The 140,674-nt window shown below is 51.1% G+C and overlaps 3 protein-coding genes across 8 annotated transcripts in view; 1 reads left to right on the plus strand and 2 right to left on the minus strand.

Annotated features, from left to right (window-relative positions):
• The first annotated feature begins 4,251 nt into the window (after window positions 1-4,251).
• On the plus strand, window positions 4,252-109,736 carry SYT7 (synaptotagmin 7). Of its 5 annotated transcripts, XM_074231332.1 has the most exons (13): window positions 17,704-17,764; window positions 49,198-49,301; window positions 59,662-59,741; window positions 64,463-64,594; window positions 65,563-65,787; window positions 69,837-70,211; window positions 77,785-77,907; window positions 87,035-87,170; window positions 95,850-96,120; window positions 100,226-100,395; window positions 100,909-101,023; window positions 101,634-101,833; window positions 103,145-109,736. In XM_074231332.1, exons 1-13 carry the CDS (start codon window positions 17,731-17,733, stop codon window positions 103,247-103,249), a joined length of 2,070 nt encoding a protein of 689 aa, XP_074087433.1. In that variant the 5' UTR covers window positions 17,704-17,730; the 3' UTR covers window positions 103,250-109,736. The 5 variants fall into 5 exon arrangements, with proteins under 5 accessions (XP_074087430.1, XP_074087431.1, XP_074087433.1 ...); XM_074231329.1 differs by lacking the exons at window positions 17,704-17,764; window positions 65,563-65,787; window positions 69,837-70,211; window positions 77,785-77,907 and adding exons at window positions 4,252-4,333; window positions 11,246-11,382 and having other exon boundaries at window positions 103,145-109,734; XM_074231330.1 differs by lacking the exons at window positions 17,704-17,764; window positions 65,563-65,787; window positions 69,837-70,211; window positions 77,785-77,907 and adding exons at window positions 4,286-4,435; window positions 11,246-11,382 and having other exon boundaries at window positions 103,145-109,734.
• Window positions 109,737-111,798: 2,062 nt separating this feature from the next.
• On the minus strand, window positions 111,799-112,935 carry LRRC10B (leucine rich repeat containing 10B). Its single transcript, XM_074231660.1, has one exon. It carries the CDS (start codon window positions 112,630-112,632, stop codon window positions 111,799-111,801), a length of 834 nt encoding a protein of 277 aa, XP_074087761.1. The 5' UTR covers window positions 112,633-112,935.
• Window positions 112,936-135,678: 22,743 nt separating this feature from the next.
• SAXO4 (stabilizer of axonemal microtubules 4) overlaps window positions 135,679-140,674 on the minus strand; it is an 11,783-nt gene continuing 6,787 nt past the window's right edge. For both annotated transcript variants that reach the window (XM_074231333.1, XM_074231334.1), the window contains exons 6-14: window positions 140,213-140,276; window positions 139,563-139,663; window positions 138,583-138,642; window positions 138,242-138,313; window positions 137,552-137,668; window positions 137,368-137,456; window positions 136,351-136,521; window positions 135,921-136,003; window positions 135,679-135,787 (exon numbers count right to left, since the gene is read on the minus strand). In XM_074231333.1, coding sequence (XP_074087434.1) covers window positions 135,925-136,003; window positions 136,351-136,521; window positions 137,368-137,456; window positions 137,552-137,668; window positions 138,242-138,313; window positions 138,583-138,642; window positions 139,563-139,663; window positions 140,213-140,276 — 753 coding nt within the window. In that variant the 3' untranslated portion in view covers window positions 135,679-135,787; window positions 135,921-135,924. The remainder of the gene's footprint in view (window positions 135,788-135,920; window positions 136,004-136,350; window positions 136,522-137,367; window positions 137,457-137,551; window positions 137,669-138,241; window positions 138,314-138,582; window positions 138,643-139,562; window positions 139,664-140,212; window positions 140,277-140,674) is intronic.

The raw sequence follows: 140,674 nt of genomic DNA on the forward strand, positions 1-140,674 counted from the left end.
TGCTCTATCCACCTAGCTACCCCTCTGACACCTTTTTCTGAGCTCTCTCCCCACTGGTTATGTTTCCACTGCCCTGGCATGTCTGCCCTGTGGTTCCCTTCTCTCCTTTGCTCTTTCCCATCATGGCAACATAAGACCAAGCATGGCTCCTTATGGATGGGCCTGGCTCCTCTTTTCACACCACCCCACTTCCTGCCAGGCCTCAAGGAGGGAGCTCAAAGTCAAGAGACTTCATCAAGAAGACAACATCAGCGGGAGACCCTCCTAGGGCCTCCAGGTCCCCAGAGGAGGGCTCCCCCACTACCACCCTCACCCTCATCATTGCAGTAGGATCCTTGGTGACAGGGTGAGGTGAGGCCAGAGCTATTGACAGCAGGAGGGCCCAGCAGGCCTGGCAGCCCTGCCCCTCCTGCTGTAGCCCAGGGCAGCTGGAAGGCAGCCCAGCCCTCCACCTGGATGGACTTGCCTTTGTAGAGAGGCCTCCCTTGGATCCATCTCTTTTGACAGAAACAGCTGGGCTCAGCTGCCTCTCCCTACACTACCCTTGGGCATGGAGAGACCAGGACTCCAGTTTTTGAAAGGAAAGAGAGTTGTTTATCTATCGATTTATTTTTTTTGGGGGGGGGAGACTTTTCTTGAATTCCCACCTGCTTTCTCTTTTCCACCCAGGGCCTCAGAATCTTTCTCCCTCTCCGTTCTTCCTTCCATTTTTGGCAGTGGCCCTGGGCCCTCAACCCCAGCCTCTGGAGACTCCTTTCCTCAGTTCTCATGCTGCCCCCTCTCCTCTGCTTTAGGATAATAACACACACACACAAAGAAAGAACCAATCCTCCCACTGGCACGGGCTGGCAACCTCGCCTGGATGATGAGTGCTGTTTGCCATTTCCAACTGAGATCGTGGTGCCCACCAATCCTCCTCCTGCTTCAGGCTCACTTCATCGTGACCTGGCAAGCCCCCACACCTCAAACTTCCAAACCAAAAGGTATATTTAGGTATAAACACTGGTTCACTCCCCAATGTTCCTACCACCCCCAATGTGAGCGGGGGGCCCTGGTGCCCCTAAACTAACAAGAGAGTAGATGGGGAGGGAGGAAGAAGAGATAAAGAAAATACAAAAGGGGAACCCTAGGCAAGGGGAGCTCTCAGCAGGTACTTGTCTGGGCTTTGGAGGTTGGCCATTGTCTTAGTGAAGGAGGGAGCCAACATTTGGCCATTTTCCTACTGGGAGAAGGAGCCAAATCTGATGCATCTTCTTCCCTAGGTATCTTCACAAAAGTTAGAGATAGGGGACTTCTCTGAGTTGTATGTCATCATTGGCAACCCCATTCATTCTCTAACCACCTCAAATGAGAAGCCGGTTCTCTCCTATGATCCACAGAGAAACCCAGATCATTTGTGTAGCTATTCTCTTGGGAAATCACAATCAAGTCCTAGAAAAAGACCTGACTGGAAAAGCTCTGGGACAACCCAACTCAGAGAAGTGGCAACGGCAGGATGTGATGGTTCTACAAGATGGGCCAGGAACAGCCCAGCTCCCAGGGTGCTTGAGAACACACCATCTTGGGTCCTCCACAGTGCCCCAGCAACCTGCCCTTACTGAGGCAGGAAGAAGACAAAACAGATGGCTTGTGTTAGTCCGTATCTTTCCATTGAGTCTTACAGGCTACTGTTTACATGGAGAACACAAAGTCAGTTGACAAGCATTTATTAAGTGCCTACTGTATACCAGTTCTAGGTGCTGGGCATGTAAATACAAGTAGAATGAAAAACAGAGAAGTGTCTAGCAGTTCTGGGGCCCAGGGCAACATCACAAAAAAGATATTGGGACAAGTAACCTGAAAAGTTCCTCCAAATCAACTACTTACTAGAATTTCAGTTGGGACCTTAAAATACAAGGACTATCACTTGGGAGGCGAAGTTAGAGGAAGCCCGGCGGTGCTACCAAGTCCTTAGAACACTTGGGGACCAAGTCAGGGAGCTTAGCAAGGATGAGTCTGGGCAGGGCTGGGGGTGGGGAAGACTCCTACCCTCTGCAGCCTATTTTAGCCAATTTTCCTTAGCACTAAACTCAGTTGTTTCTGCAACCAAAGACATGCAAGTATCAATTCTACATTTTCCCTGGGACAATGCTCTGGTTGTCCCATTCTAACCATAACTCTGACCAGCAACAGCTGATGAAAATGTGAATGGTCTAGACTAAAGCAGATGGGAATGCTGTGTTGCTTGGTTTGACTCGACTCACCTTTGTTGGTGAGAGTAAGATTGGTGGGGGAAGACAGAGAGAGAGAGGAAAGAAAAAAGGGAGAGAGGAGAGAGAAGCACACACACAAAGAGAGCCAGAAGAGGAGAGGAGAGGAGAGGAGAGGAGAGTGAGAAGAAAGTGCAAGGGAGGAGCACCAGCCCTGGAGTTAGGAAGACCTGAGTTCAAATGTGACCTCAGACACTTAATAATTGCCTAGGTATGTGACCTTGGGCAAGTCACTTGACCCCATTGCCTTAAATAAATAAAATTTTAAATAAAAGAGCAAGGGGGAGATAAAGCATAGAGACAAAGAGAAACAGAAGAGAAAAGAGAGAGGGGAAGGGAGAGAGAAGAGAGAAAAAAGAAAGGAAGAGAAGAGAAAAAGGGAGAGAAAGGAGAGAGTGTGTATATGTGAAAGAAAGAGAAGAGAAAAGCTAAGAGAGAAAAAATGAGAAAAAAAGATGAGAGAGAGAAGAAAAAGGAGAGAAGAAAGAAAAAGGAGAAGGGGAGAAAGAAAAGAGATGATGTGTCTCTGTGTGTGTGTGTGTGTGTGTGTGTGTGTGTGTGTGTGAGAGAGAGAGAGAGAGAGAGAGAGAGAGAGAGAGAGAGATCCAAACGGACTAGAACGAGGTTAAACTAACTCTTCTACTGGACAGCTCTTTCAATATTTGACGACAACCAAGGTTCTCCTTAAGTCTCCTATTCTACAGTCCCTCACCCTCATCCCGAGTTCAAATCCTTCTTGAGTCCTAGCCCAACACTGGCCGGGGAGGTAGAGTCTTGCTCTTCCTGTTTTTGCCTTCGTCAAGTCAAAGAGTGGGGGCAATAGAAACTGAAAATGTGGGATGTCACCGTGGACCGAGGTAACCTGGGAATCACAACAATGGGGACAAGCAGGGTGCTGAGGGGGACCTCAGGTCCTGGTCACGTGAGAGTCATTGCCTTCACCTTGTTCTGGTCAGCTCCTCAGGGCCAACCTGAGAGTGATGATGGAGGAAAGTCTTGAAGAGATGGACTTTTGCTTGACATATGGAGAAACTTCCTCCTGTTCAGAACAGAGGAAGGGGCTGCCTGCTGAGCTGCTGGCTCTCGCCTTTCCAGCAGAGGCTGGGGGTGACCACTAATTGGGTGATTGCAAAAGCCCCTTCTTCAGGGACCTGTTGCGGTAGATGCCACATAGTAGGTGCTTGATAAATATTTACAAACTGACTGTGAACTGTCTGTGTGGGGGATATTCAAATTGACCTTTTGAAATGCTGGGCATGTCAAGCCGAGAATAATTCCCTACCTCCTTGCCTTTGCTCAAGCTATTCCCTCCACCTGGCATGCCCTCTCTTCTCTTCCTCAGCTTTTAAAGCCCAAGGAAAACCCATCCTCCATGAAGTCTTCCCTGACTCCCCTGGGGCAGTAAAGCTGCACCCTCACCCCACACTCCATCTCACTTAGAGTAAGTCATATAATAATCATCACTGCCACTTAAGGTTTGCAGAGTACTTTTCAACCATCATGCCCCCAGTTCTCCCAACATGCTAAGTGCTACCATTATCAGCAGTGCCATCTTACAGATGGGAAACTGGGCTTGGGGGGGAGGTAAATACCTACCTACCCTGTGGCAACAAACTGGTATCAAAGTCACCTGTGGTCATTCCCCCCTCAGGAGAATGGAAGCTCCTGGAGGACAGGGAAGACCTTGTCTCTGTCTTTGTATCTCCACTGTTTAGCATGCCGGTGGCTGGCACACAGTAGGCATCTTGATAAAACTTAATAGATTGAATTCTTAACTCCAAGCACATTCAACAAAAGACCCCTGAGACCACAAGGCCCAAGTGGGAAGGTGTGAGTGTGGGGAGGGGTGTCACACAGGCAAAGCAGAATACCGGGGATTCCCCCAGGGCTCTAAGGACCCGTGGACAATAGCAGGAAAGGGCTTGGGCTCCCCCAGCTCTGGACTCTGGGTGGGGCTCCAGGACAGGATGTGTGTGTTACTGCCAGGTTCTGGTGGGGAGAGAAGAGACAAAACAGCAGTTGGAAGGGTTTGCAAGTATCAGTTCTACAGCCACCCACCCTCTATTCCTGAACTGGGCAGGCAGGTGAGCACAAGATGCCCCCCTCCTCCAAGACAGACACTCAACACCCTTGGAGATCCTGAGCCCACAGTGGGGGAAGGAGGGCGATGAACCCGCATTGGACCGGTAATAGAGACAGTACTCAGAACTGAGGTGGACCCAAGAGCAATGTTGTGGCTGGAGGGGACTTGAGAACTTGGATTGCCCCAGTTGAAAGGGCTCTTAGAACATAGCTGGGTGGTACCTTAGGGACCTGATTTTATAGAAGAAGAGAAGGATGTGGAGAGGGTCAGATTCCCCTGATTTCCAACCTAAAATCCAGCCTAGAATTGAGGTACCCCAGCTCCCAGGCTATAGCCTGGACTTAAGGGGTGGAGGAGAGCTTTTCCTTCCCTCTCCAGGAAGGAGCAGGCCAGTTCAGTGACTTGTCTAGCCCCAATAGGGTAGAATCTCATAGAAGGACTGAGGATGAAATAAATACATTTCTTGGGGCCACATAGCTAGACCTCCATGCTCATGCTAACTCCCTTGGGGTCAGACCCTCTTGAAATCCAAAAGTTGTTTGGGGGGAAATAGGTAGATAGCCACTGGCCTATCCAGTTCAAAAGAGGAAAATTAAAGTAAAATCCCCATGGAAGATAATTAATACTCAAGCCTTGGGCTATGAAGAGAAAGATCCAGGGGTCACAGTGAACTGGAAAACATACTTTCATTTGTTCATTTCTATGACTTGTATTTTAATCATCAGGATGAGCTAGCGTCTTGGGTGGACTTTCCCCAAACTAGAACCTTGAGGGGTAGGGCTTCTACTGGTGGGGGAGGGAAGAGGAAGAGAAGAGACAATGACACAGGGTGAAGTCCTGGTCTGAGTTCATTGTGGAGGGCAATGCTGGCATTGAGCTTGGAGAGAGAGGAATAATTTTGGCTCTTCAGTCACCTCCTCGGCATAAGCCTCACCCCCTTGAGTGATTATTTTCCTTAAGACTGTCTACAGTACCTCCATTTATGAGGGTCCATTGGTCATTTTGTGTTTTAAGGAAGGAAATAAATGAGTTTGAGTGGCAGGGCAAGAGGAGAGATGAGGAGGTGCTAGGTGGAAGGTAAAGGGACCCAGCTGAAGTCAGAGGTCAGAGAGATCTGCAGAGTCCTAAGAGATGGGGCAGGGTCTCCGAGTTCTGAGGCATGGGGGCCACTTTTATCAAGTGGCTAGTGGAAAGGAGGAAGAAAACTATAGGCTAAATCTTGGCTCTCCCAGGCTCTCTGGGACTGGGGCTCCATTAAGGCACGTGCAGAATCGATAAATGGTGAGAGGTAGAAGCAGCAACCTGGGTCTTTTGGGCTGGGGCCAACAGCATCAGGAGCAGCGAAAGGGGAGCTAATGGCCCATTCCAGGATCATAGATTCAGAGCAGGAGGCGATCTTAGGGGGATGGCTCATTTTGCAGAGGTGAAGGATAAACAGGAGGGAATTTCTAAACCCAGTCCTGAATCCTTAGCCCACTGTCCCTCTCCCTGCTGAAGGCCTGGTATTCTAAGTCTCCCACGCTCCTTTGCCCATGTAGGATAGCCACTACCCTTCATGTCCCAAGGGAAATGAGCTCATGGGGACCTCTAAACTGGCCACACCCTTTCTACACAGGGGCATGGCCACCCTGTGGCATTGTTTATTCAGAAAGACAGAAAGACAAACGGGCCAACAGGGTGTGGACTGGGCGACAACAGGGGAGATTCCTGGGAACAGCCCTCCTACCCAGGTAGGGGTCAGAGGGCAGGGTGTGGCCAGTTTCTTCCTCTTGACCTGGTCCACCTGTTCCCAAGAAGAAATGATCTCCCATTCCCCAACCCAGAAGGGAGGAAGTGTTAGATTCCTCTGAGCGTTGGGCCCATTTTTCAAAAGTGGAAAGCTAAGGTGCTGTGAAGAAAGGGAGTTACCTGGCCTTTTGGGGATAGGACTAATAATACCACAATTATATATAGCGCCTTTCTTCCAGAGAGCTTAGATAAGCTCCATGATCTCATTTGTCCTCACAACCTCCCTGAGAGGTGGTGATGGTGATGGGAGTGGGAGGGGGGAGTCACGGGGGAAGAGCAGGACATGGGGTGGGGGAGGAGCAATTGGACAGATGACAAAAGCCTTTCATTATCCCCCCCTTTCATTAGCTCTTCTTGCCCCTCCAACATCCCCCCATCAGCATCCTTCTTCCTGTTCTCCCTCCCTCTTTCCAGTCTTCCGTTTCCATGGACTAGGAAGCCAGCTTTTCCTGATTCTTCTCTCTTCCCCCACCTTTGTGTTTATTCTGGATGTTCACAAGGCAGAGTCATGAGAGAACCAGTCTCAGAAGCAAGAGGACTTTGGTTCAAATCCCCTCCCCATTGACCCATCCTGACTGTGACCTTGACCAAGAGCCCTCACCTTCTGGTGCCACAGGCAGCTCTCTCTAAGATGAAGTCACAAAGCAGGTATGCACAGAGATCTGCATTGGCTTAGGGAGTTTCCTGATCACATCTCCGGTCCCTAACCCTATAATTGTATTTGGATAAGGAGACTCCCAGAGAGGATGCAAGTTTCCAGAGGACATTTCAGACTTTGTGTTCTCAGTATCAAGGGAAGATTGTGGACACTTTAGAAATAGTGGATTGTTGATTGACTGGAGTCGGTAGAGACTGGGGTTCAAATCCAGCCTCTGATTCTTCTTAGCTGGATGAGTGTGACCAGGACCCTGTGCCTCTCTGAGTTCTGAGCTCCATTTCTCCTTCCCAATAATAAAGTGATAGGATGCACAAATTCCTTTCCTCTTTGATCCTCACCACAGAGAGTTGCAGCTGGACAAAAATAACAAGAGGTGGGATTAGAATGGGAGTCTTTAACTCTTGGCTCTCCACCCACTGGGAGAGGATAGCTAATGGAGGTTATGTGCTTCATAGACGTCACTTCTGATTTTTACTGGAAGAGAGGGGCCAGCCCATCTTTCCTCCTCTGTCCTTCTTTCTCTAAGGATAGTAGACTGAGCTGAAAGAGCTTTCAGAGGCCACCATCCAGCATAGCCTTTTCACTCTTCATATAAGAAAGCCATGAGATGCATTCAATGTTACACCTGGGATCAAAGACCTAGAGCGGGCAGAGACCTATCTCATCGGCCATCTCCTTTTATAGATGAGGTCTGGGAAAGCTAAGTGACTTGTCTAAAATGACACAGTCAGTGTCAGAGGCCAAATTTGAACTTAGATCTTCTAAGTCCTGGCTCAGTTCTCTTTCTTACTATTATGCTCCCTGACTTTCTTTACTTCCCTCTTCAATATCCTTAAGAAGAAAGCTAAGGGCTGACAGTTTTGCAGGACTGGATAAGGGGCTAAGCTCCTAGGAAAATGGAAATCTGGACTCAGGGGTTTCAATTGGCACTCATTGGGCCAGGAGGTTAAATCTCAGCCAACATTGACTTAGCTGACAGATGCAAGTGATGCTCTCAGCATGGACAGACAAGACTTTGAGGGTCCAGCTGCTGAGAAGAGTCCTCAGAAAACCTGTTCTGCATATGGGCAACCATCTCAAAGCACACTCTGGTTGACTCTCTCCTCCCATGCCCTTGTGAGATTACATTTGGCTTAATGCATATCATTCCCAATTACTGAATGGTTCCTCCCTGTTCTCAAGCCTTTCCTCCTTCTCCCCTTGGGTTTCCTGGCTTTCTTTTTTTATGTGGGGCCAGATAGGGAGGGACTCAATCCTGTGAGAGCAACCTTCCTCCTCAGCCAAAGTAGTGAACTGACCTGGTCCTTCTTCCTTACATCTCTCTCCCCATCCTCCACCCCCACTTCCCAACTGAGATCTCCATTCTAATTATTCTCTAGGAATCTCTAGGTGCCTGACCTGGAGCCCAGTTGATTGAGCTGAGTCAGGGCTGCCCAACTACATCCATGCAAGGCTGGGTCTGCCTAGTTCTAAGGATGGAGGGGGGCTGGATGTTATTCCCAGTTCCCAGTTTAGATGTAAGGTCTGCGCTCTCAGCTCCATCGAGTCTTGCCCAAGGCATCTTCGGACCTCAGTTTCTTAACCTGAAAAATAAGGAGACCGGAGGAACCTAGAAAGGACAGACAAAGATAATCAAGTACAACTGAACAGCAGTTTGCAAAGAGGAAGACACTGGGCTCAGAATTTGCCCTCAGCACTTGGGCTGGGCTGCTTGGGGGTCTCTTGGAAGTTCCAGGCCCAGCCCCCACTGACACCAGCCGTTCTCTCAGGACCAGCAGGGCTTAACCTGGGGAGCCAGTCTTCTCCCCCTTTTCAGGTCAGGTTCTTAGTTGTCAACACCATCCATGCTTGGGGTATTGGGAAAGTCCTCTTGGTAAGGAAGCTCCCAGCGAGGAGCTGTCACTTTCAGCACTCATCTGTATCCTTTCTATCACGTAGAGTCCTTAGGGCTCCGAAATGACTTGCTCAGGGTAGCATAGCCAAGATAGGTCAGAGGCAGGACCTGAATCCAGGTCTTCCGGATTCCCAGTTCAGTGTAGCATCCATTATGCAACATACACAAGTTTTCACTCTCCAACACACACACATACACACACACACACACACACACACACACACACAGATTTGGGAATGAGGGAACCTGGGGAGGAGAGAAAGAGAAGCTGAGGGCTGAGCTTAAAAAGTCCTTTTGGAAATGTGGGCTGGGGGAGGCAGAGGGGCAGAAGGGTTGAGGAGCAAAAAGGGTGAGGGGTGTGGGGAGTGGAGGGGCAGAAGGAGAGGAGATGGGGAGTACAAAAGGTGAGGGGGATGGGGAGCAGAAGGAGTGAGGGGGATGGGGAGCAGAAGGGGTGAGGGGGATGGGGAGCAGAAGGGGTGAGAGGGTGGAGAAACAGAAGGGGTGAGGGGGATGGGGAGCAGAAGGGGTGAGGGGGATGGGGAGCAGAAGAGTGCAGGAAGGAGAGCAGAGAGAATGAAGACTCAGCTCCTAGGTTCTGGGAAGGACGGGCAGAGACCCTTTCCCGGGGCGCACAGGATAACCTGCCGAGCCATCACCGAGGCCGGAGGGTGGGGGAGAGGACGGGGGGCGCGGGCGAGGTCGTGCCCCACTTTGGGCCCCGCTCCCTTCCCCTCTCTCTTGGCTCCCCAAGTAGGGCGGGGTCCCCGTGTGCGCACGTGCACTGGAGGGCCCCCCTTCCTCGCCGCTCCTGGGCTCAGCCCCTCCCCTCTGCTGCTTATGCTCCCCATCTCTAGCCTGGGTCGGTACCGAACCTAGGGCTCCCTGGGGGGGCTCTGCAGCAGCGCGGGCACGTGCAGGCCCTCGTGCATGCGCACACACACATACATACACACACATGCACATACACACACACCTACACATACACACCTACACACACCTACACACACACACACACACACACACACACACACACACATAATGGCAAATCTGCGGTGCTGTGGGAGCCGGTGGGAGCACTGGGGGCTGGGCCTGGGGCAACTGGCAACCTCCCAGCGGGTAACCTGTCCTGCCTGTCCTGACCCCAAGGCTTTGGGACCGGTTGAGAGGACTTTAAATCGATGGTTTCCCTCCACCCCCCAGAGGTTCTTGGCCCTTGCCCTTCGTGCCCCCCCCCAACCTAAGTGGCAATTGGCTCCACACAAAGTTCCTCCCCCAGGGGAACTCTCAGCCTGGGAGGGGATAAGACAGATAAAGAAAATGCACATTAGAGACAGGCAAAGAGATGAGAGCAAGGTCTCAACTCATAAATCCTGGTGAACTGAGCATTACAGAATTTTATCTCAGTTATCCAGGGGGAGAAAATAAGATTCCAGGCCCATCCCTTTTCTCAAGGGAGACTTAATTTTTCTTCTCTGTTAGAAGAGATTCATGTCCCGGTCCTTTCCTCTCTAAACTAGTGAAGTGAGAGCCCTAATCTTGATTACCCCAAGGGGACATAGTAACTCCCATCCTACCCCTAAACAGTTAGAAGGGTCCAGGAAGGAAGGATTGGCTGGAACTGGTCTAGCCTTGATCAGCCAGGCTCAGTTTGTGAGCCAGGAGCTGGTGTCCAGGGGGCTTCCAAGGTTTCATGATTTGGAGTTTAGAGGGATCTTGAGCATCCTCCCTATTTTACAGAGATTGAAACTAAAGGTTGGAGATGCACAGAGACTTGCCCAAGGTCACACCGACTGGAGGAGCCATAGGCAGTGTTTGAAATGACGGAGCTGAACTCCAGTCATTTCCCCAGCTCACCCTGAGTGGGTTCCCAGGCTAGAGGAGCTGCCTGAGTCTTGAGATGCAGATTAACTAGGTCAATTCAGGGTGGTATCAGACTGGGGGACCAGGCTGGGCCGGGCCTCAAAGGTTGGACAAAGCAAACTGAAGACGTGGCCAGCTCGGCAGTGTCGAGCTAGGGACTTGGAAAGAAACCACAGACGGTTTCATCCTATCAAAAGAACCTTAGAAGCTGAGTAGATTCAGGGGAAGGGAGAGGAGGGGGGGCCAGGCCCAGGAGGGCTCAGTTCCCAGCAGCTCCGGATCAAAAACGTCTGGTCAAAGAGCCTTTAAATACCTTGAAAACCAGGTGACGTTGAGTTCAATGGCCTGCGAGAAAGGATTGGGTTTCATTTTTAAAAGAATGAAAAATGATCAGTCTTTAGTTTGGGGGACGTTGGACCAAGTACAAGGGAAGGAGGGAATGGCACCAACAAAGAGGTGGAGAATGGGGGATGTGTCATGGTTAGGGGTCCCAGGGTTCTGGTAGGAAACAAAAGACTGGAGGTCCTGGGGAACAGAGGGGGAGGGTTGCTTCTAGGGGCCTGAGTTGGAGGGGAATGCAGAAGGGCACAGAAAAAATGGGGTTCTGAGGAGTTAATCTGAGAATATACTTTCTAACTTATGATTCATGAACCTATGATCAGCTCCCAATCTGGATGGTAGCAGGCAAAGTCACATCCCTATTGTTACAGATGTGGAAACTGAGGCAAGAGGAAGAGAACTGACTCCAACTCATGCAGGAACTAGGAAATTCCAATCCAGGTCTTCTGACTTCAAATCCATCATGTTGTTGTTTGTTCTTCATTCTGGAAGAAGACCATGACATCAGGTAGGTGATGCTGTGACAAGCAGGTGAATTGGATCTGAGTGAGGGAGTGCTGTGCTAAGTCACCAGCCTCACTTTCTTCCCTGGAACCGCCTGGATATGGATTGGAATGACTAGAGGTGGCCCTGGATGTGAGGTAATCAGGGTTAAGTAGCAGGCCCAAGGTCACACAGCACAAAAAGGAACTTAATTCTTTCATTACTCACTTCACAGGGTTGTTGTGGAGAAAAGCATTTCATAACCCTAAATGGGCTATAGACATATGAGATATGATGGTATTTTGCAGCAGCTGGAGCTCTTGGTTAGGACCTGTAGGGATATGGTCCTAAGAAGAACATTAGGTTTGGAATTTGAGGACTTGGGTTACATACTTCCTGTGTGACCTTGGGAAATCACTTGAACCACTCTGGGACTCAATTTCTTCATCTAATCATTGGTGGAGTTGGACTAGATGGAAAGATAGATGGCATAAGAGCCAGAGAGCTTGTGTTTGAATCCTTTTTTAGTGTGCTGCCTGTGTGACCTTCTCTTAGTAAGGGTATTGGATGACCCCTGAGCTCTTTTCCAGGTTCACAACTATTATCCTACCATTGTCAATGACTGGAACTAGCACAGTTGGCTCTGAGCATTGGCAGGAATTATGGGGGTTGAGAGGCTAACCAGGGAATAGCTGGGGGATTGGAGACAAGTGGATCAGAGAGTTGAGTGTAATAAGAATCATTAGAGTGGAAGGAGGGACTGAAGTCCTTGACCTCTTGAAAACCTCCTTCACCTGGAAATTGAAAAGAGAGCCACCTCTGGAGAAGAAAGGAGAACAGGGAAAAGAAAGAAGGGAGGAGAACAAGGAAAAGAGAGAGAGAAACAATGGGAAGTGATAGAGGGGAGAGGGAGAGGGAGGGAGGGAGAGAGAGAGAGAGAGAGAGAGAGAGAGAGAGAGAGAGAGAGAGAGAGAGAGAGAGAAGAAGAAGAAGAAGAAGGAGGAGGAGGAGGAGGAGGAGGAGGAGGAGGAGGAGGAGGAGGAGGAGGAGGAGGAGATGGAGACCAGGGACAAGACAGGCCCAGAGGCCTGGATACAGTAGAGGAAGAAAGTAGGATGAAAAGAGGGCAGAGACCCCAAGAGGTTGGAATGGACTGGGTGCTGCAGGTTCTTTCTAGGAGGCAGAAAGAGAAGTTTGATGAGCTGGGATGAGAACAGTAAAGATGATTTGTAACAGAGAAGGAAAGAAAAGTAAATGGAGGAAGAGAAGGAAGAAGGAAAGAAAGAAGGGAGCAAGGAAGAGAAGACAGGGAAGGAGAGAAGAAGGGAGAGAGAAGAAAAAGTAAGCACCATATACAAAGGACTGTTCCTTGTGCCCCTGGAAGGGATAATGTGGAATGAAGCCGAGCTCTGTCCACTACTCTTGGTGGAATGGAAGCTCCCTGAGGACAGAGATTTTCGTGTTTGTCTTTGTATGCCCAGGGGCTCAGCACAGTGTCTGTACATGGAGGGTTGCTGACTGATGGTTGGTGGTTTGATGCCAGAAGCTTGAGTAAAGCCTTTCTGAGAGATGTAACTTCTACTGCTCCTTGCTCCTCCCACCAATGAGTTATCCCAGGAGCCAACTGGGGCCATGATGCTTTCCTTTGGGGTGGGCCCACTCTAGCAAAGGTCAAAGTAGTTAAGGGGGTTTGTTTGTTCAGCTGCCCACATGGGTCATGATGAGCAAGACATAGAAAGGGAAAAGACCAAGTGGCTTCCTTAGAGTTTTCTGTTAATAGTTCCTTCCTCCTCCAGGGCTGGGGGTTGGGGACAGACCCAGTCAGGAGAAACAAGCCCTGAGGTCTCAAAGGCTGACAGCACCTGAATGAATGGGAACCCAAGAGTCCTACCTCCTAGTCTGTGACCTAGCAACCTAAACAAATAGCCTCCCAGGTCGCCAGTTTGGAAAGTGCAGCCCTGATTCCTGGTCCTCAGGAGAGGAAACAGTTCTCCTTCCCAATGCCTTCTTTTTGATACCTCCAGAGAATGGATAACACCAGGGCCTGACTGCCAGGACTGAATCGGAAACTGTGGCACCTCAGATTGGGGTCAGGGGCCTCTCCCAGGTACCTAGCATTGGAAGATGGCATCATGGAAACACACCTGCCTCCAGGGGAAGCCATCACTACCCACCAGGGATCTGGAGAAGGGGACAGGCCAGGGAGACTCAGTCTGAAAGGAAGCTGCCAATAACGAGATATTGGTAGTAATGACAATCTTCATTCCTCTAGTACTGTCTCTACAACAGCCCTCAGGAGGCAGGCTGTTTCATCCATTTTCAAGATGAGAGGGGAAACTGAGGCACCAAATGATAAAATGACTTACTCATGACAGATTCTATCAGGTCTCTTTTCTCCATCCTGCAGGAGTTCAAAATGATAGCATTACAGAAATTAGTCACTAATGCTTTCCTTTTATTAATCAATTAAGCATATATTCTGTATATATATATATGTATTTATAATATATATATATATATATATATATATATATATATTTCTAAACACACATTACCTTCCTGACAGAAAACAAACTCCTTTAAGAAGAGGGACTTGTTTTTGTATCTAGGTGCCTTTGATGTACCTGGCTTAGCTGCTCAATCAGCAAGCATTAATTAAAACTTTATATGGACCAGGCACTGGAGATATTCAGAAAAGGCAAAGCCAGTCTATGCCCTCAAAGAGATGGATTGTGGGGTGGCTAGGTGGTGCAATGGATAGAGCACTGACCCTGGAGTCAGGAGTACCTGAGTTCAAATCTGACCTCAGACAATAATTACCTAGCTGTGTGACCTTGGGCAAGCCACTTAACCCCATTGCCTTGCAAAAAAAACCCCCTCAAAAACCTTTAAAAAAAGAAGACATGGATTGTGAGATTGGAGATTAGACAGAAGGAAGAACTTGGCACTGTGGGAATCCATCAATAAGAGAGGAAGAAACATAGTGGAGGCCCTTAGACCCCAACTGGAATAAAAATCCTCCTTCTATCACTCCCAAATATGCTTATCCAGTTTTTTCTCAGAGGCCTCCACTGTGGGTGAACCCACAGCTCAGTCCATTTTTTTGGTAGCTATAATTTCTAAATTTTTCCTATCATCTTCTTGTCTTCAACTTCTGCCGAAGTAGAAAGAAACTTTAAAAAAATCATCTTGAACTATTCTATTATTTTACAGATGGGGAAACTGATATCCAGAAATGATAAATAGCTTCCCCTCAAACTGCTCAGTGCTCAGTAATGCTGAATAGCACAGAGGAACACAAGATCTCAGACTTGGAGCTGGTGGGACTTGAAGATTGTTGAGACTAACTTTTTTCATTTCACAAATGAAGAAGTTGAAGCCCAGAGAGGTTTGAGGGGTGTGCTTAGGGTCACGGGACTGGTAAATGACAAGCAGAATTCAGATCAGTCCTCTTAAGTCTCCTGGCTCTCTGAAAGATGAAAGGAGGCCTGTGAGTGGGAAGAGAGACCAGGCAAATGTCCCCTGAGATAATGGGAGAGGTCCCATGACCAGCATATTTAGCTGCAGAAGTCTTTCTGCCTCTTCAGAGAAGAAATGTTTATTTTGTGTCTGGCCCTAGAGGAGCCTATCATCTAATGGGTTCCTAGGTCTAGGGGTGGAAGGACCTTCAGAGACTATCTAGTCCAACCTCCTCATTTTAAAGAAAAGGAAAGTGAGGTCCATGGTGACGAAATGACGACTGGCAGGGAGGGAAAGAATTGGGACACAAGTCCTCTAGATTCAGGGCCAGCACTACCTCTTGGAGTGCCACCTTCATGAAACTCTTGATGGCCTCTCTTTTCTTCTCTCACCTCCTGCCACTGACCAGAAGTGTCTCCTTGGCTTTCTCCTATGCATTTCTCAGGGACGAATCTGCATCCTGGTCAGATCATCTTTGCCAGATGGAGAACTGGATAAGGTCATGGATCAGAATTTAGACAGTTCAGTTCACCAGAGATGTATTATCAAAAGGCAGTAGTAGGTGATGAATACTCCAGGCTGGGAGATTGAAATGGTCAGGCCTGAATTCTATCTCAGACAACTATAAGCCCTGCACCTCTTTAGCCTCAGTTTCCTCATTTGTAGAAAGGGGATGAGGTCTGTGGCACTTAGCTCAGGCATAGTAGAAAGCTTGGTGTCTCTACTTGTGTGGCCATAGGCAAGTCCCTCTACTACAGTTTTCTTAACTGTAAACTGAGAAGACTGGGTCAGATGATCTTCAAAAAGTCCTTTCTAATACTAAATCTATAATTAGGCTTTGGGTTGTTTTGAGAACCAAAGGAATCCTAATGTGTAAGACTCCTTTAAAACCTTAATTATATAGAAGTATATATAAATTATCATCAATCATAATTATTTAGTATTTATCTTATTATCTAATCTATGGAAGACTGAGTACTTGGTACAGGGGAAGCAAAGATCCAAAATCAACCTAGTCTCTGTCCTTGAGATGTTTGTAGTTGGAGGGTGGGGTGGGGTACAAGAATAAATAGGGTACAAGGTGGAATGTGATAGGGATGAAGAGCCAGAGGAAAGAGACATCTTTTTCACCCGAGGACCCTGATGGGGAAGGCTTCCTGGTAGCCAGGGCATGATCCATCTTGGTATCCCACCCTTTCCCGCTGGTTGTCCAGAAAAGGACCTTGGACAGAGGCACAAGCTCCCGTGCGAGGGAGTCCTTGGAGGTGCTGCCTGTTGATGTGGCTTTCTGCGAACTGAATTTGGGTGGAGGGAGGCCTATCAGGGGAGTTCTGAGAACGGACTGGATGGACTTCAGTTGGGGAACCAGAGACCCCAGATTAGCCCCGAGTGAGCTGGGCACGTCACATAATTTCTCTGCATATTGAAGGAATTGGAATCAGTAACCCCCAGAGTTCCTTCCAGAGCTAGGGGATGATCTATTTTTTAAGTGGATGTTTGGGGATGGGGGTCCCCAATGGGGCAGATCTCCAGGCTCCCTTCTTTCTTACTTAATTAGAATAGTCCACCCGAGGAAATGTGTCCTCTGCGGATGCAGTCTTCCCAGAGATATGCTAGGGGAATTTCCTTGACTTCCTTATCTGTTGCTCTCCCGGAAAAGCTGTGGGTGGATGTGTGTGTGTGTGTCTGTGTTTGTGTGTGGAGGGGTTGGGGTGGGGGGATGGGACATGGGGAGACGTGAGGGGGTGTGTGTGCATGGGGGGATAGAGTTGGCAGTGTGGAGGTGTGTCCCAGCGTGATCCGTTTGTGTGGAGGCGTGGCTCGGGTGGGTGGGCAGTCCGAAGGAAGGTGTATCTCCAGGAGTGGGAGGGGAAGTCTTTCCTCTGGCTTCCATAGTCCTCGTGCCTGTGGAAGGCAGGGAGGTCCCACCCTCCGGGGGGTGTCGTGTCTGAGGGCCGGGGGAAGAGCGGTTGTCTGTGTATGGGATGGGGTGGGGGGCGGAAATTCTGGGGCTGGGGGGGGGGCCCCTTCTGTGGGGGGAGGGGCCTCCGTGCCTCTCCCGGAGCAAGTCTGATGCAGCATCCCTCAGGACACAGCGGGTCCCATGGAGGGTCCCAGCGTGTGCGTGGGCTGCAAGCACAGGGAAAGGCCTTTCTGAGGACTCGCGGAGCCTGCGAGCCCCCCAAGATCCAGATCCTGTGCTGCGGGAATGTGGGGGCAGCCAGAGCGAAGGGGGAGGGCAAGGAACTGGGCTGCTTGGGGTGGGGCTAGGGGGGGGCTAGGGGACCCTCGCCTCTTAGGGCTCCAGTGGGGACTTTTAGGGCGCGGGGGGGGGGAGACCCCTGGGCTGGGAGGGGGAGGGGCGCGCAGGGCCACGCGAGGGCCGGCCCCGGGGTCGGGTCACGTGACTAGGGAGGGGCTCCCCTGGGTGGGGGATTGGCTCCGCCCGGCGCCCTGCCCCCCGCCCATCCCCCCAGGTCCGGGGGGGCCCCATCCCCTCCCTTCCCAGAAGAGGAACCCGAGGCCCGGAGGGGCGGCCGTGACTTTGCCAAGGTGGCGCGGCGGGGCGGGGCGGGGCGGGGGGCGGCGGCCGCTTCCTCCGGGCGGGGCCGGGGCGGGGCGGGGCGGGGCCGGGCCGGCCGGGGCGGGGCGAGCGCGCCTCCCGCCCCGCCCGCGCGCGCTCCCGCGGCGCCGGCGCGCCCCCGGCTCGGCGCTCTCCCCGCGCACTCACACGCGCCCTGCCCCGCGCTCTCCCCGGCCCCACGCACGGCCCGGCCCGGAGCCAGCGGCGGCGCGTGCTCCTCGGCTCGGCTCGGCCCGGCCCGGCCCCGCGGACGCCCCCAGCCCATGCCCCGCGGCGGGGCCGGCGGCAGCGGCGCCCCAGGAGCCGGCCGAGCGCCGCGCGGACGGGACCATGTACCGGGACCCGGAGACGGCGGGCGGCCCAGGTGAGGGGGCGCGGGGGGCGCGGGGCGCGGGCGGGGGGCGCGGGGCGGGCCTCGCCCGACAAGGTCCCCGGGAGCCCGCTCCACTCGCGGGAGTGTCTCGCGCGTGTGGGGGCCGCTGCGCCGGGCGCTTTGCCCCCCGGCCGGCCGCCTCCTGCTGCCCACCTGTGGCTGCCCCCCCGGGCACGACCCCCCGGGCACGGCCCCCCGGCCGAGGCGGGGCGCAGGAGCCGCCGGGCCCTCCCGGGGGCCCCTTGGCGCTTCCCGGGGGGCTGCCCCGCGCCCCCGCCTCCTGGCCCCTGCCCTGCCCTCCCGTGCCCAGCCCTGGAGCAGGACGGGGGGAGGGGGCGCTCCCAGGACCCTCCTGCAGGTGGAGCCCCCACCCGGGGTGGCGGGTCCCGGGGGCCCAGACCACCTGTGCGTCTCCGCGACCGTCCACCCGGAGGGGACTGACCTTCTCCCACCCCGGGGGCCCGGAGGCCCCCGTGCCCCCCCTACCCCAGCTTGATGATGTCACTGTACCCAGGCACCCTCTCCCCTCCTGGTGGGCACCACGGTGCCCAGAGGGAGCCCAGACCGGGGCGAGGGTCTTCGGGGCAGGAGGGGAGGGAAGGGTCTGCAGGCTGGCAGCTCTGGCCCCCCCAGCCCTGGTCCTCCCCGGTGGCCTCCCCGTCCTCTCTAGCTTGGCATCTCCCCTGCCCGGAGCTCCCAGGCAGCCGTGGGAGTTGCTCAGAACCCAGTGGCTCTGCCCCGCGCCGTGGGCCCATCGACCCAGAAGAGAAGGGGCTGGGAGGAGGGCTGGGGAGCCCCGACTGGCACGGTGGAGCAGGAAAGAGGGCCTTCTCGCTGGGCTCCGTGGCTCACTCACTGGCTCTCACCCCCTTCCACCAGTCTTGGCCCTGGCACAGACCCCCCCCCCCCAGCCGTCGTTGCCCCTTTGCAGAATGGCTGGGAGTTCTCCTTCCTCCTAACAGCCCTCCCTAAAGGCCTCCTCTAAGCTTGGCCTTCCTTCCTTCACTGCCTATCTGTGACCCACACCCCCTCTGCCCCCCGGCAAGGGCACCAAACACCAACGATACCGGCAAACTCCTCCCACACACGACCCGGGCCCCATGGCCACCCAGCCTCCCTGGAGACCTGTGGCTGCACCCCCTCTCCCTAGCCTGGGAGCACTATTAATTTCTCCCCTATCTCAATGCTCTCAGTTTAGTTTTGGTTTATCTTTGAAATCAGCCCTTGATGCCCCAGGACCACAGCTGGGGAGGGACCACCCACCCTCTGGCCAGGGACACACGGGCAGGCTGAGCTGAGCTCTTGTCCCATGGTGATCCCCCCCCGCCTCCTCTCAAGGGTCCCATAGCAGGTAAGGCCTGGAAGGATCTAAGAATGAAAGTCAGACCTGGCTCAGACATAAGAGAACAGGAAAGAAAACATCCCTGACGCCCCACTGGCTGAGGAAGACTAGATCTAGATAAAGGGCCCTACCCCTACCCGAGATAAGGGCCCCGGGTCAAATGATGAGGATGTGCAAGCAGGAACTCTGGGAAAAAGGCATAGTGAACACCTTCCCCAAGGATTGCAACCCTTGCCTGGCATCTTAAACAATGCCCTGTGTTCTCCCCATTTCTCATTTTCTCCCTTCCTTCCCTGGCCTGGAGTCACCTCCCCTCTTCTCACAGGTCTCCCCTTGTCCTCTTTCTTCCACTGACATTCCCCCTCTTCTCTCCTCTCCTCTGCCTTCCTTCCTCCTAGCTCAGACTCCCTCTCGCCCGCCCTCCCTCCCTGAGCCTGGGCAGGGCCTCAGCTGGCCTGTAGGGGCCAGTGTTGCAGTGGGCAGGCTCAGGCCGTGCTGAGGCAGCCAGCAGAGAGGGAGAGGTGACCTTGTGGTGAGTGAATGAGCCGGGGACAGGAGAGGAAGCCAGCCCGTCAGCCAGGGGACTTGGGAGACCTTTACCTGCCCTCCTGGCTCAGGAGCCTGGACAGAAGAGCTCTTGGACTTCCTGGCATCTGGAATCATCAATTCAGAGAATGTCAGAACTGAGAGGTGCTTTAGAACACGGGATGTCAGAGCTGAGAGGCACCTAAGATCACAGGATGTCAGAGCCAGGCAGGACCTTAGAACACAGGCTGTCAGAGCCAGGCAGGACTTTAGAACATGAGGATGTCAGAGCCAGACAAGACCTTAGATCACGGGATGTCAAAGCTGAGAGGCACCTTAAGATCACAGGATGTCAGAACTGGGCAAGACCTTAGAACACAGCGGGACGGTACCTTAGAACACAGGATATCAGAGCCAGGCAGGACCTTAGAACATGGAATGTCAAAGCTGAGCAGGACCTTAGATCAGGATGTCATAGCCAAACAGGTCAGAGCCGGGCAGGACCTTGGAACATGGGGTGTCACAACTGGACAGGTCCTTAGAACATAGACTGTCCAAGCTAGGAAGAACCTTTGAATACTTAGAACCCAGAATGTCAGAGCTGGGGGGCCCTTAAGAGAACACATTGGGACACCTGGAAGGAAGCTTTGAACCTGAACTCAGAAAGTAGGAAGACCCTTAGTCCACAGAATGAAGCTGGAATGGGATGGAGAGTGTCCCATCTGGCAGAGAGTGCAGAATCTAAATCCAAGAAAGTCAGGGCACCAAAGACTTCAGATAGCCTTGGTCAGCACCCTTGTCTGCGGGTTAGGAAACTGAGGCATAGACCTGCTCACCTCCTTGTTCAGTCCTCTAAAGATGGGTATGTGGACCATTGGCTCAGGGATGCTGAAGGAAGGTGGGGCTTCAGCATGTGGGGGGGGGCTCTGCTGGAGGGCTAGATAGAATCAGTGGTGTTGCCAGTGGGAGTCAGGCAGAGTACGGTTGGCATCCCTGGTAATTCTGAGTTTTGGGAAACAAGTGGAGGCTGGGGACAAGTTCTGTCACCTGTGCCCCCATCCCCATCCTCTCCAGGATCTTGGCCCAGGGAAGTTTCCCCACTTCCCCAGCTTGCCAAACATGCCCTCTGCACATTCTTGGGCCAAATGGTCAAGCAGGCTTCCTGAAGCTGGGCAGCCCCCTGAATGGGATGGAAGGAAGTTAGTGGCTCTGGAGCTGCAGACTTGGCGGTTCCACTGGACCCCCCCCCCCCAGGAGCTAGTTCCAGAACTGTCACTGTGGAGACGGCCCCACTTGAGCTCCCGGTTGGTGAGGCCCCGTGGAGGTGGCTCTGGCTGGCTCAGCTGGTGTTCAAGGACGCTGGGAGGGGAAGGAGGAGGCCTGGTCACAAGGAACCCTCCCTGTCTTTGAGGTGGGGGTAGGGGATCAGAGAGAGCAAGGCAGCATCCTGGTCCTAGCCCTATCTGCCCTTTCCCCATCTAAGCAGCAGGGTAGGTTGGGGCAGAGCAAAGGGGATGGGGGTTCGGGGCAGCTTGGTACTAGATGTGGTAACAGGTGAAAATGATGGCCTGGGAGGGAACAGGTGGGTTGTCTGGTCAGGAAACAGTTGTCATATCTGAGCATGGACCTTCCGTTCCACAGATGTGGGTGTGCACACACCCCAGGATGCCTTAAGGTTGGCAGGGGGCTGAGGCTGGAGGATTGGGCTGGGAAGGGGAGACACTGACCAAGAGCCATCATGGAAGAGTCCTGAGGGAGTTGAGGTTTGAGAGATTTCTCTTTTCTCCCTGATTGCTCTGACCACCCCATGTCTTTAGTTTCCTGAGGTACCCCAGATGGTTCTAGAAGCTGATATGGAATCTTCAATCACCCTGCCTTTCCCCAGGGAACTAGGCTGGAAGTAGACAGGCAGACACTCGCAGAAGGGGGTCTAGAGCTGGGGCCACCCCTTCTTGGGAGATACCACTGAGACCAGCGTGAGCTAAGAACATGTTGACTTCGATTTCCTCTGGGATGGTGCTCATGGGGCAGGAGGGTGGCAAATAATGCTGGGTAAGGTCAAGCCTCTATTAGGTGAGGCTCTGGCCTTGGACAGGTGCCCAAACCAACCCTGCCAAGGCCAGTCTGTGCCAAGCCCAGGCGGGTAGTGCCAGATTCATGGGGAAAGGTCTCTGACCTGCCAAGGAATCTGGGGGAGCCCTGCTGGGTTGGGGCCAACCTCTGGCTAAGGGGCAGAAGCATCTATCTCTAATTCACCAGGGGATAGAGTATAGTTGGCGCAAGGCATGGAATCTTTGGAGAGGCTTGTGCCTGGGGCCAAGAGCTGGCCCCTTAACTTAGGGAAGAGCCATGGAGGCTGCCCTACAGTCTGAGGTCATTTGTGTGTCTGGCTGTACCTGTGAAATTTAGCTACAATCAAGTCACAATGGAAGAGGGCACTGTCACCAGGGGGCTGGTGTCAAGTCTGTTTGCAGTGTGACAGGGCCCTGGTTCTGATCAAGGCCACTTGGTACCCCTGGGGGTGGAGCTTGATGGCATCATCTGCTTGGGTGGGCCTCAGTTTCCCCATCTATAAACCAGGAGTGAGGCAGATCTGGAGGAAGCAGAGGGCTCTGGGTAGGTGAACTTAAAGGGATACTGATGGATGATCTGGGGACTGTTGGGGTGATGGTGGACAGAGGTGTGTGATTGTCCCTAGAGAGAAGTAGGGAGGATGATCCTGGCCCTACAGGACCATGATGATGTGCATGTGTGTGTGTGCTTGCTCTGGTTTGGGGTGGGGGGAAGGGTGGGGAGGGACACGTGCCCCGTGTCTGTTGGGGGGGAGGCTCCAGGCTTGCAGCAGCTGGGCCACTATAATAACTGTGCTAATCTGAGTACCTAGGCAGCTGTAAACAGCAGTTAATGAGTTTATTTGTAGTGAGGTACTCCTAGGTGTACCAGGGGAGCTGGGAGCTGGGCCCCAGAGAGCTCCCTGGGCTGGGGGAAGCAGCCCCCCTGGGGACCTTCCACCCTTCTGGCTGGCACAGCCTCTCCCCGCTCCTGGATGCCTTTCCATGCTCTGTGGCCTTTCTCTTTGCTGGCAGTGGCTGGGGGAGAAGCTTCCCTTCTGGGACCCCCTGGAGGAGGGCAGGTCACAATGTGTTCTGACAGGGGCCACATGGTACCCTGGGGTCCTGGGTTTGCATTTCAGGTCTCCTATTTTATTCTCTTTAACATAAATCTATTTACCTTGAGCAAGTCACTTCTTTCTGGGCTCTGTTTTCTTTTGTCAGATGAGGGGCTTGGACTAGATTGGGGTTCTTTGATTGGGATCCATGGAGAGACTTCAAAGGGTCTGTGAGCTTAGAAGGGAAAACATCATATTTTTGTTTTAAAACAATTGGTTTCCCTGGTCATTCGAAGTATTTTATTTTTTTCTGAGGAAGTTCCCAAACAGATCCATGGCACAGATGAGGTAGAGAACCCTGGGCTAGTGATGATGCCTTCGGCCTCTTTCCAGTTTCCAATCTTATGACATTCTGGTTCTGATGGTGGCTGCCAAGATGATTTTAAGGAGCTGGTTCTTCCTTCCATCCCCATGCCCCTCCCTCCTGCCCTCCCGCCCCGGTGCCTGAGGGTCCTGCCCATACTTTTGCTCATTGTCCACTGACCAGTTGGGTAAGATTTACATGGACACTGTCCCCAGCCATGAAAGTCAGGCCCAACATGGACAGTAACATCAGAGTTGGGACTGAAAGGAGAAATGTAAGATCATAGAAGGTATGAGCTGAAAGACCTTCACATACAGAACCCAGCATGGCAGAGCTGGGAGAACCTTAGAACAGGGAATGTCTGTGAGGGCTGGAGGGGCCTTCAGACATAGAATGTAACAATAATAAAATCACAGAATCTTGAAGTTGGAAGGAATCTCTGAGGTCCACTTTGTCCCACCTGACTCTTATCTCAAAATTCTTTTACTGTATGATGAATACAAATGGACATTTCACCTCTGCTTGAAGGCTACCAGCGAGAACCAACCTCTTTGTTATGTTGGACAGAAGAAGAAGAAAGAGGAGGAGGAAGGAGGAAGAAGAAGGAAGAAGAAGAAGGAAAAGGAAGGAGGAGGAAGAAGAAGGAGAAGGAGAAGAAGAAACTACAACTAGAGAAAAGGAAGGGGGGATGGAGAAGAATGCTAATGGGAAATAACAGGAGTAGGCATTTCTGGCTCAGCTGATAAGTTGGTGAGGAAGATTGCATACCTGCAGCTATGGACATGCCCTATCCTGGGTATTCAGCCTGGTGCCTTAAACTATTCAGCACTGATGCTAGGAGGAGTCTTGGAGGGCATCTGGTTCAGTTGGGTCATTTTTAGAGATGAGGAAACTGACCCAGATTGGGGTGATGACTTGGCTAGGATCGTATGGGCAGTTTAGCAGCAGCAGAATCAGGATTCAAATCCAGAGTCACTGTAACACATGACTACCTCCCTAAGAAATCCTTTTGTCCTAGAAATCTCATTTACCAGAAGAGGAGCTGGAGGACCAGAGACTTGAAGTTGACCAGTCTAACATCCGTGGGCTGGAAGCCTAGATTTTGTCACTTGCCACTGTGGAAACTTGGGTCACACTTTCCCTCTGGGCATCTGTGTCCACTTGTGTATCACAGATGACCTGGCCCCAATTGGCCTGAAGGTCACTCCCAAATGTAAGATGCTGTGGCCAGGCTGGGATGGAAATGAGGTAGAAGAGAAGGGAATTCTAGAGGCAATTCACCTGAAGAACAAATATTTGACAGGATGTTGGCCTAGAGTGGTCTAGATGGTGGTTCCATGGAGAAGCATAGAATAGTGGACTAGAATGGCAATCTAGAACTCTTTGGGAGTGTAGAATGTTCTCTATCATGGGATATAGATTGTCGTTCTAGGTCACTCTATAGGTTAAGGATTCTGAGTCACAAGGTGTCGATTCTGAGGAAGGACATCTAAGATGTCCAGAGGACTCCGGGCAGAGGGAGAGAAGGGCTATCAGTGGGTGAAGGCCCTAGCTCAGTCTCTGAGGGAAGTAGTTGGAGGAGTTGGGGGGGTGGCACCAAAGGGAGGGAGCTCAAGGGGGAAGCAGAGAAGAGAGCTGTGCAGCTAATGTGTCCAATTAAATTACTTTAAACCCTGCCACGGCAGCTGCTCCCGGCGGGGCCCTGAGTACAAATTGGATCCGTCTCATTACCACAGGTCGGTGGAAGCTGGGAGGGGGTTGGGGGCTGGATGGCCATCACTCAGCCTAGGCCTTCTCTTGTCACTGGAACCTATGCTTCGGCTCTTGAGGTTCACCTCCCCCTCTCTCAAGGGCCTCAAGACCCTCCTTGTTGGGCAGACTGTGGTCAGGAGGATTTCCTCTTTGGCCTTCCTCATGTTCGTCTCCAGAAGCCTTTATAATAAAACCCACAAGATTCTTCTATATTAAGCTCTTTTCTGATTTGTCCCTCAGGACTTGAGGCAGAGGATCTAGATTCTGAGGAGGGCCTTACCTAAATCCAACCTCTGCCTCTACCTCCAATTCCACCTTCACATCATCCCTGATCCATATCCTAAGGTTCTGACTACCAGGCAAACATCCAGTTTAGGAAATAAGGGCCCTATCCCTCAATGCAGCCACTTCTTGGGGAAAACTTCTTGGGTTGGTTGCCCACCAGCTGAAGAGGCAACATCTAAGACCAGGCCCGTAGGCCTAGGAACCAGTTAGGGTTTGACATTGGACATGGGATTTCTCTTTCCCCATTCCCCTGGTCCCCCAGGGGCTTGGCCCTCTCTTCCTCCTCTGCCCTTTAGGATGCTGCTGCACTGTTGATATCCATATAGAGATGTTCTGTTTTTGCCAGTAGTGTCCACCTTGGCCTTCATTCTAGCCATCCAAGGCTGAGGACTCCCAGAGAGCATGGTGGCCAGGTGAAACAGAAGGAGCCCTGGCACCTACTCAGGAGAGAACCTTGGGAAGTAAGATGCCCCCCTCTCCCACATTGGAGGTCTTCAAGCAGAAACTGAAAGACCAGTCAGACACCAAGCTATGATTGTGTTACATGTTATATATGTTATAGGAGAGATTATTATAGAGAGGGAGTTCTCAGCTCAAGGTCTAAATTTTTTAAAAATTTGCCAACTGTATTTCAGTACATAATTGTTTTTCTCTTGTAATCCACATTTTAAAATATGATTTTGAGAAGTCTCCACCAGTTTATCCAAGGGATCCATGACCAAAAAATAATTGTGGCAGTTAGGCCTAGAGTCAAGAAGTTCTGAGATCAAATCCAGTTGTAACTGTGTGACCAGGGCCCATAACTTCTGTTTGCCTTGATGACCTCCACCGTAAAATGAGGACAACACCGGCACGTGCTGTGCAAGGTTGTTCTGAGGACCAGATGAGTTCTTAACACATTGCCGGACGCATGAATAAATTCTCACGCCGTCTTCTTCCCAGTTCTAGAATGCTTCAGCTCTATGACTTAGTTTCAGGCCTGGATGTTGGCAAGAGGCTTACTTAACAGTGACTTTGGACTAGTCCTTTCCCTTCAGTATCCTCATCTCTCAGATCTTGCTCTGTCTGAGGTGTAGGATGTCATGAGACCGAGGCACTGTGGGTTGGATGTGAGCCGCCCCCTTAAAGAGCTTGCAGTTGAGAACCCTAGATGCCAGCACCAGGAGCTGGCTCCAGAGGCCCATCTGCCTCTATTTCCTCAGCTGGAAGGGATCTTTCCCTCATCTAATCTCTTAGCACTCACTACCACTCAAGAACTTTTTTTTTCAAAATGCTTTGTATATACTTCTTGGGGACAGGGACTATGGTCTAGGTTTGTTGGGTTTTTTAAATTTATCTACCAGAGACCTTCTCACATATGTGAGAAGAGGTCATAGATTTAAAGTTGGAAATCCCCTCATTTGAAGAAACTGAGGTCCCAAACTAGTAAATGTCCAAGGAGGGATTCGAACCCATTTTCTTTGTCCCAAAGCCAGCACCTTTCCTAAATAAACGCTCATAGAAAGAATGAATCACATGATCCAGCCTCCTCGGTCAGTAAGGGAAGAATAGGCTCCAAGAAGAGGATTTACTTCCCCAAGGTCATGGAGCCAGTTAAGTGGCAGAACCGGTAGGGGACCCTGGTCCTTTGGCTCCCATCTCTGGGCTGTTTCCACTCCAGGGAGCCGCCACCTACAAGGGAGACAAGCTGGGCCTGTGCCAAGCTCCTCCAGCGCTGCACAGAGCTCCTCATCCCCGGTCTACGACTGTCAGGGGCCTTTGGGATGGGTGGGGAAGCTTCTTGGATATGGAGTTTGAGCCTAGCTAAAATGGTCCCACCGAGCATGGCCCAGCTCATCTGTGGGCGGGCAGGGCCAGGGAAGAGGTCTTGATTTGGTGGGGAGTGATGCCCCGAGGTAGAACCAGTCTGGCATCATCCTACTCTTAAGCGAAGCACCATTTCCATGTTCCTGGCAGGAATGTGATGAGGCTGCCATGCCCCAGAAACTCTAGATTGGGCCCATGGGCAGCAAAGCAGAACCTTCAGGGTGCCACATGGCATGTCCCCTAGCTGTAAAGGCTGAGCTTGAGTACCCATGAATGCCAGGCTTGTCTCCAGGGCAACTAGGCGTGCCACCCCCATGTCTGTGCCCACGGCCTCTGGCACAAGGACCAGCTTTCACAGCAGGGCCGAGGAGATCTTCCCACCTTTTCCAGAGTCACTCAAGGCCGTGTGCCTGCCACCCAACCTCTGGCATAGGCACATGTGTATTGAAATTTGGGGGTGGAGGTTCACAAGGCAGGTCCCTTCAAACCAGGAAGTGTGTGACTGTCTGGTGCCCCACAGAGAGTTGGCATATGTGGGTACTTAGCCAGTATGGATTGGATTGAATTGCCAGATCTATCTTCTGTAAGAAGGCTTGTGTTGCATCATTTAGAAGCAGGGGTCCGAGGGCCTGACACCAAGCCAAGATGCAGGTCCCTAGCCAGGAAAGCAGTATCCTCTGCTACCAGCAGCAAGGAGTCAGGGGGAGAAGAAACTTGAATGGAAGTCAAGGGCCCCGAGTTCAAGTTTCAGCTCCATCACTCACTAGCCATGTGACCTTGGGCAAGTGTGTTTTTCTCTGCCTCACTTTTCCTTCTGGACAACAATGAAAGTCTCTAAGGTCCCTTCTCACATTGGCAGGCCTGGTCCTTAGGAAGGAGCATTGGCTTGAGCATAAGATCTAGGTTCCATTCTCCCCCTTAGCTATGGGTCTTTCAGGAAGTCACTGCCAGCTCTGATCCATAAAAAGAGAAGACCCTGTTGAGTGTGCCTCCATGGATGGTCCTATGTTCTGAGGCCCTGATCATTGCCATTTTTTATTTTCTAAGGGTTCTCCCAGAACTAAGAGTCTGTTCCCAAGATCATTGTCATCTGCTTTGCTGTTGACCCTAAGGAAGATGAGATCTTGCCATCTGACTTGCAGCTGGACCCTCTGGGTTATCCCTCCAGTTAGAAGGAGCTGCTTGAGAACTGGAACCATCTTCCTTTTCTATTTGTACCCACAGTTTTTTGTTTTAGATAATTAAGGTTAAGTGACTTGCCCAGGGTCATCCAGCTAGTAAGTGTCTAAGATCACATTTGAACTCAAGTCCTCTTGACTCCAGGCCCATTAATTTATCCTTTTTTGTTGTTGTTTTTGTTTGGCAAGGCAATGGGGTTAAGTGACTTGCCCAAGGCCACACAGCTAGGTCATTATGAAGTGTCTTGAGGTCACATTTGAACACAGGTCCCCCTGATTCCAGGGCCGATGCTCTATCCACTGCGCCACCTAGCTGCCCCTCCTTTATGCCACCTATCTCCTCCTATCTCCAATTCTTGGCACATTTCATTCATTCATCCATCCATTCATTCATTTCAATCTTTTGTATCCCAAAGCCCCTTCCTCCAGCCCCAACACCCCTCTCTCCGAGGCCCCACCCAGCACTGACATGCTGAATCTCCAGTTCCTACTTTCACGTTCTGTGTTGGGAAAGGAAACGATCTCCCTCTAGGGATTGTCTTTGATTCTAACCCCTGGATCCTCAGAAACGTGGGAGTTCCCCATGCTGCCTTACCACTGCCATCCCCTAGAATCAGTCATTGCATCTTGACCCATCAGGAGGTGCAGGCACTGACCCTCCTGCGGGCTGGCCCTTGGGGGAAGGGTTGAGGGACTTCTTTACTCCAACTTCTGGAGGGCTGGGGAGCTGTGAGGTCTGAGCCCTGAAGATTTTAGGGCTGGGAAGTGTGAGGTTGCCCCATTACTCAAACTCCTCCCTGAGACAATGGGTACCCCCAAAGTTGGGCTCATGGAGAGGGGTCTGTTTGGCATCTCTGTTGTCTGATGGCACAACTCTCACATCTTGTGCCTTCTCTCCCTGATCCAGAGGCCTGGAGTACTGGACATCCCTGGAGGGGTGGTGACTATGGTGCCTCAGTTTACCTCTTTCTGGGAGTAGGGCTTCTCACTAGAAGGAGGAAGCTTGGTATTGAAGAAATCTCTCAAAGTGAGGTGAGGAAGGCATTGCTTCACTATGGCCACCCTCCCCAGTACTCCAGATCTGGAGAATAAGCTGTGTGTGGCCCCCCATAGGTCCCTATCCCTTTTCCTCCCTCCCCCCAGTCCTCTCCTGACTGGGGAAGTGCGAAGGGAATGATTTCACAGCCTGTCAGCTGAGGCCTAAAAATACCCCAAGCTCCCAAGCTGCTTGGGCAGGGAGGAGGAGAGAACAGGGGGACAGGGTGTGGTGGGTGGCAGGGGGGAGAGAGGGCCCTGGTCAGAGGGGTGCCATGCCACTGCCCAACCTCTGCCCTCTCTCTGGAACCATCTCTCCCTGCTCCCTTTTCCACAGCACTGCCCTGAGGCTCCCCCTCTCTCCCCAGGCTCAGCTCTGAGTCTCTAGCATGGGTCTCTGAGCCCCAAGGACCCAGCCCCGGACCTCGGTTCAGCCCCACCAGCCCCAGACGAGGTTCCTGAGAACCACCCTGGCAAGGAGCCTCCCCAAGCAGTGGGGGCCCCAGGCTTCCCTGCCTGGTCAGAATATGGACATGTGTACCTGTTGACATGAGTATGCACGGATGTGGGAACATGCCTGAGGCAGCCCCTAAGCTTCCCGTCTTCCTTCCTTGGCATCCCTCCAGGCCCTGGCACCATCTTAGACTCACAGATCATTGGCTTTCAAGCTGGAAGAGCTGTTGATAAGATCACAGGTTTAGAGCTGGGTGGGACCTCAGTGACCATTGAGGCAGCCCCCTTGTTTTACAGATAGGGAAACTGAGGTTGGAGAAAAGAACTCACTGTCATGAATTTAGGGGGCAATGGAGAGAGAGCTGGACTTGGTGTTCAAAAACCTGAGTTCAAATCCTTCCTTAGACATTTACTAGCCTGGTGACCCTGAGGAAATTTCTTAACTCCTCATGCTTGGTTTTCTTATCCAGAACATAGGAATAACAGTGATACCTGCCCCAACTAGATGAGCAAATGAGATGCAATATGTAAGTGCTCTATAAATTTCAGCTGCTGTTATTATTTAGCATTCTGATTATTTCTTTTTCAAGGTCACAGTAGTGATCGAATTTGAACTCAAACCCTAAGACTCCTCTCTAGAGAAGTGCCTACATTTTACCAGTGAGGAAACAGAATCTTAAGACATATGAAGCCATATGTTCAAGGCCTCTTAGGTTGGATTTTGAACCCAGATTCTCTATCTTTATATCCATGGCTCTTTCTGATCTCCGGGTCAGCTTGGTGCATGGCCTCATGGGGCTGAGTGGTCATCTGCCTAAACCTCCTACTAGAACTGGGGAGGCAAGGAGGAATTGGGCTCCTGTGAGGAGACGGGGGAGTAATAGGAATCCAGCCTTGCACCCTGGACAGGCTGGGAGGGAGGTATCAGCCACGGAGTGACTGCATTGTCTGTCAGCTAACCAACCTTCACAAAGGGCCTACTGTGTGTTAGGCACCGTGATCCCTGCCAGGGAAAGCTTCCATTCTAAACAAATGGGAAGCTACTGTATGCATGGGAGCTTGCCTGGGGAGGGAGGTGTATTCTTAATTGTTAATAATTTTTATTTAAAATTTAAAATTTTCTGGCTCCCATGGGCAGACTCGTCCATGGGAATGTAACAGAGCATGGCCCTTGCAGATACTTGCCTACCTGGTCAGTTGGAGCATTTTCATTCCCATTTCTCGGGTGTTTTTAATCATTTTCTTGACAGTAACCCTGCCTTAAATATTCCTGTGTAACCAAATTACAAATAGAGTAATGTCAGAAATTACTGTTCTTAATGTACACGTAAGGAAACTGAGACCCAAGAACTTTCCTAAGATCCTGCATCTAGAGCTGGAAGCTCTCATTTTACAGAAACTGAAGCTCAGAGAGGTTAAGGGATTTAACCCAAGGTAGGAAGTAAGATTTGAACCCAGGTTCTCTCCTGAAACTAATGATCTTTCAGCCCTTGCCTCTGACTCAGGGTTGAATGGTATTTCCACTATGGCACCACCCCCTCAACTCTAACTATTTCCTATGGGAAGAGGAGTGTGAATATGTGTGAACATGTGTGGAATCCTGATGGGGCATGGGAAACTCTTCCGTTACCGTGGCTTAGGGTTGCTGTGTCTCCAGACTCTCGGGGGGAGGGGGCACCATCTTCGCTTTTAGCATAGGACACAGTATCCTTTGGAAGGACTGGGGCAGGACCTAAAGAGCCCAGATGGAAAGGGGCCTTACAGGAGACCAAGGACCAGGGCAGAATCCGAAGAGCCCAGATGGAAAGGGGCCTTACAGGAGACCAAGGACCAGGGCAGAATCCAAAGAGCCCAGATGGAAAGGGGCCTTATGGGAGATCAAGGACCAGGGCAGGACTCAAAGAGCCCAGATGGAAAGGGGCCTTACAGGAGACCAAGGACCAGGGCAGAATCCAAAGAGGCCAGATGGAAAGGGGCCGTATTGGAGATCAAGGAAGAAGAGTCCCAGAGAGGTTAAGTCACTTTCTCCAAGTCACACAGGAAACTAGGGGCAGGGATGGGACTCCAATCCAACTCATCTGATGCTCGATCCAGGATGCTAGTTCCTTTCCTTTTTGCCTCATCTGATACCAGAAGGAGCTGAGATTTGGGAAGGGGGCAAGGACATGACTTCCCCAGGTCATTACTTTGGGAAGAGTGAGGACTAGAATCCAGGACTTTCAGCTCCCTGTCCAGTGCAGGAACTACTTTTGGCTTTTCTTTCCATCTCTAATACTTAGCACAGGGCCTGATATGTGGTAGAAGCTCCTGACCCATGGGCTGATAGACTCTGTGATCCCCACAAGTCTTTGGCAGATGAAGTGACTTTGCCTGGGGAACCTGAAAGGTCAGGCCACAAGGTCCCTGGCTTTAGGTGTTTTTCCTCCTACTTCTCCAAGTTCCCTCTGTCTCCTCTCCCATCCAGTGTCTCAGGTTCTCCAGACTGGTCCTGGAAGGAAAACTCCAGTGTCCTGGAATGCTTTCCCTCACCATTCCCAGCCTGGCCTCTTCCTCACCCCACCCTCTTCTTCTTTGCTTTGGCCATCCCCAGGGTCCAGTTGGCTCCCCACAGGTGGGCAGCCCTGGGGTCAGGGCCCTCATTAAGCTTACTAATATAGTATACTAAGCAGGGAGGGAGTGGGCAGGTACCAAGAGTGCACAGCCCAGGGGAGAATTAGACCCATTTTTCCTGTTTCTAGACAAAGCACTGTAGCTGAAGCCCCTCATGCTCTACTCAAGGTCCTGATCTTTGAGGCTTGGAAATAGACTGGGTCACTTTCTAGAATTAGTCACTTAGCAAGCATCTACTATATTCTTTGTGCTGGGGGGGGAGGGGAGGGACACAGAGAAAGGCCAAAAAGCCCCTGTCCTCCAGTGAGCTCATATTCTCATAAAGGAAACTGAATAATTAGGCCTGATCCATACTTAGTATACGTATTAGTCAGCTACAGGATAGGTGAAGGAAACCTAGAGGAGAGGCTGGGGCATGGAGAGGAACCAGGAAAGCCTACTGGAGAAGGCAGGAAGCCAGGGTAACTGGTGCAGCCCCAGCTGATGGCCAGGTATGTCACCCCCAGGTGTGTAACAGCCCCTCACAAAGGTTACAGGGCCGCCAGGACCCTCAGTGGAGAGACCCCGGCTCCCCATCCATGGCCAGGTGACTAGCCGAGGTAGGAAGGCCTAATCCAACCTCTTTGGTTCAGTTTCTCATCGACTTCAGGCTGGGAGCTGGAGGCAGCTTGGCGGATTGCCTTCTGCTGTTTGCCAGGGCCGCTCTCTACCTGTGGTGGTGGCTGGAGGAGGAGAGTACAGGCTGGGCCCTGACATTAGGGGAGACTCAAGGACGATGACGTGAAGTGGGGGGAATGACGTGGAGAGAGCCCTGCTCGTGGCGTGGGCCGTGGGAAGCTGCCACTCCGGCCTCCCTCCTTCCTGGCTTTGTAGCTTTCCCTCCTCCCCCTTCTCTCTGGGATTTTCCTTCCGCAATTTTTTCCTTCCACTCACTCTGTCTCTACCTACTCTGTCCTTCCTCTCCTGTCCTTCCTTTCTCTCCCTTCTCCTTCCATCTCTCTTTAACTCCTCATTATCAACCCCACCTTCTCCCTTTGCCTTTCTATCCCTCCCCCTCTGCTCCCTCAAGTTCTGTTTCCTTTTTACCTCTGTCTCCCCCTCTTGATCTCTAGGTCATGGTAATTCTTACCTTTCTGTTTGCCTTCTCCTTTTCTCCTCTCTCTCTCTCTCTCTCTCTCTCTCTCTCTCTCTCTCTCTCTCTCTCTCTCTCACACACACACACACACACACACACAGGCTTATTAACATCATCTAATTGCCTCTAGTCTCTCTCATGCTGCCATATTGATGTCCCCCCCCCCCAAGAACCTGTCTGGTTCTGGCCCCCTGCCCACCCTCAGGATCATACCCTGTGCTGGTCTGGTTTTGGATCCCCTGGGGGAGACCAGCTGTGCTGTTCACTGTGTACATGAACTCACGAAAGGCAGGCAGGAGGGGAGGAGGCACTGGTAGAATCCAGAGGGTCTCTATCAGCTAGATTCTCTGGTCATGACGCTGCCATCTTTCTCTTAGGGACAGGGCCCCACCTCTCTTCCTGCTGATGCTCAGAACACCAGTCTCTTACCTGTCTCCCAACCCCCACAGTGAGTCAGAAAAGGGGGTCAGCCTGAGGCCCAGGGACTGGCAGCTTCTCCACCTAATTAACAGGAAGTAATTGCCTGGAAAAAAAATCATTTAGAATGAGAATGAGTTGGAGATGCCCAAAGAAACTCCAGGAAAGGACACATCGGGAAGAAGGGGTCAGCTGAGGTTAGAGCCAAAGCATGCCCACATTCTTCCTACATCTCTTAGAGATGGGGGTCCCTCTTGTTCCTAGGAGCCTAGTTCCCTCTTCAGGACTCCTGCCAGGCTCCACCAAGGCCACAGGCAGGCAAGGGTCCCTCTTCCTTCCTGAACTGAGAGACCTTGGCAGAGAAATATCTCTGTGTCTATGGATGGCCTGCTTAGGGGGTGGGGGTGGGGAAGATAGGTGAGTGACTGACCTTCAGCCTCCTTGATCTTCCCAAAAGAAACACCTTGGGCCTCATAGACTAAGCAATTGCAAGAAATTATGATGCCTCTAGAATTTCTGGGCTCTTGATTCCAGTCTCATTTATATAGTAAAGAACTCTAGTCAGAGCTGTTTTTCCAGGAGACTCTGGAACTGTGGTTGGGAAAATGCCCAAGGGGAATGGACTTTTCACAGAATCCTTCTCACCGAATTCAGTATATTGGGAGGGGGTAAGTAGAGGAAGGGATGGGATTCTTTATGTCTGTTTGTTTTTTTGTTTTTTACAAGGCAGTGGGGTTAAGTCACTTGCCCAAGGTCACACAGTTAGGTAATGATTAAGGTTGGATTTGAATTCAGGTTCTCCTGACTCCAGGGCCGGTGCTCTATCCACTGCACCACCTAGCTGCCCCAAGGGATGGGATTCTTTGTGAATGTTTGTGACTGTGTATTTATAGCGAGGAGTCAGGTCAGAGTGGAGGGGAATCTGGACAGGCTGCTGACCCATGAGAGGCTATGAGAGAGGAACCAGTGGGGTGGTTATAGCAGGGGAGAATGAGAAGACCTGGGAGGATGTGTATCGAAGGGGAGGGGTGAGTTGGTGTCTGTATTCGTTGGTGACTCCAGGAAGAGGAACCCAGGTTTGTGGCCAAAAGAATTCCTGCTTCTGTTTGCCTCTTCCGTTGGCATAGTCTCTCTTTCTTCCTTCCCTTCCCTGCCCTCCCCCATCCACTCTTCTCTATTCTCCTGTCATCTCTTTTTCCTTCTCCCTCCCCTTACCCTGCTTTTACCTCTTCCTCCTCCTCCTCCCTCCCCTTCCTCCTTTCCCCTTTCTCTTCTTCCTCCCATCCTCCCTTCCTTCATTTTTGCCTCTTCTTCCTTTTTTCATTTCTTCCCCTCCTCCTTTTCTTTTCCCTTTCTCCCTTTCTCCTTCTCTTCCTTCTCCACCCCCTCCCTTCTTTCTCCTCCTCCCCTTTCTCTTCTTTTCCCCTCTTTCTACCTTCCTTGGCTTTGCTGCTTTCCCCTTTCTCTTCCCCTTTCCTGCATTCTGCACTTCTCCCCCCCCCCTTCTCTGGAGTGGGGATGGAAGGGGGGTTGGGGCTCAGCATAGGCTGACAGTGACAGCTTGATTTCCGCAGGTGGCGGAGAGAGAGTGCCGAGTCTGGGCTGGGCTGGCTCTGCTCCTTGCTAAGGCTGCGCTGGGCTGGGGGCCTCGAGCGGTGACTGCTAAGAGCAGAGACGCTTCGAGATCATCGCCAGGCCAGATGGCCCGCCGGGGAGGGCTGGGCGGAGCCAGGGCTGTCTGCAGCTCCAGCCCTCCCTCCTGGGCTCGGTGCCTGCCTGGGACTGGACCCAGGCAAGCTATGCTCAGGGTCAAGGTCAGAGCCTCTGTTAGGACTGGTGCCCTTGCCCTCCTCTCCACCCCCCCCACCTTTGCTGGGGTCCTCTGCTGCTTGGGAGGATGGGCACGGTGAAAGGATTGTTGGCCAGCTGCCTCTCACCTCTTCACCCTCCTTGAGGTCTAGTCTTTCGATCGCCAGCACCTAGGACAGTTCCTAGCAGATGCTAAATAAGCAATTGGTGATTGATTGATAGATGCATTGACCTCTGTCTCCCAAGCCAAGGTGGGGTTCTGACACTGGCAGCTTTCAGTCTCCTTTGACTCCTATGAAAGGGTCTGAATCTCCTGGAGAATCCTTAAAGACCCCCAAAGCCCTTATTTCTTTAGAATCTAGAGCTTTCGAGTTTGCAAATAGCTTTCTTTGCAATGATCTCATTGACAGATGGGTATACTGAGGGTTCAGAGAGGAGGAATAACTTGCCCAGGGTCAAGTTGCCACTTCTGACTTTCAGAGAACAGCCCATCTTTTGGGATTTGAATGATAACGCCTACATCATGCCCTTCCTGACCCCCCACTTCCCAATTCTTGGCTCTCCCTTTCTCATTATTCTCATTCATCACAGTATATTTATTTTGTATCTGTTTGAGTATTTACTAGTTTGGACCCATGTTTTTGCCCAAGTAGAATGTAAGCTGCTGGAGGGCAGAAGTGGTTCCCTCCCTTTTTTCTTTACCTTTCCACTGCCTAGGACAGCACCTGGCAGTTGGACTATACTTAATAAATGTTTTCTCACTTGAACTAAACCAGGATTCAGATGAGTCCCAGAGCAGTACTCATCCTGAGAACCAGCCCCCAACATTCCATTCAATTCTATACCATGTGGAAAAACCTGTGATCAGTGTGTGGAGAGACAAGTCCCTGCCTTTAAGGGACTCATAGTCTGTAGAGGGGGGCAGATTCTTCCCTGCAGGATGTCTATAAAAGGCATGAATTTGTCCTACCCCATGCCAACAAGTGGTCATTTAGCCTTTGTCAACCTATTCAGGGATTAGTTCCCTCCTCTACAATATGAGAGGGTTGGCCTAAATTATCTCTAAGGCCCCTTATTTCTCTGAATCCAATAATCTTATCTCCGGAGGCTGTCAGTTATATCATTTGATAGGTCTGACTTTTAGAGTAGAGTTCAACTGAGTTGAAACATGCTACTCTGACCCTCCCTTTCATTGGTTATAGGACTTGGCTTCATATTTTGCCTTTGACACTTCATAACTGCCTGACCTGGGCAAATCAACATCTCTGGGTCTCAGTTTCCTGATTTGTAAAATTAAGAGATTGGCCTTAATGACCTCAAAGATCCCTTCCAAATTGAAATATATAATCATTTGATTTTTAAACTGAGATAGAAGCTTAGAGATGATCATTTTCTCTACACATGAGGAAACTGGGACCCAGCAAGGTTAAATTGATTGTTTAAGACCACAGAGTAAAGATGGAAGCTAGAATTTAAAATGAATTCCTCTTCCTGCCTACTAGAGGAAGTGGATAAGAAGTTTGAAATCTGGCAGAATCAGTGGGTGGACTCTGGAGGAAATGTGAAGCTTTCTCAGCTATCTAGGTAATACCCATTAACTGGAATCTCTTAGGTGGGGATTCAGGTTGGTGCATAGATACCCACTGGATTCCCCTTCCAAAGGTTGGTTGACACATATCGCTGGAGATGTTGAGTTGAGCTTATAGATCAACTTTTTAAAGGGGTCCACATCTGGGAAAGTCAAAAAGGGAACGGGTTTGGAGATATTTTTCCTGCTGTGCCTGACCCTGTCTCCCCCCCGCCCCAGAAGGACTTGTTGGAGAAATGGGAATACATAGTTCTTGTACTATCTCCCCTGCAAGGTTGGAATGAGTAAAATAAACCTTAAAGTACTATAGAAATGTGAGCTGCTATGTTGGTAATGATGATAATATGTTGGAGGAAGAAGGAACAAATTACCTCGGTTTCATCATGGGGAAAACACAAACAAACAAGAAATAACCTCTGCAGTTATTCTTAAACAGAGGCTTGAATCAACACTTATTCCCGGGTGGGAAGCCACCCCGTCTGCTGAGCTCCATTTCAGAACCATGGACAGCATGATAGAGTGGGGGGGGGGGGTTCAGCACCACGGAGAGCTCAGAGGCCCCTGCTGTTTGAGTACCCTCAAGTGTCTTCTAAGGGCACAGCCCTGAGAACCTCTCTGTTTCAGCAATAATGAATCTGTCCCTCCCACCCCTCATTCTCTCTGTGGCTCAAAAATCTCATGCTTCATTACAGTCCTGGGAGCTTTTGTTCTGGAAAAGCTGATATCTCTTTTTGCCTGAGCTGCCTCACTTATAAGTTCAGCCCAAAGGCCCTGGTGCCAGTGCCAAAGATATCCGAGTCCTGTGATGTCCAAATGCATAATGCATCAGGTGGGATGCCCCAAGGAGAGACAAATGTCCTTGTCCATTAAGAGTTTGATTGTAAATTCAACATAGGGAAAGATAAAAAGTGCTCTGAGATCCTCGAATGCAAAACACTGGTTAATTCAGACTATAGCTGCTTCATGCTCTATTATTAATAACAATAGATGATGGTTTAGAACTTGGCACAGCAATGCATTATTAATAGGAGTAACTAGTGGTCAAGCCTTGTACTTAATCACAACACTTCCCTTGATCTTGTCCTACACCCCACTGGTCTGACAGAGTTGCCCTCCATCTGGACTCATTCTCCCCCAGATCCCCTGCTGTTGTGTTGGACGTGCTCATTTTCACGGCTGCCCAGGCATCTCATCAGGTTCCCAGGCAGGGGGTGAGTGGGTTCAAGACTGTCTTCTTTCTGGCTACCTCTCAGTTCATTCCTCAGAGCTGACAACCTGTTCATGTCTCTCCTAAAGAGAATGCAGGCACCCATAACCATTGCCCCCAATCCACTAGCAGCCTCTTTCTCTCCTACTGGCAGCCCCATTTTCTCAGGCTCCCAAGCTCATAACTTGGAGTCAACTTTGACTTCCTCCTGTCTGTCACTGCCCTCCCTAAGTAATCAGTTACCAAGCTCTGTCTTTCTCTACCTCTGCAATAGTTCTCATTCCTGGCCCCTCCTCCTCACTCTCACTGTAATCACCGGCATCTCTTCTCCAGATTGTGGTAATAATCTCTTAGCAAGTCTTCCTGCCTCTGTTCTCTTCTCCAATCTATCCTTCACATCATTTCCCAAATAATTTTCCTAGTGTTGCTGTCACAATCTCACTTCTCTATCCCCCCCAAACACTCAGCGGCTCCTATTGCCATTCAGTAATTTAAACCCCTGACCCTGTATTCAAAGGCCTTCCAATCCAGTTATCCAGACTCATTTGCTATTTCTCGATGCTTGCCCTCCTGCCATCCCCCTTGAAATGTGACATCCCCCTTGAATCTTTCCCTGACCCCCTCCTGCTAGGATGTAAGTGATTTTTCCCTCTTTGGGTTTGGGGTTTTTTTTTTGCAGCATTTTGCCAGGATTTCTTTTTTTTTTAACCTCCATCGAATTCTGCCTTGCATCAGACTTGTGTACATGCGATATTCCATTATTAGACTGTAAATTCCTTGAGGGTAGAGACTATGTCATTTTTCATCTCTGTAGCCTGAGCACCTCGCACAGGGCCTTCCATGTAGTAAGCACTTAATAAATGTTGATTGGATTGAGTTTCATTTCCTTCCAGACCTTCATATACTTGGGTAGGTGGCTTTGGGCCACCCCTTGGGGAGGGATGCACAGCAAGGCTGCATGTGACTGGGGGTGGGGGTGGAGGGAGAGGATCTAGAAGGGGCTGCAGTGCAGCAGAACCTGGCAGGCCTGGATTGCTGCTTGAAGGGAAGGGCAATGAAGAAAGGCACAAAATGCTACTCCTGGGTCTGCTTTCAATTACTGTGGACAGTGTGGGGGGCAGAGCAGAATCACCTGCTGCCTGGTGAGGAATCCAGGCGCATGTGGATCTCAAGATGGCCCAGTCCAATTTCTTGCTGGAACAGATCCCTCACCGATCAGGATAATCCTTCATTTGCTGTTTACTCACTTGGCTTCTCTTGTGAATGCTAAACTGTCTGCATCCAACTCTGCCAGCCCTTCCTCCCTCCCTCCTTCCCTCCCTCTCTCACTCACACATTATATCTGTTTTTATTTCAGTCAAGGCTGAGGAGGCTTTCTTTTTGCTAAGCCCCTATTTTCAGCTGCTTGTAACTTTCCAAAACAATTCCCCCCGGGCTTCGACTTTCCCCAGGCTCTTTCTTAGCCCTGAACCGGAGGCTCCAAGCCATCGTTTTGAAGGACACCAGGAAAAAGTGGCCTGAGGGGCTGGGGGATGGGCAGGGGCTGACCGTTTATGGAAACCCAAGCACTCTCCTATCTCTTTCCTTCCCCCCTCCTTCCTCTTTGCCTCCTTTCTGCACCTCTCTCCTCTCTTTTTCCTTCCTTTCTTCCCTCCCCCCTCCTCTCTCCTCCCTTCCCCTGTCCCCCACTTTTTTCAGTTTCCCCCATTTTTCTTTTTCCCTACATTTACACAGGAAGGCTACGTCCCCCCCCCCCCCCAGTTTCCCAGGTGGGTGGTCAGGAGGAGGAGGTTTTAATTGGAAAGGAATCAGGAAATTCCAAATGAAAGTGAAGCTGGGGCCTTTGCCTGGCAGTCTTAGCTCTGGGTTTAGCTCCACTCAGGTTTCCGCCCCCAGCCTCCCTCTTCTCTCCTGCCTGCCCCTCCCTGGGCCCTGAAGCCTGGCTGAGTACCCACCTCCTCACAGATTCCCAGTGGAGGAATGAGGAGAGGAACACTAAAAAAGGCCAGAGCTGGAACCTGGAGGAGAGACAGCTCTCTCCCTCCTCCCAGCAGCTCCTAGGTCCAGAATGCCCCTCATTCTTCTCTCTTTTTCCCCAGTCCTATATGACTACACCCTTCCTCTGCCAAGATTACAAAGAACTCAGTACCAGTCTCTCTAAGGGATCCTTTCAGTCTCCTATATAATCTCTTTGGGGGAGGGGGGTATTGACATTGTCAGACTTACAACAGAATCAAGTTGGCAACAGGAGGAGCTGGGTGGGGTTACCAAGGAAGCCACTTTGCTTTGGGGGAGGTCAATCCCTGTGAGCCAAGCCTGTGTTCTCTGGCCCCTAACACCTCCCCTTTCCTCTGCTAGGGGCTCATAGAAACCTTTAGGAAGCCAAGGGTAGCAACCATGGACAGCAGCAATGACCAGCACACTGGAGAGCTCTAGCCACACCCACTTCAGTCTCCACTCCACAGCTGCCTCTCTTTTCTTTCTTTCTTTCTTTCTTTCTTTCTTCTTTTTTTTTTTTTTGATACCTTTTGTTTAACAATAAACAAATTATATCTGAGGGCTTTTCTCCTCCTGGATTAGTGTTTCCGATAAGCTGAGGTCCTGCGGTTTTCAGGGATATCTGGGCCTGGCTTGCATCTTTCTAAGTGGGTGAGGGATTCAGAAAAAGAGAACAGGGATCTGGGCATTTCTCTATCCAGGACTCTGTAGAAATCTCTCCAGTGTGGCATTCTCCCTACTCCGTGGGCATCCCATGGAGGGGGCTCATGGACAGAAGGTGTAGAAGGGAACAGAAGCAGAACCTCAAGAAGCCCAGGCTGTGTTCCCTTTTGAGAACTGGGGGGGGGGGGGAGCAGTTGTGGAGAGAAGGAAGGAAGTCTGGGCATGTCTTTCAATCACCTCTTAAGTAGGATGTGCATATTCTGTGGGTGTTAGGTCTATATATGCTCTGAAGTGTGGTGGAAAGCACACTAGTCAGAGGACTCATAAGGCCACTGACTCCACTAATTGGAGCTCTCTGGGCCTCACCTTCCTCCTCTGTCAAATGGGGATCATGTTAGGAAGAATGTAGGCAAAATACTGGGACAACTGTTAAACGCATTAAGGGACCCTTTCACTTACTCCACCACTATTTCTTCATTCACTCAGGTAGGGATTCATTATATCGGACTCTCTCTTGCATTTGAAACTATGCCTGGAACAACAATATACAAAAGCTCATGGAGTGTCTTCTTTATATGGGGAGCATTTCTGTAACAAGGAATGTCTAAAGATATTGGTATATTGTAGGGTGCTAATGATGTGGTCATCAGACCCAGAATGGAATCAGCTCAATTCAGCAAGCAGTTATTCAGTATTTACTATGTATAATATCCCGGCCTAGGAGTTAATATAAAGATAGAAAAGGAATAAAGGTATAGAGATAGAGATCAATAATATAAGGATAGAAAATGTATAAAGAGGGGTGGTTAGGTGGTCCTGGAGTCAGGAGGACCTGAGTTCAAATTCGACCTCAGACACTTATTAATTGCCTAGCTGTGTGACCTTGGGCAAGTCACTGAACCCCATTGCCTTGCCAAAAAAAACCCAGAAAAAGTATAAAGATGTAGAAATAGGCACCAAAAATATTAGTATAGAGATAGATGTCAATAACAATAGATACAGATAAATATCAACATTATTAATATAAAGATATGAGACAGATGTCAGCATTAACGTAAAGAATAGAAAATGGATAAAGATAAAAATAGGTATCAAAATATTAGTGTAAAGGTAGAAAAGGTATAAAGATATGAGACATAGATATCAGTATTAACATAAAAATAGAAAAGGTATAAAGATATGGAAACAGATATCAAACTATTACATAAAGATAGAAAAGGTATAAAGATATAAAAATAAGTATCAAAAATGTTAGTATAACAATAGAAAAGGTATAAAGATGTAGAACTAGATATCAAACTATTAGTATAAAGATAGAAAAGGTATTAAGATATAGGGATAGATACCAATAATATGGATACAGATATCAACGTTATTCATATAAAGATAGAAAAGGCATAAAGAGATAAGAGACGGCTGTCACTAATGTTAACATAAAGATAGAAAATATATAGAGAGAGAGATGTTGGTAATATTAATATAAAGATGGGAATGTATATGGAGATCGATATCAATAATATGAAGATAGAAAAGGTATAAAGTTATAGATATCAATAACATTGACATAAAGCTGGAAACAAAATAAAGTCAATCCTACCCTCAAGGAACTTATATTCCACTTAGGATGAGGTGAATCAAGGAATATCCCCCCCTGAACAAATAACCAAAATAGAAAATGACTAAGGAGGGAGAGGCAGCTGTGGCGACTGGGGAAGAAGTCTGGATCTGGCTTTGTTACTTTCTGTGTGCGTGACCCTGTTTTTGGCTTCCTAATCTTTCCACTGTGAGGATATGGGAAGGAAATGGGTGACCTCTCAAGTCTTCTAGCTCTGACTTCCATGATTCTACAGTGCCAAGTGGAATGGGCATCCAAGGAGGAAGGGAGAGATCATTGTGGGCTTAGTTATCAGAAAGATCTTTCAGGTGGAGGGGGCATTTGAACCAGGCTTTAGAGTATAGAGAAGACTTCAAAGGGAGAGGAAGAGGACATTCTAGGCAGAGTGCTCAGGTGTCTCTGCCCTTGCCCATCTCTCCCTGTCCCTATGGGTGTAGGGATGGGTCTCTGTTTCCATGCCCCGCTGCATGTGGGAAGCTGGGATCACATACATATCTCCACGAAGGTGGAGGTATAGTGATTTCTATGGGCAATGCATGCATAAGACTGCAGGGATTGGCATTTATTTGTGGGTGCCCAGGCCAGCTTTCTCCCCCTCTGTCTCCCAGTCCTGGAGCAGTCCCAGAGTGTGTCCTCAGAAGTCCATTGCCTGTCTCCTGCAGCTCTCCCCAGGGCCTCTCTGCAGCCGTCTGCCCTTGTTTGATTCTGTTCATCCATAAATCATAGCAATGCAGAGATGAGAAGAAGCCCGGGAGCAGAGGCACTGCCCTGGCAAGGGGGTGGGGGGCTGTGGCTGGTAGCTTTCCCTTGAGGTGCCCTCTCCCTATGACTGTGGACCCCCAGGACTGCCTCCTGTACCTTCCCATTCCTCAGCACCTACCCCACCCCTCACTATCACCCAATAGCTGAGGTTTCTACTTTTAAATATTACTCCTTTTCTCAGACTCAGCACTCTCTTCTTACTGCTTTCCTCACTTGTGCTATCTCTGGATGTCCAGGATTCATCCTCTATGGATTATAGAATTATAGACCTAGAGCTAAAAAGAACCCTCCTCTTATTATACAGATGAAGAAACTGAGGCCCAAGGGGGTTAAACAATTTGTTCCAAGGTCAGGCAAATAGAAAGTATCACAAATAAAATGTGTAAGTTTCCATAGGATGAGAAAGGACCTAAGAGGCTAGTCCAGCTCCTTCCTTTGAACTGAGATCCAAAAAGAAGAGAATTGGACCAATGTCACTCAGCAAGCCAATGACAAAGTCTAGAACCTAAACTACTTCTTCTGGCTTTTAGTTCCAAGGTTCTTTCCACTGCATCACAGTTTCTGAGTTGTTTCCCAAGAAAAGGGCATGGGCTTGTACTGATCCTTCCACCCTCATCCAGTGGCCTGCCTCTCTCTGTTGGCTGTGACTCAGTGGTGGGCCAGGCTATCAGCTGGCCCTGCCTGTGCTGGTGAAACAGCTTGGTGCTAACTGGACCACGGGATGAAACACATGAACTCAGGTGGCCTCATTAGCTTTCATCAGCTGAGCCAACAGCCATGGCCCCGAGAGAGGGGGAAGCGACTCCTTTGAAATCACACCACAGTTCATAAGAGTTCTCTATCTTCCAGGCCAAGACACTTTCTCCTCCTCTCCTCCTTTCTCCTTCCTTCTCTTCCCCTCATCCCTCTTTTCTCCCTTCTCCTCTCCTCTGCTCCCTTCTCCACTCTCCTCTCTCCTATGCTCCCCTCTCCTTCCTTCTCCTATCCTCTTCTCCTCTCCTCCCTTCTCTCCTCTCCTCTTTTCTCTTCTCTCCTCTCCTCTCCTCTCCTCTCCTCTCCTCTCCTCTCCTCTCCTCTCCTCTCCTCTCCTCTTCTCTTCTCTCCAATCCTCTCCTCCCCTCCCCTCCCCTCTTCTTTCCTTTCATCTCTCTTCAACTCCATCAGTTTCCAGAATGTCTTCCCCTATGCCTCATTACCTCAGTCAAACATTTATTAGGCACCAACTTTAGCTACAGGTAAAAAGAATGAACCCATCTCTACTCTCAAGGAGATCTGTTTTTTTGTCACCCAAGCAAAAGAGACTTGGCCTCATTTAGAGAGGACTAGATTCAAACCCTGCTGTAGATACTTATTAGCTGTGATTCTAGAAAGGACTACAGCCCCTCTGAACCTCATCGCCAAATGAGGGTAATGATGGTGCTACCTTGAAGGAATGCTGTGAAGCTCCATCCAGCTCATATATGGGAAGTGCTTTGGAAACCCCAAAAGACTGTTAAAATGTGAACTGGCCCCCAATTCTCCAGACCAGTGGGGACCCACGATCACCTTGGAAAGTGAGAGTGGAGTCCAGTGTACAGTTTATGTTTCATCCTTGCCTTGAGGTTTTTAATAGCTTTTTGCATCCTGGACCCCTTGAATAGATGGGTAAAGCCCCTGGACTCCTCAGATATATTTTGATTACATATAAGAAGACACTCGGCCTTACAAAGAAAACCAATTATATTGAAATAAAGTTATCAAATGATGTTAAAAAAAGAAAAGAAAAGAAAACCAAGCAGGTTCCTTGACACCAATTTAAGAAGCCTTCCTTTGAGCCAATGGGAAGCCAGTCCCTGAAACTTTTCGAGTAAGAGAAGACTATGTTTGTCTTCTCTTGTCAAGAACATCTCTATGGCAGTTTCTGTAGGATGTATTGGAAGGAGGAAAGGTTTGGCTGCAGGGAGACCATTGGAGAAGCCATACCATTAAGATGGGGGCCATAGGATTTAGGTCCAGACAGGACTTTAGTGTTTATCCCCTTCAACCCCTTCTTTTTAAAGATGAGGAATCTAAGACCCAGACAGGTTGTCAATGAGGTGATGGTAAACATTTATTATGTTAAGATGAGGTGGTGTGGTGTCATGGAATAGGTTTATACTCTATTTCTGCCCTTTAATACATGTGTGCCCTTGGGTGGGGAATTCTTTCCCTCCCTCTCTGGGTGTCAGCATCCTCTTCTGTAGAATGATTTGGTCTCTGCAGTCACCTCCTGATGAGAACTTATGATTCAATGAGGGAGCCTCTACCCAGAAGAACTAGCTCCTGGATTCTTGGAAGTTTACCACCCAAGGGCCACACTCTGAGTGCTGGCAGGATCCCCTGCTTGGAATGCTTTGCCCACACAGTTTAGGGTTCCACTCACATGTGACTTCATGAAACTTTCCCTCTTCTTCATGTTGCTAATGTCTTCTCCTTCCAGGTTTACCCTTCATTGACTTTGCATGTGTGAATGTATGTGTGTGAGCATATACATGGTGTTTCTTCCCTTAGAAAATAAGGTTCTATTTCATTATTGTCTTTATATCTCCAGAACCTGGAGTACAGTATATATTTCATAAATGTTCACTAATAATTTGGTTATAAGAGAAGGATGACCAGAGAACCTAGTGGAGGCAGTCAGGCAAAGGACACATTTTGTTCTTTGGGGAAAGTTAAGACATTATCTTTAAATATGTGTATATGAGAGAGAGAGAGAGAGAGAGAGAGAGAGAGAGAGAGAGGCAGACTCAGAGAAACAAACAGAGATAGAAAGAGACACAGACAGACAGACACAGAAGCAGACAGAGATAGGGACACAGAGAGAGGTGGGGGGAGAGCAACAGAGCACAGGCATTTGGTCCCCCTGGCCCCCAGGACTGAGTCTTAAGCTGAAGCAGACAAGAGTGGGGAGGTGGGCATGTCCCAGAAAGAACTCCAGAAAGACTTCCCAGAAAGGCCTGCTGGAAGCAGAGGGAGCCAAGGAGGGATTAGAGGGAGGGAGAGGTGCTTTATAACCCAGGATAGTAGGAGGACTAGGAAGGGAAGAGAAGAGAGTTCCCTTACCTTGGGTGTGTGAATGGGGCGGGGGGGGGGGGGCAGGCAGACAAGACTGGCACCTAGAGAGGGGAAGGAAGAGGAAGACTTTGAGGTGCAAAAGGCAGAGGAGGAGAAAGGAGTAAGAAAGAGGAAGGAGGCTGCTAGGTCACAGTGAAGGGGAGAGGGGGTGGCTGCCTGGAAGCTTGGTGAGTAATGAGAAGCCACCTTGTTTTTAAAGAGGTTTCTGAGGTGGAAAACCCAGGACAAGGCTCAGGCAGCCCCCCTTCCCCCATACAGAGTGTTTTACAGGCTCCCTGTGGGGTGTCTGTTCCCCAGATCACCCTGGGGAGAGCTTGGAACCATGTGGGGTGTTGGAATTGCAGACCCAGTGCTAGAAAAGTATCTTCTCTACGGTCCTGAAATGCCCATAGCCTACTTCTGCCCCAGCCTGCCCTGCCCTCACTCAGCCATGCTTCTGGATTGCAGTCATGACTGCTTGCTGCTGGTTGCCCTATTTCTTATTGGGGTGAACAGGGAATTCCAAGGCTTGCCACCGAGCCAGGAGACCAGGCTTTTCCACCTCCTATGTTGTGCTTTGAGTAGGCTGCCCTGTCCCTTGATTCCCTGGTCTGAAGTGGTCCCTGGGGGATCTTGCCTTCCATCGAGGTCATACAGGCTCATAGAACCCCTTTAGACAAGGTCAAGAGAAGTCACCTGCTCAATCCACTCCTCAAGGCTGGGACCAGGCTTTGACTTCAGATCCAGTGTCCTTCCAGCACATGACCCCTTCCCCATGGAAAGCAATTTAGTTCACTCATCGTTGAGCCTCCTTAGCATGTGCTCTGGGAAAGCAGAGTTCCAGTTTTGCCTCAGACTCTAGCTGAGTGACCCTGGATAAATAATTTCATTTCATTTCTGTAAAATGAGGCTGATAACGAACCCTCCCAAGGCTGGTCCGAAGATCAAAGAACATTACACATAGAAAATAGTTTGCCACATCTTAAAGAGCTATTGTTGTGCTTCTTGTTGCTCTTGTTTTTGTTCTTGTTCTTTCTCCTCCCCTCCTCCTCCTCCCCCTCCTCCTCCCCCTCCTCCTCCTCCTCCTCCTCCTCCTCCCCCTCCTCCCCCTCCTCCTCCCCCTCCTCCCCTCTTCCTCCTGCTCCTCCTCCTCCTCCTCTTCCTTCTTCTCTTTCTTCTTATTTTTGTTATATCAACAAGCCAGAAAGCCAGCTTGGCTTATAGCAGGCCTGGAATTAGGAAAGACCTAGAAGGTTTTTTAATTGACAGTCCTTCCTTGGAAAAGACTAAAGAGAAGAGATAGGCAATGCTTATTGGATCAATGAATGAAATGTCCAGGGCAATATAGGCAATATTCTCCCCTCCCCCTCCCCTCCCCCCCTTCCACTCCCCCTTCTCCTTTCCCCTCCTTTCCCTTTCCCTCTGCTTTCCCTCCCCCTCCCCTTTCCCTCCTCCACTCCCTTCCTCACCTTAGCCTATTAACTTTCCTGTACTACATCTAGAGGCCTAGGTCCTGGGGTAGGCCCTGGATCTGCCACTCATTCCCTCTGTGCTATATGCCTCAGCTTCCTTTCCTGTAAAAGAAGGAAGTTGGGTTTACACATCTCTTTGGTCCCTTCTTGCTCTAAATCTGATCCCTTAGTCTTCTCTCTGCTGCCACCTCCTTGAGGACTCCCTCCCTGATTCCTTCCTCTGCATTTTTGGGGTCTCTTTCTTCCTCTCTCATACTTTCCACATTTATCAGGGAGGAAAAATTGGGGGGCGAGTGAACAGAAAGCTGAGGCTCTAACCACAGGAAGTGACTGGGAATTGTTGGGGGCAGAGCTCACGCATTTAATTCTCTTCTACCCATTGGAGCTTTGGTCCCAAACTTAAGGAATTAGCTAAATTTGCTCTCACAGTTACAGAGGGTAGAGCTGGGAGGCATCTTAGAGATCGTCTCATCCCACTGGCTCATCACAAAAATAATAAATGAGATCACTGGGCAGTGTACTTCTGAGATGGCTGCCCCTGAGTTCCAATTCTACCTCTGACCAGGCAGTACCAGTTTGTACCACTTGATCTCTCAAAAACCTTCCTTTCCTCCTCTGAAAAATGGGGATAATGATAATGCCTCCTTCTCAGGATTGTTGTGAGGATCAGCTGAGGTGTCAGGTAAAACAGCAGAGAGATGCTAGCTCTTATCATGATGTGAGGAGACTGAGTTCTCGAGAAATTAAATGACCATTACAACATGTCTGAAAAGTAGACCCATGCTCTTTCCCCATAAGTTTTGATCTGAGATTTGAACCTTGAACTTCCATCTATAAAGCTGCTTTCTCCCTTGCATCTCCCTGGCCAAGGGAAGCCCCAGTCCATCCTCTCAATTGAAAGATAGCTGGGGGTGGGGGTGGGGGGCTAGGTGGCACAGTAGATAAAGCACCAGCCCTGGAGTCAGGAGTACCTGGGTTCAAATCCGGCCTCAGACACTTAATAATTACCTAGCTGTGTGGCCTTGGGCAAGCCACTTAACCCCATTTGCCTTGCAAAAACCAAAAAAAAAAAAAAAAAGAAAAAGAAAAAGAGAAAAAAAGATAGCTGGAAGGATTCCCTGGTCTCTAGGGTGAAGCAGCCTGGTAGATGGCAAGGCCTCTTCTTTTGTATCATTTCCACCGATAAAATCAGATCATAATGTTGACCCTCTGTCTTCCCTCCTCTAGGGGCACCCTCCCGAGACGTCCTGCTAGTGTCCGCCATCATCACCATCAGCCTTAGCGTCACCATCGTCCTGTGTGGGATCTGTCAGTGGTGTCAGCGAAAATTGGTGAGTTGGCAGGGGAACTGGGCTTCAGGGTCCACGTTCAATGCCTCACTCTCTGAACCTCATCCTGAATCACCAAACTGGAACCCCTCGAAATACATTCCTGCTCTGCCTAGGCAGTCCCAGGGCCTTCAGGCATGTGTACACACCAACACTTCCATAGAGGCATGCTCACACTTGCCAGCTAATAATAATAATAGTAATAGTAATCATGGTAATAATAATAATAAGCTTTTATCTGAGATATAGGACATTGCAGTTGGTCAGTCAATAACATTTATTAAGCACCTACTATATATCTATTATATATCTATATGTATACATAGAAAGAGGGGGAAGAGAGACAGAGACAGAGAGACAGGCAGAGACAGAGAGAAAGAGAGAGACAGAGACAGACAAAGAGAAAGAGAGAGACAGACAGACAAAACAGAGAGACAGAGACAGAGGGAGACAGAGAAAGAGACAGACAAAACAGACAGAGAAACAGACACAGAGACAGAGAAAGAGCAAGAGACAGAGGGAGACAGACACACACACACACACACACACACACACACAGAGAGAGAGAGAGAGAGAGAGAGAGAGAGAGCTAGCTGTTACATACTAGGCAGGAGACAATCCTTGCTTCCGAGGAACTTCTAGTCTGGTGAGGGACAAGATGAAGCCACTGTGTCCAAACAAACTGGAGCTGGAATGAATTGCAGACCAACAAAGAAAGAGACAGTGCTTGCATTAAGAGGGATTAGGAAAGGCTTTCTCTGGAAGGAAGGCTTTTGAAGGGAGCCAGGCAGGGCTGGAGGAGACCAAGGGGAGCATTTCTTTGATTTAATCCTCACAATAGTCCTGTGAGGTGTGATTACTCCCATGTTACAGATGAGGACATGGAGACTCAGAGAAATATAACTTGAATATAATTATCACCCAGCTAATAAAAAAGAGGGAGGTAAGATTTGAATCTGGGTCTCTAGGGCCGACCAAGCAGGATAGCTTCTTTACTATTAGCAGACACTCTGACAGAGAATTCAGGCCACATCATACCCTAGGACTGATGGGAAGGGGAGGGGGCTGGGAGCTGCTGTGTCTTGCAGGGGAAGGGGGGAGGTTCCTGGAAGGGGGGGTTCTGAGACCCGGCCTGCCATTGGTGTAACCAGGAACCCCAACCCGCTGGAGCCCCCGGCATATCCATCCTGGCTCCACAGTTTGTACAAGCACAAACGGCTTCTTTTCATTTTTAACGAAGGCTGGGGAATTAACAAGCAGGATTAGGCCATCAATAAGTAACGAAGCCTGTCAGGAGAGGCATTAATCACCCCAGGAGAACAGAAGAGACAGGAGACAGAAGGAGGGAGGCAGGCAGGGTGTTCGGACTACCCAGCTGCCAGCCCTGCCCCACCCACTGGCCCAGCTCCCATCCTTCCTCCAGAAGCCTCCCCCAGCCCTGGCAGTAGCTCTGGGGAGGGAGGAGATGGTTGGGAGGGCATGGTCTGCCAGGGCGGGGCACTTCTGGACAAGCTCCCAAGGGGCTTCCATTACTGAGGTGGGGGTCCCACCTTGATAACTTTATTTCTAGAAACCTGGATTCTCTGTGGCCTGGACAGAGAGATGGGGAGAAACCTACCCTCCAGTACTCTAGATTTGAGGGCACCTTCCTTCCCACCTTCATCCCCTTGGGGAAGACAATTCATCTCACTTCACTGTTATTTATTCATTCATCTTTCTATCCATCATCCATCTATCATCCATCTATCTATCTATCTATCTATCTATCCATCTATCCATCTATCCATCATCTAGCTATCAATCATCTCTCTCTCTCTCTCTCTCTCTCTCTCTCTCTCTCTCTCTATCTATCTCTATCTCTATCTCTATCTCTCTATCTATCTATCTATCTATCGAAGGGGTTACTCACTGAGAGGTGGCTTTTTCAAGTCAATACAGTAAGTTGAAAGCCAGAAAGACTTGAGTCAAATCCTGCCTAAGACATGTACAAGCTGTGGCATTCCTTAACCTCTCTCATCTAACCTCAGTTTCCTCATTTGCAAATGGGGATAATGATAGCCCCTAACTCATAGAGCTGTTGCAAGGACTAAGGGAAATAAAACATGTGAAGTGTATTTAAAATCTTAAAATGATTCCTCTTATTAAAAGTTGCAGGATGATGGAAGCATACTATTTTTCACTTTCTGTATTTTTTTCATGATTTCTTTGGAATTCAAAAAAACTTGTTAAAATTGTCTTCATAAGTAATTGAAAAAAGACTATTTTTTAAAAGTTGCTGAACGAGGACTGGTCTGCATTGGTAGATGGAGTTCCCACCTTAGCTTAGTTGAATAGATGCTTAATTAAGGTTTATGAAATCAAGTCCTTGAATCGAATTATAGAGAGCTTCCCCCAGCTGGGAAATGATGGGTCCAAGTCCCTCTCTGCTGGGTGCTGAATGTTGGGGAGGTAGAGACCAAGCACTATATATAGTACTGCCCTCAAGGAGCTCAGATTGTTCATGACTTGGGGAGGTTCACAGGAGAGATATGGGTGTCATGGGTGGGGGATGTAAGGCAGCTAGTTTGGATGGGCTGGAGATGGTATGAGAGGGAGGAGAAGCATCTGGATAGAGCATAGGACTTAGGGAGAAGCCTTGGGAGCCCCAACTCTGCCCACCCTGCTCTCCCCCCACCACCTTCCATGGCCAGAAAGGCAAGTAGAAGTGACGCTTCCTTAATGGTGTCTGGTGCACACAGGAGGCATTTCATAAATTCTTGTTATCTTGACTAAATTAGTAAATTCCTTTAAAGAGGGGGAGCCAAGCAGTCAGCAAAAATCAGAGAACTGGACTTCTCTTGGGCAGCTGCTAGGACACTGTCTAGGCCCACTGAGTGTTTAGAACCACCCTTGTTTATAGGGCTGACTGTGTGTGTGTGTGTCTGTGTGTCTGTCTTTGTATTTGTGTGTGTCTGTGTCTTTGTGTGACTGTGTGTCTGTCTTTGTGTCTGTGTATATCTGTGTGTGACTGTGTGTGTCTCTTTGTGTCTGTGTGTGACTGTATCTGTGTGTCTGTCTTTGTATCTGTCTTTGTGTCTGTGTGTATCTGTGTGTGACTGTGTGTGTGTCTCTTTGTGTCTGTATGTGACTGTGTCTGTCTGTCTTTGTGTCTGTGTGTGACTATGTGTGTGACTCTGTGTCTATGTGTGGCTATGTGTCTGTCTTTGGGTCTGTGTGTGTCTGTCTTTGTGTCTGTGTGTCTGTCTTTGGGTATGTGTGTGTCTGTCTTTGTATCTGTGTGACTATCTGTGTCTTTGTGTGACTGTGTGTCTGTCTTTGTGTCTGTCCGTCTTTGTGTCTGTGTGTATCTGTGTGTGACTATGTGTGTAACTCTTTGTGTCTATGTGTGACTGTGTGTCTTTGAGTCTGTATGTATCTGTCTTTGTGTCTGTGTGTATCTGTGTGTGACTATGTGTGTGTCTCTTTGTGTATGTGTGTGACTGTGTATCTGTGTGTCTGTCTTTATATCTGCCTGTCTTTGTGTCTGTGTGTATCTGTGTGTGACTATGTGTGTGTGTCTTTGTGTCTGTGTGTGACTGTGTCTGTTTGTCTTTGTGTCTGTGTGTGACTATGTGTGTGACTCTGTGTCTATGTGTGACTGTGTGTCTGTCTTTGGGTCTGTGTGTGTGTGTCTGTCTTTGTGTCTGTGTATATCTGTGTGACTGTGTGTCTGTCTTTGTATCTGTGTGACTATCTGTGTCTTTGTGTGACTGTGTGTCTGTCTTTGTGTATGTCTGTCTTTGTGTCTGTGTGTATCTGTGTGTGACTATGTGTGTGACTCTTTGTGTCTATGTGTGACTGTGTGTCTTTGGATCTGTGTGTGTCTGCCTGTCTTTGTGTCCATGTGTGTCTGTGTGTGACTCTGTGTGTGTCTATGTGTGACTGTGTGTCTGTCTTTGTGTCTGTGTATCTCTGTGTGTCTGTCTTTGTGTCTATGTGTTTCTTTGTGTCTATGTGTGACTGTGTGTCTTTGTATCTGTGTGTGTCTGTCTTTGTGTCTATGTGTATCTGTGCGTGACCATGTGTGTGTCTCTTTGTGTCTGTCTGTGTCTTTGTGTCTGTGTATCTGTGTGTGACTATGTGTCTCTTTGTGTCTGTGTGTCTGTCTTTGTTTCTTTGTGTGACTGTGTATGCACCTTTGTAGCTGTGTGTGACTGTGTATCTATCTTTGTGTGTGTGTCTGTGTGTGACTATGTGTGTCTTCTTTGTTTGTGTCAGTTGTGTGTGTGTGTGTCGCCTCTGTGTGTTGTTGTGGAGGGCTCTCTCCTGCTGTGACCCAGGCCAGGATGGGCAAACAGATGCTGAGCTGACCCCCCGGCTGCCCCTTGGCTGGCCCGAAGCCTGCAGTCTCTGCCCGGGGCCAAACCTTGGCTGTCATTAAAGGCCTCCAGGCTGACTGGGTCCCCAGAGGCAGAGGTGACAAGCAGGACAGGCTGGCGCCTGGTGGCCAGGGAAGGTGAGAAGGACAGGCGGCCCTTCCATCCATCTGGGGCCTGCAAGCCGGATGGAGGGGCGGGAGGGGGCCAGGAGCCTGGGCTACTTAAGTGGGTATCAAAGGATGCCAAACCACAGAGCAGCGTTCAGGTCTTTGGTCAAGGCTGGTCCTTCTTCCCCTCCTGGGAAACTTGGAAGCCATTGTGTTTCATTGTGTTCTGTCCACCTACACACACACACACACACACACACACACACACACACACACACACAAACTGACACATACTCACACACTCACATATACAAACACACAGCCCCTCACACAAACACACTTACATATACACACACAAACTGACACATACACTCACATACACACACAGCCCCCCACAAACACACAAACTAACACACTCACACATACTTGCATACTCACATACACAAACACACTTACATACAAACACACTCACATACTCACACACTCACATACAGAAACACACACACACATACACATACACACAAACTGACACTCACATATACACAAACACACAGCTACCCCCCACACACTTACATTCACATACACACAAACTGACATACACACACACACACAACCCCCACACACCCGATGCCTTCCCCTCTCTCTCTCTCAGCAGGCCCCCAGACCCCTCTTCTGTTCCACTCTGGCTCAGAGCCCTTGGGCCTCATCTGTCTGCCTTCTTTCCCTTGGCGGCCTTGAGCTCCCACCCCCCCCCCCACCCCCAGACTCCTGGGTTGCCCATCCCCTCAGCAAGAATGACGTGCCAGCCCCGTGCTTGCAGATCCCATTTCCTAACATTAATAACTTCCTTAATCTCTAGCCGGCTTTTTCCAGTTCAGTTCAGTCAACCCCCCCTTGCCGACTCTTGGAAGCAGGCGGGGGTGTAAGGGGAGGGGATGGTTAGCTGTTTCAGAGCTCTTTGATGTCGGCTGGGCCAGGTCGAGGTCCCCTTGGTGTTTTCCTCCTGGTTTTGCCCCTTTCCCCTTCCCTGTTTCTCTCCAGATCAGTTCTTGAACCATCCTCTGCCCTTGTATCTTATATCCCCTGCCCCACCAATAGGGCCCAGCAGGAGTCCTCTGAGCTGGGGGTTGAAAAGGAGAAATCCTTGAGAGGACAGGACAGTTGTGTGACCCTGGGGGGTTCTGGATGGATCTTAGACAGAAGTCTAAGTCTGAGTCACCAACTTTTTTGGTAAAGAGGTTCATAGGAACACTGCTGGCAGACCATGAACTAGAGGATGTTCATGGTCCTTGGAGGAAAGGGGAAATCTCTGGGACCCTCAATTTAGAGCAGCGACAGACCTCAGAGGTCGCCTAGTCCAACCCCTTCATTTTATAGATCAGGGTCCAAGGAGGCCCAGGAGAAGCGGCATGGTCAAGGTGACCTGAGTAATATCTAGCAAGGGCCAATGCCCTTCTTTCCCTAAGGGACCTTGACTCCTATCCACAAGACTCCTGGATTACCCATCCCACATGAGTGTTGACTGAATATGGAAGGTTCTTGTTGATAGTTCCCAGCCCAGAAGTCTCCAAAGACCTTTGGGGGGGGGGGAGGGAGAGGCTGATAGCCTGCGGTTGGGAGGGGGAAGTCCATAGAATGACTTTTGACCTTTGATCTAACATGGAACAGATGACTTAAGGGTTTCAGATGTAGGGACCAAGGCCTGTTCTCTTTGGCTACAAGGTCTGAGATGCTAGGTTGCTATAGGGCAGTCAGACCACCATTTGGGAACCTCAGAATCTCATTGCTGAATGGGACATCTGAGGACATCTCCCTGGGTCCATAGTAAGTCCTTAATAAATATTTTTTTCATTCATTCATCTGGTGAGTCTAACCTGTATAAGAACAGGAATTTCTATCCGTCCCCTACTTACAACCTGAGTGGGTAAGTAGCTTTTTGGTTTCTGCTTGGAGAGAGCCCTCCAGCGATGAGAGAGTTCGTTTCTGATGAGATATGTGGGCCAACTTCAAGAGCTGGGTCTGGATTTTGAGGAATAACATGACAGGATTAGAAATTTGCTAGACGTGGAGTCAGAAGTGCCAGGTTCAAATCCTAATGTAACACCACGTTACCTCTGTGATCTGGGCAGCTCATAGTCTTCTCTAATGGGCTGGTAGTTTTGCCTCATGAGTCCCAGATTAGTTGATGAGAGGCTAAAGCAAGAGAAGGGAGGGCCAGAAAGGGACTGATCAGATTGAAAACTGTAAATTCCTAATCATTAGAGTTGTCCCCGCATGGAATGGGTGACCTCAGAGGGGAATGGGCCCTCCAGTCCCAAAAGTCTCAAAGGGGATCTTGATGAGGGCACTTGGCCAGGGAGGGATTGGCCTAAATGACCTCTGAGGTCTCCAGGCCTCTTTAGCTGACCATGAGGGCAATTGCCTCTGGGTTTAAGGTCTCTGGGATCTCATTCAGGCAGGGCTCCTGAGCTGTGTTTCTTTTGGGTCCAGAGAACAGGAAGGGCCCTTCGAACAGCAAACATCCAGCCTGGGGGTCCTTTAGCACTCAGAATTTCAGGCCCCGCAGGGATCTCCCGACATACAATGTTAAAGCATTGCACGAGACCTCAGAAACCTATTAAGCTTCCAATTTTAGGGCTGCTTCAGGTCCAACCTATTCTGGGCAGAGTCAGACTCAGGAAATGCAAGGGGCCCATGTGGAGCCGAGACTGGGGAGAGGGGCCAGGGAGGCCCTCCCTCCTCATACACATTTCAGGTGTCCCAACCACTGCTGAAGGGCACATCCACCGAGCATCTTTTGTTTTCCTTTGGGGAAGATGGGATAATTGGGTGTTGTGGGGCCAGTGTTGGTGCATAGTATGAGATGTTGGGAAAGTGTATGTGTTGGGGGGGGGTGCTGGAAGGCTGGGATACTTAGAATCAGCAGCTGGTGCTCCGAGGATGGGGGCACTTCAGGGCAATGACAGAATCACATCAGCCAAGACAAAATCTACTGTAGCAGCAGAGGAGCCCCAGCTTCTCCCCAATTCTGCTGTCTGGCATCAGGAAGTCTGTGGGGCTCAGGCCCCCCAAGTTGACATCAGCTGGACCTTCTGATCCTGCAGGGAGGTTCCTGGGCCTCTGGGCTCCAGGCCTCCGCCTCAGTGGTTGGGAGGAGAGGAAAGAGACAATGACTGGTTCTGGGCCAGCAGGGTGGCCTGGGCTCAGCCCATCATTGTCATCGGTATGCGTGTGGGGTACTAGATGGCCGAGAGGAATGTTAATGGCACTGGGCTCCGCAGGAAGCTATATTTAGAAACCCAAACTAAGAAGGTGAATAGAACTCACCTTCGTCTGATGCAGGTTCCTCCTCGACTGCTGCTGCAGCCCAGTCCTGGTGTTTGCTCCCCCTCCCTACCAAGCCTGGCCAGGGACCCTTTGCCCTGCCGTCAGTGGATGGCACCCTCCTCCATTACCCCCTCCTGGCCTGCTAGGGGTGTTGTAAGGACAAGAAGACTGGACCTGGAATCAGAGAAAAGGGAGTTGAACGTTGGATCTGCTAGCTTGTTTTTCTTTGTGACCTTGGGCAAGTCACTTCTCCCTGAGCCTCAGTTTCTTCATTTGTAAAATTTGACCGAATGGGATCCAAAGTTCTACCAAGTGGCAAATCCTCTGTAAATTCCAAAATGTGTCTTCTGGAAGGCTGGACCTTCTCTGTATCCATGGGAGGGTCTTTGGTAGGGACCCTTCCTCTCACAAAGAAGGAGCTGGATATTAAGATATGTGCCCCCATCTTTTACTCCACAAATTCATGTAATAGAGTGGAAAGGACCCTGAGTTTGAGGTCAGAAAGTCTGAAGCTCAGCCCTGCTATTTGCTCTCTCTGTCATCTTGGGCAAGCTGCTTCTTGAAATCACCTGACCTCTCGAGATTTCAGATTCCTGAACCAGTGTTGGACTGAATATTGTAGAATAATAGTTAAAAATGACCTTGGAGGTCACCAAGACCCTCCTCATTTTATATAAAGAGAAACTGAGGCACAAGGAAGTGAAGTGATTTTTTTAAGATCACAAAGGTCTCTTCCAGGTCTAAATCCATGGTGCTCTTTGGGCCTCAATTTCCTTATCTGTAAAATGAAGTTGAACTAGATAAAATCTCAATTTCCTTAGCAATAAGCACTGCATGTTTTCATTCCCTTTAGAATTCTAAGGTCTTTGGTTCGGGGCATTACGTCCTGGGGCCATAAGGGTAGGCTTTGGCCAGAGTGGTGGCCGGGCCATGATTCCTGCCCAGGGCAGTGGTTGGTCATCCCATAGTTAGTTGAAAGCAAATAGCCCTCTCCTTTCCCTGCCCCAGCTGCTCACGTCATGGGGTCCCTGCCAGCCCTGTGGGGCTGCTGCCCACGCCATCTGGGGGCGGTGACGTGGGCAGTGTGACGTGGCTGGTCCGGGCACCAGAGAGCCGTCTGTCCATGGAGAGTGGAGCTGTGTATCTGGGAGCCTGGCCAGGACCCTGGGGGATGGGAGTACAGATTTGGGCCTGGGAGCAGAGCCAACCTGCCATCCAAAGGAGCACAGGATTTCAAGGTAGAGGATCTGAGTTCGAGCCCCTGAACTATGTTTTATCATTGGGACCACAATGGGAGGACAAATCCTAATCACAGTGTACTGGAGCTGGAAGATATCCCAGGCCATCTGGAATAATCTGAAGAAGTGATCCCCCAATCAAGTGGTCATCGAGCCTCTTCATGAACACCTCCAGTGACAGGGAGCTCATTACCATCCCCCCATCCTACTTTTCAATAAGTTGTTAAAGGGACTGCTAGGTGGTACAGTGGACAGAGCACCCACCCAGGAGTCAGTAGGACCTGAGTTCAAATGTAGCCTCAGACACTTAATGCTTACTTAGCTTACTTAGCTTACTTAGCTAAGTGACCTTGGGCAAGTCACTTAGCCCCATTGCCTTGCAAGATACAAAATAAAAAGTCATTGCTAAGAAAGTCTTCTGGATCTTACTTTCTTCCTCTGTAAAACTGGGGAGATTGAATGAGGTAATATCAGCCCCCTTTTAGCTCCAAAAGCTGTTACAAGCATTGACAGGTAAGGTAACCAGGGTCCACACAGGGGATGCTCTTTCAAGGTCACATGGGGAGTATCAGAGGTTGTTGAACCCTGGTTTCCTTGACTCCAGTGAATGCAGGTCTCTTTTTCCTGTGTTATCCATCTTCCTGGGGACAGACCTGGTGACTGATGAGTTGTGAAGAGTGAAGTGCAGCCTCTGTCCTTGAGTTTTGTTCTGGCCAGGGAGGGGACACCATAGCTGGGAGGATTTGGCTTTGAATTCTGAGGTGGTTTCTGGCTTCACATTCTCAAAGCCCCCAAGATTTGGTGATTGTGAAGTCCTATCTCTCACTCCCTGTGCCTTCAGAAACTTTCACATTGCAAGTGCTCAGAAAAATGCAGTTACCTTGAGTTAAGTTGAACTGGGGTCTCCCTCCCTCAGCTAAGATCTCAGCCCATCTGAGGCTTAGTAGATGAGTCCTAGCCAGTTGTGGGAGTGAAGGGACTAGCCCAAGGTCACAGAGACCCCAGCAAAGGGAAATTTGAACTCAAGATTTCCCTACTCCATTGGCATCCTTCTGCCCATTGTATCTCCCTGCTTCTGGTGACATGGAAATGACCACGTTCAGTAGCCTGTCAGGGAAACCCGAACCAGCCTGGACAGATGGTGCTTCCTGACTGGCAGGAGGGGCTTGAATTCTGTTCTAGACATTTACTGCATGTGTGATCCTGGGCAGGTCACTGAAACTCTTCACCTCAGTTTCCCTCTCTGTAAAATAAGAGCTTCGTGGCCCCTAAGGGCCCTTCTGCTTATAGATGGAGGATGCCCATTTGGGTGACACTTCTCTTCTCTCCACAGGGCAAACGCTACAAGAATTCCCTAGAGACGGTGGGCACCCCAGACTCTGGGCGTGGGCGCAGTGAGAAGAAAGCTATCAAGTAGGTGCCTGGGGGAGTGCGGGGTGGGCCAAAGAGGCTGGTGGGGCAGGGGCGCCGAGGCAGCGGCCACGAGGTGAGAGGAGCCCCCACAGCTCTCCTTCCACCGCCCTCCCCTTCTTACATCCCCCGGCCACACACAGAGGTCCCCCCCCCCCCCCAAAGCTGCCAGGACATCTGAGCATCCCCTGGCCAGTCTCGTCTGGACACGCCCCCTCCCCTTCTCTCCACCCACAGCCACGCCCTCCCTCGGCCCCGCCCAGAGACACACCCCCTCACCCTTATCCTGGTCCCGAACCCACCTCCTGCAGACACTGCCCTTTCCACCATGTCCACCACCCCCTCCCAGCATCCATCCCACCCCAGCCTCCTGCACATACACGTGGCTGCCCCTGGTCTCAACAGTGCCGTTGCATAATAGAAAGAGGAGGATTTGAAGTCGGGGGCCTGGGGTCAAACCTTAGCCCTGCCACTCACCAGATGGTGGCTGACTGATTGGTCTGGACCTGGATTTCCTCATCTCCACAGTGGAGATGACCTCATTACCTTCCTCATGCACTCCGCAGGCTTGCTGGACACCGTGGCTGCTGGTCAAACCTGGGGGAGACCTTCCTCTCCCTATGGCTGGCCTGATGCTTAGGGGAGGGGGGAGATGGAGAAGCTACTTGGGATTTTTCCTCCCCTCCCAAGACTCTCCCACTTCCCTTCCCCATCGCTCCAAAATCTGGAGCTTTCCTACTTTTGAACTTGGCTAGAGGTCTGTGGCCAGATCTTAACCTGCAGAATGCCCAGACCCAACCCAATACCGTAGGACTGATTTGAGGGGCATGTCTGTCCTCCTCCAATCTGGTCCATAGGAGAGGAACCTGGGGGCCCTGGGTGCTAGCCCAACCTCACCCCAGTTTGAGAATCAGAAAACTCAGTCCCTTCCCTGTGTCATCTCCAGAGATTCCTGGTCCAGTGGGTAGTGTTGCAAGAGTGCCCCTCTCCCTCCCCCAGCTGGCTTCCTCCCACTCTATCCTCCCGCATAGAAGCTGCCAGCTGGAGACCCGGGGGCCCCAGGTTGGAGGGAAGAGCTCAGAGAGCCAGCTTCCCACCAAGAGGCTGGTACTGGATCTGATCATTACTAACTTACTTCTGCTCCTGTCTACCCACATCATTTCCCACATGATCTTGTCCTCTATTTACTATAAGTCCCCCCTTTTCCTTCCTTCCCCTCCTTTTTCTCACCTCTCCTTCTTCCCCTCACCCCCTCCATCTTTTCTATCTTCCTTTCTCTCCTCCTTCCCTTCTGCCTCTCCTCTCCCTTCCTCCCCACCAATTTCTTCTCTGCCTCCTACCATCCCTTTCCATCCTTCCCTGGTCCCTTTTCTCCTCCTTCTCACCCCTTCCCTCTCCTTCCATACTCAGGTCTGTCTCCAGGCCTAGACTTCACTGAAGCCAAGGAGGAGCAGGGTGAGGGATGAGAGGAGAGAGGGAGGCCTCAGCACCCCGAGAGGTAACCACAGGTCTTTGAAGCTGTCCTGTGCTCTACTGGGCTGCCTCTCCGAGTCAGGGCTGGAAACTCAAGTATCCATAGCTGGGATACTGACCCAAGAGGCCCTGGGCTTTCCCATGTGGGACTAGCTGGTCTCAGGGGCTCCTGAATACTCTTTTGAAATTACTCCCCAAGATTGCCCAACCCCCTTCCCCCAAAGGAACCTACAGGAGAGCTATGGGCAAGAGTCCCATTTCTAGGATGATCAGAATCCATTTCCCAGGTACCAGGGCTGAAACTGGAAAAGGCTCTCAGTTCTAGGAAGAATGCTTTGTCGTTCATCAATGGGGAAAAGAAAGGCAACTCTGGTCATACTAGACTTGAGTGTGGGTCCCCTGAATCCAGGCATGAAACAGGCAGGCTTTGTCTTGTACCTGTGTGACCTGGATCTCCCTTCTCAGACGTAGAATCCAAAAACAACAAACCCTCTTGGAGGCCTTTGTACTTTGAGCCCCCAGACTCCATCCTCACCCACCCTTTCCAGCAGGCTTTGAAGATCATTCTCTGAGGTGATCTAGTCTCCCTTCCTCAATGCCCCTTTCATGGGGAGTGGGGCCCAAGGTTCAATCCAGGGGGTTCAGGGAGGGGGGAGCAAGTTGTGAGCACCCATGCTGATGAGACTGGGATGGGGCGGGAAGAGTGCAGCAGAAGGGGAGTCATCTCTCCGAGAGGTGACAGGGCTGGGATCTCCCTCAGAGAGGTTCATTTGGGGTAAGATGCCTCATTTGAAAATACACTGGTCTAGATTTTTCCCTTTTCAGGATGGGCTTACTCAGGGTCCTTGAGATTAGGGACTCTGGAAAGTAAGATCCGGGGTCTTCACCATGAGTTCTGTCCTGGTCTGTGGTCAGTGGGGAGCCGGGTCTACGATTCAGGACCATGGACAGTCCCAGACAGTACCTCGAGGGTGGAGGAGGCAGTTGGCTCTAATACGATACAAGACTTGGTGGGGACGCATTTCAATGTGCCATGGTCTGTGTGGGGGGAGGGCAGTGGGGGTGGGGAGATGGGAGTACCCAATCTAGAGGGGCCTTCACTGTGGCCTGCCTCCCTTCCCCAACGTTACCAAGAAAGTACAAGACTCCTCTGTTCTTGCCCAGGAGCTTGTGGTGTAGGATCCTACCCCAAGGGCTGATTCTAGGATTCCCTTCCCTATTCCCCCACCTTCATTGGATCTATGCCCCTTAAATTCTCTCTGCCCTGTCCTACCCCAGATCAAATGGATTTCTCTCCCAAAACCTGAGAGGAAAGAGCTGAGCTTTTGATTCCCCTTTCCTGACCCCTAAAGGGCTTGGGTCCTTGGCAAAAATAAAAAGGAGTGACCATGTTCTGGACTTCTGTGATCGTTGACTTTCAAAGGAGACCCTAGGAGGGTGGAGATGAAGCCCCTTCTCCCTTGTTTCTTATTGTTTGCATCTTTCTCAGAGAAAGTCACATGGAGTAGCAGGGTCCCTGCTTTAGAGATCAGAAAACCTGGGTTCATATCCCAGCTCTGGAGTTGAACAAGGTCTTAAAGGTTTCTCCTGGACCTGAAGTCCTTTGATCCCATGAAGATCCTCTCCAGTCCTGCCTTTTTTGCCTTCATTCCCCCACCCCCAAACAAGGCCTCCTTAAAGAAGGCAACACAGTCATTTGTCCTGGACCCCCTCGGCCCCACTGATCCCTTGTGGGGAGCATGACTACCTGGCCCTAAATCCTGCTCTGACATTCTAGTGCCCCATCTCCCCCTCCTCAAGACTTGGGCTCTTCCCCCTTATAACCCAGTTTTGTTCTTGCCCTTTTCAGTGGAACTTTTTGGTCATGTAGGACCTTAGCCTGAGTGGGGATTGGGGTACCCTCTGCCCCTGCCCTACCTTCAGCTCTTGCTGAGGATGAGAGCTGGGCCCTTCTTGTCCTGTCTCACTATGGTGATCAGTGAAGTACCCTTGAGGTTGGCAGGAGTAATCTGTCAGTATCTGACCCTTGAGGTGGGAATAGGGAGACAAATTCCCTCTGAATCGTCCTCTGACATAAGTATAGTAGGTGCCAGAGTGCTTGACCTTCCTTTGCCTTTCCCAGAAAGCTGCTAGAGGCCCATGCCAAGGCAAAAGGCCTTGGAAGGGGGAGGGGAAGGCTGGCATGGGCCCCTTGGTTCTCAGCCTCCTTGAATTCCAGAACATATTTCCCCCTGGCTGCCAATCCTAAAGAGATAGGGAAGTTACTGGGAACCAGAAGGGGCTTGAGTTCATAGGAAGAGGCAGAAGAGGAACTGGAATCTCCAAAAATAACATTTATTAACTAATATTTATTAAACACCTCCTGTATGCAAAATCCTGAGTATATGAACCAAGAATGAAGGGAATTCCTTCTGGGGAGGATGAGATGGACCCACTTCAGAAGGGATAGAGGGAGGAAGAAGAATTCTCTTCTGGGGGGGGGGGGAGAGGGGGAATCCTTGGGAAGGAGAGAATTGACCAGCTTAAGGTGACAAATGTGCTGGGAGAAGTCGTGGCCTTGAAATCAGAAGGTCTGGGTTCGATGCTGACCCTAACTTAGAACCTGTATGACCTTGCCTGTGTAACTTCCCCCTTCCTCTGTAAAATGAGATGAGTTGAACTAGCTGAATTCTGAGGCTCTGTCAACTCTAACCCCAAGCTCCTGAGACAGTTGTACCCCTTCTCCAGGGAAGGAGAACCCTCTGAGAAGAGGACAGGAGCAGTTTTTTCTAGGGAACTCCCCCCATCCCTCCCCAGTCTGGCAGCCCAAGAGATGACCCTGCTGTCCAGGGTTTTCTGCTCTCTCTCTCTCTCTCTCTCTCTCTCTCTCTCTCTCTCTCTCTCTCTCTCTCTCTCTGTCTCCCACCAGCTTCCAAAGGTGTGGGGCAGCCGCTGCTCGTCTACCGAGCTGCCCACCTGCCCGGCTGCGGCTCTTTGCCCAGCACCTCCCTCCTTTCCATACGCCTGTGTGTTGGCGAGCGTGTCTGATGGTGTGTGAGTGTGGTGTGTATGCAGGTGGGGGCCTTTCTTCCACAGGAGCCCACTCCCTCCCTGGCCCCCCGGCCAGCCCATAGTGCCCTCCATTTCTGGCCCATCTCACACCTCCCGGGGCCACTAGGGACTCGGCTCCTCTTCATTCTTCCCCTAGCAGGACTACGGATTTTTGCTTCTTGTATCTCCCTGTTTTCTTCCCTCTCTCTTTGCCCCTCTAGTGATGTAGACAGAGAATTTTGGAATAACAATGAGAGCACAGTGCAGCAGAAATGGAGCTCCTACCCTCCCAAGGAGTTTATTCTAAACATTTCACCCTACGCCCCTTATGGCGATCCACGACTGTCCCTCAAGTGAGTTTCTTTACCTGATTTGATATGTACTGAGTATATGCGCACTCCTGTCCCCCTGTCCCCCTCCTCCTCCCCTTCTCCTCTTCCTCCCCTTCCCCACCCGCTCCCGTCCACCCCATGGACAGTCTTGCCATGGAGACGAGCAACCCCTCCTGCCTCCTCTCCCTCCACCCTTCTGGCCTCCCCTTGCCTGCCTCCCTCCCTCCCCCAGGGCCAGTTACTTAGGAGAGGCCACTCCATCAGCAGCCCTGACCCCTAGCCCCTCTCCACCCCACCCCTGTGGCCCACCTCTGTCCCTTTCTCCAAAGTCAGGACGGGGTTGCCCGTTTTGGCCTCTCCCTTCTCGGCGTTGTGGCTCTGCCTTTGTTTCTCTTCCTGCTGGTGTGTTGTTGCTGCTGCCGCTGCTGCCGCTGTTGCCGCCGCTGCTGCCGCTCCTGCTGCTGCTGCTGCTGTTGGTTGGTGGTCGGTGGTCAGAGGTCGGTGGTTGGTGGCTGGTGGCGGTGGTGATTGATGGTGAAGCTCTCTCACTAACTTAGCTCTCTCTTTCTCCCTGCCTTGGGGCCTCCTCTCCTGGACAGCCCGCTCCTCCGTCGTTAACCCTTCGTTGTCCTGTGGGATAGAGTTGGAGGCGGCTGCCCTCCCCCCATCCCCGAGGCCCCCCACTGCACCAGGCGGTGAGGAGGGCCCCCCTCCATTGTCGTGGTGCGTTGTTCTCTCCCCCCACCCTCCAAGCCCTCTCTCCTCTCTGCAGGCTCAGTTGACCCATTTGCAGTGCTGATGTCTCTCTCTCTCTCTCTCTCTGTCTCTGTCTCTTGTCTGTCTGTCTCTCTCCTCCTCTCTCTCTGTCTCTCTCTTCCTTTTATCTGTTTTTTGTTTTCCTCCTCCTCCCCCCTCCCCATGTATGGTCTGCTCTCCCCTCCCCCCCGGCACTGCCTGGCACTCCTCCGGCCCGGCCGCCCGGGCTTCAGTGGCACCCTCCTAGCAAGCGCCAAAGTGGCCGCTGCGGCCGGGCTGGCGGTGGAACGGGAAGGCCGGCCAGGGGAGAAGCAGGCGCCACCTCCACCACTGCCCACAGAGGACACCATGAGGAGCAGCGTGTCTGCCCACAGCGAGCCCAGCAATGGCAAGGCGGGGAGAGGCCGTTGGCACACTGTGCAGAGCCATCTCGCCACAGGGAAGCTCAGCCGGTCCAAGTGAGTGAGAGCGTACCGTGGCCGGAGCCAGCCACGCCGGGGTGGATGTGGTGGCCTCAGGGGCACCCGGTGTCGGCCCCCCGTCCTTGGCTCTTGGGTCATTCCATCCTCGGCCCTGGGGCTAGCCCATTGTCGATCACAACTAAGCTCTTCCATCCTTAGCCACCGGACATTCACCCTGTCCCATTTTGCCATCTGGCTGCTGCCCCTTTCTTCCTGTTCCCATCAGACACTGGTCTCTCTCTCTTTTACCAGTTCATCCCATTTCTGGCCTTAGGGCAACCTCATTCCAGACTTTGGGGCTCCCCATTTCAGCCTTTGGCTCATTGTATTTTGGGTATTTGGCCTGTTGGCCATATCCATTGGACCATCCCATCTCTGGTGGCTAGGCTGTCCCATTCTCTGCCATTGTTTGATCCCATATACATTAGCATCCAAGCCTTCCCATATGAGGTCATCCTATTCTTTTCCTCTTGGTGGTTGAAGCATTCCATTTTCTACCATTGAGTTAATTCCATCAGCTTGTCCCCATTCTTGATTGTACCATCATGCTGTCTGCTACCAAAGCTTTTCTGAGCTCAGCAGCTGGGCTGTTCCCCTTGGTTGGTTCATTCTCATCTCAACCATTCCCATTGGCTGTCTCAGTCTTGGTCAGTGAGCTGTCCTTGTGTTCATCCGGAATTATTCTGGTCTTGGTGGTTGGGTTGCTCTGGTCTCAGCTTTCCCTTTATTGGCATTCCAACTCCCCCAGGCCCCACCTAAGTGGCAATCCTGATATCACTCAAAGAAGAGTCATCCTCTTCTTGGCTATTGACCTCTCATGGTGGCCAGAGAGGCTGTCCCCTTCTCAGCATTAGGGACAGCCTCACTCCCTGGTGGCTGAGACAGCCTCACTTTCAACAGATGGGACCCTCCCATCCTCTGCAATTGGACTGTTCCCATTCAGAGCAGTTGAGCATATCATTCTCAGCTGTTAGGATGGAAGTTTCACTTTCAACTCTTGGAATGGCCTCATTCTTAGCAGGTGGAAAAGCCTCACTCTCAGTAGATGGAAATAGCTCTCTCCCCAGTTCTTACAGTTGGTCTGCCCCTTTCTCAGCCCTCTGCCCATCCTAGAGTCCCCAAAACAGCAGTGGGGGGCACCTCACTCTCCTGAGATGGTCTGCTCCACCACCCAAAGTTATCCACTACCTTTGTTCCCTCTCAGACAAAGGACTGACTAAGCCTCCAGTGAGTTTGCTCATTGGCTTAATTGGTGTCTCCCTCTAGACGAGCCAAGAGGAAACCAAAGCCTCCATCCATCCCCTGCCCTCTCAAAGTCAGGCAACCCAAGTTACTGACTAGCCCCAGCCCAGCTCTCTGGGAGATCAACTTGGGCCTGGCGATTTGCAATTTCCCCACTCGGGCCTGGACGCTCTCCACTGGCTCGAGGCCTAGAAGTACCAATTTTAGTCTCCTGTGACTGAGAGGTTGTAAATTGGACTAATTTAGAATGTGATAGGAAATCCAAAATGAGGTCAGTGAGGAGGAAGAGGAGGAGGAGGAGGAGGAGGAAGCTGTAGTGTCAAGCCTCTGACTCTGTCCTGCCCCAGGGAACTGCCGGGCCTACCTGACCAGGCTCTGTGCCTTTTATTGCCACTGGCTGGAGAGCTGAGTGCCAGATCCAAGCTGGCTCCAGCCTGTTGCTGACAACCCATGGGTCCCCGAGGGCAGTGGGCTCTCTGCTGAGACTGTGTTTTGCTTTCTTCTCTCTCATTCTCTCTCTCTTTTCTTTTGTTCTTGTTCTCTCTCTCTCTCTCTCTCTCTCTCTCTCTCTCTCTCTCTCTCTCTATCTATCTCTTTCTCTTGCCCAGAGGGGCAGCTTAACCATTGCCTTCCAGCATTAGTAGATGGCCAAGGTTAGGGGTGGAGGGGGGACGGTGGAGCCATGGCAGCTGGTTGATGAATGGGGATCCCTTAGGACCTTTGGTGGAGAGGGCTTCCCTTGAGCAGGTTTGTGGTCCATGGGTTACCTCTGGCTCCCAGGGAGCCTGGGCATAGTAAAACTGAAGAAAAGACTGAGGGACCAAAGGTAGGACTCCAAAACTTCCAGGAAAGACCCTTATCCTCAAGGTGATCAGGAAGTAGGAGACTGTTCTCATGGAAACCCATGACATGGCATGGAAGAACTGGGAGGATCCATGGGATGTCAGAACCAGAAGGTCCTTAGAATATCAGGAAAGAACCATAGAACCTGAAAAGAGCTGAAAAGGAGGCCAGAAAGTCAGAGCTGGAAGGGATGTAGAGAACATAGAAGGGGAGAACTGGGAAGAACTTTAGAACATAGGTCAGAGTTGGAAGAGTCTCTCAAATACAACTTTCTAGGGGATGTACTAGAGCTGCACGGAACCCTCGAGGCTACCTAGTCCAATCCCTTCAATCAAAGAGGTAGAAACAGATGCAGGGACATGAAGGCCATTGCCTCTTGTCTCTCAATTGTCTAACCAGGCAAAGGGGGGGGACCTCTTCAGGGCCCCAGCAAGTATCTAGAGATCCAGGGAAGCCATCCTTCCCCCTCCAGGAAGTACAACCCCCCTCTTCTGGGTCCCCCACACCCTAAGATGAATGGTAGGCCCAAGTTACTTCCTCACCTAGACTTCCTCACTCTGTGTTCTTACAGGAGCTCTTTGTGTAGTCTTGTGGAGCTGGTTGAATTCAGTGCCTCCAATATGGACGAGAGTGGGCAGGGGAATCCTTGCAAGGACCAGGACCAAGTGACCTCACTTCGATAATGAGGATGATCCCCCTCCTACCTCATAGCTAAAAAGTTTGTAGTGAGGAAAGCTTTTGCTTTTTTGTTTGTTTTTTAATAACCTAAGATGCTGGAGAGCATAGAATTTATGGAATCATGGAAATAACACCAGATTTGGGATGAATGGACACGACCGGGCAAGTCATTTCCCCTTGATAAACTTCAGTGTCTTTGTCTGTACACTGGGACAGCTGAATGAAATGATCTCTCCAAGGCCTCCTGAATCTCTGACACGGTTCAAACCCTAGGCTGAGAATCACAGGTTCCTAGGTTTAAATCTTGTACCCAGGCCTGGGGCTGTCCCTCTCTAAAGTGGGAGATTGTTGTAGTTGACCTCTAGGGTCCTTTCTAGAACTAAGTTCAATTCTTTGGCCTCTTCCCTTCCTTAAAAGTGAGGGGAAATGGGTGGGTTTCTGAGGTGTCTTAGTGAGTGACTAGCCCCCACAGGGCAGCGAGGTACTGCCTCACCCTTCTGGCCAGCCACCAATCTTAGGAAAGCTGGCTTCTGAGATCTAAAGTAGAAGGGCAGTCGCAGAGCTCTGACTGGGCCTGAACCCAGAATAACCCACGGCTCTAGTATATTCAGCCCAGGCCCTGGGATGGAAGCTACCCTCTAAAGGAGGCTGGGTCACCCAGTGGAAAAGAAATTATCTCCAAAGAGTCAAATCCCACTTCTGTCCCTGACTACCTGTGTTAGTTATCTTGAGAAAACTGTGGGGCCTCGGTTTTCTCTTTATTTAAAATAAGCAGGTTGGGCCAGATGGTTATCAAAGGTCCCTTCCTGTAGCGATCCCACCCACAGTTGAGTCTTGGCTGTCCAGATGTCTCAGGGAATGGCCGAGGTCACCCACTTCCCCTACACACTACTGGTAAAGCCTCTTAGGCAGCAGAAAGGCATCCCAGAGGACTCACCTTCACCACACAGCTGCCATGGCATCCCCATTAGCCAAGAAAGGAGGTGGGGCCAGGCAGCAGCTGGTGCCCAGAGAAGCTGGAGCAGGGGCTAGGAAGGGGGCCAGCCTGGGGTGAGGGATGGGAGCCAAGGAGGGGTGGGGGTGGCCTTGGAGGGGCAGCTTTGCAGCGGCTGGCCAGCGTGACAGTGATCTGGGCTGGAGGCCCCCAGAGGTCCAGCGGAGCCCGCCCTGCCCTGGGGCCTCCTGGTCGGTGACCCTCGCCTTTTTCTCCTCCACTTTGATCCCTTCATCTGCTTCTCCTTTCTCTCCTCTCCTCCTCCTCCTCTACCGCTGCCGGCCCCAAGTTTCGAGGACTCCACCTTGTCCACGGCCACTACCCTAGAGTATATCCCCAGCTCGGCGGGGGACCCGAAATGCCAGCGACCCCGCACCCTGCTTCGGCAGCAGAGCCTCCAGCAGCCACTGAGTCAGCACCAGAGGGGCCGGCAGCCCAGCCAGCCCACCACCAGCCAGAGCTTGGGGCAGCTCCAGGCCCACACGAGCTCGGCCCCGGCTGCCACCAACCCCCGAGCTCAGGGCCGGGGCCAGGCCCGCCAGGGTGCTGTGGCTGGCTCCAAGTATCGGGCAGCAGCTGGGGGCCGCAGCCGCTCCAACCCAGGCAGCTGGGACCACGTGGTGGGGCAGATTCGAAACCGAGGCTTGGACATGAAGTCCTTCCTGTAAGTCCTTCTCATGGCCTGTGTCCGTCCCCCCAAATCTCCCCTCCTCCCACTTCCCATCCATCTTCCTTCCCAGATCCCATGGGCTTGAACCAGCTTCCCTCTCCTTCTCCTGATCTCTTCCTCTCCTCTCCAGTCCCTCACCTGGATTCAGCTGTAATTTCTACCCTCTGGTTTAGAGGGATCTAGCTCTCAAGCCCTAGGGGGGGGCATTTTCTTCAGTGGAAGGGTTTTGACTGCCCTGCCCTGCCCTGCTTTCTCTCCACCAGATGGCCCCAGGCCCCCTCCACCATTCCAAGATCCCCAGGAGAGGATCCTGAAGAATCCTACCTAAGACCCCAGAAATTAGACCTCCCCCCTTCCTCCTGTCCTCTCCTGATCTCTGCCCTCTCTGTCTCCTCCTGCCTTCTCTTGGCCACTGCTGTGACCTTCCTTCTTGCCCCAACCCAGCCCCAAGGTTCCTTTTCTCTTCATCCCTTTCTACCTCCTCAGGATTCCCTTTCTTCCCTCTTCCCAACCTACTTCTTTCTCAACCTTCCCCAAACTCAACCAACTGTGCCCCGTCACATTCCGTCCCAATTCAGCCACCCTCCCTCCTCCTGTTCCTCCTCTCTAGCATTGCCTGTCCCTTTCCCTGTCCTTTAGATCCTTTTCTCTCCCTCTCCCCCACCCTTTCCTGTTCCCCTGAGACTCGCCTACCTGGTCAACTCTTAAGCAAGGTCTCCCTCACTCCTTTCCTTCGGGAAAATCAGTATGGCTCCAAAATCTAGAATACTCTTTTTTCCAAGAGAGCCCAAGTCCTTAAAGAGTAGAACTTGGGAGAGTAATGGCTGTCTGACCACACACTGCCCCAATTCTAAGCCTCTGGGCCTCCTCCGGTCTCCCTCTAGTCTTCTCTGCAGGCATGTCCCCCACAGCCCCACGCCAGGTAAGAGGTTCCTTGGATATCCTGAGCTCAGTGTGGAGGGATAGATGCCTGCAGTGCACCCCACCCCTCCACCCCGCTTCCCATTCCAACTTGCTGACTTTCTCTGCCGTGGTAGAAGCATCCTTTCTCCTTTTTTCTCATTCTGGGGAGATAGTACAAGAGAAGTCAATCCAGGCAAGGAGAAGGGACAGCCTCACTCAAGTGACCACTTCAGTGATCAAGAGAACCTAATTCCTGGGGAGAATATAGGCAGCCCCAAGCTTCCTGACTACCACCTCCTTGTGGGCCACTGAGATCATCTTCCCATGGCAAAGGAAGAGAACAGTGGCTTGTTCCAGCTTCCTGGGAAGGGGAGAATCAGATACAAGGCCTTGGTGCCCAGAGAAGGGGTCCCCTCCCTCAGAAAAGGACACCAACATATGTATGTGGAGTGATCTTGCCTCAGAGGCCTCCCACCATCTGTTCTCCATACCCAGAAGCCAGGGTGGATATTTGTTCAGTTTCCCAAGAGGCTGAGTTCAAACATTTGGTTCACTGTCTTGCACCAAGCTGCTCACAAAGAAAGGAATGGCATCACCCCAAGATCCTCCAAGGGTACTAATGAATCCAAGCTGCCCCGTCCTTGAACAGAGACAAGATACCCAATCAGACAAGGTCTAAAGAGAGCTCCAACAGAACCTGCTGATGCCCAAGGAGAAGATTTGGGGGGCAGATGATATGGAATATCAAACATAGGGGTCCATCCCAGTTTGGAGGTTCCCTGGATTAGGTTCCCTGGGGACCTCACCTCCAACTTTTCTGATTATTCTATCAACATCCCTACTCCTGCCCTGAAACTGGGAAGCAGGCCAGTAGAATCATAGGATAAAGAGAAGTGCCAACTTATTCCATTCAGAAAATATTTATTAAGTGCCTATTGTGTACCTGGAGCTAGGAATACTAATACAAAAAGTAAACAGTGCCTGCCATTAGAGAATTTCAAGAGGCTCCCACATCATGCTCCAATTCTTAGTTGCCCTTCTGCCAAAGCCCTGGACATTTAGACATTCTCTCCTACAACTCCCAAATATCGCAGTCTTACTGGGTGCATCTTGCTCCCCCTCCACAAGTCCTGGCATTGATACCTAATGGGCTTGCCTTCCATAGAGTTCATTTGAAGAATATGTTGAAAATTCTGATGGTCAAAGCAGATTTGAAAGTCCTGCCAGGGCAGGGCAGGACAAGACCTCTTAAATTTGCCCCTTTCTAGGATGTAATGATTCTGAGCCATAAACCCACTTACTTTCCATCCATGTGCCCACCATGCTTCAGTTTCCCTTATTTGACACTAGAAACACCCAGAGCCTGTGAATTCACATTGTCTTAAAAATGTCCCTCCTCTACCTCTCATCTCACCCTAAAGCCAAGTCCACCATGACCACCACCACTCCTTGGCAAACTCCCCAACACTCATCCTCCAACTACCAGTCAATCCCTCAAACCAAGTTATATCTAACATGCCCATGTCCCAGCTCAGATGCTTTGAAGGTTCCATAATCTCACCCATGCAGAGTTGATTCCATTCACCAATGAAGTTTACGACTCCCTCTGGTTTCTTTTATGCTAAATTTCATCTGTGCTCCAAAGCTAAACTGTAAGCTTCTGAATCTCCTCCAGCTTCAGGATCAGTCCACCAGGAAATCTGCATCGAGGATCTGTTGTGTGGCCTCACTCCCCACTTCACTGCTATCCTCGCCATCCCACAGCTCTTTCTTTCCTCCCCTTCCCTACCTTACCCCTCAGCATATCATGGCAAAAAGCCCTCACTTGGAACAAAAGGCCAGGGTTTCAGGTTCAGCATTGTCTCTTATTAGCTTTGGAATTGTGAATAAGAACCTTCCCTCTCTGAACCCCGTCTGTAAAATGAGGATATAGGCCTTGGACATGGTGCCTCCCAGCATCCTTGGGCTGGAAGGGTTTTGTGGGCTCTAGAGCACTAAAGAATTAGAAATGGTTCTTATTTTGGTATTGATAATGCTGTCCAGTCATCAAGCCTTCCCAGACCCAATGATTCTCCATGCCTAACCTTCAGAGGCATCGTGGTTTGAGGATGGAGGGACAGTTGGAAACAAAAGACCTGGGATCTAATCGTAGCTCTTAATCTGGACCTCAGTTTCTTCATTTGTAAAATGAGAGGGTCAGAGAAGATGAATCTCAGCTCTAAACCCATGGTAGGGACCTTCATACTTATTCTCCCAGGTTTATTGTGAGCACCAAACAAGATCATATAGGCAAAACCAGTTTTCAAACCTTAAAAATCTAATGCCAGTTATCACTATTAACATTATTGTCGTAAATGGCAGAAATAGTGGACTTGGAATCAAGACATCTGAGACTGATGTCTTGCTGACTGTGTGATCATTGGCAAATCACATTGATGGTCTGAACCACAGTTTCTTCATTAGATACATAAAATGTGTCTAATGGTTGTACCTGCTGCTGTCATGAAACTGTTATAACCTTCAAGATAAGTATAGAGATTTGAGTGACTATTATCATTATGACCTGTTTCAGAGGCTCATTAATTTGACCAAAGATTAAGAAAGTGAGATGTTCATGGACCACTGAGAGCCAATAAACCCATGGATTGGCTGCATTAAGAAACTACTGTTTTCCTGTGATTATGTCAGGTAATGGAAATACAAAGATAAATGAAATTCCCTGCCCTTGAGAAGCTTACAATCTAGAGAGGGGATGAGCTATTTCAGCTCTGAAGTCCCACCTATGGTTTGTCTATCTCTTCCCCGCACCTTTCCCCTTCCATGGGGAGAATGGTGGGTCATTACTCTAGCAAAATAGTGGGACCAGTGTCCTCCAACATGGACACTTTCCATTCATTCAAGAAATGTTTATTATATATTTGCTATTTGTCCTGAATGTTATAAGAGATACCAAGTTTTCATTAGAAATAGTTCCTGCCAGGGCGGCTAGGTGGTGCAGTGGATAAAGCACCGGCCCTGGAGTCAGAAGTACCTGGGTTCAAATCCGGTCTCAGACACTTTATAATTACCTAACTGTGTGGCCTTGGGCAAGCCACTTAACCCCGTTTGCCTTGCAAAAAAAAACCCCTAAAAAACAAAAGAAATAGTTCCTGCCCAACCTCAGGTAGAACATAGAAAAAAAAAGTAGAAAAAGTAAGTAAAATAAGTAGAAAAGTAAGTAGAAACAACCCCCCCGTAGATGTTGGTAACATTCCTCAACAAGGACAAGCCAAGTGTAACGTCCAATGTCAAACTTTTCCCTTCTCCTCCCTCAGTTCTGGCAAAAAAAGAAGGAATTTCAATCACAATATTCTGACTCCTGAAGGTTGTAGCATTTAGGCCTGTGGAAGGTTAATGCTTATGGAGAAGAGCCATTTGGAGTTCACGGAGGGCCAAGAGAGCATCAGAAAATGCATTAACTGGGGGGAGAAACATGGTGTTGTTTTGTATCTGGAAGCCAGATGGAATTCTACCAAGTGGAAAAGGGCAGAGAACAAAGGGGAGGAGATTTCAGGGCAGGCATGAGTGTGGGGAGAATGTAATTTCCCCAAAGTTAGTGAAAATGTCAGCTAAGTTGGCTGTCCCTCTCTACTGGGCAGTGATGATACGTTTCTCCCCCTTGGATGGTATCCATCTCTATTTCTGTCCAAGCCAACTGGGGCTTGATCCCCGCCCCTCTCCATTGCCATACCCTTTGCCCCTGAAACTATTGTTGGCTTCCATCTCCACCTCATCTGGCCCCTTTCAGATCTTTTTCATCACCTCCTCTAAGAAATAAGATTTTTTTTAAAAAAAAAGAATAATGTTTTTATTTTTAATTATTCTTTGTTTAAAATTTTTTATATTTTATTTTCCCCAATTTCATATAAAAACAATTTTAACCTTTAAAAAACATTTGTTTCAAATTTTCTCCCTCCATCCCTCCTCCTTAAGAAATAAATATTATTATTATCATTGTCCCATGAAGACTACATTCTATAAATTCAGAGTATGTCAATGATCTCATTTTGGGGCTAGTGATTCACATGTCTTTAGGACAAGGGATCTTGACATTTAATCTGCCGTTGACCTTTCGGGCAGTGCGGAGAAAGCTTCTCATGATCATGTTTTAAAGTGCATAAAACAAAATACATGATATCAGAGGAACTCAAAGATATTGAAATTAGCCTAGCACCAGGCAAACAGTAATTCTTAGTAAATGCTTGTCAACTTGGAAATATTGTTAACAAATTTTTTTTTAAGTTCACAGAATCTCAGGTCAAGTTAAAAAAACCCTACCCTGGTGCTCACAAAATCACTTTGAGATATGATGTCCAGGTGACTTTTCTCCCCATTTTATGGACAAGAAACCAGTTCATGTCCATGGTCCACAATGCTGGAGCTGGAATTTGAACCTAGGTCTTCTGGCCCCGGGTCCAGTGCCCCCTTTACTACACTGTTCTCCCTTTTGTAGCACGTTCTCATATTCACCAGATACGCCTTCTGAGAAATCTCCATTTCTTCTTTTGCACATTCCTCTTAGACTCCCATCATCTCTTGCCTTCTCAGAAGGCCCCTCAAGATTGAGTCAATTCTTAGGCTATTAGACCAGAGAGGGAAGAGCTCACTGACCACTGCTGCTAGCTTTCCCCTAGGACCGACATCTGGTCAGGCTTCTAGATGCCTCGTCTTCATTTATGAGCTCTCCCTTCTTCCAATAGCTTTGTATCTCCTCCCTAGTTTTGTTCCTTCCTTCCACCGACTGTCTTCCTCAAAACTATCCTTGCCCTCTGCATCATCCATGACGCCAGGCCATCCTCTTGTCTAGACTGTTGTACTTTTAGAACTTCCTGATCCAAGCTCTGGTTTCCCTACTGTACTCCATCCATCACAACCTTTGCCTTCTCCGACTCTTTTCCTTCACATTCCAAGACCTTCTTGGACCATGTTTTAGGGAAAGGTCCTTGGATTAGTATTAAGCTACTCCCCACTCCCCTAAAATTCTTCAACTTGGCTCCCTCTCAGAGAGAAGGCTTTGAATGGCATCTTGCTAGAAGAGATTTCCCATCTGCTTTGGAGGGGCCCCATGACCAACTGGAGAGCTCAAAGATCTAACACAAATTGCATTTGTATGATCTTGATCCAGAGAAGCGCCTTAGCTAAGAGGTTCTTATCTCTCTGGGGCCAGAAAAAGAGGAAAAAGAGAAGGCATCAATTGATGCAAAGTCTTTCCTTGCATCCAATCCAAGCAACTTGAAGATGGCTCAGAAAGGCAGCCCTCCTTCATATCCCAGTGGTCTATAGAGCCCAAATTTTATCTATTTGCCCTCCAAGACTTTGTTAGTGGTATCATAAGGGCCACAATGAAGAAGGTAATTAGACTACCAAAATTTTAAAAAAACTAGACATATGAGTGATCCTCACATATCAATGAGAATGCTCTGCCTTCTGTAATGAAATTCTAACCAATTCAGTTGGGCCCAACAAGTGGTTGAATTGGTCACTTGGCAAACTGAGAGTTGATCATCCCCCTACATGCTGCCCTAGTAAAATAACATCTGGACCCTCTTGGTGCCATTTCTTAGGAGAGACATTAAAACAAATGAATGGCAACATGGGAAGATGACCAGGATTTTGAGGGCCCTGGAGGCCAGGCTGCTCACAGATGGAGTGAATGTTAAGCCTGTTATGGAAAAGATAGGATCTCTTTCTGTCTTCGAGAATCCAAAGGATTTTTCTGTAGAAGAATTGGACCTGTTCTTCATGGTCCTCAAGGCTGAAGCTAGGAACAATGAGGAGAAGACAGCGTGGTGGAGCAGGGGAAAGAGGCAGGAATTGGAGTCCTGAGTCCTGAATGTGAATCCTGGTTCTGCTTGTATTAACCTGGGCAAGTTGTTGCACCTCACTTTCTCGGCCTCAGTTTCCTCCTTGGTAAAATGACCTTCATGACTCCTGTGGTCCCTTCCATCATTCAGTTTGATCTGATGAAAGTGATAGAAGCCAAATTCAGCCTAATTCCTAAAAACCCAAACTCCTCCAAAGTGGCTTTTCCAACACCCCTCACTGGAATCCCTCCAACAAACTGGATGGCCATGTGTTAGGTATGTCCTTGAGGGGGATTCCAGTTCAGTCCAGGCTGGACTAGATGCCTTCCTAGGACCCTTGCCCTTTGGAGATTTGGGAGGCTGGTGGGTAGTACCCTATGACTGGGGCTGGGTTGTTCAGGGTCTGTAACCCTTCCCAGCTAGGGGCTAGTTTCCTGGATGAAAACCCTGAACAAGGCCCAGAGGCCAGAATCATTCCCCAGGCCCTGGTCCCCAAGGTTCCCCCTGGGGGCTTCAAGAGCCTCCTGCCGAACCCTCTTTCTCCCTCCCCCCACCAGGTTCCAGCTTTTGCCCCTTGCCCCAGGAGGATGAGCGTTGGGTCTGGGCCATGACCACCTCCTTCTCCCCCTCCCATTCTCTCCTGCCATGGCTCTTGACATTACTGGTGTGTTTTTCCTTCCTCCAAAGTTGTTTCTTATGCTTCTTTCCTCTCTCTTTTCTCTCCCTTCTCTCTTTCCTCCCCCTGCTCGCTCACTGCCTCCGGGGCCTCCTCGTCTCGCTGCCTGGCTGGCTGGCTGGCGGGCTGCCCCCCTCCTGGGCAGGGAAGGCCGGATGGTGGTGCTATCCTTGGTCTTAGGGCTCTCGGAACAGGATGACTTTGCCAATATCCCTGACCTGCAAAACCCAGGAACTCAACCGAACCAGAGCGCTCAGGGGGACAAGAGGTATGAGCAAAGGCGAGGCCCCTCCGGCCCAGCAGGAGGAGGAGGTGCAGAGAGGGTCCCCTACCCAGCCCACCCGGCGGGGCCTCTCCCCATCAGTTTGGGAAGGGGGCGGAGGATGCCTCTCCTTCCCCAGGTGGATGCCTTTCACTCTCATCACCTTCCCGGTGATGCTCTCTTGGGCTGGAGGTCACCCAGACCATCCTGGGACCAATCTGGATCACACCTGCTACCCAAGGCTCTCCCCCTGCCTCCCACTTCTCCGTGAAGGGAGCGACCCCCAGCTCTGCCCCTTTCCATCTCTCCTGCTATCTACATCTTTCATCTCTGCCTGCCACTCCTTGGAAATCCCTGTTTCTCAGGTGGTTGGTGGGTAGGGAGATGTTAGGGAATGGCAGATGAGCCTGAAATCCCTCATCCCCCACCCCAACCTCCTTCTGGCCTCTGGGGTTCCCTGAGCTCAGGGGGCTTCACCCTACCCTCTACTGCAGGGGAGTGCCAAGGTGGAACCAAAAGTCTAGAAGATGAGGCTATAGTCAAGAGGGATCCAAGGGCATTGGAGGTGGGGAGAAGCCACCACTGGAAAGGGCAGGCAAGGGGTCCCCATAACTGATGGGGAGAGATGGCAGAATTCCAGTTGTCAGAGCCCCAGGCCTCATTGTTCAGATTGGTATCAGGATGAAGACAAGGCCATGCCAAGAAGGTGGTCAGTATAGCCACAGCCAGAGGCTGTTTTCAGGTTGCCATTGAACTTTCCAAACTGGAGCCCCTAAGGACCAGTGGAAAGCAATCCAAAGGGTACCGTGTCTTCGGAGGACAGGGTTGGGAGAAAGGAAGGGTGAGGTGCAGAAGTGAAGTCAAGGTTCTACCCTCTGAGGTCCAGAATGAGCCCGGGGCCGGCCTCCCCTGGCCCCAACTTCTTGCCAGAGGAAGTGAGATGGATGCACAGTCCAATGGAAGGATCACAGAACTCAGAATCAAGTGCCAACTCTAAGTTAAACTATGATCTCTTGCCACTTCTTCCCAGTACCCTGTGACCTGATCTCTTGCCACTTCTTCCTGGTACCCTGTGACCTGATCCCCATGACCTGGCCCCTAAGACCTGGCACCCTGGAACTTGGCTTCCTATGACCTGATTCCTGGGACTTGATCCCTGGGACCTGCCCCACCCCAGGACCTGGGACCTGGCCCCTGGGACCCTGCCCTCAATGAGGACACTACCCGAGTCTCCTCCTCAGTGAAGAGAGGGAGTCAGACCCGATGGGGGTGAAGTTCCCTTCTAACAAGCCTGGGCTTCTCTGATGAGCAGGGCCCTGAGCGGAGTGCCGGTCACCTTGGCTAATTCTCCTTGCAACATTAATGAGAGATGCAGGGCCTGGGGCCCTGGGCTGTGAGCTTGTCTCATCTTGTATCACAAGCGGGGGGTTGGGAGCTGGGGGCTGGGTTTCCATGGGAAACCTTGAGGCTTGGGGGATAGGAAGGGACTAAGTGACCTTGTGGAGGGAGGAGGAGGGGCCCTTGTTTGCGGCCAGGCCCAGGGTCTTCTGGCCCCCTGGTGTCTCCCTGGCTTCCTTGCCAGACCTGGTGACTGCATCATCTGGGCCATTCCCCCACCCCAGAAGTGGCTGCATATCTGGGGTGAGCCAAGTCAGAGCATGGGAAGTGGGGGAGAGGGGAGTCAGATTGGTTTCCTTTGGTTCCTGGCGTGCCTTGGCACCATCCCAGCATGTCCAACAAGACTCCAGGATCCTAGCCCCCCCTCATGCCCATGGGCATTCCATTTGGGTCTCCCTTCCTCCTTCCCCCCTCTCCATGGTCCCCCCCCCCAATATGCCACCCTGTCCTTCTGGCAGGAGCCTTGAAACCGGGAGGCGGGAGAGCCAGAGGGGCAGGGAGGGGAGAGAGGTGGTAGAGAAGGCTGGAACCCTTCCGGGAGTCGCGAAAAACAAGGTGTGAAGCGTGAGGGAGCAGATGTAGGCTAGAAACAAGATTTCACATTACCCATGTGCTAATTAGCTGGCACCATTTTCACCCACAGCCTATTTTTACCTTCCTGTTACTTGGCTTTCACACCATTCTTGAACGCATCCCATCTGATCCTTACATCAGCTTGGCCCCTGTCCTTTCCACCAGACTGGGAAAGGTGGGTGGCGGGGTCAGCACCTTTGGCCTCTTGGATGGCCGTGAGGGTTCCTAAGAGGACCCCCCCCGTTCCCATCCTTTTCCATCCCATGTGTGACCCCTATCCCAGCCCCACCACCACCACCACCACCAGGGATTTGTCTCTGCTCCTTCCTTGGGTCCTCCACAGTGCCCCCACTGCCCTTGGAACAGTTCCAAGCTAGAGAACAGTAAGAATTTCCTTCCTCCCAGCCCACTTTGCCATGCTGTCTTCCAGATCCCCAACATGGAGAGCAACTCCTTGCCTCCCTCCATCCCCACACAACCCAAGTTCCACCTTTGAGCATAACGGAAAAAGTTGGAGCCTGACCCTCTGGGGCATCCACTGCCCTGATGGGGCAGGCCTAAGGCAGGCAGGGGTAGGAAGAGATCCAGGGAGATCAGGTCTCAAGGGAGGCAAGCTGCTTCAGGATGCCAGGGATAGTAATGGGGGTATAGGGGGTCTTCAGCTCCCCCCCACTCTGGAAACAGAGCCAAGTCTGGAGTCAGAGGACCTGGGTTTTAATGTTTTTATTACAACTTGTGTGACCCTTGGCTTTTTGGGGGCCTCAGTTTCCTGATCTGTAATATGATGGCTCACCTGTGGATTTTTAGGTCTTACAAAGCTCTTTATACCTATTGCCTTTACGGCTGTGTTTGGAATCTGAGGGCCTGGGTTCAAATCCCAGCTTAATCATTTTCAAGGTTTCCTTGGATTCTGGGCTTTAGTTTAAGTATAAGATGGCAGGGGCCAGGGGGGGGGGGTGGTGGTGGTTCAAAGACCCCTAAGGCTTTTCCCAACCCTAAATCCATATAATTCTATAGGATTGCTCCCTGACCTTCAATTTATAAGGGCCTAAGTGACCTCGGGGACCTGCCCACCAGACTGAAAGATGCCCCTTTGGTCCTCACCAAGTCAAGGGCCAACAGTATAATTTTTCTTGGTTTTCCAGACAAGGAAACTGAGAGAACAAGAGGAGGGACTTGACCGGGGCTGCACAGTGAGCAAGGTGGGGGACTGGCCCCTAGCTCTCTGACCCCTTGGGGCCTGCAGGCTGACCGAGAAGGTCATACTGCTTGGCCGCCGAGCTCCCTCCCCGCTCTCCATCTGAGAGAATTCCCAGTCCCCATCCTCCCTCCATCTGCCCAGCTCTGGGCCCCAGGGACAGGTGTCTCTGGACCTCAGGGAGGGGCAGCACTGCCCTGGCTGCCTGGGCCCCAGCATCTGTCTCCCATCATTGTTGGGGAAAACAATTAGTCTGCTCCGATGGCAACAGGCTCATAAAGCAAATCTCCCTGGAGACCAGAAGGGCCATGTGTGGGGGTGGGAATAGGAGAACTGGCCTGGGGACCCTGCCTCCCAAACCCCAGGGTAGCCTGGGATGGGCAGGGCAGTCAGACCAGAGGAAAGGTGCACCCCCACCTGGGGCCTCTTCCAAATGGGGGCTCTTTGAGTGGCCAGATGTGGGCCCCCGCCCCAGATGACCTCCACCCCCTCCATCCCCTGACTTCTCACCCCCCATCTCTCTGGCTGTGCCCATTCCAGCCTCACCACTCACTCCACCCCGCATCTCTCGGTCTCCATTCCAACCTGTCACCCCTTCAGCTGTACCTTTTCACCGTCATCCCCTCGGGGATCCAGATGGTTTCAGCTGTAGCCCCCCAGTTTGGGGGTGGGGGAGGGGGCTCCTCCCATTGCTCTCCTCGCTCAAGACTCTGCCATGTTTTTCCTGTCCCTCGGTGTGTGCTCCCACCCTCCTCTCTGCCTCTCCTCCTGGCCATCGCCGCTCCACCTTGTCCACCCCGGTGGCCCCCTGCCCCCCAAAGTCTCGTGCCTGCTTTTTCTGACTAACCTCTCTCTGTCTCTTTTCTTCTCTTTCCCGTCTGCTCCTCACAGGGGACCGACCCTCAGCCAGTGACTGAGGCCCTTCTGCTCTCTCTGTCTCTGTCTCTCTCTGCCCCCCCCCGTTTTCTCCTTCTCTGTCCTGTGACCTCTGACAGCTTCAGTGGCTTCATCTCTCCTTCCCAGGCTGCTTCGCAGCGCCGCTGCCCTGGTGTTGCCAAAAGAACTCCACGTTTCTGCCATTCCTTCAGCCGTCAATCTCTCCCTCTCTCTGTCTCTCTCTCCTCCTGCCCCTCTCTCTATTGTTAACCTGACTTTACCTCTCCAGCTCCTTCAGTCTCCTCCTTCCTCCTTGTGCCTGTGTCTGCATGAGCACGTGGCCTGTGGGGGAGTGTGAGTGTGTGAGAATGTGTGTGTGTGAGTGAGGGTGTGAAAGTGTGTGCATGAATGTGTGTGTGAGAGAGAGAACAGGTGTGAAAATGTGTGAATGTGAGAATGGGTGTGAAAGTGTGTGTCTGTGTATGTGACGGTGTGTGAGAATGTGTGTGAGAGTGTGATAGAATGGGTGTGAAAGTGTGTGTCTGTGTATGTGACGGTGTGTGAGAGAACGTGTGTGAGTGTGATAGAATGGGAGTGAAAGTGTGTGTCTGTGTATGTGACGGTGTGTGAGAGAACGTGTGTGAAAGTGTGATAGAATGGGTGTGAAAATGTGTGTCTGTGTATATGATGGTGTGTGAGAGAATGTGTGTGAGAGTGTGATAGAATGGGTGTGAAAGTGTGTATGTGTGAGTGTGTGGGAGAATGGGTGTGAAAGTGTGTGCCTGTATGTGATGGTGTGTGAGAACATGTGTGAGAGTGTGATAGAATGGGTGTGAAAGTGTGTGTCTGTGTATGTGACGGTGTGTGAGAACATGTGTGAGAGTGTGATAGAATGGGTGTGAAAGTGTGTGTCTGTGTATGTGATGGTGTGTGAGAACGTGTGTGAGAGTGTGATAGAATGGGTGTGAAAGTGTGTGTCTGTGTATGTGAGAACATGTGTGAGAGTGTGATAGAATGGGTGTGAAAGTGTGTGTCTGTGTATGTGATGGTGTGTGAGAGAACATGTGTGAGAGTGTGATAGAATGGATGTGGAAGTGTGTGTCTGTGTATGTGATGGTGTGTGAGAGAACGTGTGTGAGAGTGTGATAGAATGGGTGTGAAAGTGTGTGTCTGTGTATGTGACAGTGTGTGAGAGAACATGTGTGAGAGTGCGATAGAATGGGGGTGAAAATGTGTGTCTGTGTATGTGACGGTGTGTGAGAGAATGTGTGTGAGAGTGTGATAGAATGGGTGTGAAAGTGTGTATGTGTGAGTGCGTGTGGGAGAATGTGTGTGTGTGAGTGAGGGTGTGAAAGTGTGTGCGTGAATGTGTGTGAGAGAGAACAGGTGTGAAAATGTGTGAATGTGAGAATGGGTATGAAAGTGTGTGTCTGTGTATGTGATGGTGTGTGAGAACGTGTGTGAGAGTGTGATAGAATGGGTGTGAAAGTGTGTGTCTGTGTATGTGATGGTGTGTGAGAATGTGTGTGAGAGTGTGATAGAATGGGTGTGAAAGTGTGTGTCTGTGTATATGACGGTGTGTGAGAGAACGTGTGTGAGAGTGCGATAGAATGGGTGTGAAAATGTGTGTCTGTGTATGTGACGGTGTTGAGAGAATGTGTGTGAGAGTGTGATAGAATGGGTGTGAAAGTGTGTATATGTGTGTGGGGGAGAATGGGTGTGAAAGTGTGTGCCTGTATGTGATGGTGTGTGAGAGAACGTGTGTGAGTGTGATAGAATGGGTGTGAATGTGTGTGTGTATGTGATGGTGTGTGAGAGAACGTGTGTGAGAGTGTGATAGAACATGTGTGAGAGTGTGAAGAATGGGTGTGAAAGTGTGTGTCTGTGTATATGACGGTGTGTGAGAGAACATGTGTGAGAGTGCGATAGAATGGGTGTGAAAATGTGTGTCTGTGTATGTGACGGTGTTGAGAGAATGTGTGTGAGAGTGATAGAATGGGTGTGAAAGTGTGTATGTGTGTGTGTGTGGGAGAATGGGTGTGAAAGTGTGTGCCTGTATGTGATGGTGTGTGAGAGAACGTGTGTGAGAGTGTGATAGAATGGGTGTGAAAGTGTGTGTGTATGTGATGGTGTGTGAGAGAACATGTGTGAGAGTGTGATAGAACATGTGTGAGAGTGTGATAGAATGGGTGTGAAAGTGTGTGTCTGTGTATGTGACGGTGTGTGAGAGAACGTGTGTGAGAGTGTGATAGAATGGGTGTGAAAGTTTATGTGTGAGTGCATGGGGAGAATGGGTGTGAAAGTGTCTGCATGTGTGTGTGAGGGTGTGTGAGAGAATAGGTGTGTGAAAGTGTATGTGCATGAATGTGTGTGAGAAAGAACAGGTATGAAAATGTGATTGTGTGTGTGAGAGTGGATGTGAAAATGTGTATTGTGTGTGAGAGAATATGTGTGTGTGAAAGTATGTGCCTGTGTATGTGATGGTATGAGAGAATGTGTGTGTGTATGAGTATGTGAGAGAGAGAATGAGTATGAAAGCATGTGTATGTTTGAGTGTGTGTGTGAGAGAATGAGTGTGAATGTATGTATGTGTGAGTGTGTGGGGGAGAATGGGTGTGAAAGTGTATGTGAGGAGGAGAGGGAATGAGTGTGGAAGTGTCTGTATATATGTGTGAGAGAATGGTGTGTGAAAGTGTGTGTATGTGGGAGAGAGAGAATAGGTGTGAAAATGTGTGAATGTGTATGAGAGAATGGGTGTGAAAATGTATATGTGTATGAGAAAATGTGTATGTGAAAGTGTGTGCCTGTGTATGTGATGGTGTGTGAGAGAATGGGTGTGAAAGTGTGTGTATGTGTGAGTGTGTAGGGGAAAATGGGTGTGAAAGTGTATGTGAGGGGAGAGAGAATGGGTATGAAAGTGTCTGCATGTGTGTGTGAGGGTGTGTGAGAGAATAGGTGTGTGGAAGTGTATGTGCATGAGTGTGTGTGAGAAAGAACAGGTATGAAAATGTGATTGTGTGTGTGAGAGTGGATGTGAAAATGTGTATTATGCGTGAGAGAATATGTGTGTGTGAAAGTGTATGCCTGTGTATGTGATGGTATGAGAGAATGTGTGTGATAGGATAGGTGTGAAAGTGTGTGTATGTGTGAGTGTGTGTGGGAGAATGGGTGTGAAAGTGTCTGCATGTGTGTTCACACACGGTATTGAGGGTATTGAGAATGTGTATGTATAGGTGTATGTGAGAGTATGTGTGCTTGAGAATGTGTATAAATGATGAGTGTGTGTGTGTTGCAGTGAGCATATGAGTGTGTGTGTATGAGGATTTGTGTATAGATGGTGAGTGTGAGTGTAAGAGTGTGTGGAAGTGTGCATGTATGTGTGGGTGTGTGAGAATGTGGGTGTGGTGAGTGGGAGTGGGTGTGCAAGAATATGAAACTGCACATGTGTGTGTGCGTGTGTGTGTGTGTGTTCCCCTCCCCTCCGGGAGGGGCCCTGGAAGTGGGTGATCCCCCCGGCTCAGTCTCTGTGCGTGTCTTGCTTGTGTCGGGCTGCGTGTGCTGAGATGGGGCACACCTCTGCGCGTGTGGGTGGGCTCTGGAGCCTCCCTTGGCTAAACACGTGCACACCTACATGCACATACCTGTCTATACACACATGCACATGTGTGCACACCTATGCACACCCACACACACTCACATACCCATGTGTACATGCCTCCACACACACGTACCCACCCTCCTTCACCTGCACTTGCCCCCACACAGACCCCGGCTTGCCCAGGCTCCCCTCAGGCTCCACGCGTGTCCATTGCCGCCTGGCCGCCCTCTGGGGGGAGGGGGCATCTCGGCACGTGTGTCCACATGTGTATACCGGGGTCTCCTTGCGGGGCCCTTGGCACGCTTGGCCGCACGTCTGACAGGGCCTCCCGCGTGTGCTTGCCGCCAGCCTCGCTGGCTCGCCCGCCTCGTGTCTGGCCCTGCGTGCCCGCAGAGGCAGGCCCCAGGCTGCAGGCCGCTGGCCTCCCTGCCCCCCCACCGGTGTCCCCTCTGCCCGCTCCTGCCTCCTCTCCCCGGGATGTTCCAGCCTGGTCCCTGTCCGTTCACTTTCTCTCTCCGCTGAGGGGTGAAGGGGGGCCCGGGTCCGGCCACCAGCCGGCCATAAGCACCCCTCCGGGGAGGAGCCGGGTGGTCTCCCCTGGCTGGTGGAGGACAACGGGGCCGGCCCAGGAGCGTCCACCTTGAGACACTTTTCCCATGGACGGGAGGTAACAAGACAGGGATTTCTTAGATGCCAGAGTGTGGGGAGCTCCTCTCGGGGAGCAAGGGGGGGCTCCAAGACTCCAGGACCTGGACCCCCTGCCTGAGTCAATGCTGAATCAGTGGGGTGGGGGTTGGGGGCGGGGGAGGGGGAAGAGGCGGATGGGGATGGGGGGGTCCTCCCAGCACATTAGAGTCTCCTCACTTCCACATCATTCCATCCTTCCCTGCCCCCCGAGGGCTGTGTCCTCGGTGCCAAGTCTAAAGGCCCAGCGCTGGGTCCTATCTGAATCTCCTCCCGCCAGCCTGAGCAAACACAGGTTGGGGCCTCTGAGTGACAGACGGTGGGGGCTTGTTTGTAGAGGGTAATGATGTGTAGATGTGACCCAGGAGCCCCCAGCTGGGCTTCCTGCCAAGGGGGGTGGTCCTGGAAGGGGGAAGAAAGAAGGAGGCGGGCTCACTTCCATTGTAGGAGAAGGTCACCAAGGGTGTGAATGGGCCCGGAAGGAGGGGCTGGGGTCCGGAGGACCATGTGGCCCATAGAAAGATCAAGGATAAACTGAATCTTGAGGTGGAGGCCCAAGGGATGATGTGACCGGGGGCTCAGCACAGCAGAATGGGGGTGACAGGGGGCATCCCTGGGGACAAGGACACAACCACCTCACCGAGGACCATGCACAGGGGGCAGAAGCTGAGCCTGAGTGGGGCAAGCAGCAAGCATCAGCAGGGGGTGGTGATCAGCCAGGAGCAAGTGGGTCACTGCCCAGCTCGTTCCCTGGTGCCTGGCCCAAGCCGCCCGTGGCTGGGTGTTCATTCCGACTCTCTTCCTAGGTTGCCAGCAGGTGGGAAGGCAGTGAACACAACCCCTGTCCCGGGCCAGACGCCCCACGATGAGTCCGACCGACGGACTGAGCCGCGCTCTTCCGTCTCGGACCTCGTCAACTCCCTCACCAGCGAGATGCTCATGGTGAGGAGGATGGGGGGGGGTCTCTCGGGCAGGGGGGAGGAGAGCCACACCTTCCTCCTGTACCTCTAACAAAGGTCAGAGAGGGCAATTCGATGATGTTGGGGACCGGGACTTCTGGGAAAGAGGCCTGGGGTTCCTTTGGGTCAGACGTTTGAGCTATAGGAAAGTCTGAACAACCTTGTGGGAAGCACCTACTGTGTGTAGACTTGTCAGTGGAGTGTTGGGACAGTCTGAATAACCTTGTGAGAAGCACCTTCTGTGTGTGGGCCTGTCAGTGAAACCTTGGAGTGATGGGAAAGTCTGAAGCACCTACTGTGTGAAGGTCTGTCAGACCTTGGAGTGATGGGAAAGTGAAGCACCTTCTGTGTGTGGGCCTGTCAGTGAGACCTTGGAGTGATGGGAAAGTCTGAAGCACCTTCTGTGTGAAGGTCTGTCAGACCTTGGAGTGATGGGAAAGTGAAGCACCTTCTGTGTGAAGGTCTGTCAGTGAGACCTTGGAGTGATGGGAAAGTCTGAAGCACCTTCTGTGTGAAGGTCTGTCAGACCCTTGGAGTGATGGGAAAGTCTGAAGCACCTACTGTGTGAAGGTCTGTCAGACCTTGGAGGTGATGGGAAAGTGAAGCACCTTCTGTGTGAAGGTCTGTCAGTGAGACCTTGGAGTGATGGGAAAGTGAAGCACCTTCTGTGTGAAGGTCTGTCAGTGAGACCTTGGAGTGATGGGAAAGTCTGAAGCACCTTCTGTGTGAAGGTCTGTCAGACCTTGGAGTGATGGGAAAGTCTGAAGCACCTACTGTGTGAAGGTCTGTCAGACCTTGGAGTGATGGGAAAGTGAAGCACCTTCTGTGTGAAGGTCTGTCAGTGAGACCTTGGAGTGATGGGAAAGTGAAGCACCTTCTGTGTGAAGGTCTGTCAGTGAGACCTTGGAGTGATGGGAAAGTCTGAAGCACCTTCTGTGTGAAGGTCTGTCAGACCTTGGAGTGATGGGGAAAGTCTGAAGCACCTTCTGTGTGAAGGTCTGTCAGACCTTGGAGTGATGGGAAAGTCTGAAGCACCTACTGTGTGAAGGTCTGTCAGACCTTGGGAGTGATGGGAAAGTGAAGCACCTTCTGTGTGAAGGTCTGTCAGTGAGACCTTGGAGTGATGGGAAAGTGGAAGCACCTTCTGTGTGAAGGGTCTGTCAGACCTTGGAGTGATGGGAAAGTCTGAAGCACCTTCTGTGTGAAGGTCTGTCAGACCTTGGAGTGATGGGAAAGTGAAGCACCTTCTGTGTGAAGGTCTGTCAGTGAGACCTTGGAGTGATGGGAAAGTGAAGCACCTTCTGTGTGAAGGTCTGTCAGACCTTGGAGTGATGGGAAAGTCTGAAGCACCTTCTGTGTGAAGGTCTGTCAGACCTTGGCAGTGATGGGAAAGTCTGAAGCACCTTCTGTGTGAAGGTCTGTCAGTGAGACCTTGGAGTGATGGGAAAGTGAAGCACCTTCTGTGTGAAGGTCTGTCAGTGAGACCTTGGAGTGATGGGAAAGTCTGAAGCACCTTCTGTGTGAAGGTCTGTCAGACCTTGGAGTGATGGGAAAGTCTGAAGCACCTTACTGTGTGAAGGTCTGTCAGACCTTGGAGTGATGGGAAAGTGAAGCACCTTCTGTGTGAAGGTCTGTCAGTGAGACCTTGGAGTGATGGGAAAGTGAAGCACCTTCTGTGTGAAGGTCTGTCAGTGAGACCTTGGAGTGATGGGAAAGTCTGAAGCACCTTCTGTGTGAAGGTCTGTCAGACCTTGGAGTGATGGGAAAGTCTTCTGTGTGAAGGTCTGTCAGACCTTGGAGTGATGGGAAAGTGAAGCACCTTCTGTGTGAAGGTCTGTCAGTGAGACCTTGGAGTGATGGGAAAGTGAAGCACCTTCTGTGTGAAGGTCTGTCAGTGAGACCTTGGAGTGATGGGAAAGTCTGAAGCACCTTCTGTGTGAAGGTCTGTCAGACCTTGGAGTGATGGGAAAGTCTGAAGCACCTACTGTGTGAAGGTCTGTCAGACCTTGGAGTGATGGGAAAGTGAAGCACCTTCTGTGTGAAGGTCTGTCAGTGAGACCTTGGAGTGATGGGAAAGTGAAGCACCTTCTGTGTGAAGGTCTGTCAGTGAGACCTTGGAGTGATGGGAAAGTCTGAAGCACCTTCTGTGTGAAGGTCTGTCAGACCTTGGAGTGATGGGAAAGTCTGAAGCACCTACTGTGTGAAGGTCTGTCAGACCTTGGAGTGATGGGAAAGTGAAGCACCTTCTGTGTGAAGGTCTGTCAGTGAGACCTTGGAGTGATGGGAAAGTGAAGCACCTTCTGTGTGAAGGTCTGTCAGTGAGACCTTGGAGTGATGGGAAAGTCTGAAGCACCTTCTGTGTGAAGGTCTGTCAGACCTTGGAGTGATGGGAAAGTCTGAAGCACCTTCTGTGTGAAGGTCTGTCAGACCTTGGAGTGATGGGAAAGTCTGAAGCACCTACTGTGTGAAGGTCTGTCAGACCTTGGAGTGATGGGAAAGTGAAGCACCTTCTGTGTGAAGGTCTGTCAGTGAGACCTTGGAGTGATGGGAAAGTGAAGCACCTTCTGTGTGAAGGTCTGTCAGACCTTGGAGTGATGGGAAAGTCTGAAGCACCTTCTGTGTGAAGGTCTGTCAGACCTTGGAGTGATGGGAAAGTGAAGCACCTTCTGTGTGAAGGTCTGTCAGTGAGACCTTGGAGTGATGGGAAAGTGAAGCACCTTCTGTGTGAAGGTCTGTCAGACCTTGGAGTGATGGGAAAGTCTGAAGCACCTTCTGTGTGAAGGTCTGTCAGACCTTGGAGTGATGGGAAAGTGAAGCACCTTCTGTGTGAAGGTCTGTCAGTGAGACCTTGGAGTGATGGGAAAGTGAAGCACCTTCTGTGTGAAGGTCTGTCAGTGAGACCTTGGAGTGATGGGAAAGTCTGAAGCACCTTCTGTGTGAAGGTCTGTCAGACCTTGGAGTGATGGGAAAGTCTGAAGCACCTACTGTGTGAAGGTCTGTCAGACCTTGGAGTGATGGGAAAGTGAAGCACCTTCTGTGTGAAGGTCTGTCAGTGAGACCTTGGAGTGATGGGAAAGTGAAGCACCTTCTGTGTGAAGGTCTGTCAGTGAGACCTTGGAGTGATGGGAAAGTCTGAAGCACCTTCTGTGTGAAGGTCTGTCAGACCTTGGAGTGATGGGAAAGTCTGAAGCACCTACTGTGTGAAGGTCTGTCAGACCTTGGAGTGATGGGAAAGTGAAGCACCTTCTGTGTGAAGGTCTGTCAGTGAGACCTTGGAGTGATGGGAAAGTGAAGCACCTTCTGTGTGAAGGTCTGTCAGTGAGACCTTGGAGTGATGGGAAAGTCTGAAGCACCTTCTGTGTGAAGGTCTGTCAGACCTTGGAGTGATGGGAAAGTCTGAAGCACCTTCTGTGTGAAGGTCTGTCAGACCTTGGAGTGATGGGAAAGTCTGAAGCACCTACTGTGTGAAGGTCTGTCAGACCTTGGAGTGATGGGAAAGTGAAGCACCTTCTGTGTGAAGGTCTGTCAGTGAGACCTTGGAGTGATGGGAAAGTGAAGCACCTTCTGTGTGAAGGTCTGTCAGACCTTGGAGTGATGGGAAAGTCTGAAGCACCTTCTGTGTGAAGGTCTGTCAGACCTTGGAGTGATGGGAAAGTGAAGCACCTTCTGTGTGAAGGTCTGTCAGTGAGACCTTGGAGTGATGGGAAAGTGAAGCACCTTCTGTGTGAAGGTCTGTCAGACCTTGGAGTGATGGGAAAGTCTGAAGCACCTTCTGTGTGAAGGTCTGTCAGACCTTGGAGTGATGGGAAAGTGAAGCACCTTCTGTGTGAAGGTCTGTCAGACCTTGGAGTGAAGGAAAAGTCGGAGCAGCCTTGTGGGAAGCGCCTACTGTGCACCCCCTTGCTCCTTGGTGGGGGGAGGGGGCAGGTGGAGTGCTTCAAAGAATATGGGGTCTGGGGTCTGAGATCTAGACTTGAATCCCATTTTACAGATGAGGAAATTGAGGCATGGAGAGATTAGATGATTTGTCTGAGGTGCATAACTATGAAGGGTCTGGAGCAAGATTTGAATTCAGGTCCTGGTGCCCCACGTTTTGTCCCTTTTCCCACTCTGCCTCGGTTTCCTTGTCTGCCACACTGATCAAAGAGCCAAGGCCCCAGTTTTCAGAGGGAGCGGCTGCTGGGGGAGGGGGGCCTCTGAGGCCTCTTGCACTATAATAGAGGTGGTGAGCGGGACTGGGGGGGCATCCCAAGTCCCCAAGCTCTCCAGGCTGAGCTGGTGCAGAGTTGGGGGTCCGTGAGCCCCTCTGAGGTCCTGATCTGAGCAGGATAGGGGGTTTCTGAGGAGGCCCCAGGGGGACATTGTGGACTAGGAGGTCATGGCCCATCATGGCACATGGGTGGCTCCAGAGCTGAATGTACCCTCAAAGGTCATTCACTCACCCCCTCATTTTACAGGTGAGGAAACTGAGGCCCAGGGAAGGGCAGTGAGGTCCTATGTTGGCACAGCTAGCAAGGAACCAGTGGGATTTGAACCCAGCTCCTTCAACCCCCAAATCCAACACTCTTCCCGCTATGCTGTCGCCAGGATTGGGACTTTGACTCTAGTGGACCCCTTGTTGGCCACGGGGCTTGAGGCCGGGTGCACTCTGTGAGTCTGGGGTCCTCTACATTTCAGTTTCCACATTCTGCGTTCTAAGGCTCCTTCAGGCCAGGCAGCCCTGTGGTGTCAGGTGGCTCCTCCTGCTGGTACAAAGGGGCCATGACAGTCATGGGGGGCCCATGTCTCAGCAGAGCCTGAGGTCATGGCAGCCCTGGAGGGGCCAGCCTCGTGGTCTTCACTCACTGGGATGGTGCTTTCTTCTGTGGATCGTTGTGATCATCCCCATTCCACAAATGGGGAAACTGAGGCTGTGAAGGGGGCAGGGAGTGCTTGGATGCCCACTTTTGGGGGCCCAACCTCCCTAGGAGATGTGTCTCTGCAGAGGTGGGGAGAAAGGAGGGGAAGCCAAGAGGGACCGGGGGGTCAGAGGCCCAGCGGGGCCCCCTCTTTCCAGGTCAGACTGTCTGCTTGGGGAGGCCTTTTATTCTCCCCCAGATGCCCCCAAGGCTGACTCCTAGGACTGGTCTGGAGGCATTGGCCTTCCCCTGGGCCTAGCCACCTCTGTCTGCTCCTTGGGTGGCCCCTCGGCTCCATTCTGCCCACTGGGATCCGATGGCGGGGACCTCCCAGGCTGGGTCCCCCCCCCCAGGCCATCCCCCTGTCCCCTTCTGGCTTCCTGAGAGCAGCTTCTCAGGCTGGACTCCAGCCCTGACCCAGCAGAGGCAATAGGGGCAGAGGGGTTCGCTACCCTGGCTGCTGGTTTCCAGGGAGGAGGAGGAGGAGGAGAGAGGAAGTAGCCAGAGATAGCCCGGGTCATTAACTCTAATAGCAGCCGTGGCAACAGCCAGGGGAGGGGGGTGCAGCTGGCAAGGCCTTGGTGCCCATCTGCCGTTCCATGGTCCTCGATGGAGGGCCCAGGGAGGGATTTCAGCTTCCCAGAGGCAGCCACCCTGGCGCCTTGGCTCCGGGTGAGAGTCGGGGGGTTCAGACCCAGATGCCTTGACCCTGAGCAGGGTCACTGCCCTTGGCCTCAGTTTCCACATCTGCAAATGGGGGAGGGAGCGTCCTCTGGCTGCCAAGTGCCCTTCCAGGGCTACAAGAGTGACCTTAGAGCCTTCACCTGCCTCCCTACACCTTGGGGTCCCCAGGCATAGATGAAGGACCCCTCCAACTCCACTCTGGTTTACGAGGGGTCCTCCAGTGGAGACAGGAGCCCCGTTGTACAGATGGGAAAACCAAGGCCCAGAACAACTATGAAAATGGCCATGGAGCTGATATGGGACCTGGACTTAGGACCGCTCGCTCCCCTCCGAAGCCTCTGAACCAGTTTCCTCATCTGTAACAGCAGGTGCACCCGCAATGGGGGCCCTGACCCTGGGGCTGGGGTTCATGTTCTCTTAGTTTGGGGACTGCCACGTTTCAGTGTCATTGGTTTCCTTTGATGCTAACAAACGTTATTCTGAGGAAGGGTCCATGAGGCTTCTTCAGACTGTTCAAGGGACACAAGACCCCCCTAGAGGCCAGATAGAGGGCAGGACTCAATGGGGGGAGCGGGGAGCCCTGGCTTGGCCTCCTGCCTCAGACTCTCCATCCCTGTGAAATGGAGTCAGTGATGGCACCTGGGGAGTCTGTGAGCTTCTGATGAGATGACCACTGGTAGCTGAGGCTCCTGGGAGTCAGGGGAGGGAGGCCCGGTCACTCCCCTCTGGAGGGGTCCGCCTGGCCTCAGATCCAGCCCAGAGTGCAGGGCTCTTTGATTGTTTTTTGATGATGCCTTCTGAAGGAGAAGGGTCTCTGGCTGCCTGTCCCCCTGGGGCTCCAGTGGGGCTGCCCACCCGGTTGCCATGGCTACGGCTCCACTGTGCCATCCCAGATCTGGTTAATTAGGGCTCAGGGCTATGGTGGTGCGTGCAGAGCCTGGTGCCGGCCCTGTAAGAGTCCCGGAGGCCCCCACCCCACCAACAGAGGCGGCCAAGCTCTGGGCCCCCTATTTTGGAAGGGTGGGGAAGGAAGCAGAGGAAGAAGGAGGAGGAAGAAGAGATCTAAAGGGGGTGGGGAGGGAAGACATGATGGTCCCATTAAACATCTGGCCTGCTGTCTGGGAGAAGGGTGAGCCTTAATCTGACCCCCGAGAGATGGACCAGGAGCAAGGGTGGAAAGGATGGAGAGATAGGTGACGTGTTGGCACAAGCGTGCTAACGACTAGGGCTCCCCCGGTGTGGAATAAGCCTCCTCGGAAGTAGTGAGCCCCCCATCTCAGAGCTGGGATGATAGGATGAGAGTCCAGGGGCACTGAGGGATTCTGCCTCAAGTGCTTCAAGTGCTCCTGGCCAGGGGGCTTCAGCTTCTGGTTCTTTCCAACGTCCTGTCATTTAGTGAAATCACATCAGGAGACAGGATCAGAGGCAGGTGGAGACTCCTACCTCCCACCCCCGCTCCCAGGATCTCCTCCAGTGGTCCAACTCATCCAGGGCACGGATCCAGGGCCTGAGGCCTTCCTGCCCATCTCCCTCCCCAGTGGGAAGGTCCAGGTTCAGGGCTTTCCAAGTCATCGGCATTGGTAGGACCAAAGAATTTCATTTAGAGCCCTAGGTTCAAAGCCAACCCTGCTACTGAGGTCATCCTGGGCATAACACCATCAAGCCTTTAGTAAGAGCCTGGGGCAACCAGGCAGCACAGTGGGCAGAGCACTGGCCCTGGGGTCTCTTTCTAACTGTGTGACCCTGGGCGAGTCACTCACCTCTGACTGCCTTGCACCCACGTCTGGCCATGGCTCCAGCTGGCTCTGAAGGAGAAAGTGAAGTGGGTGACTTAGCACAGTCCCCCCCTCCCCCCTCAAATCCAGTTCATGTGCCTGTCCTAGCATCACCTCCCTAATGTCCTGGTCATCCAGACAAACATCCTCATCAGTTAAGTGCCTACTACATGTCAGAGCCCAGGTCCATGATGGGTCTCATGGAGAAGGGGAGGTGGCCCCCAAAGGCCATAATTCCTGAGTCACAGTTTTCTTTTCCCTAAAAATTAAGGGTCTTGAACACAGCAGAGATACTTAAGAAGCTAACCTGGAGTGGGGAGCTTCACCTACAGCTCCCCCAACTATTTTTTTCCTTCACAAAAAATATTTTGAGCCTTGTCACCCTGTGTGTCTCACAGACATGCCTGGCTTTGCCAAAGGAGCCTTGAGCTGCCCCTCTGGGGTCCCCTCCCACCCCCAATACCTTGGGTGTGTCCTTCCCCACCGGAGCCCCTCCAGTTCTTTCTGCCTCTCCTGGGCTCTGCCCCAGCTGCCCACGTTGGGTGTTTACTTGGATCCCCATGCACCTGGCAGGAGTAGCAGCTGGCATGGTTAGATGGCAACAGGAGATTCAAGATGGTGGCCTCATCCATTCTAGGCTTCTGGGAGGAGGGGAGCAAGGCCAGGCTCTGAGTCTCAGGAGCCCTCTTTCCTCATCTGAAGAATATTCACCTTCTTCAAAGGGGCCTTGAGTCCTCAATGAGAAGGATTTAGAAAAGGTCTGCAATGTGCAGGGGACCGGCTCAGTTTGATGGGGAGCTGTGTGATACCAGGCTGATGCCAGTCTGGGAGGACTGTGTGATGCCAGGCTGATGTCAGGCTGATAGGGAGACTTCTGATGCCAGGCTGATGGGGGACTTATGGTGCCAGTTGAAGACAGTCCAATGGGGGACTTGTGATGATGCCAGTTTGATGGGGGACCTGTGATGCTAGGCTGATGAGGGACTTCTGGTGCCAGTTGATGCCAGTGTGATGGGGGATTTGTGATGCCAGGCTGATGCCAAGAACTAGGTGCAAGGGAGACCCAGGCTAATCTGGAGATGACTGATAGAGAGGAGGGGAACCCAGGGCAGGGTTTGTGCTAGAGGTGAGAGCGGAGAGAGAGCTTAGCTATGGCTGCCACGCTTTCTGTGGTCTCCGTTCTGGTCCCTCCTGTGCCACCCCATCCTCTGCTCCGGGGAAGCCACAAGGACCAGAGGGAGGAGGCAGGGAGGCAGGGCTCCCCCTGATGTCCCCCCACTGGGGCATGCGTCTCTCCCACCCCAGTTGTCCCCGGGCTCGGAGGACGACGAGGCCCACGAAGGCTGCAGTCAGGAGAATCTGGGCCGCATCCAGTTCAGCGTGGGCTACAACTTCCAAGAGTCCACCCTCACTGTGAAGATCATGAAAGCCCAGGAGTTGCCCGCCAAGGATTTCAGCGGCACCAGCGACCCCTTCGTTAAGATCTACCTGCTCCCCGACAAGAAGCACAAGCTGGAAACCAAGGTCAAGAGGAAGAACCTCAACCCCCACTGGAACGAGACCTTCCTCTTTGAAGGTGAGCCCATGCCCCCAGGGCACTCCCAGGTAGGGAAGGACAGGAGTCCTAGCCCAGGTACTCTGGGGAGTCATGGGACAGGGAAGGCAGGGTAAGTCTGGCCTCCCTCCGCCCTTCCTCCTCTGTATAAAGGGAGAACAGGTGGGAATCCGTGGCTGGGAAATCATTCCCATCTGAAAGGGAATAATAAGAACAGGGACCCTGCCATGGACCGGGCATTGTTATATGAAATACAGCCCTTGAGCAAGATGTCTCCTCCTTGGAGCTCACAGTCTACGAGATGAAAAAGGGAAAAAATGTTTTATTAATCACCTGCTGTTTGCAGATTCCTTTGGCACGTGAGTTAGCATTTGCAAAGAAATGATCACCCATGAAATTCCTAATCTAGTACAGGGGAAACGATTTATTAAACCCCTCCTGAGGGCAGGACATCAGTGTTGGATGGGTTGGGGTTTGAGATGATGTGGTCATGAAGTTCACAGTCTGATATGGAAATATGTCACAAAACTTGACATCAATTATGTGTAGATCACAAAGAATGAATAAGACATGATCTCTGCCATCCTGAAGCTTACTAGTCTTGGAGGCAGGAGAGATCATAAAAACATAGATAGATATTAGATGATAAATGGAGAAAGATGTGAGATGATATCTAGAGATAGATAGATAGATAGATAGATAGATAGAAAATAGATAGATGAATGATGAATAGATGGTTAGATGGATAAATGGATGGACAGTGGATGGATGGGTGGATGGATGGACGGATGGATGGATGGATGGACAGTGGATGGGTGGATGGATGGATGGACAACATACAGACAGATGGACAGATGGATGGATGTATGGATAGATGGATAATTGATAGAGAGATAGATGATGAAGAGATGGTTAGATGGATAAATGAATGGACAATGTACAGATGGACAAATGCATGGATGGATGGATGGATGGATGACATGTGGATGAACGGATAGATAGATGGATGGATGATGGACAACATACAGACAGATGGATGGATAAATGGATGGATGGATGGACAGACAACATACAAACAGATGGACAGATGGATGGACGGATGGATGGATGGATGGATGGATGGATGGATGGATAATAGATAGATAATAGAACTTTTTGAAGCAGTTAGAAAATCCCATATCCCTATTGCCCATGTTCTATTGAATTTTTATTTATCATGTTAAATAATTCCCAATAACATTTTACTCCGGTTCAGGCCACACTTGGGAGTATTGAGGTTGCCCCCAGGCCGGGTGTCTGACACCTCTTTATGAAGCGTTTCCTCTGTGCCAGAGCCTGAGCAGAGATAAAACACAGACAACCATGGTTATACTACCAGTCTCGAGATGTCTGATGATTCCAGTTAGTCCTCATTCTTGAAGTGCCAGTGGGTGCAGGGCCCCGACTTTGCCTCTGGCACACAAACCTAAAGAAGGCTGTGGCTCCCCTTTTAAGGAGCTGGTGGTATGGAGAAAGGTCAGTTCATCTGTAAGTTTGATACCAGGGACAGACAAAGGTGTCAAACACCCAGCCTGAGGGCAACCTCAGTACTCCCAAGTGTGGCCTGAACCGGAGTAAAATGTTCCTGGGAATTATTTAACAAGATAAATAGAAATTCAACAGGACATAGGCAATAGGGATATGGGGGGGGGTTCTAAGTCACCCTGTGGCCCCCAGGGATCTTCATGGAAGTTCACTTCCATGGCCCTCTTTCTGCTATACAGAAGGACTCCCAGAAGGGGTAGCCAGGACTCCTTGGGGACAGGGAAGACTTCCTGTGGTGGGTGGCACCTGAGTTAGACTTTGAAGGAAGGGCAAGATTCCAATTGATGTAACTGCCCAGGGGGCTAACAAGGGCAAGATGGGGAGTTCATTCCAGGGCAGGAAATGGGGGATATTAGGAAGGGAGCCTAGACACACTCAGCAATGACTTCCCGATGAATTGATTGTTGGGGTCAGGAGGGTCACGTGGCCATTTGGGTCACTCTCTTGGGGGCTCCTTATGACCCTTCAGGCTATGGAAGGAGAGAACTAAACAGCTAGGCTTAGTTGTTGGTCCCTGTACTAGTGGAAGGAGTGATCAATCTAATGGGCAGGGAACCAAGACCACCCCCATTTGATGTTGGGCTGCTCCCCAGCTATGGGGCTAGGCGGGCCTTCGCTGGGGATATGTGGCCATGGGCTAGCCCTCCCAGGAGAAGTCAGTAAGCTGTGGAGCTGGCTGGCAGGAGTGATTCTAAACTTGGTCCCAGCTCACACCGAAAGACACTGGACTCTGCTTCAAAATGGCTAGAAACTTCCTGGACCCCTTGACCCCAAGCCAGTGTCTGAGACTGGATTTGAACTCAGGTATTCCTGACTCCAGGGCTGGTGCTCTATCCACTGAGCCACCTAGCCACCCCTTGCCTCAGACTCTTAATAATTACCTAGCTGTGTGACCTTGGGCAAGTCACTTAACCCCATTGTCTTGCAAAAAAATAGAAATAAAGGAATACAAAGACTAAGGCAGGGCAGCTAGGCTTAGGATAGAACACCAACCATGGAGTCAGGAACACCTGAGTTCAAATCCAACCTCAGATGCTAGATACCTACCCTGGATATTGTGACCCTGGGTAAGTCATTTAATCCATTGCCTTGAAAAAAAAAGAAGAAAGACTAAAGCAAAACAAGGGAGACTGCATGCCCATCAACAAATAGATGGTAGTGTAGGGAGGGGGGAGGGCCCTGCAGAAGCCAGGGGTACTGAGAGGTGGGAGTGAAGGGGAAAGCATCTGGGCCTGACTGTGGGGATGAGCTGCACAGAGAGGGGATGAAGCCTGGATCATTAGGAAGGGGTCTGGTACCCGACGGGCAATGTCAAGGCTGTTTATGTTCAATCCAGACAGGCAGCCCCTGGAGTCTGGGGCCTCAGAGGCTGATCCTGTCAGAACTGCCCTTTGAGAGTTCATGGTGGTGAACAGCAGTGGGGGTGAGGACAAGCTGGAGTGGGCAGAGCCAGGGCGATGGGAGAACTCCTGCAGGAGCCAGTGTGATAGTTGGAAGGGTGGGGAAGTGTAAGAAATGGAAGCAGGGAAAAAAAAAACCCAAGATTTGACATCTGCTTGATATGTGGGATGAATGGAGGAGGCGACATGGACAATGATTTGTGAATCTAGTTTACCTGGAGGATGGTGGTGGTACTCTCATCACAATTAGGGAAGTTCATGCCAGTCCCTGAAGTCAGGAGGACTCGTGTTCAAATTTGGATTCAGATACATACTAGCTGCGTGACCTTGGGCAAGTCACTTAACCACAATTGCCTCCAAAAAGAATTTTTAAAAGAACAGAAATCAGGAAGTTCAGTAGTGGCAGTGGGTGGGGGTAAGGGCTGGGAACATTGGGAACATTGACAGGACATCCTGGTGCAGAACTGTAGCTCAAGACAGAGGTTGGGGCTGGATAGGTTGATCTGGGAATCATCTGGATAATGATCATAATTACATCCATGGGAGCCAAGTCAAGTGACTTCGTCAAGTGAGAGACCATAGAAAGAATAGCCAGCCTAAGAGTGGAGCCTTAGGCTTGACCATAGATGATGAGCCAGGGGCAGAGAGGTAGGAGGAAAGCAAGGGGCTGGGGGAGAAGGAGGGGGAGACAGAGACAGAAAGCAGGGTCACAGAAACCCAGAGGAGAGGATCTGGGGGAGAGGGCAGCCATCACCTGTGAAGAGGTCAGAAAGGATGAGGCGAGAGAGAATGTCACTAGATTTGACAACTGAGAGATTGTGGTGGACCTGGAGAAGGAATTTCAGTTGATTGAGGTCAGGCACAGACTGTGGGAAGTTTGAGGTAGGGGGTAGTGCTAGCCTCAGGTCCCTTTCCTTGGGAGTCCGGCTGATCCAGAGAATGGGGGACGTCACAAAGAAAGAGATTTAGGATCAAACAGTTCTTAAAAATTGGAGCCAAAATAGGGTGACTTCCCCTTCCTGAAGCCCTGGGGCAGAGGCTAGATGAGGACTTATTGGGGGGGGGGGAGACACCTTCCATTGTGGAAGGAGCCATGGTGGGGTTCAGGGCCCACAGTCCAGACTTTCTTCTTGTCCCCACAGGTTTCCCCTATGAGAAGGTGGTGCAGCGGGTGCTGTACCTGCAGGTCCTGGACTATGACCGCTTCAGTCGTAATGACCCCATTGGGGAGGTGTCCATCCCTCTCAACAAAATAGACCTAACCCAGATGCAAACATTCTGGAAGGAGCTGAAGCCATGTAGCGATGGGAGCGTAAGATCCTTTCTGTGCCCCCCCCCCAAGGTTGGGGCTGTTTAGAGAGAAGAGTCCCCCCCAGCAAAGGGAGGCTTCCCCTCATTCTGGTGGCAGGGGAGGTCCAATTTGTGGTCATTACTGGCAGCAGAGTGGTGCCAGAGTGCCCTGGACCTTAGCAATGAGAGACCCTGGGCAAGTCACTTAACCTGACCTCAGTTTCCACATCTGCAAAATGGGATAATCATCCCTCTTACTTCCAGAATTGCTGGGATGAGATCATGTTTGTGAAGGGTTTCACAGATCTTAACACTATATGAAGGCTATCCCCAGGTGGGGGGGGGCACTGTAAAAGAGACCCCTGGCCCACAATGAGCCAGGAGCAAGGGGACAGTCCAAGACAAGGATCAAGGTCAGGGTGAGGCACCGAGGCCTACTTTCCAGAGGGCCAGGGAGACCCCAGATGCTGTCCCCAGGGCTGCAGGCCCTCATGGCAGAACCATCCGTCCCACCCCCCGACCTTGTCTCTTCCAGGGAAGTCGAGGGGAGCTGCTCCTGTCCTTGTGCTATAATCCCTCAGCCAACTCCATCATCGTGAACATCATCAAAGCACGGAACCTCAAAGCCATGGACATTGGGGGCACATCTGGTACTTGGGGCTTTGGGATGGACCCTCTCTCATTCTATGTGTTCAGGCCTCCATTCCCTCTGGCCCTCCCCCAACCTAGGGAGCCCCCCTGCCCACAGGGAGGAGGCTTTTCTGAGGGTCTTTGCAGATAGAGAAGGGTTAGCACAGTGATAGGAGGGCAGGGGGCTGAAGAGGCCTGGGGTCTGGTCCTAAAATCTGTAACTATCCTGGGGTCCCTAGCTAGTCATCACCCCTTTTCTCCAGACCCAGGTTCTCCCATCTGTAAAATGAGCTAGTTGGACCAAATGTTCTCCCCAGCCCCCCCCCCCCAGCTCAGACATTCCATGTTCTAAGCGGGAGACCCTCCCCCTGACATGTCCCGTTCTAGGCCCCTCCCAGCTCAGACATTCCATGTTCTAAGCGGGAGACCCTCCCCCTGACATGTCCCGTTCTAGGCCCCTCCCAGCTCAGACATTCTATAATTCAGGCCATCCCTCCTCACATGCTGTACCCCAAAGGAGAAAAGCCCTCTCTCTTCCACCTCTCCCACCCCGCTCCGAGTCCTTCCTCGGTGGAAGGGGTCAGGGTCAGAGCGGACTCACTCCTCCTGACTCGGCCTCTCCCTCCCCAGACCCCTACGTGAAGGTGTGGTTGATGTACAAGGACAAACGAGTGGAGAAGAAGAAGACGGTGACCATGAAGAGGAACCTGAACCCCGTCTTCAACGAGTCCTTCATCTTTGACATCCCCACAGAGAAGCTTCGGGAGACGACCATCATTATCACCGTCATGGACAAGGATAAGCTTAGCCGGAATGATGTCATCGGCAAGGTGGGTGTCACCGGCACCAGGCAACCTGCTGATGCCGGCAGCCGCCTTCCAGGGAGGGAGGTGGGGGGCAGGAGAGCGGCACCCAAGGCAGGGCTCTGTGTGCTGGAGACATTCAATCAATATTTGCTAAATATATTCATGAATGAGGGCAGGGAAGCTGACTGCAGGAGGAGGGATCAAGGGAGGGAGAGAAAGGAGGAGGAGGGAAGGAGGGAAGGGGGGGAAGGAAGAAGAGGAGAGAGAAAAAAGGAAGAAAGGGAGGAGGGAGGGAAGGGAAGAAAGGAAAGAGGAGAGAAAAAAGGAAGGGAGGGAGAAAGGAAGGGAAGAAAGGAGGGAGAAAGGAAAAGAGAAGGAAGGGAGGAAAGGAAGGAGAGGAGAGAGAAAAGAAGGAAGGAGGGAGGGAGAGAAGAAAGGAAGGAGGAAAGGGAGGGAGAAAGGAAAGATGGAGGAAGAAAGAAAGGAGGGGGTAAGGAAGAAGAGAAAGAAGAAAGGAAGAAGGGAAGAAAGGAGAGAGGGGGAGACAGGATTGATTCCTATGGCCCTCCTTGCCTGATACATGCCCTCAGGACCCCTGAGTGAACTCCCTGCAGGTGACTTGTGGACAGGTCACTTGAGCCTCTTTGGCCTCATCAGGAAAGCCAGGGCCAGGTGCTACAGGCTGGGCCTATGATTTTGGCATCACCCCTCACACTTCTGTAGGACCACAAAGCTCTTTTCTTAGGATGGCCTGTACGCATTATTCCCTCCCCACCCCCACCATTGAAGAGCGGAGAAGAGGAGGCTCAGAAAGGTCCCACAGCCCCAGAGGGTCAAAGCCCCTGCCAGGTGCCAAAGGACCACCCAAAATTAGCTCTATCACGGTCCCCATCAGACCCCACCCCGTCTCTCCTTGCCTCTAGAATCAACCACAAAATATTCTAGTTTGGCAAAGCCCCTTGTGACCCAGCCCCTTCCCACTTTCAGCTCCCTCCTCCTCACACAGTCTGACTCATTGTCCTTTCCCATAGTCCAGCTCCCAGGGCCCTGCCTGTGCCCGGGCTGTTCCCCACATCTGGGATGCCCTCCCTTCTCATAGGCCTCTCAGAAGCCCTGGTTTCCTTCAATGTTCAACTCAGGTACCACCTTCTATGTAAGACCCTCCCTGATGCACCCCCCTCAGCGATTAGTACCTCCCCTCAGAAACCACTTAGCATTTACTTGGAGAACTTGGTGCCCATGACAGAAGAGGGGGTTCTCCAGCAGAGGCAGCACCAGTCGGTGCTCAATGCTTGATGCCTGAATGATTGACCCCCCTTCCCTCTCCTCCTCCAGATCTATCTGTCCTGGAAGAGTGGTCCTGGGGAAGTGAAGCACTGGAAGGACATGATCGCCCGCCCTCGGCAGCCTGTGGCTCAGTGGCACCAACTGAAGGCCTGAGTAGGGCCTGGGGGGGCCCGGGGGTGGGGCTGTGGGCCCATGGCTTGGGGGTCACGCCTTCATACTTTATGCACAATGCCCCGGGCGTGGCTCCCCCATTGGGTGGGAAGGACCCCTGTGGTCAGCCAGGGAGGGGGCCCAGGACTCAGTATGGCCATGTTTCTAGGAAGCGCCAGCCCCCATTTGGGGGGCCTTTGGGAGCCATTTTCCTGCTTGCCCCTTTTCTCCAACTCGCCGACACTAAAGAAACAGGAGGGGGGAGAGAGTGAGAGAGAGCAAGAGAGACGGATGGACAGAGAAGGCTAGACGGCAGGACCCGAGATCCCTCCAGAGGCCCCACCCGGGGGGCTTGACTCGTCCGCCATTTTATTGACGGTGGCTTCTGGAGTTGCGGGCTGGCCGAGCCTCCACCAGCCCCTGGTCGGAGTGGGCGAGGGCCCAGTAAGGCCACGGCGCTTGGCCTGGCCAGAAAGGCCCTCCTCCCCACCAGAGGGTTGTTTTTTGAAGCCGTCCAGGGGCCCCGTGTGCCAATGGGGTATAAATAGCCCGGCTTCCGAGCCGTGGTCCTGTATCCACGTGCTGTGTTCAACCTGTTCGTGTGAGTGCGTTGAGCGCGTGTGAGGCGTGGGCAGCCTGCCAGGGGCTCCAGATGGCTCGCTCTGTTGGTCCTGAGGTTGCTCTGGGCGGGGGGGGTCTTTTGGGAAGAGGCCAAGGAAGGAGGGAGAAGCACTATCCCACCCTCGCTTAGACTTTAGAGCTGGAAGGAGCCTTTGAAGAGCGCTTTTCTGAGCCCCTCATTTTTCAAATAAGGGAACAGACTCCCCAACCTGCCCAAAGTCCTAAGGAGCCCACCCGGCCTGGCCCGGCAATCCCCAGGTCCAGTGTGGTCACCATAAAGGCCAGCCTTGTGGCCAGAGAACAGGGGAGGCCCCTGTGGCTGTCCTCAGGACACTGGCTGGACTGTGGAGGCCAGGGGTCCAGGCTGTGTTTCCGGCTCCCATTTCCCTTCTAAAACTTGAAGTAGGAAATTCTGTATGTATGGAAAATCTTAGTCCATGTGGTATTTTTTTAGGTTAAAAATAGGTGTAAGACTCATAGGAGTTAGCATTGAGGGCCATTTTAAGGCCATCTCATCCAACCCTCTTGTTTTTGAAATGGGGAAACTGAGGCCCAGAGGGTCTGGGTCCCAAGCCAAGGCTACATCAAGCTAAGATTGAACCGAGTTCTACAGTTCTATCCCCCTAGCCCCCACCCCCCTCTTGTTTTGCTTCTAAATGCCCCTGCCCAAGATCTCCCCAAACCCCCAGACCAAAAGGGCCCCACAGCTCCATGGCCACCTCAGGACGTCATCTCCCTGGGGGAGATGGTCATCCCACCCAGAAACTGTTCCCTTGCCATGAGGATTTTTGAGGAGACCAGTCTCAGCCACAGCCCCTGGCATGGGTTTGGTGCCCAGGTGGGCCTTGTTCCATTGCTGGAGGCCTCGCTCTGTCCTGGTCCTTCCTCCCCACAACCTCCCCAGGACCCCATTGGCTTCCCTCCAGCCCCATCAGGTGACCCTCCTGGCCGTTTAGATGCTCCCCATTTCTCTCTCTGGCCCTTCCCCAGTTGCAACCCTCCCCCACCTCCGTCCCATATTATCAGAATGGGAGTAAATCTTAGAGAGGAAAATTTCAGAGCTGAGAGGGAACATAGGGTGTGAAAGGTCCAAGCTAGAGGAGCCTTTGATACATAGCCCCGAGAGTGCTGCAGACCCCTAGGAACTTTGAAGGGGGACTTTCAGAGCTGGCAGCACCCCTAGAACACAGTGTTAGCCCCTTAGAAATAGAATGCACCCAGCCAGAGGAAGACCTGGAAGGAACCGGAAGGGACGTTAGACAAGGTCAGACCCAAAATGTGGAATCCCAAGGTCTGTGCTTACCGCAGAACCCAGAAGGTCCAAGCTAAGGAGACCTCAAAGATGGTCTAGTCCAAGCCCATGATGTCGTGGCTTCTTCTCTCCCTCCCTCCCTGAGCTCTGCAGTTCCACCAGCCAGATGACCCCCCCCCAATTCAGTTGTCATCTCCCTTCCCCTATTCTGAACGTTGGAAATTGGGGTGACCATCCATTTATTTTGCAAAGTATTTCTGACACCTAACAGAGAGCATCGGGGAGTCCAGCCCCTTCCCCCTTCCATCACCCTCTCCTCTGCCCCTTCTCTCTGCCCACTTCTTGTCAAGAGAATGGGACGGAAGCATTTGAGATGCTGAGACAAGCCTAGTGCCCGGCTCCCGGAGACCTGGTGCTTCTTTCTCTTGCCCTCTCATAGAAGAGTGGACAGGGGTCGCCTTCTGGGGGATCCTGGCCGAAAGTCAGCTGGTCCTCACCCCAGAACTGGCATCCCAAGGTGGGCACAGCCCCTGGGAGCAGGTGTAGATCCGCACTTCCCAGCTCTGGCCACCAGATGGCAAATAGAGCCCATGGTCTTGAAGAAAGGGTTGATGAGATGGAGAAAAAAGGGGGGACTCTACCATATTTGGGTGGGGATTGGAGGAGAAAGGACAGGGAAAGGGCCCCCCAGGAAAGATTGGAGGTGCTCGTCAGAGACTCATCCCCTCAGTCCACAGTGGGGCCCAGTTGGATTGGGGGGGGCAACTTCCAACCCACCATGTCTAGGAGACTTGGGGGATGCCCTCTGCTTAGAATTCAGATTCCTAGAGTTGGGATGAGCTGGAGAGACCATCCCGTCTGGCCTCCTCTCTTCCAGACCCAGGGGACATCAGAACTGGAAGGACCCTAGACTTAGGAAATTAGAATGGTGCCCACAGAGAGACCCTCTGAGTGGGGAGGGGATGTCTTTGAATGAGGCAGAAGCCACTGGCCCAGAATTAGACAGCCAGGATTTGAATTCAGCTCTTCAGGCCCTGTATCTAATGTTGATTTACCTCGACCCCAGCCTGTCTTTGTGTTGAACCACTTTCTATCACAGATAAAAGTCCCAGGAGCTCCAAGGCCCAGTCTTGCCAGGGCATCGCTCTGCCCTCTCCAGGCTGGGCAAACCTAGAGACTAGCGTCTCTAGGCCTCAGGGCCTTCAAGAGGCTGAAGGGCCCCCAGGGTCAGCCTAGGATTCTCTGGTCCCCAGCTCCTCTGACCTGGATTCTGTTCCTGCCTCGGTTATCTCATTGCTAGCTGTACGACTTTGGGCAGGTTATTTCTTCTCTGTTTCCTCATTGGGGAAATGGGGGTGAGGGAGGGGTCTCTAGACCCCCTAATAGAATTGAGAGGGTCACTCGGGTCCTTTCAGAGCTAAATTCTATCATCCAACAAAGGCATAGAAGCTCGTAGAGAGGGCTAGGTGGTGTCCTCCAGGGAAGCAACAGGAGAGGGTAGAGAGAAGCTGGGCCTAGCCGGGGAGACTGGGATGACTGAGCTCAGTGGAAGCCAAGAGAATGCAGACTGGGGTTGAGAGAGACTTCCTCTTGGGCCTTAGTTTCCCTACTTGGGAAAATGAGGGGTTTGGGGGGACAGCCTCCGAATGCTGGCTGGCTCACATCTTAATGGGGGGAGCCCAGGCATCTGGTCTGGAGAGGGAGCATGAAGGGTTAATGGGCTCTGCTCTCTGCAGCTCGGTGGGCTCCCCCTTCCCCCCTCCCTCCCTGTGGGCGGGGAGGGGTCGCCCAGCAAGCCAGCCCCCAGCCTTGCTATCCTCAGCTAGTGATTCCCAGCTGGGGTCAAACCAAATTGTATTAGAGTGGACAGAGCCAGGGGTCTCTTTGTTTCAGTGCCGCCCATGCAGCTCTTAGCCAATCGGATGCAAAGATGTTCTCCAGGTGGTGTCTTTTTTTTTTTTGAAAAGGGATTAAATGGATCAGGGATGGGGATCCTCTGCTGCCTCCACCTCCTACTCCCGTAACCTTCCCAAGGCTTCCCCTTACCTTGCATCTCAGGTTGAACTGATGACCCTCTTGTGCAGGCTGAAGTGGCCCCTTCAGGACTGCTGTGGGGAAGGAAGGGAGGGAAAGAAGGGAGGGAGAAAGGAGAGGAAAAATGAAGGAGAGGAAGGGAGGAGGAAGGGAGGAAGGAAAGAGAAGGAAAGTAGGGAGGAGGGAAGGAAGGAAAGGAGGGAGGAAAGAAGGAAAGGAGGAAGGAAAGAGAAGGAAGGAAAGAAGGGAGGAAGCAAGGAAAGGAGGAAGGAAAGAGAAGGAAGGAAGGAAGAGAGGAAAGGGAAGGAAGGAAAAAAGGGAGGAAAGAGAAGGAAGGAAGGAAGGAAATGAGGAAGGAAAGAGAAGGAAGGAAGGAAAGGAGAAGAAGGAAGGAAGAAAAGGAATGAAAGAAGGAAGGGAGGAAGCAAGGAAAGGAGGAAGGAAAGAGAAGGAAGGAAGGAAGAAAAGGAGGGAGAGAAGGAAGGGAGGGAAGGAGGAAAGGGAAGGAAGGAAAGAGAAGGAAGGAAGGAAGGAGAGGAAAAATGAAGGAGAGGAAGAAGGAAGGAAGAAGAGGAAAGAATGAAAGGAGAGGAGAGGAGGAAGGGAGGAAAGGAAGAGTGAAAGAAGAAGCAGGGAAGGGGATTGGTGCTGAGAGGGAAGCTCCCTGCACCAGAGTCCACCTCTGGTCTTTCTAAGATGAGGCAAAGATGCTGGCTAAAGACCAGGTGGAAGGGGCTGGCCAGAGGTAGGTAAGACAGGACACAGCCAAAGCAGACCCACCATCGCCCCAAGGACCTTGGGAAAGTCACCCCTGCCACCTGTGGCTCATTTTCTTCACTTGTAAACATGGTAATAATTAATGCTTCACCTACCTCACAGGGGAGGTTGTGAGGTTGCCTCTATCTGGGGGTACCCTGGATGTCCTTGGATTTTGAAGGGGCTCCCCAAGGGCAAAGTGTTACGAGAGGGAGACCTGCTTTCCCTTCCCCAGTCCTAGGGTTTCTGAGGCCGGGGAGAAAAACCTATCCTTCCCTGCCCCAGTGTCCTGGGTCCTTCCCGTCCCCATTAGGATGTGAGAATCATCTGGGGCTTCTTTGGGGGATGCTAGAGCTATTACCTTTTTTTCAGGTATGTCTTTTTTTCTTGTGATCATCCTCCTGTAATGGCTATACATAGTTCTCCCACCACCTCCCTCCACCCCAGCCCCTCACCTAGCAATGCACCCTACCTGAAGGAGAGGATGGGAGAGACAACAGCCTAAAGCTGGGGCGAAGGGGTGGGGACCCTGCTGTTTCTATTCTGTTGAGTCTTCTTCCAGCAAGTGTTTTATAAAAAAAGAAAAAAAGAAAAAATTCACCACCACAAAACAAAAACAAAAAAACAAAAACAAACCACAAACCTCAACATTCTCAGCGAAGAGAAAGGAAGAAAAACTAACGGGGAAAAAAAACCATAAAATGTTTCCACCACACACACCCTCTAAGCCAGCGAGATTTCCTCTTTGCAGATTCATATTTTTGTGGGAACGGCCCCTGCTTTTGTGGAGTGGGGCCGTTCTGATTAATAAAGGATAGTGAAAAAGCAGGGCTTGACTCCTTCCTCCGCCGTTCCTTAGCATCCCCCCCGCAAGGAGGAGGAGGAGATGGGTGGGGGCAGCCTGGGGCTCTCTCCACCACACACCCCCTGTCTCCGGTGGAATATGGCATCCATCGTGGCTCATCTTCCAAGATGCTTTTTCTGGCTCCCTGGCTATCATCCCCCAAGGGGAATTCTTAACACCTTAGGGTCTCCTGCTGTATCCCACCCCCACCCCAGGAGGTAGACTTCCTCCCCCTTGATCCACACCCAGGAGGCCGGATTGGAGCAGGGGGTGGCACTGGAAGATGCCCCCCAAAAAACACCCTCAGGGCCCCCCCTTCTCCAGATATTGGAGGGGAGGAAGGAGGAATCAGGCAGCCCTGGACCTGGAGGTTCGGGTCCCCCTTAGGAATAGCAATAGCCAAACTAGCATTCTTTCCCCCTCCCCAGCTCTGGGGAACAGCCCAAGAGGGAGCACTGACCCCAAGCCTGCGGAGCCTGGGCTCTGCCCCTCCTTGGCAGTGTGACCTTAGGTGAGTCACTTCCATTCTCCAGCCTCAGTTCCCCACCCCTCAAAGGGCAATAAGCACCTGGCCCCCGGCCCTCCCAAGGAGGAACCGAGGTCTGAGCTGTGCTCAGGGGTTTCCTAGGAAGAAGGTGCTAATCAGCTTCTCATGAGCACAAAAGGAAATTCCAGTCCAGTCTTCTGCCCACCCCCCTTCCTACCCCGAGCCCCCCAGCCCGATCCTGGAGCCCTCAGAGGTGGGGTCCCCATTTTATCCCTAAAGACCCCTCAGACTCCATTCTTTGTCTCTCTGGAAGCTGATCCCTAGTCAGGGAAGCTATGCCAGAAGGGGCTTGGGGACCACCTAGCTCAGCTTGCCCTCCCTGCCTGGGGGACTCCCCCTTCTCAAGGAGCCAGGAGGAGACACAGGGGGTGGCAGCTGCCACACAGCTCAGCCCTGAGCAGAGAGAGGAAAGGCCCAGGGCCTTGAGTTTTTCCCATGGAAAAGAGTCCCTGGAAAAAAAAAAACCACAAAAATCCAACCAGCCCTGGTGCTCAGGTATTGCCCATTCAGAGGCCCGGAGATGCCAAGCCTGGCCACCTCAAGGCTGCCGAGCCTTGGGCAAGATGCTTTCCCTGGGGGGGCCCCGGGTCCTGCTTCTGTCGCTCGAGGGAGGAGGAACAGAGGAGTTTGGGGGCCCTCTTGTTCTGTCACTAGCCCCCCTGCATTCCTGCCCTTGCCTTGGTGGGATCTGAAGGCGGGGGCATTTCCCTGCCCTGCTTGCCAGTGTCCTCCCAGACCTTGGATCTCCTTCAGTTCTCATGCAGCTCATTTGGTCCCATTCTGCAGGCCGGGCTCGCTCCCACCTCGGGTTATTCCTCCTGCGTTGTCTTCCTTCTTCCTGGCCTTCCTCTCTCTATAGTCCCTGCTCTCTGGAAGCTTCTCCTGAACAAGTCTGCTGTCCCAGATTCCCCCCACCCCCACCCCAAATCAAGGGGAGGGGATGGACTCCAGGTCTATGTTCTGGGGGGGGGGTGGCCTCTTTGGGGCCATCCGCTTCTCCCTTGGGTCTGTCTCCTGCCTTCATCCCCTTCCCTTCGTCTGTGTCCTGTGTGTCTCTTGTCTTGTTTAGATTGTGAACCCCAGGGGCAGGGACCCCTGTCTGACTCATTGTTCTGTGCAGCACCTGCAGGTGCCTGAATAAATGTTAATCCATGGATCCAAAAGTGCCCAGGTCATCTTGGGGAAGGAGGTTGTGGGGCAGCTGGGCTAACCTGGGCGGCTGGGGTGACTGGCATAGCCTGGGTGCCTGAGATAACCTGGGGCAGCGGGCAAGGGAAGTGGCCCCAAGGGGGGGGGGCATTTCAGGTCTCCCAGGATGACAGAGGCTCATCCCTAAATCCCTTGAGCCCCCCCAGAAAGCTTGCGTGTGGTAGCAGCAAACAGCTGGGCTGTCTTGTCACCAGCCCCTCGCCCCAAACCCAGCCGGACAGCGAGAGCAGGGCGAGGGACGTCCCGCCCTGGGGGGCTTCAGAACGGCTCATGGCTATTCCTCCCTCCCTCGGCACCCCGGGCTTCACTGTTGCGGCCCAAGGTGGAGACGATGGGGGATCTTGTGCTCAAGGAGGGTATCTGGGAAGCACTTTGTGGGTGACATTCAATATTTATTTATTAAACTCCCCCCGTGGCCAAGCAGCTGCCAGGCTGGGGGCGGGGGGCATCTGCTCCTCCTGGAGACGAAGCCGAAAAGACGAGCGCTGCTGCCCCCCGGAACATGATGGGGAGGGGGCAGAGTGGTCCGGGGACGGCTCAGGCGAGGCTGCGATGGGGCGCAGAGAGGCAGGGCGAGCATGCCCGGCGCGGGGGGCCCAGAGCAGACGCGTGCTTGGGAAGCCGCCGGGAGGCCCGCGGGGCCGGGGCAGAGAGCGCTGCCCGGCGGAGGGGCCCGGGAGCAGCGTCCGTGGCATGTCCGAGCGCCGGGCAGGCTGGGGCGGGGAAGCAGGGCCGTGTCGGGGGTCGGAACCCCGCTCTGTGACTTTCTAGCGGCGTGTCCTTGGCCGAGTCATTTCTCGCCCCGGGTACGGCCCAGGCCTCGCCGCGTGCCGGGGAGCTAGCTTCGGGGAGGAGCAGGGCCGGGCGTCGCCACAGAGGATGGCAGGGGCGGGGGGCTCGTCCAAGGCCGCTGCCAGGCCTGCAAGCCCAAGCGGACCCGGTGCGGGCTCCCGCCCCTTCGGGGGCCAAGTGTGGGGCGCCCTTCGGCCCTCGGGCGCCTCCTGGCCACGGCCCCCCGGGACACGCAGGAGGCCCGAGGGCAGCCTCCCCGCTCGCCGCCCCCACCCGCCGCCGGGCAAGCCTCGACCTCCGGGCCCGACCCATTGCCGTGGCAACGAAGCCTGGCATCCTCTTGGCGAGCCGTTGGGGGGCCTTTTGGTTGGCTTCTGCCCCCCGTCCGGCAGCTTTTCCGGAACGGCTCGGGAGAGGGAGCCCGCGCGGGGCAGGGGAGCAAGGGGCGACCCCCTGGGCGGGGGGGGGGGGGGAGCCGGCCCGGGCCGAGGGGCGCGTCAAGGGCCGGGGGGCGGGGAGCCGCGGCGCCGAGGGGCGCCCGCCCGCGCCCGCGCCCCCTCGCCCCCCGGGGGCTGGGCCCGCGGGGCCCGGGGCGGCGGCGGGGGGCGCTCGCGCTCCGCCATGCGCTCGGCCGCGCCCTCGCCCACCAGGAACACGGCGTCCAGCACGCGCGGCGGGCCCGTGACCGGGTTGTGGTCGTAGGACAGCAGGCGCAGCGCGCGCAGCGGCCGCAGGTCCGGGAAGCCGCCCAGCTGGTTGCGGTCCAGGTCCAGGATGCGCAGGCGGCGCATGCGCAGCAGCACGCCCGGGAAGGCCTCCAGCCGGTTGCCGTAGAGCCAGAGGCCGCGCAGGCCGGCCATGCGGGGCAGCTCGGCCGGGAGCCCGCGCAGCCGGTTGTCGCCCAGCTGCAGCGAGCGCAGCGCGGGCAGCGCCAGCAGCGGCCGCGGGAAGCGGCGCAGCGCGTTGCCCTCCAGCCACAGGCAGCGCAGGGCCTGCAGCTGCGCGAAGTCGGCGGGCAGCGCCGCCAGCCGGTTGCCGCCCAGGTAGAGGCGGCCGAGGCGCGGCAGGCGGCACAGGGCCTCGGGCAGCCGCTCCAGCTCGTTGCGGTCCAGCGCCAGCACGCGCAGCTCGCGCAGCTCCTCGATCTCCTCCGGCAGCTCGCGCAGCCCCGCGCCGCTCACGTCCAGCCGCCGCAGCCCGGGCAGCGCGCACACGGGCGCGGGCAGCCGCCGCAGCCTGCGGCCGCTCAGCTCCAGCTGCTGCTCGCCCGCGCCCAGCTGCTCCGCCGCGCCGGGGGGCAGCTCGTCCGGCCGCGACTCGGCCAGGCCCATGGCGCGGGGCCGGGCGGGCCTGGGGCCGCGGAGAGGGGCCGCGCTAGGGGAGGCGCGCCCGAGAGGGGCCCCGGAGAGGGGCCGCGCTAGGGGAGGCGCGCCCGAGAGAGACCCCGGAGAGGGGCCCCGGAGAGAGGCCGCGCTAGGGGAGGCGCGCACGAGAGAGACCCCGGAGAGGGGCCCCGGAGAGAGGCCGCGCTAGGGGAGGCGCGCACGAGAGGGGCCCCGGAGAGGGGCCGCGCTAGGGGAGGCGCGCACGAGAGAGACCCCGGAGAGGGGCCCCGGAGAGAGACCGCGCTAGGGGAGGCGCGCACGAGAGGGGCCCCGGAGAGAGGCCGCGCTAGGGGAGGCGCGCCCGAGAGAGACCCCGGAGAGGGGCCCCGGAGAGGGGCCCCGGAGAGAGACCCCACTAGGGGAGGCGCGCCCGAGAGGGGCCCCCGAGAGAGACCGCGCTAGGGGAGGCGCGCCCGAGAGGGGCCCCCGAGAGACTCCCCACTAGGGGAGACTCCCCCCAGGAACAGACTCCCTACACTACAGAGGACTCCGCACTAGGGGAGTCTCCCCCCGACAGGAACCCCCTTAGCAGACACGCCCCCCCACCAGCAGACCCCCACTAGAAGAGACTCCCCCGACTAGAAAGGGCCCCCCCTCGGAGGGTGCGCCCGGGCCCCGATAGCCCCTCCCTGGGCGCACAGCGCGGCCCCCCCAGCCGGCCTCGGCTCCGGCTGCTCCGCGGGCTCCTCTGCCCCGCGTGCCCGGAGCCCCCGCGGCTGGGCGGCCCGTCGCCATGGAAACCCCCGACGCGGTCCCGGCGGCCAATGAGAGGGGGGGGAGGAGCAGGAGGGGGCGGAGCCAGGCCGCCCCCGGGGCTCCACCCCCCCCCCCGGCGCCCCAGCCCGACCCCCCCAATTTCACAGACCTCAACAAGGAGACGAATGGACGAGGCCTGCTCGTGCCCCACGGCAGCCGGGCCCACACACGCCCCGACGAACCCCGAAGCTTCAGAGAAGAGGGAGGGCCAGGGTCGGCCGGGGGGCGAGGAATCGGGGCCCCCCGGCGCTGCGGGCGTCCGCACCGAGCGGCCGCGCCCCCGGGGCAGTGCCAGGCGGTGGGGGCGGCGGGGGCTTCAGCCCGGGCACCCATCAGGGTGTCTGGCAGGCGTGGGTCCCAGGGGAGGGGCTGTGGCAGGGCCCCTCAGACGGGACCCCCGAGAAGGGGGCCTCTCAGAAACGGGCACGTTTGGAAGGAGGCAGAGCTGGGGGGAGATGATGTCATTACAACCCCTCAGCTGTTACCGACCCCTAATGAACAGGACAGGGTTGGGGGGGGCAGCGCCCACCCCTGCGCTGCAGCGCCCACCCCTGCTGCAGCTCACCCGCTCCGAGGAGGGTCTCTCTGCCAGTCGGTCTAGGACTCTGTTCGGGCAGGCCCTCCCTGGCCCTCAGCCGGATTGTGCTGGGCTGAAACAGGGTGTCCCCTTCTGACGGGCGGAGGTGACCCTGGGGCTACCAGGCAGAGCCCACCAAGCCAGGGGGAAGCTTTCTCTAGTGCCATGGCTAGTGAGAGGCAGAGGCAGGAAGACCCCTGCGCTCTGGAACTTTCCTTGGGTCCGTGACCCTGACTGTACCCTCCTGCCACACAGATCTCCCTCTGCCATATGACACTGGCAGCTACGTCTCCTGTCTTCTCTCCTCCAGGCTAAACATTCCTGCATCTTTTAACTGATTCTGGGGTGGCACACGGACCCTTTGTAAAATGTGGCACCAGCACACTGGCACACGTGCTGTTGGACCCTCGGGAGGCTCCATCTCTGATCTCCCTGCCTTTGCACTGACTGGTTCCTCTGTCTGAATGCACTCCCTCCTTCCTTCTGGCCCTTGGGGTCCTTCAAGGCTCAGACCGGGCTCTGCCCCCCCCCCCCCAGATAAGGCTAGCCGGCACCTGTTTTATTAACATATGGTGCAGACACCTTTATCGGGCATGCCATCTCCATTACTAAGCTTCTTGAATCCCAGAGATTGTTTTGGTCTTGTCCTCACCTCCAAGCTTGGCCCATTGTGGGGGTTCACCAAAAGCCCCTAAGAGGCCAAGGTGGAGGAGGGTACAGACAATATCGACATTTATGGTCACTCTCCCCCTTCATTGAGGTTAAGGACGCCCGCAGCCCTTTCTGAGGCCCTTGGTAGACCCTCCAGGGTGAAGCCCTTGCCCAACTCCAGGGGTACCTGCTCTTCCAGAGCCAGTCTTCCAACGTCCCTGGAGACCCACATCTTTGTCCACCCAGACCCTCTCTTCCACACACATCACACCCCACAATAGATGTGGGTCCTGTGAACCTGGGTAAATGACAGCCTCCTGTGCCTCTGTTTCCTCTTCTGTTGAAAGGAAAATCCCCAACTAAAGAACCAATAAGATCTCTACATCTTGGTGTCTGTGACCCCTTAAGAGACCCACCCTGGCACTGGCTTTGGAGTCAGACTCTGCATCATTCGTCCTGGGTGGCCTCAGTTTCCTCCTCTGTAAAATGAAGGGGTTGGACTAGATGACTTGTGAAAGCCACCTCTAGGGCTGGGATGTTGCATCTCTGATCCTGTGAACACATCTGCTGGAGGTCCAGCTCCAATGGCACTTCCTCCATGCAGTCTTCTGGGACCAGCACCATAGCCCTTGCTTCCAATGGCCTGTGGGCCCAGACTCCAGCTCCTCGGACCCTGACTGCTTCCTTCCCCAACAATATGGCAGCACTTCCTGGAGGAGCTGGAATCCAGGTTCAAGGATAGGGGAGAAGCCAGCCTGGCAGCAGGGTTGGGAGGGCAAGGGGGGGGGCGGGGGGAAGAGGTTGAGGCAGGTACTCCAGAGAGGAAGGAGGATGCTTGGTCTCTTCCTTGGGTGCTCCTTGCTTTTAAGCTACTGTAAGGGCTTTCTGTGGGCCCCCCAGGACAGGCTCACTGAATAGAGCAGAGGTGGTTGGGTTGTCCCCCCCTTTCAGGCCTATCCCAAGAACAGGAGCAGAGGCGGGTCTGGCCCTTGGGCAGAAGTGCTAGCATCCCCCCCATTCTCTTTGCCTTGGTTAATTCTATACCTCTGGCCCCCGCTGGGCTCTTCTCTGCTGGTGGGGGGGGTAGGTAGGATGTGCTCATATTCTGGGCCCACAGGCTTCCAGCTGTGGGAATGATGATGAATTACCTGGGCACCACATGGCAGGCCCAGAGACCTCTGCAAAGCAGAACCAACCAATATTGGCAATCCCCTGTTCAGGGTTTCCCAACCATCCCTTTCTGAGGAACTTGAGACCCAGAACCCCTAAGAAGTAGAAACAGTGAAGGAGCCATTCCCAATGAACTGCCATCAAACAGATGGAACCCCTGGGCAGGAAGCCGAGCTTAGGAGCAATTAGAGAGTCAGGCTCCTCTGGCCCTGTATGTCTGTGCCTCTCCTGCCCCCAAACCCCACACAGAGGGCTGGACAACTTCCTAGGGAGAAGGCTCCCTTAACCACTTGGCGGAGCGAAAGAACAGGGTCCAAAGTCCCTCCATGGCTGCTGGTCAGCAACCACTCGCAATCTAGCATTTTAGAGAGGTCGAGACTTGGCGACGGTCATGGCCAGGACTCACCAGAGTTGGGACTCCAACGAACACAGCCAAAGGGCATCGGGAGGCTCAGGACGTGAGGACCTTGGCTTGGACACATTTGGCTCTTTATGGACTGAATCTCTTGGTTTCTTAGTTTCTCTGTCTCTGTCTCTTTCTGTCTCTGTCTCTCTTCTCTCTCTCTCTGTCCCTCTGTCTGTCTCTGTCTCTGTTTCTGTCTCTCTGTCTCTCATCTGTCTTTCTGTCTCTCTGTCTTCTCTCTGTCTCCTCTTTGTCTCTTTGTCTATCTCTGTCTATCTCTTTCTCTTTCTGTCTCTCTTCTCTCTCATATATATATATATATATATATATATATATATGTATATATATATATATGGATATATGGATATATAGATATATCTCCTATATTCTACAACCTAGGGTTAACTTTTTAAAAATCAAAAAAGATAATTCAATTTGATGGTACATTATTGGAACCGAAAGATTTTATAAATAATCTATATTTGATACATTTCCCCCATTCAGCCATCCCTGAACTTCAAGGCACTTTCTTTACAATAAATGTGTAGATAGGCAGTGAATGTTCTACTGATTCCTGCTTCATAAATGGGTAAACTGAGGTACAGAAAGGTTAAGTGACTTACTCAGGGTCATACAGCTAATATGTATCATAGGTGTAGGGCAGCCAAGTGTTACAGTGGATGAAGGAGGATGGGAGTTCAAATCTGGCCTCCGACTCTTGACTCTCACTAGCTATGTGACCCTGGTCATTGCCTCCTCTCCAGGGCCATCTTTGGCCATCCTGATGGCTCCACAGGAGAAAGTGAAACTGGTGATTTAGCACAGCACCCCCCCCCCCCATTCGCTTCATGTGCTTGTCAGGCATCAATCACCTCCCTGATGTCATGGTTTTCCATGACAAACAGAGCAAGGAATTAAACCTGGGTGTTGAGGATCAGGACTTGCCTTCCTTTGAATTCATGGCTCTCAGTCATTACTCCAGAACGTGGAGGAGCTGCCGGCTCAGGTCATTCTCCTAAAGGGGCCAGGTTGGAAACCAGAGCTGAGAGATGGCCTGCTTCTCAGATGCCTTAGGAGTTGCAACTCAATATCCCTCCCAGTGTAGGCTATTGAAACCCGAGCGTCATAGCCTCCCAGTGACACACGAGACTGAGCTCGAGGCCAACTCAGACACAAGAGAAGGAAATTGTTCTCCTGGAGCCACTCAATCCTACGATCTTGACATCACCATTACCACCACCACCTACGTGATCATTCATATCATCCCAGCCACCATGAATGCAACATCATCTGCCATCATCCCTTTTTTTCTTTGAATTTTATTTTTTCCAATGGCATGTAAAGATAGCTTTCAATAACTATTTTTTGTAAGATTTTTGAGTTCCTGATTTCTCTCTCTCCCTCCTCTCTGTCCCTCCTTCCCATAAGAAGTAATCTGATAGAGGTTAAATATGTTGCATTATCTATTATCAATATAATCAGCAGCAGCAGCATCTTAACTCTTCTCATGAGAGATATCTCCAACATCCAATTCATCAAGCATTTTAGTTATCCCCTGAGACACAGAGGCATTGTGACCTAGGAGGGAAGACTAATGAACCAGGGGTTCAGGAAAGGGGTTCACTCATGAGAGGAGCCAGAGGTGAGGGAGATGGGCATGCCAGACGCCAGACATAGTTGTATAAAGTCATGGTGTGTCCAGTTAAGGGAACATCAAGTGGGCCAGTTTTACTAGAAGGTGCCACCATCACTGCCATCATCATCAGCAACATCATTACAACACATTTCAGCAACAGATACTTAGGAGGTGATAATTGCCTGGCTGTATGACCTTGGAAAAGAAACCAAGTTCAGGGTCTGGACTTCATTATGCAGAGGGGACCCGAGGAGGCTGGAGGTGGGGGGCTCAGCAAGCAGGGGGCAGGAATGGGAAGCATGGGTGCATCCACAGCCAGGAGGATGAGGATGGATGAAGAGCCTTGGGAGCATCCGTGCTTCTGTCCTGACTTCTAAGTCAGGAGGGCTGAGTGTGAGCATGTGTGAGTGTGTGTGTGAATGTGTGAGTGAGAGTGAGTGTGTGTGTGTGTGTTTGAGTGTGTGCGAAGGTGACTATGTCTGTATATTGTGCATATGTGTGTATGGGGGGCGGGGTATGTGTAAGGATGGTTTGGAAATGGCCACTCAGCCACTTGCCAGGGTCCCTGCTTATTTGCCAGGTCCTCAGTCCCCTGGTGGAGGGCAGCATCCCTCCACTAGGAAGAAGGCTAGTAGCATCACTGAGACCAGGGGACAAAGGTGAGTGGAGGGAGGACTCTGGGGAGGGAGGAAGGGATAGCAGACCTCTCTTCAAAGTGCCCAGACCTCAGGGGTCTAGGGCAAGGAAGAAAGAACTGGGGTGGTAGGGGTAGCTAGGTGGCACAGTGGTTAGAGTTCAAATCCAGCCTCAGTTACTATAATAGTGTGACCTTGAGCAAGTCACTGCACCCTGTTGGTCTCAGTTTTCTCATGAGCTGGAGAAGGAAATGGCAAACCCCTCCAGGATCTTTTGCCAAGAAAACCACAAGAAGAGTCAGACATGACTGAAAACAACTGAACAACATTAGGGCTGCTATGAGCCTTGGATGGCAAAGACTGGACAGCTTTGGCTTGCAAGAAAAGTACCTGGACAGATTCTTCTGGATTATCATTGATAGAGGGAGAATGATTGCTGATATCCGAGCTAGGACTCACTCCTTTGACCCCTCGTGAAAGTCCCATGGCTTATGTATAGAGAGCCAAATGAGGAAGTAGCTCTCTCTACTGTCATAAAGTGAGAGTTGGGGAAGGGGGGGGGTCCCAATGCCTGAGATATTTCTTATTCTATAGATGGAAAAATGTGAGCAGGGGCACTGCGCCCCACCCTTTCCAATACCTCATGACCATCACTATCCTCATCACCATCTTAGATTCATTAGTGAACTAAAAGAAATCTTAGAAATTATCTAGTTCTATCCCTTCATTTTAAAGACAAGGAAACTGAGGCCCAAAACAAGTCGAGTGCTAGACTCAAAGTCACACGGCTACTTTATAGTATGGTTGAGATTCAAATTCAGATCTGCAGAATTCTTGTTTAGTGTTCATCACTTCCATCATCATCTCTCTTGCCATAATGTGTCCTTGATCCTCACCATGACCATCACCAGCATAGTGCCATCCTAGTCTCTATCCCCTCCGTTATCATCATCACCATTGCTAACATCACCACCTTCATCACCAGCTTGACTACACCATTAGTCATTGTCATTGACTATATCATTGTCCTTGCAATATCTTCATCACCATTATTGCCATTCCTATCATCATCATCATCATCCCACCACCATAACCATCAGTACCTCCTTCCCTAGCCCCATCATCCCTGTCCTCAGCACCACTCTTATTGTTTCCACTACTACCACCATCATCCTGGCTCTCATTGTCATTCCCATTCCTTTCCTGACCATCATCCTCACCGTGGTTGCCATCCTAGCCCCCACCATCATCCTCACCATTACCTTTAATGCCTCCACTCTATCACCACTTTTTATCCACTATCACTACCACCACCACCACCATCATATGATAGTTATTAATGATCAACCACCCACCAGGTCACTGAGACAAAACCCCACTGTGCCAAGCTCCTGTTGTTCAGGCCCCTTCTTCTCTTTCCCCTAGGAAAATTCCCAAATACTAGTTTAATGAGAAAGACAAACCTTTCCAGTTGCCATTGGTCAGATGCCCAGTCAGCCCTCCAGGGTGGGAGTGAGGTCATGCTTCCCTTCCATTGCCAAAAACTACCTGCCCCACATCTTGTCCAAAGACTTCACTCTATGTTCAGTTCATGATGATGTCCAGATGAATCACATGATGAGTGAGTGTCCAGAAATACCAACGCAGAGAGATCCCCCCAGCCATTCATGCATTTTGGGACATGGGCACCCACAGTTTATCAGCCAGGTGGCTGAAGCCCTTCCCCGGGCACTACCCCATGCTGGATTTAGTGTCAGTGATGGTTGTTGGTCTGTCTAGTTATACAGGATGATCTTCTCTGAGACTGACTCCCCCACCAAATGGTCAGAAGGAGAATGAGGGGATGTTTGGAGTTGAGTCTAACTCCATCTGTCTCTGGAAACAAAGTCCTCACAACTTTCTCAGCCAGGGGGCTCCCTACCACATCTCTGAATGGATCTATAGGCTGTATGCACAAATAACCCCCACTCACCATCCCCATCTCCCCCCTACCCCTTGAGAGTATGAACCCAAGAAACCAGCTCTCAGGTTGTCATTTTACAGAGGAGGAAACTGAGGCCCAGCCAGGATTTCAACTGAAGTCCTTCCCCACTCTATCCAAGGCTGCCAGTGCCTCACCGCTCACTCTCCACAGCATCCCTCCACACACAGCCTTAGGGAGATCGACGCCTGCCCATGGGCCCTTTCATCTGCCAATGTGGCACATCACTCAGAATGCCACTGTCCTATCAATGCTCTCAGCCCACCAGTGGAAGCCCTCATGGGGATAATGCCATAGCAACCCCTTCCAGTCACCCCCAGGCCTCCGCTGGGAAGGCCCCTTTGTGTTCCTCCTGAAAAGACTTAGACCTTCAAACTGTTCTCATCGCCCAGAACATTGTGGGGTTTTAAGATAGGCTAATAATAATCATTCTGCTTTTTACCCCCCCGCCAAAAAAAATTCACAAAATACCTACAGAAACTCTTTGTCTGATGATACAATAGCTGCCTCCAGGAAGGGCTGTCTCAGTGGAGCCCAAAGCACTGTTCTCAATAAAATAGAGGAAAGAAAACTCCTCTCTTTTAGAAGGAACTGAATCACCCATGAACAAAGGTCCCGGGCAGTGGGCAAGCCCAGCCAGAGGGGGAGAACATCACCCTTGGGGGGGCTGGGGCAGTGACAAAAAGGAAAAGAATTGGGAAAACTCACACTTCTAAAAGTCTGCAGACCCTTTTTCTCCCAACTACTTTTTGTGACAGGCAGTATTGGTATTATTCTTCCCATTTTTCAGATGAAGAAACTAAGATCAAATGGGGACGGTGAAAGAGGAAGTGATGCTGGTACTTCTAGGGTGTGTAAGAGTTGGGGTTTGAGGGGCGGCTAGGTGGCACAGTGGATAAAGCACCGGCCCTGGAGTCAGGAGTACCTGGGTTCAAATCCAGTCTCAGACACTTAATAATGACCTAGCTGTGTGGCACTGGGCAAGCCACTTAACCCCATTTGCCTTGCAAAACCCTAAAAAAAAAGAGTTGGGGTTTGAAACCACGTCTCCTCTCCAAGACCAGTAAATGAATGCTCAAATCATCTTTGAAATGGAAGTACAAGCTGAGAGGAAAATATTTGGAAAATAAAGCCTTTCTTCTGAAGGGACTGCCATATTTTCTAGGCAAGTTGCATAATGAAGGGAGACAGGGAGGTGCTCTAGGAAGAGCATTAATTCAGGAGTCAGAGATCTTGGGTTCAAGTCTTACTGATGATGATGATGATGCCTAGGACCTTGGGCCTCAGTTTCCTCATCTGTAAAATGAGGGAGTTAGAATAAATGGCCTCCAAAACACCTTCTGGCAACTAGTTCTATGATCTCCTGGAAATAAAGAGAGGGTGGAATGGAAGGAGTTGGTGGCTAGAGCCAGGCCTTTGCTGCCTCTTTTATCCAAGCCCTTCTCCTAGGGCGAAAACCCACCTACCCTGGACATCTGGGGAGAATTCTCTAAGGACCCATCAAGTTTAGTTTTCTCTACGACTGGAGACACTGGTATTAAGTGGTTGCCATCTTCCCAGTGTCAGAGAGACATTATGGGAGAACCAAAGTTGAATAAGGCATATTTCTGACAGGTATATACGGGATCTTCTCGCTGCCCAGTGATGACCTGCCCAACCTTTCTGTTCTGGGCCTCTCTCATAAGACTCCTCCACACCTTTCCTCAGCAGCTGCCACAGTTTGTCCTGTGATCAGTAAGGCGTCACCTACCTGGGGACATTCTCCCAGACTTCATGGTTCACCTCCAATACCACCATATTCAGAAAGAGGTGATAGCTGAGCTAGGACTTTCGCTTACTCCTATGACCCCTTGTGAAAGTCTTGTGGCTCATGTATAGAGAGCCATATGAGAAATAAGTAGCCCTCTCCACTGTCACAAAATGAGAATTGGGGAGGGGGCTCCCAATGTCTGAGGCATCCCTTGTTCTATAGTTGTAAAGATGTGAGCAGGGCCACTGCGGCCCACCCTTTCCAGTGCCTTCACCCTCATGACCATCACTATCCCCATCACCATCTTGGATTCGTTAGTGAACTAAAAAGAAATCTTAGAAATCATCTAGTTCTATCCCTTCATTTTAAAGATGAGGAAACAGAGGTCCAAAGCAAGTTGAGTGAGATACCCAAGGTCACACAGCTACTGCCTCCAAATGCAACTCTGATATGAGCTCACTCCTGTGAGTCTTACCCTGAAATTCACTTCTCATCTGCAAAAATGTGAGGATTGAGTAAAAGATTTTCATGGCCCCTTTTAGCACATTAACCTTCCTGAACCTCAGTTCTCCCATCTGTAAAATGAGAAGTTTGTACCAAAAAGATCTCTAAGGACCTTTTCCAGTTCATTAACTTCCCTGGGCCTTATTGCCCCAATCTCTAAAAATAAGATCTTAGAGAACTTTCTGGCCAACCCTTGTCTTTGAAAATGAGAACTCCAGAGCGGTTAGGTGGCGCAATGAATAGAGCACTGGCCTTGGAGTCAGGGGTACCTGGGTTCCAATCCAACCTCAGACACTTAATAATGGCCTAGCTGTGTGGCCTTGGGCAAGCCACTTAACCACATTGCCTTGAAAAATCTAAAAAACAAAACAAAACAAAAAAAAGAAAATGAGAACTCCAAGACTTCAAGTACCAAGGTGCTTTCAGTCACAGAGGATTAAGGAACCATAGTTGAGTTAGAACAACCAACCATTCCCTTCCTCTTGGGATTCAGAAGGTTTGGACCTGGAGAGCCTGGCCTGGCCCTAAGTGCCAGAGTTCTCTTTCCACATTCACTTTGACTCATTAAATCCCCCCACCCCTCCTTCTCCCGCTCAGATGCCCATCAATTGGGGAATGGCTGAACAAGTTTGTGGCATATGATTTTAATAGGATGCTCTTCTGCTATATAAGAAATGATGAGCAGGATGTTTTCAGAAAAACCTGGGAAGATATTTAAATATGCAAAGTAAAGCGAGCAGAGCCAGAAGAAAATCATAAATAGGAATAAAAATCTTGTAAGGATGGTTGGCTGTGAAATAATTACACCGATCAAGACAATGATTCAAAACAATTCCAAAGGACCCGTGCTAAAAAGTGCTATCCACCTCCACGGTATGAACTGATGAATTCTAATTGCAGATTGGAGTTTATTTTTTTACTTAATTTTTCTCATTTTATTTTTGTCCATGTTTTATTTTACAACTACAGAAATCTGTTTTGCATGATTTCACATATATCATCAATATGGAATTGTTTGCCTCATTAAGGAGGGGGAGAGGATGATTTGAAGAGAATTTAGAACTCAAAAAAATTTTAACTATTTTTTCTTTTATTAAAGATTTTATTTGAATTTTACAATTTTTCTCCCAATTTTACTTCCCTCCCCCACCCCAACCCCACAGAAAGCAAACTGTCAGTCTTTACTTTGTTTCCATGTTGTACATTGATCCAAATTGAGTGTGATGAGAGAGAAATCATATCCTTAAGGAAGAAACAAAAAGTCTACGAGATCATAAGATCAAACAATAAGATAGCAGGTTTTTTTTCCCAAATTAAAGTTAATAGTCCTTGGTCTTTGTTCAAACTCCACAGTTCTTTCTCTGGATACAGACAGCCCCCAATTGTCCCTGATTGTTGCACTGAAGGAATGAGTCCATGAAGGTTGATCATCAGCCCCATGTTGCTGTTAGGGTGTACAGTGTTTTTCTGGTCCTGCTCATCTCACTCAGCATCAGTTCATGCAAATCCCTCCAGGCTTCCCTGAATTCCTGTCCTTCCTGGTTTCTAATAGAACAATAGTGTGGAACTCAAAATTTTTAAAAATTTGTAAACCTTTTTTGATGTGTGATTAGGAAATATTTAATGAAATAAAAATATATCAAAGGGGAAAAATCCACCAGCCCAGCATCTAGGGATGATTTAGATTATGGCTCACAAATCTAGAGGTCTCTCCCAAAAGGGGGGAAATAAAGGCATTCAGTATAAAATATTCATTGGATCTAGGACAGGTAATTTATACCTCACACCAAAGAAATGCTAAATATAAAAGTGTGGGTTGACAGAACAGGATTTAGTAGCAAGTTACTGTCACAAATACTAGGAGGCTAATATTCAAACCTCATCAGAATTTACAACAATTTTGAAAGACTTCCAATCAGTAGTTTACATTTCACCTCTGCATGGCACTGTCCAAACTTCACTCCAAGTACTTGCTTACTGGTAACATAAACTTTGTGTGTGTGTGTGTGTGTGTGTGTGTGTGTGTCTGAGGGGAGTGAGGAGGAAAGAGACACTGCTCTTACTTGAACCCACAAACCTCTGAACCTCTTGAGACTCATAAGATCACCTTTAGGTCTGGTCACAGTCATTTAAAGGCTGTTTGGCCATCTATTCAAGGAAAGCGGGGGAAAGGAGGCTAAGGAAGTCATAGGTTCTGGGCCACATGGAAGTGAGGGAGTGTTGAGGGGTCTAAGCAAGCTGCCCATTCTTCCACCCCACTCATCAGTCAATTCCCATCCTAAATGGCAGCCAACAGAACCAGCCCCAAAGTTCCCTGGATAATTGGAACAAGGGCAGTTTTGAGTACGTTCTAAGTAAGGAGTGACTGACCTTTGTGACATATAAATAGTAGTAGAAGAGCCAGGCTGAACTTCCAAATCCAATACTCTCTCCACCACAGCACAAATCAGTGATGGGAAGGACTGGGATCTGAATCTGGGTGCTCCAGTCTTTCAGACTCTTCATTCCAATTCCATCCCTCCTTCCCTCCTTCCTTCCTCCCAAATCCCATATCAGAAAGATATGATGACAAGTAAGTGCAGAAAACATTGCCTGAGGTGGAGGAGATGCAGGAGAACCTCTTCTGCCTCCTACAAAAGCTCCTTCGTGTCTTCCTTTGTTAAAAGAGTAAGTTAGATTATGGGGGAATCTTTAAGGATCATCATAAAACAAAAGGCACCCACAGAACCTTTAAAGGAAGAAACACAACATAGTCATATAATAAGAGAACCAAGACTGATCAGAGTTGGTGAGGAAAGTAAAGGACAATAATAGACCTAGAACACATGGTGGGCCCCACAGCATTGTTAGTAATGCATCAATGTTGGCTTGGAAAGAGGTCCCTGGTAGAGGTCCCCAAGGATCTGTTCTTGGGCTCAAGCTGTTTCACATTTCTCTTGGTGACTTGGTTAAATAACATATCAAATGACATTTGATAAATACTGATTTTCAGGTCATAAAGCTAGGGAGAGTTAGCTAGTACTTTGAATGAAAGAATCAAGAATGAAAAAAAGCAAGACAAGCCAGAACTTGAGGGTAAATCTAATAAAATCACATCCACAGGAATAAATGTAAGATCTTATAGTTGGATTCGAAAAATTCAGCTTCAAAAATATAAGATGCTTTAGATACCCAACTAAACATCAAATCAGAAATCCTGAAAATCAAAGGAGAAATTAATGAAAATGAAAGTAAGAAAATCATTGAACTAATAAATAAATGTGTGTGTGTGTGTGTGTGTGTGTGTGTGTGTGTGTGTGTGTGTGTGTGTGTGGAGGGGAATAAACAACAATAAAATAGATAGACCATTGGTTAATTTGATTTAAAAAAAGAAAATCAATTGACCAGTATCAAAAATAATAAAGGGGCAGCTAGGTGGCACAATGGATAAAGCACCAGCCCTGGAGTCAGGAGTACCTGGGTTCAAATCCAGTCTCAGACACTTAATAATTACCTAGCTGTGTGGCCTTGGGCAAGTCACTTAACCCTGTTTGCCTTGCAAAAACCTAAAAAATAAATAAATAAAATAAAAAGGATAACTTTACCACCAATGAAGAAGAAATTAAACCAATTATTAGAAACTATTTTGCTTAATTATATGCCAATAAATATGGCAATCTAAGGAAAATGGATGAATATATACAAAAATATAAAGTGCCCAGATTAACATAAGAGGAATAGAACACTTGAATAACTCCATCTTAGAAAAAGAAATTGAATAAACCATCAATGAGTTCCCTAAGAAAAATAGTGAACCAGAACCAATAAATTCACAAGTGAATTCTACCAAATATTGAAATCCCAATAGTTTTTAGAAAGTTAGTAAAAGAAGGAGTTCCACCAAAATCTTTTTATGTAATATGATGCAGATACCTAAATCAGGAAGAGCAAAAACAAGAAAGAAAACCATAGAAATATTTCCTAATGAATATTGAGGCAAAAATTTTAAATAAAATGCCAGCAAGGAGATTATAGCAATATATCACAAAGCATGCACTGTGGGATAGATTAGATACACATTGCATAATAGTAAATGACCATAATAATCCAGCGTTTAATAAACTCAAAGATCTCAGTTTGGGGACAATAACTCACTATTTCACAAAAACTGCTAGGAAAACTGGAAGGTAGCTTGGCAGACACTAGGTATAGATTAATATCTAGTGACATATACCAAGATAAGGTCAAAGTCAAAACATAATACAGACATATAGGATAATATCAAATGTTTAAAATAAGGGGAACAAAAATTTTATCAATGAGATCTATGAATAAGTGAAAAAATTATGACTAAAAAGAGAGCACTATGGTGTGTAAAATAGCTATTTTTGTTTACATCAAATTGAAAGGGGGTTGCACAAACAAAACCAATGCAGCCAATATTAGAATAAAAACAGAAAGCTGGATGAAATGTTTAGAGGGAGTTTCTCTAATAAAAGCCTCCTTTCTATTATATAAAGTACTGAGTCAAATGTAGAAGAATATCAGTCATTCTGGAATGGATAAATGATCAAAGGATATGAACAAGCAGTTTTCAGACTAGCTACCTCTAGTCTTAGGAAGAAATACTCCAAATCACTACTGATTAGAGAAATGCAAATTTTAAAACAACTCTGAGGAGCCATCTTACACCTATCAGATTGGTCAGTCAGATTGGAAAAGAAAAATGATATGTTGGAGGGGATATGGGAAAACTGGGACATAATGTACTGTTGGTGAAGTTGTGAAAAGATCCAACCGTGAATGTTGAATGTTGAATCCAACCGTGAATGTTATGGAGGACTATTATTCTATAAGAAACCATGAATGGTCAGATTGTAGAAAAGGATGGAAGGAATCACACCAAGAGAACATTGTACACATGAACAGCAATATTGTGAGGTGATCAACCTTGATGAAGCAGCTCCTCTCAGCAGTTCAGAGAGCTAGGACAAATGTATTAGACCATCTATGGACAATATTATCCCTGTCCAGAGCAAGAAAAACAAAATAAAACCAAAACCGCTACAGAATCTGAATGAACACTATGTTCACTTTTTAAAAATTTCTCTTATGTTTTTCCCTCCTATCTCATGGCTTTCTTTTTTCCCTCTAATCCTAATTCCTCAGACAAAAAATGACTAATATGTAAACATGTTAAACACAAATGTATATGGACAAGGTTCACCAGACTGTTCACTACTGGGCGGCAGAGGGGAAGGTGGAAGGATATTATGTAACTTATAAATATGCATATACATATGGATGAATGTTGAAAAACTTTCATAACATGTAACTGGGAGAATAAAATAAAATATCAATTGGGGGAAAAAACTCTGACCTCAAGCACTAGCTGTATGGCTTTGGCCAAGTCATTTAACCTCAATTTGCCTTAGTTTCTTTATCAGTAAAATGAGCTAAAGAAGAATCTTCCTTCCTTCCTTATTTCCTTTCTTCCTTTCTCTCCTTTTCTTCCATTCCTCTTTCCTTCCTTCAAGTTCAATTAACAGAAGCAATACTTCACCCAAAAAGCTAATGTGATCTTTAGCTGCAACAAGAGAAGACCTGTGTCCAGAATGAGGGGCTCCAATCCCACCACCCTTTGTTCTGGTCAAACCACATGTAGTTTATGACACCAGGTTCTGGGTGCCACATTTTAGGAAATATATTGATAAGATGGAGAGTCCTGAAAGAACTCTTATTGAGGAAATGACTAAGACCTTTTTGGTTGGGTCACCCCATTGGTGGTTTTCTTGGCAGAAATCCTGGAGGGGATGGTCATTTCCCTTTCCAGTTCATTTGACAGATGAGGAAACTGAGGCAAACAGGTGAAATACCTGGTCCAGGCTCACAGAGCTTATAAGTGTCTGAGGCTAGAACCCAGGAAGATGGTCCCTCTGATTCCCAGCCCAGGCTCTATGTACTATGTCATCTCCTTGTGGCCCCACCAGAACTTTAGAAGCACAGGAATGAAAGATGCTACTCAATTCCTGTCAGAGAGGTGAATGAGGCACACATAGTGGAAATGTCTTGTGTTTGATCATGCCCTTAATGTGAGTTTTGTTTCTCTGTCTCTCTGTCTCTGTCTCTGTCTCTGTCTCTCTCTCTCTCTGTCTCTCTCTCTCTCTCTCTCTCTCTCTCTCTCTCTCTATCTCTCTCCCTCTCACAAGGCAATGGGGTTAAGTGACTTGCCCAAGGTCACACAGCTAGGTAATTGTTAAGTGTCTGAGGTCAGATTGGAACCCAGGTCCTCCTGACTCCAGGGTCCATGCTCTATCCATTGCACCACCTAGCCACCCCACCTTCTCTCTCTCTTTTAATGGGGGAGGAAGACGTGAGAGGGGGAGAAAATAAATGTGCCTTAATTGATTTTTTTTTTTATTAAGCAAACCAACAAGCAAAATGGAGTGACCTGCCTCAGGGGGGATGACCTCCAAGTCACTAGGAGATGCAAGAGTCTGTAACATTTTTGTGGGTTATAGGCCCCTTGAGCAAAGTCTGGCAGAGCTCTGGGTCCCTTCTCAGAATCATGTTCTGCGAAGCATAACATAAACTACAGAGGAGTGCAAAGGGAGACAATTACATTGAAATCAGAGACCAAAGTCTTTTCTCAAGTTTATGGTCTGAGCATGGTGAGAACCTCAGCAGAAGGAGTCTTCATAGGGAGACCAAAGGACCCCTTGTCTGAAATGTTGTCATGAGAAGTCTTGCTCCAGGAGTGGGCCTCAAGGACTCTGAGGTTCTTCCCATTCTAAGATTCTGTGACCTGCAAGGCCACTTTTTGGAAAAGGGCAAGTTCCCAGGGAGCCAGTCCCCATGCTACAAGACAGGACAAAAGGACCATTAGAGTTGGAGAGAGATAATGGCTGACTCCTAGAAAAGAAGATGGGGGAGGGACCTTAGAACATAGAACACAGAATGCCTGAGGTGAGGAATCTTAGAACATAGGTAAGAGCACCTCAGAGATGGTGGGATAGAGCTTAGAACATAGAACACAGAATATCTGAGGTGAGAGGTGTCTTTAGAACACAGGTCAGAGCACCTCAGAGATGGAGAAACTTTATAACAGAAAACATTCCCTTTCTACTGAATAGCTGTGTGACCTCAGTCAAGATCCCACTGCTCTGGGCTTCAGTTTCCTCATCTGTAAAATGAGGACTCTGAACCAGATCCCTCTCACCTTAGACCCCAAAAGGATGTTCGAGAGCCCCTTAAACAACATTTTCTTCTTCTCATTGTAAAGGAAGGATCTGGAAGGGTCCTGCAGGCAGCTGGGATGGAGTGAGGATTTGAACAGAGCCTCCACACCTCTGAGGCCAAGCTAGCCTCGCACATATTTGTATCTGGGAAGGATGCCCGGATCTGAGAGGGTTGGACCCCCAGGGGCTGAACAGAAGATGACTTATTCAGGACAAGAGTCATTGTGTTTCTACAGAGCATCTCCTCCCTCTCTCTTTAATACTCTGCCCCACTGGCAGGTCAGAAGAGGATCCTCCTGCTTTTTCATCTGGATAACCCTAAAGCACAGAGAAAGGGAGAGATTTGCTAGAAGTTCACACAGCATGACATGAATGTCAGTTCGGTTCAAATGCATTGAGTCCCCACTGAGTTCTGACAGAATCTGTGACATCTGTTCCCCAGGGACAGCTATGCCTCATTCTTCCCAGATTCCTCTCTGGGTCAACCCCCTTTACCCCCCATTAGCTGTCGCCTCTCTCCCCCTTGTCCAGCTGGTAAGGCTTCCAGCATCTTCCCATGACAGAAGCCTACCATGGCTCCTGCTAGCCTGGCACTTAAGGTCCACTCCAGTCCGGAGCATGGTGGAGTGGGCAGAGACCAGGCTCCAGCTTGCTGGATGGGCAACCTTGGGTGGAGCATTTCACCTCTCTTTTCACATCTCTAAAATGGGGGTGGAGGCACCTGTACTCTAGCTGGGTTGAGAGAGATCATTTATGACAACTAATAGCTGAAAAGCCTAGGGAGCCCTCTGTTAGGAACCCAACCAAAGCTCACTGCATGATGACTCAGTGTCCTCACACAGTGTGTGATTGTCCTCTGTTGTTGGTCATTTTGCAGTCATATCTGACTCTTCATGATCCTATTTGGGGTTTTCTTGGCAGAGAGACTGGAATTTCCTTCTCCAGTTTATTTGACAGATGAGGAAACTGAGGCAAACCAATGATTTACCCAGGGTCACATAACTAGTAAATGTCCGGGGCCAGATTTGAATTCAAGTCTCCTAGACTCCAGGCCTGATGCTCTCTCCACTGTGCTGACTGGCTGCTCTGATGGTCTTCTAGGAATGAAAAATCTCTGGAAACTAGGCTACCACAGTCTTCATAGTTTCTTCACAGTTACTGGCTAGGTGGCCCTGGCCAAATCACTTCAGTTCTGGATGCCAAGACAATACTTTTAAATAGCCAAGGGAAGTGCTGATGAGCACATTGGTCCCTAGACCAGTGAAATCACAATTCCCATCTCCCCTCCCCAAATAATAATAGCACATGAGTATAAAATTCTTTAAGGTTCAAAAAGATATCAATAAAAATTTGTCAGAAAAATGTGTTTGATGGTTTGATCTTATCTTTACTAAAACCTCCTTCTCCTGTCCTTCCAAGGCCCTAGTGGGATGCACTATCACGAGGAGGGGCTGGGTCTCCAGTCCTCCCTCCTTCCCTGCTGAGACCCACTGGCTCCCCTGTTTAGGACAGAGACTCCTTACTGCTCCCTGGGCTTCTGGCAGACATTCCACCTTCCAATTGGCATCTCCCCTGCTCTCCTGTCACCGGAGTCACAAGGCTTACTTCCCTAGGGAGGAGATCAGGTATCCTCTACTCAGGTGAGCTGGAAACCTGAGCCCTGGGTCAGAGGCGGGGCTATGAGCCAGCTGAGCCAGCTCTGGCTCCCCAAAGGGAATGGGCCCCAGAGCTTCTGGTCAAGGTCATTCCCCAGATACAGTATGGTGCAGGGACCTGGGATCAGATTCTGGTTCAGTTTATAATGACCTTAGACAAGTAATTTTGCCCATGCATGAGTTTGTTTCTACAAAATAAAGGTATCTGGACAACTTGAGGGGTGTTTAAAGAGGTCTGCACAAACTTCAGGGCTAAAGAAATGGGAGACGTTACACCCCAGGATCCTACAAACATTAAAGAAAAGTGTGCTGAATTGAACTGAATTTGAATCAGACAATTGTGGAAAGAGGTGACTGGGCAGAGACAGTGGAAAGAGAGAGGAGGAGGCAGGGGTGGAGGTGGGAGGGGGTAGGGACAGGAAGAACAGCTCCAAGCATCCACAGTTGCCCTCCTTTGGTGGTGCTCAGTCAGATGGGGCTAATTGACCTCTTACCAAAGACTCAAAAAATCATGAACTCCACATTATTTCCATTTTGTTTGAAAAACCCTATTTATTAATTTTAACAAAATAATCATCGGAAATGTGCTGGGGCTTCAGTGTCTCTTTTTTCTTTCTGAGTGACCTATTCAATGATGCTAAAAGGGAAGAGACTGGGGACCTGGATGGGTCATATAACCAAGGCTAAGACACTGCCTAAGGAAGAGAAGGAAGGCTCTGCCCCTAGAAGCACTGGCGCCTTGTACAGTGGTGAGATTTCAATCCGTTGACCTGGATTTCATGGCCCGTGTTTCTACTTATCTGCATAGCCATGCACATTGGATCCCCCAGTAGACTAAATGTTTGAGAGCAAGCAGAGTTTCATCTTTGTCCTTGTATCCTTGGTGCCTAACGATGGCTGGTGCTCCACAGATGCTTGACATCCAAGTGGAGCTGGGAGCCATGCCCATCCTGTGTCACCATTGTCCACACATTCCATGGACACAGAAGGTACCTACCCAACAAGCTGGAGGTCTTGTTTCTCCTGCCACATCAAGGGGACCAGGAGAACATTCCTGGTCAAGCCCTTCTTTCATCATATTTCTCGGTCATACCTTTTACTCCCCTTCTTTGAACATCCTCCTTGGGTTAGAGATTGTAGATTCCTACATCCACCATGTTCCTTCAAGATCTGTAGATTGATAATTACCTATCACTATATACGTTTTGCATCTGAGGGCAGCGGCTGTTTCCTTCTTATCAGTGGGTCTTCATCCCCTTACATACAGAAGAGCCTCCACACATTTTTTGCTGAATCTAATTCAATGAATTATTCTTATGCCTGTCACCATGCCAAGGGGTAGGGGCTACAATACAAAGAACAATCCCTACCCTGGGGGAGGGACATCACATGTTCACAAATGAGTGTCTACACCACTCTTTGAGTCTACCACTGAGGGAACTTGAGACAGACTCCCAGAGAGACAGCTCTTGCACTGGGGATTCTGAGCAGGAAGTGAGGAATGGGCAAAGATACTGGGGTGGCTGATAGAAGGCTCCCACTTCATGCCAGTTCCCTGAAGAGGAACAAAATCCTTGCTCCATCCTGGGAGAAAACACTCCACATCAGAGGGAGTTCGGGGGCAGAACTGGCCTGGCTGAGGACCAGTCTCTCCAACAGGCCCCATTTCTCTAGGACCAGCCTGGGCAAAGACTTCTACCAAGCCCCCACCTTGACCTTCATGGAAATTCTTTGTGGCTATTCTCTGTTCTCTCTCTCTCTCTCTCTAATTATCAAATCAGTCAAGTGTTACTTACTGGGAAGGGTACAAGAGTCTACTTGTCTGTGGCCCCACTTGGGCCCTGGTACAGCCTATACAATACATTTTTGTTGAAGCTGATTTGTGGAAACAATAAGACTAGGCTAGTTGGTGTTAAAGGCTTTCCAGAATTTCCCTTTGTCTTTGCCCCATTTTGTCCAGTCATTCTTGGTCCAATGGGGTTCTTTCTCATTTCCTGCAGTCTGGCTGACCTCTTTCTAGTGATGTAAGCTCATGCTTTCCTTTGGGTGCTGGGGAGTGCTGGGACAAGGGGCCAGAAACCTAGAAGGGCAGTGAGATGGCACCACCATCTGGCTTCTGGAGATCAGAACTCCTTGACAAGTGTAGGCATTCCCCAGTTCATTCCCTCTGACACTTCCTGCTTTCTTCCTCCCTCCAATCCAACACCTTCTGATGTTCCAGGTGGGATGGCAGCCTGGGCAGTGGGGGGGGGCTTGTAGCCTGGGGGTATAATGAACATTTAGCCCTTCCCTGGAATCACTATCCTCAGTTCTCTCCACTGTAAGCTCCTGACCACCTGTCCAAGGATGCTCAAGGGGAAGACACCACCTAAGGAGGAGATGGCTGGCTCAGGCCCTTGAAGCACTGGCACCCTGTATGGTGGTGAGATTCCCATGCTCTGGCTGTCTGCAAGAATAAGAGAGCTAGGGGCAGCCAGGTAGTGCAGTGTAAAGAGCACTGACCCTGGAGTCAGGAGTCCCTGAGTTCAAATCCAGCCTCAGACAATTCCCTAGCTATGTGGCCCTGGGCAAGCCCCTTAACCCCAGTGCCTTGCAAAAAAATCATCTAGTCTGAGCTAGCACAAGGATCAAAACTGGAGATCATCAAGTCCAATCTGCCCACTTCACAGAGGAGAAAACTGGGGCCTAGGAGAAGTGGAAGGGGCTTGCTCCTCAGTTCACATAAGGATCAGTATATAAATGCTACTGAGATCATGGCATAACAGCCTTAGAGCTGAAAGAGGATGAATGTTCCAACCCCCACCTCCTCTTATAGATGAGACAATGAAGGTCCAGAGTCACTTTCCTAAGAATTCATGGGGAGCAAAGCAGGAGAACCAGAACTGAAGGCCTTGGGCTCCAGATCCAGCAGCAAGCAGAGTTGGGACAAGGAGTGAGCAACACAGGCAACTCACACTTCTAGCTGGGAGACCTTGGGCTGGTCACAACCTCTGGCTACTTTGGTTTCCTCATCTATAAAGTGAGGATAATGACACCACTTACTTCCCAGTGTTGTTGTGAGATGCTGTTGTTTGCTGAGGAGTCGGGGGAGGAGGAGGAGAAAAAGGAGAGGGAGAAGAGGAAGAGGAGGAGGAGGAGGAGGAGCAGCAGCAGCCCTAGTACTCTACTATCCACAGTCTGTAGGTATTTGTTTTACACCGTGGCAAGTCCCTTGTGTTCCAGTGTAGGCCAAAACCCTTTGGTGGTTTTGCAGTTTCCACAAACCAGGATGCCAGCTGTGACTGACTGTCATTGACTTGCCATCTTGACTTGGCTAAGGCACTGTCTCCTCTTGGGTCGGGAGTGGCACACTGGACTAGATGCCATCTCCCAGTACTAATCCTCTAGGCTCCCTATGTTCAAGGTCACATAGCTTGAACGTTTTTCAGTTCTGTGACCCTGGGGATGTCTTTCTGTCTGTGCCTCCCTCCACCACTCCCAGGTCTCCATTTCTGTGCCTGTCTCTGTTTCTCTCTCACTCTAGCACTCTCTCCCACCCTCTCTTCTTCTCCCTCCATCTCTCCCTTCATTTCTATCTCTTTTATCCCTCCCTCCCATCTCTCTCATTCCTATCTCTCCTATCCCTCTTCTTTGTCTTTCCCTCCCTCTCCTCTTTTCATCTCTCCCTATCCCTTTCATTTTCTTTTCTATCCCTTCCTTGTCTCTCTCCCTTTCCCTCCCATCTCCCCTTTCATTTCTCTCATCTCTCCCTCCCTCTCCCTCTTTTCATCTTTCCCTCTCCCTTTCATTTCTTTCTCTTCTATCCCTTCCCCCACCTCCCTCCCTTGTCTCTCTCTTCCTCCCTCCCTCCCATCTCTTTCATTTCTATCTCTTCTATCCCTCTTCTTTCTTTCTCTCCCTCCCTCTCCTTTCCATCTCTTTCCCCATCCCTCCTTTTATTTCTTTCTCTTCTATCCCTTCCTCCCTGCCTCCCTCCCTTGTCTTGTCTCTCCCCGCAACCCTTCCTCTCTCTCTAAGGCTCTCTGTCTCTGTCTTTGCCACTCATTCAACACTCCTCTCAGTGGAACATCATCTCTTTATTTCCTTAGAAAAGTAGCAGGTAAGGGCCCCTGTAGAAGACTGAGGAGGGAGCCATTTGCCCATCTTCTGTCTGAGCTGGGTATGACCTGTGGGAACAGAGAGAGGATGGCTAGGAACAGAATACACCTCCTGAACCCCCCTTTCTCCTGAGGCTTCCTCTTTCTAGCCCCTCTTCAAAAGACACCTGACCCTAGCTCCCCTTTGCCCAGGCTCCCTTACCATCTCAGGAGGACACATTCAGGGAAGAAAAGCTTTGGCTGGGAGGGGTGTCTCTGTAGAAAGGATCCATAGCTGTCAGAGTTCTGCATGGAAAGAGAAATCCCAGGAAGCCAAGGTGGGGAGGAGCCCAGACTAGAGCTGGAAGAGACCTCAGAGACTGGAGAGTCCAACCCCCTCATTTTACAGTTAAAGAAACTGAGGTCCAGAGAGAGAGAATGTGACACCCCATAGGAAATGAATGACATATTTGGGATTCAAAGGTAGGCCTTCTCACTCCAAATGGGCCAGAGGGAGAGGTGAGCAGACATAGGAAGACAGCCCTTCACAGGAGGAAACTTGGGAGCAAGGTCAGAAGTCAGAAGACAGATAGGGTTGAGACAAATATAGAAAATAGACAAGTTGAGGCCTGGACCAGCCTGGAGGCACCAACCTGCCCACATGGGGGTGAGATCTTCGAATGGTTTCTGTGGGGTTATGGTAAGTCTCCATGTTATGCTGGGTGATGGGGTTATTAGCCCCATAGCCTCCGGGCTGCTGGGGCTGGATTCCTCCTCGAGTCCAACCCTCCCGGTCCAGACCCTTCGGAATATTCTCAAAGTATCTGCAGGAACAGACCAATAAAGAGGAAGTTCATCTTTGGCCTGCAACATAGTGGGGTACAGGAGTGGCGGATGGGAGGAGGGAGAAGAGGAGCCTCTTGAGGGGCAAGTCAGAATGTCTCACAGCCCTCTGGAGAAGGTGGGGTGATCTTGGAGCAGGGAGCAAAGGGATGGGGAGGGGGCTGGAGCAGGCAGTGTCTCAGAGGCTATTATTTCTTCCCAGCACTTTACCACTTGGGGAGATCCTGACTCCTGGGTTAGAGCTTAGGGCCCAGGCTTCCTGAGGCCAGGCAAATGGAAAGGACCCAACCAAAAGGTAATAGTGAAGACCTCCTAGATCAAGCTTCTGATTCTGTCTGGGACAATTCCAGCTGGGAAGTGTTGAGAATCTCTAGAATCCCCTTTGTTTGATGGGAGTGAAAAATGAGATGAGCAGACTTGAGTCACACAGCACTTTAGAAGGCCAATCAGAACTAGAACTCAGATCTCAATATCAGTTCAGAGGTCTTTCTCCATAATGGAACCAGAGGGGCCTTTATCATTCTCCCACTGGCAATGGAGACACAGGAATTGCCAGGGATGGGGAGTATAGGAGGAAGAGAGGGTGCTATCTCTGGCTTCTCAAGCTTAGGGAAGGAAAGAGACATCCATTCAGTCTCTGGTCCAGAGATGCTACTTGAGACAATGAGCCCAAGCTCTCCACCCAATAGATGAAGTCCATACCTGCTCCAAACTCTGCCCTTGGAGAAACAAAGCATTAAGGAGGACTGGCATTTATCTTGGCTCTAGAGGGGCAGGGGCAGACTCTCAGGGACATTCTCCACTTACCTGAAGGGGAACTAGCTCACCTTTGGTTGTAGGTTGTCAGAAACCTCTGATCAGGATCAGGAAGTGGTCGGGTATAGCCAGGATTGTTGGTGGTGAAACCGGAGGGCTCCTGTGGGGTGGGGGGGGGGTGCTAATAGTGATCAAGGAGCATGGGGAAGGGGGCCAATTAGACAGAGAAGGGTCTAGAAACAGAGGAGCACTCACCTTGGCCCCCAGAGTCTCCCGTCCCAGCATGGCATTGTTGGTCTGGGGTGCCCACTGCATGGCCTGGTACTGGCGGTGACTCAGGGCACTAGGCTCAGAGATATTTGGAGGCTGGATCTGCAGGTCAGGGAAAGAGGATGAGAGTGTAAGGGAGGTGACCAGGTGTGAGCCAGATATGGGGAGAGGCTCTTCTGGAGGACAGGGAGGGAAGGGAAGACAGACAGAGATGGGTGGATGAATGGATGAAATGGATGGGATGCACGGGATGGAAGGGATGGATTGGAAGTGATGGAGGGAGGGAGGAAGGGATGGATGGAGATAGAAAAACACAGAGAGAGAGAGAGAGAGAGAGAGAGAGAGAGAGAGAGAGAGAGAGTAGCTATGTATTGCCACCATTTTAGGGAAGAGAAAATTGAGATTTAGGTTCTTGCCCAGAACCATAGAGCTAGTGAATGTTTGAGGTCAGATTGGAGCTCAGGTCTACGGCAGACTCCAAGCTCATGGATCTGTCCATGGTACCACCTAGCTGACCTGGAAGTCGGAAGAAGGGGCAAGGGAAAGGCAGGAAGATAGGCAGGGACGGGAGATGGTAAGCTGTGTTGATAAGACTCAAGAAAGGCAGACAGGGAGAGATCAGTGAAAGACAAGCCTCAGACCAGGTCCCAGGGGCTGCTTAATGGGGGGGTGGACCTTCTCTTTCTGTCGGCTGAAACCAGACTCTCTCTCAGAACCTTTGGCCAGCACGGGTAAATATTCATCCCCCTAGAGAAAGAGGAAAGACCAGAAACATGGAGAACTACAGCACCCCTTGCCCTCCCTCTGCAAACATTATAAGGACATCCCCATAGGGTCATCTCAGAACTTCATGTCATCCTCCCTCCCCAACTCCTCCATGCTTTGCCCTTACAAAGGGATAAATTCCCAAGTCGCTTCCCGTGGTCTCCTTCCCTCCCTCATCCTCTCATCCAGCCACCCTCCTTCTCCCACCCCCACTTTCCCTCTCCTTCCTCCCCTTTCCCATCCCTTCTTACTTGTAGGCTGGCCAGGGGGCCATAATCTGACCTGGTGGTGCTTCTACTGGGAGGAGGCATCTGAAAGAGAAACCCAGAGAGAAGCAGCTGGGACATCAACTCATCACTCTCTAGCCTAGACTGTAAGCTCATTGAGGGCAGGGCCTGGGACTCCTTCTCCCCCACCCCCTAGATTCTTCCTGGAAGAATCTAGCACTGTGCCTTGTCCATTCTGGTCCAAAGCAATTATCACTTCTTTTTTGATCAGGGTCAGGGGCCCAAATAGTCCCACAGGTCATCCTGTCCTCAAGGAGTTTGCACATTAATAGCGAGGTGGGGAGGACATGGACACAAATAACCCACCAAAGTAATAAAGAAATGTAAGTGCAAGGCTGGAAAGTAATCCTGGAGGAGAGGTCTATGGAAGGGGCATCCCAGGGCTAGGCCTTGGAGGCAGGCAGAACCGGGGTGGCAGTAAAGGCAGAGAGGGGTCAGAAGTGAAATTCTGGGGCCTAGACTGTTTTTGCCTAGCTATTTGATCATGAGCAGGTTTTGTCTGTTGCTGGTTCTCCTGTGGCCATTTGGGGAGGGCCCTGGGGTTTTTTTTTTGATAGTTTTGCTTTAGTCAAGAAGTGGGGCTCTCAGCTGATGGTCTCAGACTCAATCCATGTCGATTGGAAGGAATGTTAGACACCATCCAGCCCCACATCCCAAGGATATGAAAGAGTCCCACAGAGGGGAAGGATTGAATCCCTTCCCCTCTCCACTGCTGCAATGAGACTTGAACAATTGAATTAGGTGTTGGATTAGATGAGGAGGGGAGGTTTAGGGCAGAGAAGGGTAAAGGCTTATCCTCTTTGGGGAAGGACAGATACCTGGTCTGGAGGGAAGAGTGAGAGAGAGGGGAAGGAGTAACCCATGCCAGGGAAGGTGCCTCTGAGAGTGGGGGCACTAATGGGGGCTGGAGAAGGGACTGGGTGAAGTGGTCTGTAATAACTCACAGGATCTCCAGGAAGGGGTTGATAGGCTAGGGGATTCTTGATGGACTCTTCTGTAAAGCCAGTCTCCTCTTTGGCACCAATTGTCTTCTTCTGGAGTATATCTGGAAAGGACTCACATGGCATGGGTTTGCCCAACACCCCAGGGGCACTGGGAGGGCACCAGTGGGAGGTCAGCAGTCAATGGCCAAGAATAACTCTATCTCTGGGTGTCTCCCTACCCCCACTAAGGCAAATCCCATGCTCTAAAGGATGGGGAAAGGGGGTCTATATGTCATCTATGCCAGTCTTTCTTTGGGGAAGCAGCATTGCTCCAAAGTTTTCCTTTTCCCTCTTCTCCTGACTCAGGAGCCTCTACTCTCTTAGCTGAGTGAGGGTTCAAATCCCTCTATTGGTATTCTTGGGAAGAGGGGTCCAAGCAGCACCAGGATTCATGGCTGAGCCTTTGTGTGAGGATTCCCTTTTATAACACCCCAAGCCATTGGGAGCCCAGAGTTCACCTGTACACCCCCACGGCAGGCACCCACTGCTTGGGCTAATTTCTAGGATGGATGGATGGATGGGATGGATAGTGGGGAGGGCGGCAAGGAGCCCTGAGCTGGGGCTGTTGAGTTCTGGGGATAGGGGGAGGCTGGATCTCCAGGGAGGTGTACCTGGCTGGTCTGAGTTTTCATGGCGATATCTGGAAGCATATTCAGAGCTCATAAATCTGGGACCCTGAAGCACCAAAGGAGGAAAAAGAAGGAGGGGGAGGTCCTGATTCCAGATGGCTGGGTGGGGAGTCCTGATCTAGGGAACCTCAAACCAGCCCCATTCCCCCAGATGCTACAGTTCCCCAAAACTGCACCACTATGGGTCCATTTCTTTGTTGGGGGGGGGTAAATTTTCTATGGAGACAGTGGTAATCCTGGAAGGGGTCCCTATTAAGTGTCTATCAATCACTAGTCTTCCTGGTCTTTCTTTCCCACTGGGATAGCTGGCTGGGAAGAATGGGAGAACAGTCTAATCTATCCTTTCCCAACATAGAGGTAGGAGTTTCCAGGGCCTAGTTACTCTGTCCCCAGCATCCCAGGATCCTAGAATCTTCCATTTGTATTTTTCTAATCAAGAATGAG

This window comes from Macrotis lagotis, chromosome 3, assembly GCF_037893015.1.
Source record: "Macrotis lagotis isolate mMagLag1 chromosome 3, bilby.v1.9.chrom.fasta, whole genome shotgun sequence".
Classification (NCBI taxonomy): Eukaryota; Metazoa; Chordata; class Mammalia; order Peramelemorphia; family Peramelidae; genus Macrotis; species Macrotis lagotis.

Bases quoted from the DNA above. Each gene is read 5' to 3' on its own strand.
- SYT7 (XM_074231332.1), top strand. From the start codon at position 17,731: ATGTACCGGGACCCGGAGACGGCGGGCGGCCCAG. The intron at 49,302-59,661 runs GTGAGTTGGCAG...TTCTCTCCACAG, and splicing joins AGTGGTGTCAGCGAAAATTG to GGCAAACGCTACAAGAATTC. The intron at 64,595-65,562 runs GTGAGTTTCTTT...CCCGGGCTTCAG, and splicing joins GATCCACGACTGTCCCTCAA to TGGCACCCTCCTAGCAAGCG.
- LRRC10B (XM_074231660.1), bottom strand. From the start codon at position 112,632: ATGGGCCTGGCCGAGTCGCGGCCGGACGAGCTGCCCCCCGGCGCGGCG.